The sequence below is a fragment of the Pollachius pollachius genome (genome assembly GCF_949987615.1).
Source record: "Pollachius pollachius genome assembly, chromosome: 1".
Lineage (NCBI taxonomy): Eukaryota > Metazoa > Chordata > Actinopteri > Gadiformes > Gadidae > Pollachius > Pollachius pollachius.
In genome coordinates this window covers 18,834,176-18,970,666 of record NC_136934.1, presented here as the reverse complement: position 1 = coordinate 18,970,666, position 136,491 = coordinate 18,834,176, and the positions used below count along the sequence as shown (strand labels likewise).

The following is a 136,491-nucleotide window of genomic DNA, read 5'->3' as shown; positions in this document are numbered from 1 at the left end:
ATGAGATAGATTACAGAGGGGCAATAGGTTGAGCTAACACTCTTCTTTTCCTTAGCATGCTAATGAACCATGCACTGGCCTGCAGCTGCGGACAGCTAGCTCCTCTCCTGCGGCGCGGCTCATTAGACTCAGAGAGTACAGAGCAAACTGTGTGACAGTGCAGGGGGGAATAATGGGCTGTGAAAAGTGAAGGGGTAACGGGTGATTGGGTTTGAGGTTGTTCTGCCGCTTTTGGTTACCCTGAAAGGCTAATGGCTTTCAAAATCTTCCTTTGAACAACCAGTGTAAAATAACGTCTTTAGTCTTTATATAACACTGCTTCAGTCACATGTCTGTCCCTTATGAATTCATAAATGGTGTAAGTCAAGGTCAATCTGTGGCAAACTACATGGATACAAATTCGTTTTTCATTTTTTGTTGGGACAAAAACATGATTTTGTTAAGATCATGGCCAATCATTAAAGTGTTAAAGTTGTGATTTCTGAGGTTGTGCAGGGGGGAAGCATGACCCTCCACAGAACAGTTTGCTATTCCAAATAGACCTTCTCTGTGGTGTTTTGTACTGGATAGCAGCCACCATGGGAGACGAGGAGGTGAGCTGCATGGCTGCTGTGACTGACAAGGCTTTTAACAGCTGGCTGCTGATGCCGGCCAGCTCCTTTTACACACGGCCTGGTCATTTGCTCCGGGTTTGTCAACGAGGTCCTGCGCAGCCAAGCGTGAATGCAGGCGTCAGACCATGAGCCCTACCTCTGAGGGGTGCTGCGTTCTGCACGTACGCAGCTCAGACGAGGCGCCTTTGATTCAAGCAATAACAGGTTATTGCAACAAACGCGGACCTGTGGAACTACTCAGACCGTACGTATATATGGTTGGTCTCTATGGTTGTGGTTTGTCTGTGGTTGCTCATTTTGATTTTGTTGACAGGTTTGGCCTTTGTGCATTATTATGAATGAGTATTCATTTTCCTGCACAGAATAAAAAGGAAAAATCTTCAATGTTCAAGATCAAAGCTTTGGCTCAATTTGCGCTCTCTAAGCTATATATCATGTATCTGAATTAATCTAAAAACGACTTGAGTTACACTTTTAATTCTTGAATGTTTCAAGGCCGTCCTCGCTCTCACTTCAAATAATCTGGCTCTGTGCGCGCTACTGTCCCCCCTCCTCTTCCAGACCGCAGCGTGACACAGCGTCACACTGCAGTAATCCAACACGCAGTCCTGCTGAAACAAAACAATTCCTGAGCGACAGCTGATGTTCCAAATCAGGCCCGTCACGCAGGGACCCCAGAGAGGAGGCTCTTCAACCGTCCGCAGCCGGTTTGGCCCCGGGCACCGGAGTGGGAGCTCTGGGAGCCCACATGGGAGAAACCCAGGGGCCAGGGCCAAGGTCTCCCCAGCCCACGCCTCAGTGAGCGGTCCTGTGGTCCACAGAAGGTATACAGGGGGTGTGCCGCGTGTCACATGAATGCAGATGGGGTTCAGGCAGGAGAACGGGGGGATAAATCCGTCCCGACTTCCCGATCCGTGGCACTCGGATGCGGCAGCTGTCTGTTCCGGCTGGAGGTGTCAGACCAGGATGAGGATGGTCCAGATGAAGAGGAATGATGTATAGTGTAGGTATACTAGTCAGGCGGTCAGTAACACAAGTACCTCAGTCGTGGCTTTGGTGGGTGACACATGGGGATGTCCAGTTAGGAAACCAGAATAGAAGCGATATATATTGGTACCAAATCCTCTGGGGAATCCTAGAATGGCTTGTCTGGATAAAGTGAATCTTTGGGATTGAAGTCAGGGACTCGAGGGACAAAAAAGCAAGAAAATCAAATGAAGAAATTCTAACTGTTGAAAGTAGGTGTAGCGATGAGATTAGCTTTAAGTCTAGCTTTAAGTCTTACATTAAGCTGACAAATACACACACACGCGCACATAACACACACTCTCTCTACCTCTCTTTCTCTCTCCCTTACTATCGCTCTCTCTCTCACACACTCAATAACACTTTCTCGCTCTCTCTGTCACTCTCTCTTTCTTTCTCTGTATATATTATGAATAGATCCATTGCAAATAATTTGTCATAACAGCAGAGCGTGGAAAGCCTAACTACACTAGTCCAATCAAAGAATGCTGACCACAGGAGTTTAAAATGAGCTTGGCTGAGAGTCAGAAAGAGCACCTGTGATCTGGAGGTCAGTGTTGCACCTTTTGGCAGAGTGTATTAAAACACAGATGATCTGATTCATGCAATCATCCTCTTTGATCACACAGCCAACAAAAGTACGATCAGGGGGAACAAACGATGACAGGCGATTACAATGATCAAATGATATCTCTAAACGAAACCTGCATGTATGTGTAGTTATATAAATACATTTAAAAACATCTCTTTTGCTTGCCAACCTTTTTTTTCTACTCGTCAGATTAGAAAAGATGAACAGATTTGTTATGGTTATGACCAAATACCAAGACTTGGCCCGACTGTAACGTGAGTCAGAGCCGATAAGGATCAGCTGCTCCTCCAGGCTGCTCCGTCCAGGGGAAAGAGCCGGAGCAACATGAAGCCTGCAGGTGGCCCGCTGTGAACCTGCTGGGGCCAATCAACACAGAGCTTTAGGTTCTCCAAGGGCCCAAATCCCTTGAAATACCATCATCAACTTAATCACACACGCACGTGCACGTGCACACATACAAACACACACACATGCACAAACACATACACACAAGCACACACACAGACACGAGTACACAGAATCACGTACAAACACATGCACACACATACACACACATATACCTTCACACTCGCGCACACACACAAGTATACACACACACACACACACATTTCTTTCATTGTGTGAATGAGAGAATGAAGGAGCCTCAATGTCCTCCTTGAGCCAATCCTGTGCTTGAAAGGAAGGCCTTCTCCCATCTCCCCTCTCTCCTCCTGATCAGTGCTAATTAGCGCGTAATAGGTGGTGTGATAAGTGTTCAACCACGGACCACCTATAGGTCTATGTGTGATCGATTAGTGTGTTGTTTAACCACAATGTAAAAGTTAATGTTGTTAATCACAGACTGTATAAAAAGGTAGCCGTGTGTGTGTACCTTTCTAAATATAGTCACCCTGTTGCTTTTGCTGATCAAAACAAAGTGTTGTTGACGCACCTGCTGCAGAGGGAGCAGGGCAGCTTCTTCACCTGTGTGTCTGACAGCAGGAGAACGCTCGACACTGATTGGGCATTGTGTTGGTGGCTTACAGAGCATCACTCTCTGTCACCGCCGTGATGGGATGCGATTAATCGAACTACCCCCAGACAATACACCCACCAAGACACTTTGTCACTTTTATCAGGGTATACACACACACACAGGCACAAACCGTACATACACAAACACACACACACACAAACACAAATAAACACACCTATACACACATAAAGAACCCTTGCCCCCCCCCCCACACACACACACGTACACACCCATACAAACACACACACACACACACACCTACATCCACACACACACACACACACACACACACACACACACAGTTGGCCCACTGATTCAATCACCAACCTGATGAACCTGTAATCTGGGTTCTGAAGTGCCTGCAGACCGCTGGGAGCTAATCGATGTTTAATTAGTGTGTCTTTAAAAGCCCAGGAAACGCAGCAGGGCGCTACAGTAATCTCTACTAAATAACAAGAGTTTTGATGGCTGCACCATGTGTTTCTGATGATGACTTGATGGCTTGAACAGTATTTGTAGTGTTCTAATTAGTTTGACTTAATGTGTCAGGAATGATTTTTCAACACAATATTTTAGTATAAAGATGATTTAATTAAATACAAATATATTTTTAACTAATAAAAAGGGTTGTGTTAGTTTGGCAGGTAATATCATTTGTATTTGCTTACCATGCCTTCCTCTTATTTTCGGAACAGCAATGAGAAAAAAAATCATTATTTTGAGGCAAAAATGGCATCCAGGGATTGTGAAGGAAATGACATCTAGGTTATTTTAGAAAGCATTGATTTCTCTGGTCTCTGGTCTCTGTGTGACTGACAGGAGGAAAAGAGGAGAGAGACGAGTACGAGCGTGTGAGTACAAGATGAATGAGACAAGGAAAAGAAGCAGAACTTGGATGCATTTTGATCAGTGTGAGAACACAAAGGCAAAAGGCAGAATGTGCAATAGTAAGATATCATATAGAGCAGGATCTACTTACAACCTGCACAGACACTTGAGGGCTGTGCATCCAATTGTTCAGTTGGAAGAACAGAGGCAGGCTGGCATGCCTGCTTCTGCCAGAGCCTCTAATACTCCACCTCTTGCTGCTGCTACTACAGTAGGCCCCCATGCTTCAGGTAGCATACGACCAACAGCAGCACAGAGCTCTATAAGCCAATTCATTTCAAAACCTATGACCCCAGCAAGACAAAACAGAGTTGATGAAGAATTGGCTAAAATGATTGCAAGTGATTTCGAACCGTTCTCAATTGTGGAGGACAAGGGATTCCGAAGTTTCACACAGGCTCTCAATCCTATGTATGTTCCTCCAAGCAGGAAAACACTCTCTCAAAAAATGATTCCAAGACTGTATGACCGTCGGAATTACGGCATGGCACCATTATAAAAGGTATACTTAAGCGGTAATATGAAGAGCCGTTTGGGAGCCGAAAGACCCAGCTCTTGTTGGTGAGCCGTTCCAAGAGATCCGGCTCACTAAAAAGAGCCGAAATTCTCATCACTATTGCAGGCGAACACGACGTGTCCGCAAGATGCAATTCTGGCAAGAAAGTTGGGGGCGATCGAGACAATGAACAGTGACCTCGAGGTCAGAGTCGGGGAAGTTATTATTAGCATGGCGGAAAGTTTCGAGGAGAGACTGTTGGACCTAGTCTGCAATTTCCCACACCTTTATGATATCACTCTTTCGATGCATTTTTCTGCCGCCGTCTTAACAGGAGTCAAATTATCAGTTCTTCCTCTACCAGTGTCTCCATGTTGTTTATTAACATGAGCACGCAATACACATACTTTTGCACAATTTCCGGATCTGATATTACTGTGGTCTGCCCAAAGTTGAGACCTCCACTATCATGCGTTTGACCCGCATAATGCTGCAACACTTCTGCACACAGGACAAAGCAGGTCGCATACGCTTACGCTTGGTGTTACAGCAAGTCTAATCCAGCTCTAACAGGACCACACGACCACTTCAGCGAACCGTTGGGCTGTTGTGTTTGCTTGTCTTTTTCTGCGCTTTTTGCAGTAGAGTAAGTTTATAAGATTCTGCCAGTCTTAGGTCACCAAGATTCCGCAAGATTTATGCCGCTTTTCCACCAAAAGTATCAGCTCAACTCTCCTTGGTTCGGCATACCTTTTTTTGCGTTTCCATTTCCAAAATCTGGTATCTGGTACCTGGTACCTGGTACTCTTTTGGTCTCCCCTCCCTCTAGGTTCCATGAGAGCTGATCCGGTAATTTTTTGTGACTTAAACATGCTGCTGGCCACTGATTGGCCAGAGAGTGACGCCACTGGACGAGCGCAACGTCCGAGCCTGACAACCGACACTAGTTCTTGTGTCGGAAATGGAATCCCCGTCTGAAATCGCAGCCGTTATAGCAGTGATTATATCTTATCACAAGGTGAGCAACTTGTCACAGAAAGCAATGTTACATTTTATAAGCGACCCACAACGTAAGACATCGCATTCACGATAATGAACTACGAGGGCATTAAAATAAGTAATAGTTTACAAGTCATTCATGTATGAGTGATGTGACCCTAGAAAGCACAGACGAAATTAGCAAAAGCGAGGTCACGCGGAGAGGGGATGCGATTTCAGACGGGGATTCCATTTTTTTTTCTAACACTGGCATTTTTAAATACTAACATCAGCGTTCAGTCAACAATAGTGATTGATTATTGAACACCGCAGGATCAGCGCACAAGAAAACGCCTTGGACCGTGACAGCGATGGAGACGCTCCTGTGTGTAGCACTGTCTGTTTATGTGTCTCGTGGATAAACATGCGCAGTGTGCGCATGCGTGTTATGCGACCCGCCCACGTTGAAGAGGTTCTAATCTAGATGGAAACACGACGTGCCTGGAACCAAACCAAGCCATGCCACACTGAGTCGTGACGAGTTGAGCTGGTACTGTCGGTGGAAAAGCCGCATTAGAGCAGCACTCACATTTTGGAGACACGCCCCTGAAATCCTCTGCTCCCTCAGGAGTGTGGCATTTCACACACCTGTGATTGACAGGCAAGATCGGTTCCTAAACCAATCAGGGAAGAGGTGCCCTTATTGGTCAGAAATTACCTGTGAGCGGTCTCAAATGTAAATTTAGATACAGAGTCAGGCGCAGTCAACTCTCAATAGATTATCTCACAGTGCATTTCACTCACTAAGAGCAGAAAAATGGAAAAAAAAAAAAAAAGTCCCTTCTTACAAATTACACTCAAATAATAGTTTACAAATCATGAATACAGCACCTTAAACCTTCGATCCAACGTTTGATTGAAGGAACTCTCCGCTGACTCCCTTCAGCCCTGTAAGTATGAGTAAGTATAGGGGGCTGAGTTGGGCTTGATAAAGGCACTTGTGCGTGACAGACAGGAGGCTTGGATTGAAGGCAAGCACATTGTGTGTCTGCAAAGTGCTATTTAACAATCTGTCAGCCACACTCTGGAGAGGAAACAGTATTTAAAAAGTGATTATCTGAATGGCCTACTCTTCAAATATTCCGAGATATTCTCCAAATGTGCTCGACTTGACTGTGTCTTTCAGTAGCCAACAATCTGAAACTATTCATCTCCTTCTGCTCCGTGGAAATGAGAATCCAGAAATATGGTAAGAAGTAACTGTCAACGCTTTACCAGACCTGTGGAAATCATTTGTCTGACTCTGATAAATGACTCAGAATTAGCGTTGTACTTTGATTTTTCCACAATGTTTGCACAGGTATGCACTGATTGGCTTTGTGTGGGGAGGAGAACCAGATGTAATATGCTGGGTATCCCACACAGAGAGAAAAGGACAGACGGATGGTGAGAGGGAGAGAGACACAGGAACCGTGAGAGACAAGAGGTGGACAGAGAGGGAGACAGAGACAGATGGAGAGAGGGAGAGAAACAGAGGAACCTTGAAAAACCGAGAGGGAGACAGAGACGGAGAGAGAGAGGGAGACAGAGGTAGACAGGGGGAGGGTGAGAATAAATGGAGAGAGAAGAGAGAGAGAGGGAGAGAAGAGAAAGACAGAGACAGTGAGCGATAGAATGTCGGGCTCTCCAACACAAATTGGGTTTGCACAATGTTTTCCATTCAAAAAACATTTCAGCATTATTTTTTCTGTAATATAATAGTGAGGGCTAAAGCAAAGCATAATATATAAAGGCATATGGCTATGGGGTCAGAACACTCATTAATAATGAATGCACAGAGAAGGATTCACAAATGTATTTTGCGATTTATATATATATAACTCTCTTCTCACAAATACATTTCAATGGATATCGGTATGTATAAATGTAAAATAAATCCATAAACAAAAATAAGTTTCACAAACACATTTCTGATCCACACACAAATGTGTCTTGTTTTAAATAAATGTAATATAAATCCATAAATATATTAATATAAACAATATTTGCAATTTTCATCAAAATGTATTTGGATGTTGTTACATTTAAATATACAAACTGTTAAACTTGAATTTACAAGCCGCTTTTCATTTGTGAACTTGTCATTTGTGTGTGAACTGGTCTGTATTTATATGTGGATTTTTGAGACTCTCCTGACGTGGCTGGATTCACAAATGCATTTTTTTAAACAAGGAACTGTCTGTAGCCAATCAGATGCCTCCCTCGTTTTCGGCCAATCACATCCTCTTTATAATGAAGATTTGCCATTTTAATCACTTTAAGTCGGTTCACACAACTAATGGGTATTCGCGCCTGTTTCTGATTTCCTATGCTACTGTATGGAACTTGTTCCCCATCTTCTATTTTGTGTCTTATGCAGCATCTGGATTTGACTGTTGCCCATTGACTGCTTAATCAAGTAAGATACTTTCTGGTTTCATAAAATGTAATGTTCCTTACACATTTTCTAGCAGTTGGAGCATTTCCTGCAGAAAATGAAGTTAAATGGCTTAAATTAAGTGAAGGGATACGGTTCATACAACTAATGGGTATTCGCGCCTGTTTCTGATTTCTTATGTTACTGTATGGAACTTGGTCCCCATCTTCTATTTTGTGTGTTCTGCAGCATCTGGATTTGACTGTTGCCCATCCCCTACAATTGCCTCTGCTGGGTTCGTTTCATCAAGTAAGATACTTTCTGGTTCGTTACAATGTAATGTTGCTTACACATTTTCTAGCACTTGGAGCACTTGGCCATATAACAAATAATGATACTACTACTGCTACTACTACGACGGCTTCTACTACTACAACTACTAATAATAACTACACAATGCATTTCCTGCAGAAAATAGCAACAAATAGCTAAGGTGATCAAGTTTGAATACATTTGAGGTAAAATATAGAATAGTTGTGCTGTTCTGTTGGCAATTTCCAGCTGAACTATAGACTAAAAACCTTTCAATCAACCAAAAACCCACCCAATCGTCTTATACAGTTTTAGATTTATCCAATAATACCGGCTGCGGTTGTTCAGCTGGTTCTATTTGCAGTTTATTGCTTCATTTTCGAAATGTTTCAAGGTGCTTGCTCCAGTGGTCTTCTCCTTGCTGCTACAGTAGGCCCAAAACAAAAGACTTGGCTTATCGAAGCACTTTGCATGTTTGCATGCCTAACAGTTGACATTAATGCACCCTGTTCACCAAATGTGTGCATTCTTCTTAAATTTAGTAAAAACCTATAACATAAAATTTGTCTGTTTGATTACAGGTGCTGTGAGGAAAAACTTGGCGACACGGTCAGCCACGGACGCGGAGGTCACCAAAAACGCCATCAGGTGGTTCAACCTGGCGGCGGATCGGGCGGCGAGGAGACGTGTCCCTCCTCCACCCATTAATAATTAAACAATCTTTTGATTGAACTTCTTGTACTTCTTCCACCAGTTATTCATTTTCTGATATTTTAGCTGTATATAGCGCAGCATTTCATGTTGTAGCCTAATAGATAACATTTTATGTCTGCACCGACCTATGCCTATAAAGCACTAAATTAGGCTTTGACCACAAAATGAATGTAAAGTAGCCTAGCCAACGTAGACTACTTAACAACAACAGAATAGGCTATAACCTATAATTTTCCATAAATGTAAAGGTCAATTTTATATTTCTATTGAGTAGTGATTACTTTTGTACAGTAAATTGATGTCTTGACTTGAACCTTTTCTGTTATTATGCCTATTGACAATATTGTTAGGTTAAAAATACAAGGCAATGCATATTTAAACTTATGCCGTTGCTGTAGTAGCCTAGGCTAGGCCTAGTGATAGTTTTTAGTTTTATCCTATAGTATAGTTTATCCTATTTTATCCTACAGCAAGAACAGAAGGGATATTGAAAATAAGAAACGGGTCCAAAACGGACCCGGGCCAGATGAGCCAGGATCTTTATGAGTCCGTTGCGGATCCGCGGCGGATGTCTGTATACATTTGCGGGTCCAAAACGGACCCGCCACGGAGGTAAGGTTTTAACCGCGGATCCGGAGCGGATGCAGCACGGAGCCACTGCGGATCCGCGATCCGCCTTCGTAGCGGATCTGTCTCTGAGGGCAAGTGGACGCCGATACGGATCCGTTTCGCGGGTCCGTTCCGGAAGCCGCAATACCTCCGCGGCGGATCCGCCGCGGAGTCCTTTTGCTGTGTGGGCGATCTCTTAAAGGCCATGTACGTTCGGATAATTGACATGGACCGTTCGAGTAGCAAAATCAGTATAAGGCTAAATCCAGCTAAATCTAGCTGTCCCATGTAAACGCACTGACTGACCTTATTCATTCCTTTGGTAATTTGGTTTAATGCAAAGCAATTGTTTAAAAACAAATGGGCTCAAATTAAGAGAAAGATAAGCCATGGGGGTCTGAGAATACCAATTACTGAACCAATTATTATTCTGTTGTACATTATGACCCTGCCTCACATCGTGATAGGGAAGGTAATATCACCGGGATTATTTAAAAAAAAAACGAAGACAAACCAAAAAAGTAAAAAGATACATAACAAGCGCGGACTGCAAGCGGGCAAACGACCTACCCAGCCCGCTTACCGCCGTTCTCAGCGGCCGCCCTGTTCAGCGCATCACGGGTGTATTCATTACTCCAAGATGCAACTATGCCTCCGCTGGATTGATCTTCAGCACTGTTTTTTAACTCATATAGCGCTCGTGCACACACACACACACACACACACACACACACACACACGCACGCACGCACGCACGCACGCACGCACACGTACACTCAGACATACAGAGAGAGAGACACACACAAAGGCATATACACAAATATACGAACAGAGACAGAAACACACACACGCACACTTAATAGTCGATGCCGTTTATGTGGGATTTTGTGCCCCCTGCTGGCGAAGGGGTGGATTACCCTTAAGAGCAACTACTCTTTAAATGACACTGGGACGTAATGGAATGAGATATCAACGAATCTTTTTCCACATGTTAAGGGATGGGTCCTCTATGATCCTGGCAAGTTTCAAGTTCCTGCCTCCTTCTGACGCGGACTTGCGAAGGAAACGGAGCATTTTGGGCTTAGCTTAGTGTTTATTCAAATTTACACGGACATTTTTGAGCTATCCACACGATTTTTAGAAACGGGGGTCTCTATGTGCCTCCAGTCCCTGACCACTTCTCAAGTTTGATTGTGACTAATTTAACATTAAAATATTTTTCCCAAAATGTCCTCGCATAGAAAACAAACCATGACGAACATTATGGGTCAAAACGGCAAAAACGTTAAGGATGCTAAATAAATCACATGACTTATTTAGCATCCTTAACGTTTTTAATTCTGAAACTTGGTGTAGGCACCAAGTTTCAGAATTTGAAATCCATTGGAACGATATGCTGAGCGTATAACTTTGAATAGGAATTATAGCGCTGTATCGGAATTCCGGGACCAAACTTATTGCCATCCTACTCTTTTAGATGCAAATATTGTGGAGAAATTGAATTTCTTTGTATCATTTCACCACTGAGATATGGGCGCTCCAAAATAAAAAAAATAAGAAGAACTCTGACAATAACAATATCCACTGATATACTGTGAAACAACCCTGGAGCATATTATTAGATCAAAAACACATTGAATCAAAACCAGACGGCTCATTGCTGTTCTACTGTCTGCCTGTTTGCTCCAATAATTGAGTCAAGCAGGTTTATGACAAATTAACTTAGTTATTAATTAATTAAGTACCCTTGAATCAATTTGACATTAGACTTGGTACTAAGCAGCGTTAGAGCCAATCAACTCAAACAAGATAATTATGGTTTGCGAGCTCCTTGCTATGTAAGGATCTTATAATCTTATAAGTGATCTTATTATTATCTTATAATTATATTTCGGACATAAATGATTAACTTCTATTCATGAAAATTAATGTATATTATGTATAACATTATTATTATGTTTTGTTGTTTTTATAAAGAGAGTTAATAAGAAGATAATTCTTATCCCACACATGCACACATACAAACACACACACACACACACATACTCACACACACACACACACACACACACACACACACACACACACACACTCACACACACACAAACACACACACAATCACGCGTGATCCACAGCGGAATTGGATTAATTGGCAAAACAAATCAACCCTTTCAGGTGCCACAGAAGACTCAGGGCATAACCTAAGGCAATCTAAATATGCCTTCTCTTAAAATTCATCCTAGCTTGCACAGTGTCTGAAGACATGGCAGTAATGAGCGCAGGCTTATTGATCGATTCGTCTGCCACGTGCTGAGCATCACAGTAGTCTACTGTTCCATCAAACGCAAAAAGAACATTTTCAGGGATGTCTGCAAATTTGGTTTGGGGATTTTGTTCAAATTTTCCGCTTACAACGCATGTGTCCGGAAAACTTTAAAACAACTTGCAGAGGAATGCGGGCAATGGAAAATGGGCAGACTGATACTCTGCTGATCCGGACGTACGTCTGGTCACAAGAGCTCACTGGCTAGGGAGGAAACCTCCTACAGTGCAGTCCCCTCCTCTGAACATGAACAGTTCTAGTCCTCACCATCTTCATGAAGCATCTTATGATGAAGCAGATATTTGCTTCATCTTATGATGAGCAAATATTTCAAAATGATGTGTCTGTCCCCTCTTGAAAAGGTGGATTAAAAATTACTTAAAGATAAATTGAAAATAAATTCATTTTCAAACTCAGTATTGCTGAGTTTGAAAACACAATAATAGATTTGAAGACTATGATCTGATGTTGCAAGAAGATGTTTGTGACAGATTAAGGTGAATTAAATAATAAATACAAGTTTGTGTGTGTTTGTGTGTGTGTTTGGTCCGCCAAGGTAATGTATAATGTGCATTGGTTTGATTTGATTCATCTTGATTCATCATTCAATATCCAAGTCCTTCATTGTGTTCTCCTTCCATTCCAGCAAGAAATGCCAATGTTCTCATATTAATTATGGCTATGCTCAGTCAGAAACGTCAGAAACACATATTGAAATGGATGACATTTGTACTGTGTGCACAGGCAACATTGTACGTCTTAATAATATATTACAAGGTGTAATTATATAGGAATGTAGGTATGCATTATGCTTTCTCCCTGGGCCCTCATATGATCTCAAACCCTAAAAATAGAAGATAGGTAATTTTTCTGCAGAGGACCACACAAACTAAGAACAGTGTTTACACTGTGGTGCGACACATCAGTCACTTGCCTTGGCATTCATTACTAAACACTAACAACTGCATACCCCATTCACTTGGAAGGTTCATTAATTTCTGTATGACAAAATATATATATATATATATATATATATATATATATATATATATATATATATATATTACCACACATTCCTAGACACGTACTTAAGTAGAGGGATTATACGTGTGTTGCAAATATTTACAATATGAAAACAGTTCCTTTGTGTTTGCTTCTATTTTATTAAATTGTATCTGCACCGTACCAGATCGCTGACAGGTCTAGACGGGCCACGGGTTCACTGCACCTAGCAGGATGTGGTTGGGCAGGCAAGTCCAGATTAGCAGTTAGAGACAGATAATGTATTGATGGTTAACAGGATCATTTTATGACAACATACATCATTTTTAACTCCGTTTTTTTCTATGATTATATATCATAAACATGGTGCAAGACGAGTGCACCAAAGGGTCCACACTGCCCATTTTACTGTGAAGCATGAGGATTTCAGCGTTCAGCCCAATGAATGATGAAATACTGACCCCTAAGGGACAATTTAAGCTAGTACAAGGCAAAAGATAACGCTTGTTTTGGTTATTGATCAGAAAAAGTAGTTAATTTACTATACTTGTATTAAATGTATATAACTGTGTACAATCCAGGTTATCAAATGCTCTGTGTGTGTGTGTGTGTGTGTGTGTGTGTGTGTGTGTGTGTGTGTGTGTGTGTGTGTGTGTGTGTGTGTATGTGTGTGTGTGTGTGTGTGTGTGTGTGTGTCTTATTTACCTGACTTGTTGGGAACATAGAGGCAAGTCCCTGCTACTTGAGTCCTGTTGAGAGGTCCACTACAAACCACGTAGAAAGATACCTGAATGCTGAATGGACAGCCTAATGCCTTTATTGTAAGCAGCTTGCCCCTGCTCTTTGCCCAAATAAATGTTTATTTGTCAAATATACAGTTGTGTATGCAGTATGCATGTACTTATATAAACTATATTATTTGATTACAATACTAAAACAACAAACAAAGCACTGTAACAATGACAACAATAATATAGACCATATTTCATGGACAATAAAGTTAATTTAAAACCATGCAAATGTGTGACTAACGCATATGAGCTATTATGTCGGAATTTGTTGGAAATATGGGATAGGATTCGTTTTAAACATTTATCAAATATTTGTCCAACTGTATATCAAGCATGTATATCTACTAGAACTTTGATAACCTGGAACTTATTCCTAGAATTTGCTAAAGGGCCGTTCCTCCATGTGTCACTGTTCACTGGTCACTGTTCACCTATTTCAGAGTTGGAGTTCTCTCCCTTGTGCTGAATGTTATTTTATTTTTACAAATGCATAAACATTCTTTGCAACGGAATGTCATCAATGAAATAATGAATACAATTCTTAATCGTAAAATGTAAAGCATAGCAGTTGAATGGTAGTGGCTACAGTATTTTAGTTTTTTATATAATTATCTAAAAGTTAAGCATAATTATTATGCTTGACTCCTATTGATGGAAACACAATAAAGAACATCAAATGTCCAAATAAAGTGGTAATAAGTTTATCAAAGCAACTGGTACACCATTGGGCTGAGGAATATGTCTCTATCACATGACAAAAAATTGGCACATATATGCATTGATAAATTGCATATATGTTCTTTGAGCAGAATATTTAACTGGACCTAACTGAATTACTTAGTTTTTATTTAGAAATTATTTGCAATTCATTTGACGGTGTTTTTCCTTTGCATAGGCCGACATACATTGACAAACAAGGAATTTACAGATGTTGAGCCTTTAATTCTCCTCTCGAAAATAATTTATATTTAATCTAATTCATCAATGATGATTGATCTAAATTTCCCAAAAAATTCACATTTAAAAAGAAAACATTTCAGGTTTTTGTTAGATTGATGTTGTATATCCATTAAAAGCTGACTATACAACACTACGTCCACTGAAGAAAAAGGACTAGTGTGACATACATCCACCAGCCGCGGCGGAGGAGCAGGGGGCGGACCACAGGTACCGCTTTGCAGCCGACCAATCATGAGCCGTCCAATCACGAGCCGACCAATCACGTGCCGACCCTCCGCTGCTCCACCGCAGCCGACCATTCACGAGCCGACCAATCAGGAGGCGACCAGCGCTGCTGCACCGCCACTGCAGGACGCTTCGGGGCTGGCAGAGTGGCCTCGTTTAGCCACGTTAATTAATTAAAGAATGATGCCATAAGTAGCATTTGATGTGGGTCCAGACGGCGGATATGTATGTCATCAGCAGGGACCATCAGATAACCGGGACGCTGTGAGGGAGTGAGTGACAGCTGTCATCTCGGTTAGCTAGCAGCCAAACCAGTTTAGCTTAGACTGGCTAACTGGTCCGCCCGTCGCTTTAGCGCGGACACTTCCGCATGGATATGATCCTGTCGGTAGTAAATGTGTGTATTACTTGAACTGCCCCGCCGCTGTCTTTGTAATCATGAGTTAGATCACGTCTCAACCGGGGTTTGGTGATACTCTGAGGTCCGGTTAGCTTTAGCTGGGGTCTAGCTACCTGCTTTCATTCATTATTTAAAGCCTTGTCGTAGCCACCCGCTGACGTCACCGGGGTTTGGAAACAATCGGTTGTATCGACTATTGATCGGTTTCATCGGGCTTCTCAACTGAGTGTCGACCACACGTCGGACAACATGAAGAAGTTCTTCGACTCGCGTCGGGAGCTGGTGGGCTCCGGGCCTGGTCCTGGAGCCCCGGCGGGGGGCCTCGGCTCCGGCGGCGGAGGAGGCTTCATCGGACGGGTCTTCAACATCGGACGCTATCAGGTGACCGTGGAGGAGACCATCGCTGAAGGTGAATTACGCACATAAACAACCACATCCCATCAGGACACATCTAAGGCCCTCACCTCGAGGTCTCCATACTATCCAAGTCACAAGTATTAACTTAGATAATCATATGAGTCAGAAGTGTAAAGGTGTTGATTTGTGATCAAGGATTAGAGGATAAGGAGCTGAAGACGAGCCTTGTCATGACGACCCATTTGGACAGTGGTCCTCCTTTTTTTTGTACTGTATCCTAACCCTTGAACTGTTCATAGACGTGTTCAATGTTCGTGATATGCTTCTCATTAACATCCAAGACTTTTAACAGGCCTATTGATAACTACGTGACGAATTAAAACATGTAGTGACTCATGACAATAACTTGAACTATCCATAAGAGATGCGAATGCTTTGCGTTGCAGTTCGATCATGTCAACACAGGGTCGGCACCCCTTCTGATTAGCCATTGTTTACGATCAGAATTGGATCCTCCTATTTTGATTCATGCTCTTCAACTAAAAAGCAAAAACCTTTACCCGCTTATTACCAGTTATCAAATTAGCTGGTGATCGACTCTATATTGAGGGGCGTGGGCTAGGTTGTCTGAAGGTATGAAGATTATAAGGTTGTACTTTGGACCCCAATTTCTGCAGCCTATTTGTATGTCTAGGAGCAGTGCCTTTATTGACATATCTGAGTTCACCGGCAAGTCGCTTTCAATAACAGCATCTGCTCAATGATGAAAAAAGCAAATGGTATCGACACTAACTGTTCCCTGCTCAAATGTAATACAACTCAATCCTAGTAATTCTGAAACCCCTTTCACTTCTCCAACATACGTAGTCAGGCTCTGTTGGCCTTGACTGCCCGTTTCTAAATAATGAATGAAGAAAGGGTGATTAATTTATCACTATGGATGGGCACCTGTTTCACCATACCATGATCTGAGAGGGGTATCCAATTTTTGTTAATTCCAGCCAACAGATCAGAAACGATTCCATTCATTAATCTCTGGTGTCCACCATTGGCAGGGAGACTTTTACTATAATCCGAAAAAAATGTACCCTCTGATCGTTTAGACATGGATTTAATGAAAGCACATTGTAGTATTAGTGATTTTACCAGATTTTGGTATCAACATTTAAATGTTGATCCCTCTAAACTTGAATAATTTGGGAAATAAATTTGAGTTTGATTGTGTTAAACTGAAGGACTCTCCATTCTCAGGGCTCATTCCATGGTCGTTACACTTTCCCTTGTTTTAGGCTGAAACTCTTTTGCCAGCTAATATCACAGCTGTTACAATCCTTTGGAAATGTGGTTATTTAGTCTGTGCTTGGTAGAGATTACCATGTTGATCTATGGGCTGTGTTTGACTCATTCCTATGCAGCTGCTAGCTGCATGTTTTTTGTTTAATTTAGAGTCCTCAGATGATATTGAGTCTATCGGCCCTTTCTATGGGTGTAGCCTATCCATACTAAAAGCTTCTGTAAGTACAAGTCAGGCTTTATTTTATTTGATGCTGTGTAAAGTTACAGCAGGTAATGTAATCTCTGGATCCGTGTGAATGCTCTTGTAACAACGGTGCCCCCCTAGTTGCCTACAGTCTAAAGAGATAGATTTTGCTCTTTAAACGGAGGCTATAATAAGAAAAGCTTCATGTACAAAACTTCCTTTACGTGTATCACAAGAAATGACAAAGGATTTAGAGTCTATATAAACAATTGAGTAACCCAAGGGATAAAAAGCAATTCAAAACCTAGACCACTCAATGCCTTGTGTGTATGTGTGTGTGTGTGTGTGTGTGTGTGTGTGTGTGTGTTTCTGTGTGCCACGTTTGAACGTAGCATCAGTGCTCTTCCAAGTGCTGCCCTGGTGAGTTACCTTGTGTGTGTGTGTCTGTGTTTATACTCAGTGGCTCTTCGTTCTCTCAGCCAGTTGCATTAACCTGACAGGAGGTTACATCATAGAGGAGCAGAGCTATTTGTGGAGCTACTTACTGCTCTTCACACCGTGAGGGAGTTGACCACTGCTAGATGGTGCTTAAGAATCTAATCTTCCACCAAGGTCTGTCCTCCTTTTAGCCTTCTTCAGGTTGGTCATGTGAGTCAGTACTAGGGTGCCTTGGGTGAGAGCGCTATGTGTGTTCTATCAAGGTCTCACCCTTATTCCGTGTTGTATTTGTGAAATGTGACTGGCTATCAATACTTTAATCCCCATTCACAAGCATTCGCCTGTATGGTTTAGGTACTCGTTAATTTTAATATAAATGCTTCTGAAGGGGTAAAATACTGATTAGGCAGCAAAACTGCATGAAAAAATCAGAATCTTTTCTTAAGTTACTTCCATCACTGAAAATCAATAATGTTTAATAGTATGGATTTCTTTCTCAACCTGCTCACGTACCTTGCCGTATAGTTTTGGCATCTCAATTCGGCTGAAGTGTGTGCGGGCAGGTAATGCGTACCTGGGATCGAGTGTTTTGACCTTCTCTTTAAAGCCCTTTCTATCGACATTTTGAAAGGGAACCATGTCCTTACACAGGTAAACAGTGACAGTGTTTTTGTGACAAACTTTACTTTTTACATGTAAAAGTATTTACATTATAGTATTAACGTGTTACTTACTTTGCAACATGTTACACACAACACTGTCTACCTGTCCCACCGGTCTCATGGTAACGTCAAAATCCATACAGTAGCGCAAATTCACACCGGTGTACTTTCTATACCATTTGTACCGTATACTCCTACTTGACATCACATTTACAGCCAACTGTGTAATTCAGATCGGTCTTCATAGAGACATTGAATGCAAGCTCATGGGTATCAAACTTTATTCAGTGTTGTCTGTTCCCCGAAGCCTGATGCTGCACCCTGTTCAGGCCACTCTGTTCCCCACAGCTCACTTATAAGACGGGCTCCCCCAGATCAGCAAACAGACAGCGTCACGACAAGCACATTTGCACTATTTGCATTCAGAATGCATCCTGGTGAAGTCGATGGCAGTGCTGCTCTGTGAAGCAGTGAAGGAGACTGGATAAGGGCTTTACATGTCGATGGATATGGCTATTGGCAGCATTTATTTCTACTTGAAAGGGTTATTGAGCTGCAAGTCACACCGTGATATATAAACCAATCCATCTGTTGTATTTGATGATCTGTTGTGTAATGAGTGATCCGTGTAGTATGTTTTGAAACATATTGTAGTTGTTTTGTTCGTTTAGTGGAATGCTAGCTGTCACTTGATCCCTTTTAGGACCATGCGTTGATACTCTTTATCCTGGTGACGTTGGAGTACCAGTCCTGCACCAGGAAGCAAAATGGGTATCGGCAGTTTGAAAATGGTCGCTTTTAGTTTAACCTTTTAGGCAGCAATTTAAAGTGCATAAATTATAATGGATTCTTTAGAATATGGTCAATACTGTTAGTCATATAGAGGGATGACAATTAGAGAATGTCAAAAATAAAGTCACAGATATATCTTTTCAAGCAGTTGGTCCTAACGCGTGGTGCAGGAAATAAAGGCTTCCTTTAGTGCTCTAAGCCGAGTCACCAGAGAGGACATGATAGATTACTCAAAGCATCATGTCAGTATTCTAATTAATTCCTGCCATTTCTCCGCTGACTCAACTATTGAGGGATCCTAGTTTGATTTCCACAGCCTCTTTCCTCAGAACACATTCCATCATAGTGTTCCTCCCCTGCTTAAACGTCATGCTTGCCATGTGATTCGTTTAAATGTTTTGCTGTGAATGAGATGATATGCGTATTTGGTGCTGGTTTTGTCTTAATGAAGCAAATATTTTTGCTTGGATGACGCACAACGTCATTCCTTGGTCTTATCAATAGCTTGCCCTATCCCGTCTGAATGGCGAAGGGTGAAATGCCAGCAAGAGGTACCTTGTTTGTTGCTTATCACTGGAATGCATCAGAATGTGATTCAGATTCAGAATGATGTCCCAGAAGGGAATGCCTTTCATAAAACATCAAACCACTTAGGCATGCATATAAATGCTGCAGATTTGTCAAGGGCTTTAATTAAAACAAGTACTTGAACGTCAAACTGACATTCAAGTGACATTCTGTCGGCCTTCAATTAAACATTTAACTGCCTTGCAATTTCCTGTCAACACCAAAGATTGTGTCCCCTTATTTAAACCTTAACATCCTTTTTATATAAAACCTCTTAGCCATATCAGGCTACTAGAAGATCTGGCTAGAGGAACATTTAAACAGCACTATCATTCTTAGTGCCGGAACATTTAACAAATGACACCTACTCGCCCAAAATAGTTATTTAAAACGCAGTACTGAGGTGTAGGAAGCAGGGGAGCCCTGATTGGATCCCTGCTGATCTCTATTGAATCTTATGTATTCATGCTTTCTGTTTTGTTTCCCTGCAGGTGGTTTTGCTATCGTTTTCCTGGTGCGCACACACCAGGGGGTACGATGTGCCCTCAAGCGGATGTACGTCAACAACGAACACGACCTGCAGATCTGCAACCTGGAGATCCAGATTATGGTGAGTGAGCGCGTACTCATGTAGTCTCAGTACTAGATGATGTGTGACTCGGTTCTTCATTCATCCATGTAGAACTGAGTCACACATCTCTAGCTGAAGTCACTCTATTCAATTTGAGATTGTTCCACTAGTTTCTTTGTCCTGAAGAGTGTCAGTGTAGATGAGGACCAAACAGTAATCACATTATATATTGGCTATGTGTGGCTCGCTAACGATGTCATGATTATCTCCTTGGGGTGTGGTCCGGCTCTTTGGATCACACCGGGAGCACAGTCTGTCTCGGCACTTGTCATTAAAGGGGTGGCATCATGTCACCAGATGTGAGTGAGATTAGCCATTACAAGCGGTTTGAAAATCTGTCTTTACATCTAGGTGGACAACACGCCCACTTGTGATGTCACTAAAACACCGGAAAAGGCAGATTTTCAAATGGCTTGTAAGGGCTAGTCACGCTCACATCCGGGTGCGTAATATCACCCATTTAATCCATCCCAGCATCAGCGGGGCTTCCACTTCTCTATTCAATTCTAATCCAATGCAATTAATTGAGGATATTACAATGAAAGGAACCAGGAACAAGCTGTATGCTGTAGCAGTGATGTAGCACCACTACTGACCAGGGGTTCGCTAGCCGTTGCTGCGCTTGGTAGTATCATCACAAATGGTTGTTTGGTTAAATGCTTACTTTTTGCCTCTCTGAGAAAACGTTGTGCCGATGTATAAATCATAAAAGCACGCCATGCACTATGGTTAGAAATAGGCAAAAATTGATGGGTTCAGAAGCGCTTTTCTCCTTATGTAAGTAATACAAGCGTTTGTTCGACCAATAAGGTAGACGGGAGCATATTGACAAACCAATAGATCTACCAACCAGAAGCGGTCAGCCCTACTCATGGCTTACCTTTCTGTACTGAGTTTGAATTAACCGCCGCTCGCCTTGTAAGCAGATCAATAAGAGAAGAAAACGGAGAGCAGCAATCTTTGTTGTCAAGGCTCTTCAGGTGATTATCTACATCCAAACTCGCAAAGCTTGAGAACTGGCAGCACTTTGCCCCTTTACATCAAAGTTCAACCGGTGTTCTGGGGAACATATTCGCTACCTGAGTCGGCTGCAATCAGGCACGTCGTAAAATGTCACACTTCAGCTTGATTTACAATGGGAATAACCTGCGTTAAGGGCACAGGGTGTAGAGTTTAGTGGCCTCCAGCAGAAATGGAATATAAAATATAAGTGATTGAATTAGTGCATTTTCAAATAAGGATTGCTGCCTCAGAATGAACCCTTTCCTCTTCTACAGTAAGCCCAGAACAGACAAACGCGTTTCAAAAATGTCTTTGTGCTGAGAGTTGTGGGAAGGAGTGGGGCTGTGTCCCTGTGGCTCAGACCTGTCTGGGATACCTTTTAGTACCACCCTTGGGTAAAAGCATTATAATTTGCGGTGTTGTATATGAGACACTCCGTATCACAAGAATATCTGATATTTGTATGTAATAATCAAATGCAGAATGGTACATAAGAATTTCACTACGCATTGCCCTGTACAATTGTGTATGTGACAAATAAATAAAACTAACTAACTAACTAATAGTGAAACGAAGGGCAGTTTGTGGATTAGGGGGATTATGATAAGTGGCTGTGCATTCAGAGCGTTTCTTTATACACCAATGTTTTGGGGATTTTAGTTTTTGAGGCTGGTTCCCTCTTTGGTGGAATGCTGGTATACAAAAGAAAGCTGCTGCAATACAAGCAAACACATGTCATCAAAGGTAACCTATGCAAGAGGTCTTTGAGTGCAGTCACCACTTACGAGGCAGCAGCAGAACTGTGTGTTGAAGTCGAACGGTTTCCATCAACATGTGACTACCTCAAAGTCTCTGATTGGTTTAACTCATTTATACTCAGACTCGAGCCGTTTAAAATCGTTCTTTGGGAGATTAAAATGAATGTCGCTTTTTGGAATAGCTCAAATACTTGGTGCATCTTACTCTAGACAGGCCACTGTAGACGATGAGCCTGGGGGGCCAGGTTAGTGGGATATGAAACCTCACTGCTGTGTCTACTAAATTGTACAACCTGGACCTTGAAGCATTTCAAAAGGCTCTTATAATAAACAATGTTCTTCCCAACCATGTTTTATGTTTTATGAACGCTGAGATTCCTATTCATTTTCTTTCTTTTTTTTTTGTTATTCACATAACTGCCGGTTAGCCATCATGGAAATTAGTCATCAGAAATATTCCTACTTTTGACTCTCTTTAGTGCCGAAAGAGAAAATGGGGTGTACACACATTTAAGATGAAGCCTCACATTAAACAGAGCACAAGATTTTAGTTGTGTGGAAACGCACAGTGTAGCTGTATTCATAGTCCCTGGAGACGACCCACAAAGCAATCGAACAAAAATCAATACCATTATTCAACATCCTTATCCAATGGAGAAATCTGACTTATAATTGACTCATCAATTTCAAATACCCTCATCTATAATGATACAGAAAATCTGTCAAACGCTGCACAGTAAAAAGATAAACTTCAAACAGGAATTTCTATCAAGTGAACTAATCTTTTAGTTAATGGTGCAGTGAGTCAGAGGCCAACTCCTACTTCCTGAGCTCTGAAGAAACACATCAATGCTCTGAGGGAGTCATGCTGAGTCAACCCTTTTTTACTCGCTCACCCTTTGGTTTCCTGACTAGAGTCCTTAATGTAACTATATACAATTCCTCATTCTCTGTAGAGAGAACCAGTTCCTCATTCAATGTAGGGAGAAACAGTTCCTCCCTTACTGTAAAGAGAACCAGTTCCTCGTTCACTGTTAAGAGAACCAGTTCCTTGCTCACTACAGAGAGAACCAGTTCCTCACTCACTGTAGAGAGAACCAGTTCCTCGCTCACTGTAGAGAGAACCAGTTCCTCGCTCACTTTAGAGAGAACCAGTTCCTCGCTCACTGTAGAGAGAACCAGTTCCTCGCTCACTGTAGAGAGAACCAGTTCCTCGCTCACTGTAGAGAGAACAAGTTCCTCGCTCACTGTAGAGAGAACCAGTTCCTCGCTCACTGTAGAGAGAACCAGTTCCTCGCTCACTGTAGAGAGAACCAGTTCCTCGCTCACTTTAGAGAGAACCAGTTCCTCGCTCACTGTAAAGAGAACCAGTTCCTCGCTCACTTTAGAGAGAACCAGTTCCTCGCTCACCGTAAAGAGAACCAGTTCCTCGGTCATTGAAAAGAGACCCAGTTCCCGGGGGCCCAGCCAGCCAGGGCAAGAGTCTACAGGACGGTTGTCATTATTACTCCAGGGTTTGTGTCTCAGTGGCCTGCACAGAACTTAAATGGTGGAACTGAACTTAAATTAACGATCACTCATATGGATGCATTTAGTGTGTGTTCAGTCCCAAGTCTAAAGCCCTCTACCAGCACCCAGGGGTGCTGTGTCTCCTCTGGTGTGCCGCGTTAACCCAGCTCTGTTTGTGTTCCACACAGAGGGACCTGGTGGGGAACAGAAACATCGTGGGCTTCCTGGACTCGAGCATCACTGCAGTCGGGGCTGGCGACGTGTGGGAGGTCTTCATCCTGATGGACTTCTGTCGAGGTATCGTCTGCAAGTCTCTGTGTGTTGTGTGCTGTAATCTCCGGCCATTCCCTAGGGTAACACGTACCCAGTGTTTCTCCTGCATGGAGAATTAGAAGAAAGCCAGCTGGTCATTCTCTAGTCTGGAGAAACCTCTGACGGGGGTCACTTCATCATTCCCTCATATGGTTTCCATTGTCATGTTTTTCCATGGATGTTTTGTGTTCATTTGCGTTTGGTTTGAACACGCTGGGAGCATCAGCAGCATTGTCGTTCCTCTTTTTTCCACTGGCCATGGCCTTCTTGCACGAAAACTTGTGTATAAGGGGCGCTGGCACTCTTTGCTCAGACACTGCATGCGTATCTGTCTCTGTATAACCGTTTGCATATGGGGTTTTCCACTAAAGGTCTTGATGACAAGTTAGTGGTACTACACCATACCCATAATGTTTCTTAAGCCGGCTTAAGAAACAGTTGTAAGCCGGCTCATAACCAGCATGTAGAAGCACACAAGTACCTTGACAACCGCACCATTTTCATACAGGCACACTTTTAAATCTGTTTACCCACTGACTACACACACACACACACACACGCAAGTGCGCATACACACGCACACTCTGAAACTGTTTCACTCATTATTTGTTATCTAAAGCTGAGTAACCACAGCCACTGTATAGCTGTCCCTCTCTGCCTGCACGTACCGATTATGTGCAGAGCATATCAGAGGGCCAAACTACTGCATTTGATTCTATGTTGGGTTGAATCGATGCTGGGAGTGTATTAGCCATACGGTCTATGGTGTCATCCGTTAGAGCTCTGTTCCTTATTGTGCGATGGCCTGACCATTCCAATAATCCGTTACCCCACAGATTCTTCCTCCTTTGTTTAAGTGATATTATTCCACGTTCCTTGACATTCTTCTTTCACGTCTGAACTAATTGACCCGGTCAGCAAACACTGTTGCTCGCCTGCTGACGAGTCCAGCTGATGGTCAACAACTAAACAATAACTCCAAGCTAACACAGGGCGTGAGTCGCGCAAACAATACGCACCCTTATATAATCTGCACACAAATGAATATCAAGAACGGTCGCATCAATCTAGCGAACAAACAAATACTGAAAACATAGTTTATGTTAAAACGTTAATTTCCTACCGTTTGTAATGTTGTGTGTGTTACAAAACGAAATTGTAAAATAATGTGTTTTGTTATATTGCAGACAATTGTCATGTGGTTTGTATCCACCTAACCCTATACATGTTTGGAAATTGGATCGGTCCTCTCTATCAACACCTTCAAAGATGTGTGTACTCTGAATCACTAGCGCCTATTAAAAAGTGGTATTTGTGCAACAATCCCATTACAAGACCTGAGACTCTGACTTTGACTCTAGATCAAAGATCTGAGACTAGACCTGGACTCCAGCTCAAAGACCTGAGACTAGATTTGGATTCTTGGTCAAAGACCTGAGACTAGACTTGGGCTCTAGCTCAAAGACCTGAGACGAGACTAGACTTGGGCTCTAGCTCAAAGACCTGAGACTAGACTTGGACTCTTGTTCAAAGACCTGAGACTAGACTTGGACTCTTGTTTAAAGACCTGAGACTAGACTTGGACTCTAGCTCAAAGACCTGAGACTAGACTTGGGCTCTAGCTCAAAGACCTGAGACTAGACATGGGCTCTAGCTCAAAGACCTAAGACTAGATTTGGACTCTTGTTCAAAGACCTGAGACTAGGCTTGGGCTCTAGCTCAAAGACCTGAGACTAGACTTGGGCTCTAGCTCAAAGACCTGAGACTAGACTTGGGCTCTAGCTCAAAGACCTGAGACTAAACTTGGGGGCATATCTGAATATACTATTTTCTAACTAGCGTTCAGTTGCTTCTGCAATACAGCATTACGCTGATCTGGTGGCACCGTAATCAGCACAGCTAATGGGGAAAGTGCTGCCATAGAGGAGGAAAAGAGCTTCAGTTTGCCAGTTGAAGGGTGGCTGCACCTGCAGGGTCAGGATGTTAACACCTCTGCCTCATTAGAGCCAGGGAGAAGCAGAACCCATCATCCAGAGGATGTTAGAGGGAGCAGGGCTGCTGGGTGTGAAGTTGTCTTTCGTAGGGAAACACTATTTCTGACTCTGCATTGTGACTCTGCAAAGACCATTGCTTTGCCTGACACCAATCACACTGAAGACCGTAATAAAACGTTTTAAATGCTCCATTTATTTGGATACATGCTTTCTTTATAACATCATCGTAATGTAACGATAAAGAAAAGACTAAACCACTTTTTGATTTTTAGGCTAATATTCTTTATTTTTCTGAATTCACTTTTTTCTATTTTACTTTCCTAGTTTACTTTATTGAACAGATTATAGCCAATTTAGTGCATGTCTTATTTCACGGCTGTATTTTAACACTATTGTGTAAAAGTATTGTTTTTGCGCTTTATAAATACGGTTTATTCTGTGTTCATGATGCATGTTGAGGACCAGGAAAGACCTCGCCTTCTGAACGTGTCAGAGCGTCCGAGTGTCTGATCATGCGTTGTGTGTCGGCCGGCAGGTGGACAGGTGGTGAACCTGATGAACCAGAGGCTCCAGACGGGCTTCTCGGAGGCCGAGGTGCTGCAGGTCTTCTGTGACACCTGTGAGGCGCTGGCCCGTCTCCACCAATGCAAAACCCCCATCGTCCATAGGGATCTCAAGGTGAGGATCCCGCCCTGGAACCCCAAACCTCCCAGATGTTTGAAATGTAGATCCAGATTGATTTGGATTGGGGAGATTCAGAGTCCTAAATTGGGGTTCTTTTCCTCCTCACGCAGGTGGAGAACATCCTGCTCCACGACCGGGGGCACTACGTGCTCTGTGACTTCGGGAGCGCCATCAACCGCTTCCAGAACCCTCAGACAGAGGGTGTGCCACTGGTGGACGAGGAGATCAAGAAGTGAGTGGTGGACTCCAGGCTAGGGAACCAATCACTAGTTTGATGAATGCATCTTCTCAACACAAAGTGTAACAAACCATAGTTGTGACCGTGTTCATGTCTTTTCCTGCCCAGGTACACCACGCTGTCATACCGGGCCCCAGAGATGGTTAACCTCTACGGAGGCAAGGTCATCACTACTAAAGCAGATATATGGGTGAGACTCATCACACTGGTTCGGACCATGTAAGCATTACAGAATCATGTTGTTGGCTCTCCAGATGATTGGAGGCTAACCTTCCATGCGTGGTGTGGTGGTGGTCGTTGTTCTTGTGTCTCTGCAGGCCATGGGTTGCCTGCTCTACAAGCTCTGCTACTTCACGCTGCCCTTCGGAGAAAGCCAAGTAGCCATCTGTGACGGCAGCTTCACCATTCCTGACAACTCGCGCTACTCCCAAGAAATGCACTGCCTCATCAGTGAGTGAACTGCATGCTGGATGTTAAATTTTCTGGGATTCTTGACGTCCCTAAATCCTAGTCCGCTACTTAAGCAATACGGCTGTTCCAGACATTGAGATGTTGAACTCTGAACTCCCCGGTCCCATCATGGCTGCATGAAGGATCCCTTGCCTCCGTTTCATTCCCTTCTCCTTTGTCGATACGTTCCTGTCCTGTGTTCTCCGTCTTAAGCGTGAAGAACAAGCTTCATGTGCGCTTCATAAGCAGTCTTCTGCTCTCCTCCTCCAGGATACATGCTGGAACCCGACCCCGACAAAAGACCAGACATCTACCAAGTATCCTACTTTGCTTTTAAGATGGCCCGACGGGACTGTCCGATTCAAAATGTGCACGTACGTACCATCATTAATGACCGCGGGATGGGTAGGAATACATCATTGGCTCTGTGGTTCATGTCCCCGTGTTGCAGACTGGGGCCACCATCTTTATTTTCGCACCACGGCAGTAAAGTGCAGTGCAGCGGCACACGTTGAGTGGCTCTAGTGTTGATTGCATCTTATATTTATAGAGCAGAAATAATACTGGGAGGGAGAGGGAGGGAGAATGGCGGTGGAGTGCCTGATGGTTGCTTTCATCCCAGCAGGCCTCTCTGATGTATTGACACTGCCGACGTCAGCACTCCTCCTCTGATTCAGCACATTTCAGCCTCCCCTACAGAGGGGCATTAAAGTGGCTGAGGGGACGGCAGGGGGGACCCATGACTCAGTGATACCATTCGAGCTGCGAGGCTCAGCTACGTTAACTACTGCCCGCCCTCTTTTAAACGAACGTCTCAGCAGAGCGCCGTTAGATCAGCGATGTTAAGACGGTGTTCTGATTCAGCTGCTCTCGTTTCCATCGCAGAACGCGTCCATCCCCACCAAGCTTCCTGAGCCAATCAGAGCCAGTGAGGCTGTGGCCAAGAAGAGTCAGACCAAAGCCAGGTGAGGCCAGAACCGGGTCCAGGACCCTGTGTTGCTGGTGTACGCTTTAAACAGCCCTCCTGTTCCCATAGTGTGCGGCTGACTCCTCCCTCCACCTCCCTGTACCTCAGGCTCACCGACCCCACCCCCACCATGGAGACGTCCATCGCCCCGCGGCAGAGACCCAAGGCCGGCCAGCCCCAGCCCATAGCCGGAATCCTGCCCATCCAGGCAGCCCTCACCCCCCGCAAGAGGCCCAGCGCTGCAGCCGGCGGACCCCAGGCCATAGGTACCTTTCTAGTCTCAATAACGTGGCCTATGCCGCCTTCGGTGTGTGAATGTGTGAATTAATGGGTGAATGTTAGGCAATAATTGTAAAATGCTTTGAGTGGCCACTGGTGAGAAAAGTGCTGTATAAAATGCGGTCCATTTGCCATTGACCATTTACAGAGGCCTGTTGTCATGATACCCCGACGGCCAAATAATATCTAAATCTAAATCTCACAGCCCGACGTGTCTTATGGGACCTGCCATCCAGTATGGCGTTCATTATGTTGAGCGTCTCAACGTAACGACACGACAAGGCCTTGAAGTCCCCAGTGGGTCAGTTAGGCCGCTCTTGAAAGGCTATTAATTGTAGTTTAACAAGCTCTTTTATGGCGCTGGTCTCCTGGGGTCCTCCTGACAGGCTGTTCATCCTGGTGATTAACAGGCTTAATTAATTTGGCCTCTCCTCATTCACTGTGTGCACTGATTATCAAACAGCCACCGTGTGGATACACAGTCATCCTTCACTTTTTTCAAATATTATTATTAGAGCATTTTCAAAGTTTATTGGCTAATACAACACAGTGCAATTCAATAATTTTAAATAAAATAAAGTGACAAACATAAACTTGCAGAATTGCTTTATAGAATAAAAGTGTATAATCAAATGCAATTTAAATAAATTACAAAAAAATAAAAATATATGTATTATGAATGGCAGAGATAAAAAGATGCAAGTATGATGAAACATGGTAACTCTAATCCATGATACAGTTGTGTCCCCTCCACACACTTGGTTTCCGTCCCCTTAAAAAAACCCTCTTCCCTCCATGTGTGGGCATTGGAGCCTCCCTGCCCCTGCAGGCCGCTGCTGCCGCCGGCGTCCCAGCGGACCACACGGCCCCCCCGGTGCAGGCGGCCCCCCAGCCCGGCCCCAGCGTCACCCTGCTGGCCCAGGCAGCTGCCCAGCACCAGCAGCTGTTCCTCCAGCAGCAGGCCGCTGCCTTCATGGGCCCCCAGCAGCAGGCCTGCCAGAAGGTGGGCCTACCTCTAACACTCTTTAATGGCAGCAGGCTCCGTCTCATCGTGTTCCTGCCTGGAGCTCTGAACTTACATTCAGGGCTTTTCTCCAAAGCGACTTACAATAAGTACATTTGTCAGAGGAAGAGAAACTACAGTATATCGCTGTCGGTACAATTAGGATTTTCATAGAACAAGTGCCAAGACATTCATTGATTTATGTTGCATCCTTTTGTCATTTGTTGTTGTTGCTGTTTATTTCTCTCACTACCTTATCCCTCTCTGTCTTCCTCTCTATGGCTCTCCCTTATCACTCTCTCCCTCTCTATGGCTCTCCCTTATCACTCTCTTCCTCTCTATGACTCCCGTATCTCTCTCTTCCTCTCTATGGCTCTCAATTATCACTCTCTTCCTCTCTATGACTCTTCCTCTCTATGGCTATCCCTTATCACCCTCTTCCTCTCTATGACTCTCCCTTATCACTCTCTTCCTGTCTCTCTCTCTTTGGCTCTCTCATATCTCTTTCTCTCTGTCTTGCTCTCTTCTATTTGTATTGACCTTTCTTTCCTCCCCATCTCTTATTTTGAACTGACCGTTTACTTACAGTAGCTGTTATGCTAAGTGCTGTATAAGGTAAAGGGGCAAGGATCTTTTAGCAGCCACATTTGTCTGGTACTGGGATGTCATTGGCTGTGTGGTGTTCCTGTGCAGCATCCCCTGGGGCAGAGCCTCCAACCAGTCCAGCGTCAGCCACAACATTATCAGCGGCAGCAGCACAACCATCCCCATCTTCTCCATCAGCAGCAGTCAGCCAGTGGCCCTCTGCAGTCAATCCCTCACCCTGTTCCTCCCAGCGCCCCGCTGCAGTACCACCAGCAGCCAGTAGTTCCTGCAGGGGCCACAGGCCACACTCAATACCTGGGCGCCATCCCTGAGTCTCTAGCCGTTGACCCCCTGACCGCTGCGGAGGCCATGGTAACCCGCGCCCCTATCCGACGCCGCGCCCCGACCGCCTCTCTCCTCCCACCCCCCCCCCTCGGTGTCTGGGACCTGTGGTCGCCTGCTTCTGCCAGAATTAATTCCGATTCTCATTCACTACCCGGTTGGCCTGCAGTTGATTTTGTGCAGCTCCGTGTCTACTGTGCGTAGGGTCGTCCTTCTTTGTTGATGATTTACTGCCTGTCCTGGAATCAGAGAGGTCCTTGCAGCATTCAGACAAACCTTAAATCACGCCCTGTGATGCTCTAACTAACTCCGCTAGATGTTCGTCCATCCATCAGAACGAGTGGCGTTACTTTCCTTCTTCGTTTTTGAGAAAGGTGATTGGTTAACAGCTTTTTGTCTCTGTCTGGGTTCTTCTTCACGTTTATTTGTCATTCCGGGTTTATTTCTTCTGGGCTTCTCGGATTATCGCGGGAACTTCATTAACCCTTTCCTCAGTGCTGAGCAGCCCTTTCCGTGACCTCATCCTTCCTAAACCGCCTGGATGGTCAGCGCTCCGCCCGCCCTGCTCCTCACCTCTCCCCTGTTGTGCTCCTCCTTTCCCCCCCCTGCAGGCCGGAGGCCGTACGTTCCACAAGGTGGGCTCTCTGACCCCGCCCTCGTCTCCAAAGATGGCGGCCAAGGGCGGTCACCGGCGCATCCTCAGCGACGTGACGCACAGCGCCGTGTTCGGCGTGCCGGTCAGCAAGTCCACCCAGCTGCTGCATGCCGCGGCGGCCGAGGCCAGCCTCAACAAGTCCAAGTGAGCGGGACCCGCCTCTGAGGCTCCACTGTCCATTCATGGCCCTGCAGGCCCATAGACCCGTCCATTCATGCCGGGCGGACCCTGGGGAGAGATGTTAAAAAAAAGAGCTCCTTTCACTGGCGGGAGAGCCGGTCCCAGAGACAACGGGGGCCATTCAGAGCCACGTTTAGCTGCACTCTGCACACGCTCTCATCTGGCCTTAATGAGGGCTGGTGGAACCCAGATAGACCTCTGAACCGGCCCTTAACCCCTCGTGTGTGTGTGTGTGTGTGTGTGTGTGTGTGTGTGTGTGTGTGTGTGTGTGTGTGTGTGCGTGTGCGTGTGCGTGTGCGTGTGCGTGTGCGTGTGCGTGTGCGTGTGCGTGTGCTCTGTAGGTCCGCCAGCACCACGCCGTCCGGGTCCCCGTGCTCCTCCCAGCAGAGTGTGTACCAGGCCGGGGAGCCCGGCGCCCCCCCAGTCGCGGCCGGTGCCCCCCAGCCCACCTGGAACCCCTTCGGAGACGACAACTTCTCCAAGCTCACGGCGGAGGAGCTGCTCAACAAGGACTTTGCCAAGCTGGGCGACGGTGAGACCTCTGCCGGGACGCTGGGGGGGAGGGCCACATGGCAGTCAGGGTGTCACGTGATGCATCCCCTTTTTTTGTTTTGCAGCTGAACACGGGGAGAGGATCACGGGCTCCAGTGAAGACCTCATCACAGGCCTGCAGGCCTTTCCTGGTAGGCCTCTGTTATTGTTTATGTACTACTTGTCATTTCTCCCTCCCTCTGGCTGCTTTTCTGACGTCCATTATGCGTGCGGCTTTATTCTGGTGTCTGCTGCTTTCATATCGTGTCTGTGTCAATTACTGTACACCAGATAAAGTCCAGCGCACCATACATTTGTCTACACCGTTACCTGCCTGTTACTGTGCTGCCTCTCCCACTACCCTCACGGCCCAGCTCTCCTCTCTCTCTCCTCGTGTGTGTGGTTGTGGCTTGCAGCTGACACGCTGGGGTTGGATGCAGGGGCGGCATTAGTGAGTGTCCCCAACCTGTTTAATGCCCTCCAGCTCTCAGACACCCCAGGTAATTTGCACACCACTGCATGATCAGCCATGCTTGCTCTAGCGCTCCAGTGCCTCCCCACAATGCAGGCTGACCACACTGCTGTCCTAAGTCAATTGGGTACTGCTGTTTACTCCAGAGGGAATTTTTTGATGTGGTTCTGTTTGATAATCGTGTTGAAACGGCACAACACTGCTTCCTTGTCAATTTGTGAGGAGAGGCTGTAGCCAAGGCTAGATTGCCTCACAGCCGCGGATCAGTGTACTTGCGGTTGCCTGGTAACGTCAAGGACAAACTATTCTTTGTTAGCGTGACTGCTTTCCTGTAGGGCTTGGCCTGCTTTTCAGCTCCAAAAGGAGAGGTTAAGGTTTGCATCATTTCTTCGCAGCACCCTGCCCGCCTTTGTTGATTCTGTCGTTTAATTGTCCCACGAGCTGCTGTCCCCAGTTTGTGATGTTTGTTCAGGACGGTTCTGCGATGGCAGCCAGCATGTGTGCAATTTGAGACGGAGAGGATAAACGTGAAGGCGGTTGCATAAGCAGGGTGTAGTTAATCTGATCTGAACTAAGCCGTCTCCGGCACTCAGGTCCACTCAGTGAAACCATGGTCTCCAGACATTTGCAGCAGATACAAAAAGAACATGGTCATTGTTTAGGCCTAGCAAACGGCAAGGACAACCACTTTTACCTCTACAACAGAATAGCACAAAGACAACCACGGCAGGAAGGGATTTTAATAGTTGTCTGGATACTAATTCATTACTTTGAATGACTGTGTGTGATCACCTCTCTCCTGTAGTAAATGGGACAGAGTATCCCATCTGCTGCACCATGTTCTGACCCCCACTCGCTGGCCAATGTTTTCCTTATAGTCCTCACCTGTAAGTATGGACGGAGCCGTGACCTCCTGGTCACCTGCATGGGCCTGGTTGTCCCCTAACCTACTGATCAGACCCACAGCTAACGCTCTGCTCTGTGCGAGGACTCGTGAGTTCTAGTCTGTTCGTATATCGGTAATGTGGAATGCAAAGTCTAATCTAAGATGCTCTTGCAGCCTTTGTGTAGAGACATGGATGTTAAGCTGAGGGGTATTTACCCATGATGGAGGAAGATCACTTCCTTATTTCAGTAACCATCTTAATCATGACTAATGGGTTTCCTTTTTAACGGCAGTTTATAGTCTGGCATGAAACAGATTGTACCATCTGTTCTGGATGTGGTTGATTTGGGGTCAGAGGATGAAATGCGTTGTTATCAAGCTACATGGACTCATGCCCATTCCCACTAAAGAGCTTGAACGAGTCGGATGCTCCATAAGGAATGTGATGCGTTTGATTGGCAAACAGATCAACTGATTCAGATCGCTTGCTGTCCCTACCTAACCCTTAGAGTGAGCATTTACTTTTGAGCTTTGAAGGCTACATTTTTCAGTTTGCTGTCAGCTGGTGTGATGCCATGTGGATCCTTCTAGATTGGCAATGATTTAGTTTTGAATATCCGTTTTAAGGAAAGCCCCCAATTATTACGACTAAGGCCCTGTCCACACTAACCCGGATAAATATAAAAACGCACATTCGCATGAAAACGATCTCCGTCCACACTATCGTTTTCATATCGTTTTCAGAATGTTTTGCATCCATTTTCCACACCGAAAGGATTTTGATAAACAGCTATTGTCATGGTTACCTGACTCCCGCCACGCCTCTCTGTTTATATTACAGGCGTGCGATCAGCTCTGATCATTGCAGTTGATCAGTTGGCTAATCATTTTCCCTCACAAGCAAAAATATGTCTCAAGCCAAAAGTACAAAGGCGATTTTTTTTTTTTTCTTTTGAAACGCCGCTCCAAGTAGGCCTACGGTTTGAACTGGCGTCTATGTGTTTTTTTCCCATTGCTTAAGCGCAGCAAGTACAGCGCTCAACTCCGGCGTTGGAGTAACGAATATGTATGAGACAGTATGTCGAGTTGTAACTGAAGATACATTGCACAGAGAAATCATCATTTCCATTTTACCTGCCATTTTTTGATGAGCATCTCGGCCTCGACCGCAAGCTTGTGGCGGCGTCATGGCAGTGTCAAGGCAACCGAACATCATAGTTTCTGAAAGCCTCCGTCTTACCCTGACCACACTACAACGCAAACCCAGCGTTTTCACATTTATTCACCTCAGCGATCGTTTTTGAAAGCATCATTTTCAGTTTCGGAATTCCCCGTTTTAATGTGGACGGAAGGGCTAAACAGATAAATATTTATGCGTTTGTAGATTTACCCGGGTTAGTGTGGACAGGGCCTAGATGTTACCTTCAGTAAAGATGTCCTTTGCTGTCTTTCTTCTTCGGCTCCTTGCACTAAACTCCTCCCTGATCTGTTCATCTATCTGTCGGTCTTTCTCTCCTTCTCCTTTGTCTTTTTTATATCAACATGTGCGTCTTTCACTCCCCTTCTCCTCCGCTCTCTGAAACCCTCCCAGAGAAGCTGATCGAGGGGCTGCAGACCCCCGAGACTTCTCTCCTGCTCCCTGACCTGTTAGCCCTCGCTGACCCATTCAGCACCTGCACCCAGAGCTCCAGCTCGACTGGTACAGGCTCTCTGGTCCTCCTCCTTGTTCTCCTTCTTGTTCTCCTCCTCCTTGTTTCCTCCTCCTTATTCTCCTCCTCCTTGCTTCCACCTACTTTTTCTCCTCCTCCTCGTTCTCCTCCTCCATGTTCTCCTTGTTCTCCTCCTCGTTCTCCTCCTCCTCTTCCCCCTGCCTTGCCTTCCCCTGAGTCCCTGGTTCCTTGTTCCTTCCTTCCACCCTATTGTCTCACAGTACAAATGTCTGAACACTTGTTGCCCCTTCTGGCCTCCGTGCTCCTGTTAAGCAGTCCTGAAGTCATTTGATCTTTTTTCTCTATTGGTTTTCTTGGTTATTGTGCAGCAAAGACCGAGGTGTGTGTGGACTCCCTGATCCCAGGTCTGGAGCCCCCGCGACACGCTGCCCACATGGACCTGGGCTCCCTCAGCCTGCCTGGTAAGTGGCCTCAAAAGATCAGGAAGCCGTGGTCTCTTCTTTGTCAGTGCCTGTCTCCCATTGGTCAATTTATTTCTCCTCTTTGTCAGTGCATGGCTCCCATTGGTTAGTGCATGCCTCCCATAATGGTCATTGCTGGCGTCTTTCCCATCGTGGCCATTGGTTGTCTCTCTTGTTATTGGATTTATTTTTGTCAGGGATGATGCAGAAAGCCTTACCGAAGGTTTGAAACATGACCAGTGCCCTACGTGTAAAATAACCCTTGGGTCAGAGCATCGCTGCCATTGGTTATCCTGTCTCCCATGCTTGCCATTGGTTGCCTCCCATCCTTGTTGTGATTGCCTGTCTCTCCCACTCTTTTTGTCCTTGGTTGCCTCACATCCTTGTTGTGATTGGCTGTCTCTCCCATCCTTGTTGTGATTGGCTGTCTCTCCCATCCTTGTTGTGAGTGGCTGTTTCTCCCATGCTTGTTGTGAGTGGCTGTCTCTCCCATCCTTGTTGTGATTGGCAGTCTCTCACATACTTGTTGTGATGGGTGTCCCTCGTCTTTCTCCCGGACCCTTGACTTCATTAATTTCTTTTAATAAACCTACGGGACGCAACCGTAGCTTGCTACCTGACACTGTAGATGGGATCAGTGTCAGCTGGAGCTTGGGTTTGAATGCCTTGGAATCTTTTAGAACCATCTGGGCCATCCTTTAACGTACATCTCACTCGCAACCACTAGTTTATATTCCTCCAAACTAGATAGCAATTGGGAGCATTATTTTTACAAAGACAAGGAAGTAGAGAACTGATGTGGCTGGTGTCTCTGTCTCTGGTGGTGTCTCTGTCTCTGTGGCTGGTTTCTCTTCTGGTGTTGCTGGTGTCTCTGCTGGTGCCTCTGTTGCTGGTATCTCTGATGTGGCTGGTGTCTCTTTCCTTCTACCTCTCAGACCCCTTGGTTGTGGAGGACTCTCTGCTGGGCTGTGACCTCCTCTCCCTCAACTCCACTCCCGGGGCCCAGGCTCTCTCTGCTCTCTCCCTCACCTCCTCCGCCCCTCCCCCTGGTGCCGTCTCCTGTCTGGACAACCTGGTCTCCGTAGCGCTGACCCCCGGTCAGGCAGCGGCACCTTCTGGTAAGACCTTTGACCTTTCTCTGCAGGCCCCCCCCCCCCCTCTTAGTTCTGGACAAACGCCATACTGCTGCTTTAAACTAAGGCTTGAATTGTGTTGGAGGAGCCTAGTCTGACCTTTACATGGGGGTCAAACCACACCACCGCATGGCTGTAGTTGGGTCTTACTTCTTCAACCTCTTTCGGTCCTGCTTTTCTCGTGGGCTTGTTTACTTCCTCCTTGGGCTGCATTAACCTTCTTCCCCCGTTCCTCCGTCGCGTCCGCCTGCCGCTCCGTCCCCTAGACCGTGGGGAAAAGGCCCCCGAGGACGAGTTTGACCCCATCCCCGTCCTCCTCTCCAAAACCCCCAACCAAGGTAAGGCCCGGCCCGGAACCCCCCCCCCCAACTGCTTAGGGACGCCCTCCCTCATGAGCAGAAGCCCCTGCCTTGCAGACTCCTGGTTGAATGCGCAGTGGTGTTATGGCCTCCCATCCCATCCAGCCTCACCCTCTGAGCCGCCTCCCCCATCATGTCCATAACTTGACCTGGGTGGTCCCAGGGGGTCCCCCCTGGTTAGATCTGGAGTGGTCTGTAGTTCTCCAACATGTGGGGCTGAACGGGGACCTTCCAAAGTTAGACGAGCAGAACTTAAGAACCCTTTCTCTTAACATTCCCTTTATTGATGCTGCTGTTAATCAATAACCCCAGCTTACCCTCTGCCTTTCTCTCTCTCTCTCCTTCTCTCTCTCTCTTTGTCCCCTGCCTTGTTTTCCCATGTATGTCACCGCACCATGTCAACCGTCCCCATCGCCACCCCTCCTTCCTCCATGCGCTTCACATTAATACTTCTTATTCTTTGGCCGGTCTGTCACTGTCACTCTGACTGCCCCATGGCTCTCCCATCCACATCTCCATCTCTGCTCCTCTCTGTCCATCTGTCTCTCTCGCTCCCGTCTCCATCTCCATCTCTGCTCCTCTCTGTCCATCTGTCTCTCTCGCTCCCATTTCCATCTCGGCTCCTCTCTGTCCATCTGTCTCTCGCCTCTCTCAACACATTCCAGGTGGTCACTCGCGCAGCAACAGTGGGAGCTCAGAGTCCAGCATCCCCACCTTGACCCGCTCCCTTCTGCTGGTGGACCAGCTCATCGACCTCTAGGGAGGGGGAAGGGGAGGGCAAGGTCAAGGGGGGAGGGGTTAAACCATAACGTGGGGCCAGGGGCAGAGGGGGGAGGATGAGGGAAGTAGAGGCACTTATTGTAGCACCTTACCCGATGAAACCTGAGGAGCCAGCTTTGTGTGGGTTCGGTTGAACCTTCGTTTTTACCTCGGCTCAGCCTGTGCTTGTCTGACCATCCGGGCTGGCTGCTCTCTCGCCCACACCCACACTGGGACTGCACCCCCTCGTCACTTTGTCCCCGTTAGAGTCCCACGCTGTTGTCCTGCCCGGCAGCATCATTGTCTCCCATCATGCTTTGCTGACACTGCCATCTGCATCCCTCACCCAGTGCACCCAGTGCACTGCCCCCCCCCCCCCGGCTGTATGCATGCTCCTGGTTGCCAGGGGTAACATTGCATTCGCTATGTTTGTCAAAGCTTTGTCCCACCAAGCTGATGTCAGGCCACCCATCAGAGTCCTGGAGGGAGAGCAGTGAACCCCTTGAGGACTTGTGAAACCCTTTGACACTGAAGCTCTGAGAATCCATGATGTAGGCCTGGAGGATGCAGTGTAATGACAATAATATCAGGGCAGGCCTCGCACAACGTTTAAGGTGATGGAAAACAGGACCTAAAAAATAACATATCAGAGGGATCCACTACACATCTACCGAATACCTTGTCGGCAAGATGTAAGAGTACTCTGTGTGAGAATCAGAAGTACCTTCTCTTGACCCCTTTGGCCGTAAGGGAAATGAACGGGCAGCCCGTTTGGGATAAGGGCATAAAAATAATACACAAATGTTGGTTATAATCATGAATCAATGTTAATTATAAGCAGACAAAGGGGGAGGATAATATGCACATTAAATGTACAAATTAAAAGTTCTGAACAAACGGATGTTCCTTATTTGTGCGCGGACGTCACTTCCTGCCTTTTCCCGGCTAAACCTTCTGACCTGAAATATGATATAAATCGTCCCGCAGGCTGTTCTGACAGAGAGAGATGACGAAGGTCTCATTTTTTAAGTTAAATTACAACCTGTTCATGAATTGGCTATTTCATTGCGATCTTATGCATGTACAATCCTTCACTTAGTCATTTAATGTACATCTCAAAGTCTGTAATATAACAGTGTTGTAAAAACTAGCTTGTAGGTGAGGGTCTCAACCCCCCCCCCCCCCCCCCCCCCACACACACACACACACACACACACACACACACACACACACACACACACACACACACACACACACACACACACACACACACACACACACACACACACACACACACACACACACACACACACATGCTTCCCTGCTCTGTGAGGGGAGGTTATTAGTCACGTGCTTGGCTAGGAGACTAAATTGACTCCTCATTGAATCGGCTTGAAGGAATAGAAGGCAGTCGATGGACTGAAATCAGGTGAGATTATAATAATATAATGGATAATCTTTCTGATGGCTACTGCACATCTTGATGAACCTCAATAACATATTTAGACGTAAATCACGGATTTATGGTTTCAATCACTTTAAAATGTGCCTGTGCCTATGCAAACCCTGTGCAAACTTTTCTGCATTTATCAAATGTATTTATCAAATATTTTACATATATTTTTACTTTTCAAATGACTATTGCTTAACAAAGGCATCCTATTCTTTATTCTTTATATTAAGCATTGAACAGAAGGAAACTGGTGAGGCAGAGGGACTTTGGTTGTCTGGTGTTGCCGTCTTGCTTTGGCCAATGCAGTCCATACTCCCCAAAAGCATGAACTCCAGCGCATGCTACAACAAGTCATTAGTCACTAGTCACCACTCACGCACTGCCTTGCTTTAGTTTGGCTGATTGGGCCGTTCTTCTTCATATCACGATGCTGGACTCTCTGGCAGATCTAGCCCAGCAGAGAGCAAACAGGCATAGTTATCAGGGTGACAAGGTGGCGAAACGTCTAAGGTATCAATGTCCTATCTGTGTTGGTCTGATCGTATGATGTGTGTGGTCGATTGAGGTGAGCAGAATGTCTTATTTATTTGCAGTGTGATGCCTAGTGCGTTGCGGCTTCCCTCCATTGGTCAAGTAGCTTTCCATTGGGTTTACCTGAGCTCCTCTGTGCTTGTGTGCCTGTGTTGTACGTTACAGTATGTCTGGTTATCGTGGACTGCCTGGCACAGCGAGCTGTAAGCATTCCTGGTATGACTCCACTCACAGTGCACCTTTTTGATTGGTTCTCATATCACCTGGTTAACCAATCAACAGCCCTCGCCGAAGCACACGGGTCATTGCTGTTGTGACACGGCAGATTTGGTTTCATGCATTCAGTTCCAAAACGCCTCCTTATTCTATGTGAATACGGTGGTGTTATTGGAGGGGATTCCCCCAGAGTCCAGGGGAGCCCGGCTCTGGATCTTCTGCCCAGCAGACATCCATCCTCTCCATTGCTCTTAGCTTCATGTTCCCAGGGTCCTCCTGCATCAGCAGGCAGAACATTAACACACTGTACATAGGACCGCAGGTCGTTCAATCCCCCCCCCCGATGGTTCAAACATATATATAAAGGCTTTTCATTTGTCATTCACAGATGAACAAATGAGACTGTTGATAGTGCTTGAAAATGAATGTATGAAGTGAGGGACAATGCAACGTATATCATTCATGATAACATATTAAAGACAGTTTGATTTCTGTATATTCTCTATGATGCTGTATTTATGATTACAAAGAGGATGTGCTCTCTTCTTAACTTTTTTTTTTAAATTCGTATTTCTATGTTGATGCGTCCTGAATTGTGCTAGTGCTGCTTTATTTGTAGACATGATGATCTTTAGGGGCAACAATGTGTGTGTAATCTTTCCGTTGGGTTGATGCCTAATAAATAGCAGTCCTCCCCCTCCCCCTCCATCAAGCATACACACATAAACACAAACACACAAAGGCCTAACCCCACCAAACAGAGCTCATGACGGACCTATCTCCTGATATCTCTGTCAACGCTCTCACCTCTTGAACCCTCTAGCTCCAGGTGAGCCGGTCTTCATACACACAGTATTGCATGACTCCCATCTAACCCCTTAAATGCCAGCACCCTTGAACCAGCTCCTGACGTTAAGGTTCCTGTAAGCCGCGCCCTTATTAGGCAGTGGTGCTCTGCATCGCTTTTAAACAAATCACTTTAAACGAGGAGCAGAAGCTATGCTGAAGTTCAGACCTGTTTATGCAATATAAAAGATGACCTGTTCCTCTTAAGTTCAATGGTTAGTCAATAGTCACGTGTCAATAAATATCTCCAGATCAATTGTGGTTTAACTAAAAAAGGGTGATTACCTCAGAACCCAACTGATGTTGTTAAGTCGAGTCATTTACCGGTTTCAGTGTGGCTAACCTATGCAATTTGAAATGATGCTCAATGTAACTCTTGGGCCCTGTGCTGTTCCAGTAGAGATCTAGCCTTACCAGTGTAGTCTTACCCTTGTTGCTGTACAAACGGATGTGTCGGTTGCGTTAAAACAGTAACCGGTATAATATCTTAAGTTCTATCAAATTGTTTGATGTGATTATGGAAGTAATTATGTCCATAGAAAGCAAAGTTGTTATCCAGTGTGTACTTATATTTTTATGAATTGAGGGGGGTATGGAAGCCTCCAAGAAGAGGGACATTGAATAAAACTTGTAAATGTATGCAATTGAACATGGGCCTCTTTTAGTGCTTGTTTTTTCCTTCTTCTTCCTACTGCAGATAAAAGCTTCTTGCATGAAAGACTTTCTAAACATTTTGTTTTCAAAAGTGTGTGAAAATCTTAAAAGACTAAAAGGTCTTGTCTTATGCAAACATCTCTCAACTTTTTGTTTCTTATCCAAAGAAACAGTTTAGACTGCTTGGTCTCTACTGCACTCTACTAATCTGCTACTTAATAACCTGCACATATTTTCACCCTATGACCCGGCTCAGCGCAGAAATCATCTGCTGGGCTCTAGGCTTTCTCCTGTTTGAGGAGGAATGCCAATAGCAGTATTAGGCGAGATAGTTTGTCATTTAAATACACTGCGTAACGTTGGAGCCTAATCATGTCGTCTGCATTGGGCTACTGGCCTTTTAAGGTAGACGGACCCTTTCTATCGCATACATGAATCAATAGGAAGACCGTTTTGGGAAGAGAACATGAGGGTATTTCACTTTAATTTGTGCCACTAATGACCTTCCCCTGGCTGCCAGTTAACAACTGTTGTCATCGTTTCTGAGGTAAGATTGCTCTCTCCCTCTCTTTCTCCGCTGCTCCATGTTGACTCGTCTGTCCCCTATCACTCCTGGCATCACAGTGAGAGGTTTCCGCTCCTTGTTTCCAAATTCCTGATTTCCCAGCGGCCAGCCCCCTCTGCAGAGCCCCAATCACTGCCTGACCTGCTGAAACACACACACACACACAATTCAGTGCAGCGGTCGTCTGTGTTGTTTACCATGATGGCTTCAGTGATTTGTCCATAGAGGATGTTGTTTTTGTGCTTTTAGTTTGTTGGTGGAAACAAGGTCACAATGTGTTGTAGGGCTAGAGATGGTCGGTGTTGTCTGTGCTGTGTCATGTGTCAAGTATAGAGCTAGCCGTGTCTGTTTTGTGTTCAGCTTTTCTGTGTGCTGCTGACTCATGAATACCGAGATGATACAAGCTAAATGTTCTATGTGTCATCATTGGCAAGTGTAGTGCTCAGAGAGACTATGCATCTGGGACCCAGATCCACGTAGTCTGAGGGGGTCCTGCCGTATGTGATGCTGATTCTTGGGATGGATACATTGACTGTTTCTTAAAGACGCTTCTCTCTGTTTTCTGCTGCAGAACTGCAGGGAGATGGCACTGGCTCCGTGGAGCTCAGCAGGGGAGCACTGAGCGGGGGGCCGCAAGAGGGGCCGTCTCCCGAAGCCTCAGACTGCGATCACTCCAGCGACGAAGACGATGACGACGATGAAGAAGAAGAGGAAGGGGAGGAGGAGGCCAGGGAGACGGCCAGCGGGGCTGAGGAGCAGCTGGGGGCGGCGGACCCCCTGGAGGGGGACCTGACGGCCCTGGACAGCAGCGGCTCCAGACCTCTGCTGCTGGACTCTGAGGAGGAGGAGGACCAGGAGCCCGGCTTCCAGGCCCGGCCTGCCGTACACTCCAACGCATCTCAGGCCCAACAGCCGCCGCACGCCGCCTTCCACAAACCTCTTCCGGCGGACCCCTCGGCCAGCAACCACGCCCCGGCCCCGCCCCGGCCCCTCGGCGATTTGGAGGCTCCGGACGTCTTCTCCAAAGCGCCGTTTCAGTTTGCGCAGGACGAGGCGGCGGACGTGTTCGCCAACGCTCCGTTCCCGCTCGCCAACGTCCACAGCGCCGCCGTCGAGCCCTCCCCCGATGTGTTCTCTCAGGCCCCCTTCGGGAAGAGGAAGGAGGACCCCCAGGGGGTCCTGGGGCAGGTGGCGCCGCAGCCATTCCGACCGCAGGCGCTAGCTAAGTATTCGCGGCACTTTGAGGGGCCGATGCCCCAGCAGCCTGTGGCCGCACAGCGGGTGGTCTCCAGCGTGAGCCGGCAGGCGGCGGTGGGCTCGGTGCCAGTGGGGGCAGCAGCGCACTCCTGGACCTCGGAGCCAGCCCCCGCCCTGGACCCCTTCGTCTCGGCACCTTTCCACCTCAAAGCTCCTCAGGAGAAGCCCTGAAGGACACACAGTCACACACACTCTCACACACACACACACACACACACACACACACACACACACACACACACACACACACACACACACACACACACACACACACACACAGAGACACACACACACACAGAGAGCAGTAAACAAGTGAGCTGCTAAATCATGCACACTTCTCTACAGGCACACAGCGAGGGGGCTTTATGGCGTGTTTTATGAGATGAGGCTGTTCCGCAAACCAGCAGCGTCTTATATTTGGTCAGATTGTACGAGGCTGTCACTAAACTTGAATGCTGCAGAAGTATAAGAAATTCATCAGTTTCTTTTTTCTTATTTTTTAGCATATCTTTTAATCTTTCGGTACGCACTAGCAGAGGACAAGGTAGCCACATATTTGTATTCCTGCCTACCTCACTGTTTTCTTATCCATTATTGATCTGCAGTTGTTTTCCTTAACACCTGAGCTTTACTGTGAAACTGTAGACTCGCCTGAGGGATCCCTTCTGCTCCTTAGTAACTCCAAAGTGAACGGCCCTGCGTGGCTGAGACTCACGATTGTATGTTCTCAAAGATGTTCAAGAAGTGTAAAAAAAAAAAGCACTTTGTTTTCTTAACACCAATCTCTGTTTTTTGTATCATTTACTATTATGTTTGGCGTTTCAAGCATTCAAATGCCTTAAAGGCATTCTGAAATTACATTCTCAAATTCTCTAAAAATATTTTTGTTGGCTAAATATACTTCACAAACTGCTGAGCAGTAGAGCAGGCCGGTAGTTTCCATTATGAATGACTATGATGTATTATGATACAAAAAGTTAGTTCTTCAGCTGTGCAACTGAAACCCAACCCTTTTCTTATGTACACTGTATCAAGTAGTCAACATCACCGGCCAGCCTTATTCAAACACCAGACAGCTCAACTAACACACAGGTTTGCATTCTATCCATACGTCGCTCAGAATTTGCTCCTCCAGCATGTGGTATGTTGCCTCTGCAATGGAAACATAATGTATGCTATATTACAGGTGCCTTTTTACGTTAGCCTTCCAAATCAAATGCTGCATTTTACCCAATTATTTTTTTCCGGAACCAAATACTTGTACCACTGCATTGTCTCTCTGTGTTGTCTGCCGTGCATGAAGCCATCGACAATGCTATCATGGACCGCTGCGTCAGATCAGAATATGTGCTCACTCCAATAGCTTCTGGTGGGCAATTGAATTGAGTGTTTAATGAGGGTCAGTTAATTGAGCTGGTAATGTCCTCAAGCAGCACAGCTTCATCCACTGCACTCGTGCTTGAAGCACCAGTCGCTGGTACTTCTGCTCATGTTGTCTGGCTGGGGGGTGTCTGAGTGGAGGCTTGTATCGGCGCATCCTTCCTGGTGGATCTCCGTAACCATTGCAATATTGTATTGCCTCCTGCTTTGTAAAATCCCAAGGCATTTTGAAGTTCAACTTTTAAGCACACTTAAGAAAAAGGGGAACTAACAAAAAATGTAAGCTGAGGTATATTGTATAATCCTTTGATTTCTCTGTGGCTGTTTTTTTTTTTTTCAAAATGTACAATCTTTTTTATAAACATTCAGCTGTCACCCAACCTGCACAAATGAAGGCTGCACACAGTAACGGACCGCCTGGACTGTGTTGATGATGACACTGCTGTATGAGGTTTATACTATATGTATTTTGATCAGTCCGTTATAAGATGTGTGTGGAGGGTTCAACAGGTTCAGATGCGGAAAACTATAGCACTCGTTAAAATAATTGAGTCATGCTGTTAAGCTTGCCTTTTGAAAAAAAAAATTAAATGAATGTAAAGACAATTCTTTGGTTATGTTTTTATTAATGAATACATTTGATTGGATTAAGCTCATTTGAATTCACAGTTTAGGCTGTGGGGATTCTGTCCTTGAATGTATACAAATAGTTGATAAACCAAGTCAAGACCAACATCGTACAGGATATTAATCTACTTGCTGTATCTCCCAGAATTCAAGAAGCCACGTTACATTTTACTCCTGAATAAAATACACATTTAGATACCTAGACACAGCCACGCGGAACCAAAGATGTGCCTGTTCTGCGGTTGCAACACGACCCTTTAAATCAGCCGGACACCCGGTAAAGCGTAGTTTATTGCCTGTTATTTTCAGTTTTATATTAATAAGCACATTATGAACATTGTATTGAGTATAAAGCTATGCATTTGAGGTCAAGTAAGAGGCGTAATGAACAGGATCCAGGTGTCATTGTGTACCTCCATTGAAATATGTTGAATATGTTCACGTGTGTGTCAGAATACATATATAGTAACTATAATAACTATATATAAAAATATATTTCTTATTTCTGATTAATAAATATTTAGAATTATTAGACGCAGCATATCTCTGACAGAGGCAGAACCAAAACGGGCCTGGTCTGCGTTTCAACACGGACACTTGAATCCGCCGGACACCGGATAAAGCGTAGTAGTATAAAAAACATCCCTACATTGTATACATTCGTTTTTGCATATCTTGAAGTCACTTTATGATTTTCCCTATGAATTTGAAGGTAAGTAATATTTTACGCAAACATCGTTCCTAATCAGGGTCAATCTGTCCCTTCATAGTAATACGTGGTTGCATGTGTTTCTAAGTGTGTTGCAGGTTACACACCGTGTTGATATTCCTGTGTGGAATTAAAACGTTAATGGTGAATTTATGAATTAAATTGTTAGTTCTAGGCAACGTTCGCCGTGGTGCATTCAAAAAAAGAAGATGACTACTCCGAGAGCCCTTCCCCAAAGCAAGGAGACGCTTCTTCAGAACTACAACAAGAGGCTGAAGGATGACGTCCGGTCCATCGTGGACAACTTCTCTGAAATCATCAAAACGGCTAAGGTAAACAAACGGCTACTTGCGTATCTCTGTAGCTCTCCTGTTTCGTGTTCAAGATTTGAGTTGTTTATTTGATATTCTCCCATCCTTTCTTCAGATAGAAGATGAGACTCAAGTTTCGCGAGCAACACAAGGAGAGCAAGACCATTATGAAATGCATGTCAGGGCAGCCAACATTGTGAGTATAGTCATTTGGCAGGCAATAAGAGAACATAAAGAGGGGAGGAGGGGGCTGACAAAACCGACCACCATTCTGATTATCTCCTCAGGTGCGAGCGGGAGAGTCCCTGATGAAGCTAGTCTCGGACCTGAAGCAGTTCCTCATCCTGAACGACTTCCCTTCAGTCAACGACGCCATCACCCTGCAGAACCAGCAGCTCCGCTCGCTGCAGGATGAGTGTGACAAGAAGCTCACATCCCTCCGCGACGAGATCGCTGTCGACCTCTATGAGCTAGAGGAAGAATATTACTCCTCCAGGTACAAATAAGACTACCCGCTGCATTGTAGTCCCATGCCTAGAGCCATGTCATCCCACTTCCTTTGACCATTCACCGCTGAGCCTTTTGAAAAGTTAAGCCGCAATCTCCACTGGAGCGCGGTGTTGTCTCTGCCTCTTGGCCGATGAATAAGTGACTGGTTCAGGGTCTGGTCAGTCACACGAGACCTCATGAAACTCATCTCAGTTAGGTCTACCGTACACCGTCAACTGTTGTCACCGAAATAAGTGCCTTTTATTTTGTTAAATGTCTTCTGGTTTTTGTGTGTGTGTCATAGTAACTGTAGCTGTTAAAGTAGAGTGTTGAAAGTAATTATTAAAGGTGTGGCTACCACTAGCCCCCTGCAGTATATCAATCAATTTGAATGTCACTACAGCAACTTTGACGTGCATAAGAGTAAATCAAATATTTCTTTTCACACTGTTCAAGCAAGGTGAGGTTATCATAGCACAGCGTGTTGGGTCTCTACTTGGATTGTCTAGGATGCATTTTTGAGACGGTCCACACCCAAATTTCATGGAATGCAAACAATGTTACCCCGTATATCCATGTGACTATAATCGCTGAATAGATGCATGAATGTTTTCAGCTTTTATTTTGCTCTACAGGGAAATCGATTTCTAACACCTTCTGAACCAAAACAATATATTCAATAATATTTGACCTACTGCTCTTTAAAGACGGCTTTTTAGACAATGTACCTTGGCACCATGTGTAGAGTTTGAGTTAGGTAGATATAGATTGCTTGCTCAGAGCTGATTTTATTTATTTGAGATCAAGTTAAAAAAAATTGCATGTACCCATGTTTACTTTTTTTCAGAGGCCTAGAGACTTGGGCTTCTGTAAAAGGTCACGTTTGTTTCTTGTAGATTCCGTCCTTACAGTGGAGTCAAAGCTGTATCTATGCAAGGCATGTCCATCAAGTATGGTTAAATGTTTTTGGGGTCATTTCTTTTCCTAGAGCCTAAACATTTGAGAAATAAAGTAGACAAAACGTTCTCAGTAGTACGTCTAATTTCTATTCTCTGAAAGACACAGAACCGTCTTACTGTCTCACTAGCTCCCCAACTGCTCTGACCCTCCCCTCCCGCCATTCAGTTGCTTTCCTTAATCAATCACCTTGTATAGCTGTACTGCAGAGTTTCTACAGCAGCAACATTTTCAATGCTCTCCCCATGTTTTTTTTAAGGGGGTACAGGTTTTCTTATCTGCTACTTCTCCGCTTTTCTACGGCAATCCCCATTTTGTTTAACTTCACCTTTGCAGTGCTTATGCAGCCCTTGCTTTGTCTTCATACATTCGTGCCTGTAAGTCGATGTGCTTCCTCTGCTGCCTGGGCGCACTTGTCTGCTTTACTTTCTGTGCTCCGCTGATTCTGCTTCCTATTGGTTTCTGTTCTTAAAAGCTACAGTCTGTCGGACACCACTGACCTCCCCTTGTGTGAAGCCTACCGGCGGCGCGACAGCTGGGCCTCTCCGGGCACGGGCCCTGGGTCGGCTCAAGGGGACGGAGACGAGCACGACGGACCTCCTTCACACGAGACAAAGCCCCAGCACCACCTCAATGGACACGGGACCACCCCCATAGAGAAACCATGAAGCGCTGAATACACGCCCACACAGGTGGTATCCTACCAGCTTACTGGTTGTATACCAACATCTTTCTGGTGGTATTGAAGTAGTTTGTCTGAGCAGTCCTGACTAGCTAGTAGTACACTGCAAAAATCTGCTTAGAATTTAAGTATAAATACGCACATTCAGAATTCATCTGGTAAATATTACAATTTTATTAAGTTTTGTAATCTGACTTGTTTGTTTGCTTTTGTAATAAAACACTAAGTAATAAAAAAATCGATTTGGTTGTTTCATATTCAAACTTTTACGTTTTAATAATTACAACTCATCAGAATGTAAATGAATGAACTTAAGTTTGCCAAACTACTGAATATCACTTAAAGAAAACACTTTTCTATGGTCAAACACATTTAACATACCAAATATGAACACATACACACGTTTAAAATCTTTGACCAATAGTTAAGATCAACAATTCTTGATTGTTATTGTTCTAAGGAATGGCAATCTACTGGAACTAATATTAAAAGACATGTATTTACATCAGACCTTTTAAAAAGGCTCACTTGTGCATCAATACGCTGGGCTTCATCAGAAGACAGTTGGGACATCCCAAGTCATCAGTACCGCCGATTCATCTTCTTAAACTTCTCATAGTGATAGTCGTCAGTCGCCTTCTCGTTGTTGGGCCGCTTGCGGTAGTTGGGTGGGGATGGGGCCGCTAACACAAAACAAAGGTTGTGAGATTTAATATTAAACGGATAGTGTAGTTCTGTGGGAGCTCTTCATATAATGTGCTCTAAATCCCACATTTTGTGTGGAAGGGAAATGCATTGATCCCACTTCATAAAAATGGTCCTGTTGCTTATAAACAAACTGAATCATGTCAATGTGGACTCACCCTCTGGACCCGGTTTCTCTGTGTCTCCAACACGCAGTGGTCTCGCTTTGGGCTCCTCTGGGCGGTGGTGCCTGTGGTGCCGCTGAGCTGCGTTTGGATCTTCGCGATAGACTGAAAAAGGAAGTTACATGGTTAATGCATTCATCTTGAAAACCTTTTTATTCAATATCAATTAAGGTCAACTGGAACTGTTCCAGTGTGGCAGACAATGGATCGAGCTGCCACGCTCACTACCTAGAACAGACTTCCAAATCTTCATAGAACATCAGGAACCGCCCAAGGATATCTGAGCCATCACTGTGTTGTAGTACTTCAGCACTTACTTTTGCAGCAACAATTGTTGTTTCAATTAAATGACATTGTATTTGTGTAGCCCTTAATCACTGGTAAAGTCTAAAAGGGCTTAAGTTGCTGTTGCTCCAAGACAGATTTAATTGTACGTTTCGATGATTCTTCCTCACTGCAGTCACTACGGATCAAAGTGGTAACTAAATGTAAAACCAAACAATGAATACTCACAGCGGTTGTGTTGAACGTAGTTGACGGCGATGTTTGTCGGCACAAATGACGTGCCTTGGTCCTTCTTCTTGTTTCTTTGCTCTGCTATCAACTTGGCTTTTGCATCTTCTGTAAAAATGATGTTCTTAATCTTTGCACTGAAAATGTATTTGGGGAAAGAAAAGAAGATAGAAAAGTATTAATGCAAAACCGTTGCAGGGAGTTTGGTCAATAGATCAAGTTTTGTCTTTAGACTTGTGTCTCCATACTCGATGCCGAGGTCCACTTCAGGGATTCCGCTCAGCATCTGATTGGATAACATCTCTTCGGTCTTCTTGGCAGAGTTGACACGGATGTTTTCTGGAAGCTCGTAGAGAAGGTCCTCTGCGGTCTTCACGATGACCTTCTGCTCCACCGCCTCTACCAACCCTTTTTTCTTCTTCAGCTCCGTCTCGATGTACTTCATCCTGAGGGAGAAAAGATGGATACCCATGGTTACATTGGAGATGCTTCACAAGGAGCATGGTCATCAGCATATTTGGAATTGTTAACGCTGTGATGTTGGAATTAGGCATGAATGCTGGAAAATTAAAATAGAGAACTTTAATAATCGTACATGTCGGCATCCTCATCTCTTCTGTTGGTCTCAGCGGAGAAAGACGAGCCAAGGCTGAGGTCCTTCTCCTCTTCTCCTCTGGATTGGGGAAAATAGAACCTTGATCAGCATAGTGCTCAGCGTAGTGGACCAGAAACGGACATCAGTACGAAGTACACATGGAGAACGCATTAGTGTGTGTTAGGTAACCGAACCACAGTAATAGAGATGCCAATTACGTGTCTCTGTTCCTGTCTTTCATTTTCTTCATGTCCACAACCCCACCGGTCTTCAATTTAAAGGGGTCATCCTGTAGGAATAGATTTACATTTTCGTCATTGTGTAAATGGGAGCTTATTGAAATTTGTGACGTTATTCCCAGTTGGAGTTGTAAAGTAGAGGAAGTAATTACATCAAGCTCTCCCCCCGGCGGTAGCAATTCGCCCTCCAGCAAAGCAGCAAGACTGAAACACAAAATTGTACCTACGTTAAGTGATATGTTCACGTTTTAAATGTGTACATTTATGCCCTGTTCTGCTGTGCTGCTTTCAGTTACCTGATCCCAGTTTGTCTTCTGCGGAGACTTTGAAGCTCTTTCGCCTCCTCCACCTTTGATCTGATCAGAAGTAGAAGGTAACTTTAACTACATACTATAAAACAAACCTAAGACGTTCATGAACAGAAAAAATGCACTGACCAAAACATTACCACGAGTTTAACTATCGTTAAGACACAATAAGACACACTACCTGACTTCCCGGGTCACTTCATCCTCCTCATCCTCCACATCAGATGAGTCTCTCCTCCTCCTGAAGTTCTTCCCCGCAGGCATTATGAATGTAATAGTATTTTAGAGAATGTTAAATGTGTAAAACAAGGTGCTGCAAGTGTTCCCGCAGAATGCTACACATAAATAAAGTTTCACTTCCGCCCTGAGTCGTGACGACTTCCTCTCCGCAGCACCCATAACAAACATGGCGGCCTGCAGGCACCTCGGGGTAGGACTCCGTCTCTCTGCCAGGCTGTCGCGTCTGTAAGTGTTTCTTTCCCCTTTCTTCAGCTCGCTTTAGTATTTTATTTAGTGACGAATAACTTCTCAATGAACAGTTAATCCCAAATGTCATCGTTCAGCTCCTGTTACATGACGGTCACTAGGGGTTAAATAAGATGACGCAGTTGGGACCTAATCGATATGATAATGACCTGGTGCATGTGTATTGACTGAAGTCGCCTTAGTGTTTTTGTTTAGATCTATGTTGCTGTTCGCTGTTTCTCAATCATAGTTACCTTGTATGCATTATCTTATTGTCCATATCTGTTTATGCAGAGTCTAATTGTCAATCTCTGTGTACGCATGCCTACCACTTGTGTTGGTTTAATTTATAAAACCCTAATTTGAGGGGTCTCTACTACCTGATGCACACACACTTCAGAAACCAGAACATATTATCTGAACTCACAAAATGTTCTCGGTCGTCTTTTCCGCGAATCGGACTGAGATTGTAGTAACGCTTTTAAATCTGCAGCCCTTTCGCATGGAGCAACCTTACACTGAGCAACCTTTAGAAAGACTTGCACTGTTAATACTGATGTCCTACGAGGCCTGAGCTCGATACAGCAGGACCCTGGGCGTGGAAGTATTGGAAACGGTCCCCTTATTTAATTCGTTGTCCATGTAATATATCAAAAATGTATTTTTAATTGTAGCGTATGCATCAAGTTTGTGTGAAACCTAAATTAATGTTTTTGTGTGGATGATGCCTTCTTTGCCAGGTCTCTCTTGAAAATAAGTTTTGATTCTCAATGAGACTTTGACCTGGTTAAATAAAGGTTTAATAAATAGAAATCCCTCTAGCTCTGGTCCCGTGGAGGTTCCATAAAAGGTATCCATAAAGCACGTGTCGTCATCACGCATAGTCATCATGACTGCGTATATTTTTACTCCTCCGTCGAGTCTTAACGCTATAATGAACTTAACTTGACATTAGAATTTACGTTTTGTTGGTTAGTGCCTCTAATGACATGATTGATATGAATATTATTGCAGCTGGTTGAACTTGATGAACTATGATGTTGCTTCTTAGGGTTATTAATCAAGGACATCACAATGCCGGATTTCACGGGATTTCCTACAGGCCTAAACCACAAGTCACAAGCAGATGGTCAAATACCTCCTCTGCAGTTGTCCCCAGTAAGTACTTGTGCAGTGCAATGCTTCCCAGTAAAGAAAGGGTACCAAGTGTTGTGGCTAATGTCCAATCTTCCCCTTGCCATCTCTTCACAGGGAGAACCATGTTTGTCCAGACCCAGGACACCCCAAACCCAAACAGCCTGAAGTTTCTACCAGGTCGCGTGGTTCTGGAAGCGGGAACTATGGATTTTGCTGCACCCCGTGATGCGTTCTGCTCCCCCCTTGCCAGGTAAGGTCACCTCATCTTTCAACGTAACGATTAAACAAGGAAAAGAGTTCACTAGCTCTAGCCTGCAGAGACAAATAGGGCTACAGTAGTGAACTAATTAGAAATATTTATAATTAGTATTTATAGTCTTTAGTCATCAGTCGTCATTTTGTTCTGCAAGATAAATGCTTGTTGTGTCTTTTCTACTGTGGTTTATTGTAGTTTAGGGACAGTGGTGGGAAAGGTTATTTGTCCTGTCGCTTTGGGCAAGATAAAGGGTGAGGTATTATAATTGAAAAATCAATCAAATTAATTAAAAATACAATTTATGTAATTAAATGACGGTAAGCAAATGTGTACATTTGCTTATTAGATGATGTGAATGGTTTTTCTTTCCATGTTGTATATGTTGGATGTTTCCAGAAGGTACACAGTGTTATCCGCTGCTTTAAACGTAGACTCACTGAGCGGAACACAGACCAGACCAACTCTGTTACGTCACAAAGACGTGTTCGGGACATTAGGGGCGTTCTAAAACTTCCCGCTGTCTTTTCGTTTCGTTTGTTCAGGCAGTTGTTCAGAATCGATGGCGTCAAAGGTGTGTTCTTGGGCCCGGACTTCATCACCATAACAAAGGTTTTTGAACCAAAATAATTAAATGTAACTTATCCATAAGATTGTATTTTTGGTGGTTTGTCTCAAACCTATTTCCCACCCTCTTAGTCTGATGCAGAAGTGGAATGGAAGGTGATCAAACCAGACGTATTCGCTGCCATTATGGATTTCTTCACCACTGGCCTCCCTGTGGTCAACGAGGACAGCGTCCCCAGTCCAGACACAGGTACCTGTGCAGATCTAATCCTTCTCTCCTCTCCTAGTGCACAAATATGATCTCCCTCTGCAGTAGCCATGGACAGAAGAACCCAGACCTGTGCGTTAAGAGATGAAACCCGACAGATGGGTCAACCTGCTTAATAAATATACTCATAAATGTGTCTTCTTTTTCCCCCGCAGCACCATCGGAGGACGACGATGAAGTAGTGGGGATGATCAAAGAACTCCTGGACACTAGAATACGGTAGACACCGTTAGAAAAGCATGTTACAGTGCATGTACTTACCCTGTAGTCAATACCGTTACGTTATCCGTTCTCTTGACCTCCAACAGGCCCACTGTGCAGGAGGACGGGGGAGACGTCCTGTACATGGGCTTCGAGGACGGCATCGTGAAGCTGAAGCTGCAGGGCTCATGCACCAGCTGCCCCAGCTCCATCATCACCCTGAAGAGCGGCATCCAGAACATGCTGCAGTTCTACGTCCCCGAGGTGGAGTCAGTGGAGCAGGTTCGTGCCTACGTCTGGACGATGTGTTGATCAGGGGGGCGGCATGTGGCTCAGGCGGTAGCGCTGCTTGGCTGGTAACTGGAAAGTTGCTAGTTTCGATTTCCCAGAGTGCCGAGGTGTCCCTTAGCAAGACGCCTCACCCAAGAGTGAATGTGCGCATCAATGAGTGAATGTTAGGCAATATTGTAAAGCGCTTTGAGTGGCCACTGGTTAGAAAAATGCCATATAAAATGCAGTCCATTCACCAGCAGTATGCGCTCTTTTCATGGAACATGGAGTTGATATAACTATGTAATGATATAACTGAACATTTATGGAAGTAGCTGATCACCTGGAGGTTAAGGGGGCACATGGAGCATACCGTTGGGGTGGTGGGAAACAGTTTTAAATAATGCTTCACTTTCCAATACCATCTGTCCAATGGTTATTTTTGCATCACTTGGATTTTGGTTGCTGGAATAGTTAATTTTTTTTAATACAAACTGTTTAATTATTCATTCGGACCAAAAAAAGTATCTCAGACCAAACACCTGGGTGGAGACTCTCCCCCAGAGCCTTAAGGCGCTGCCTGACAACCAGCAGAGCGACAGTGTGTTATACACAAGAGTTACGCACAAGAGAATCGCATGGCTGAATGGGACCATTCCCCTGTGTGTGCATGAGCCGTCTTTTTGTTTTGCTGTCCATTCGAGGGCGGCGCCCTCCATTGATGAATGTTTCAGTTGGTCTGATTCAGTCTCTCGGCTGAACGCATGCGAGGGAACTGGTTCTTTTGTTATTTTTCTATAGATTTAAAAAAAGCTCAATACTCGTTATTGTGCCACCTGATAGCGTAGTAAGGTGATGCAAAAAAGGTCGTTAGCAGAGCATATTGTAAACCAAATCTAATAAACAGGTTTTTTTGGAAGGTGACTCCCATAGTTCCCAACAGCATCGCCACCAACACTGGGGTCGTAATTTTCATAATAATGCAAATGCAAGAGCTCTCACCAGTGGGCTGTAGGCTCGGTCACCACGTGTTACATCCTATGGTGATAGTGGCTTAACAGACGCTACAGATTTACATCACTGCACTTGAAAGTTTTCCAATTTATTTTCATTGAACTAAAGAGGTTAAATATTTTTTAACATTTCTGTTTTTTCTAGAAATCTAGAAATAGAAACATTTCTAGAAATTTCTCAATTCTGAATGTATTTTTCCTGTTTTTTCCGTCCCAGGTGAAGGATGAAGAGGAGCAGATCGCTCAGGCTTGATTCGAATGACAAGAAACGTCTTAGCGATTCCCCTCCTACTGTTTTTTTCTGCTGTCATTGAGCACGCACACTGTCCATAGATAAACCCTCTGATGGTTTCATGCAGCATAGTGATAAGCTGTTGGATGTAAAACCACATCATCCAATTTAACAGATACAGTATTTGGAAATATTTATAGAATATGTATATGTATTAATTTGTCCAAATAAAGATGTACATTAAGTATATTGTATATAAGTCTACCTTTCATTTACACTGAAATAGTAAGGCTATGGCTTTATCTATACACCTTGTAATGATAAAATATGCAATATTCTCTCTTGATATTTGTCTGAAACACAATATTCAAGATTATTCAACCAATGATATTTGTAATGCATGGGCGAAATAAAATATAGTTTTAATCTAATCAAATCTCAACAGTAATGGCATAATAACTAATGTTTAACTATTGTCAATTTTGGATTGGCCCATTTTAAACACACTATTCCTGAAGTCCTACCTGTGCTTTTTAAATGCGGCAGTCTCTCTCTGCCTTTTCTGGCCATGTGGGGTTGGTTGTGTGGGTCACTGACGTCGCAAATTGAATATGAAAAAAAGGAATCAGATATTTTATGTCCTGCAGTTGCCGGGGTCACCTCAACACACCTTGTTATGCTCAGGATGAAAGGATCCCGTATTTTGCAGACACTTAGTGTGCAAGTCTCTTAATAGGGCCTATTTAACTTTTAGGGAGGTTTAAATATCTTCGATTGGGATATTTTAAAGGATCTCATGCACGTTGCCTGCCAATCCCATATATTACCGGGACGATATATTTATTCTTGTTAAAGATTATTACACCTTAAGGTAAATAAAAATGTTTATGATAGTATAGTAATTTAGACGGGCTCGAATCTCAAATATGTGCCGTGGACATTAGACGCTTATTGTTATTTGCCTATCCCCATCCCGGGTCTGCTCTGCATCCTGATGCCACGTCAGGGCAGCCTGCGTCGACCACAGCTCTGACGGGGTGTAGAGTGACAGGGGCTCTCCACCAATGAGACGAGGGTATAGACTTAGACGGCCCAATTTCATTCACTGACGGTATGGGAGGCGGGATGTTTCTTGATCAGCCTTATTAGATGCGGAACTGACAGAGCAGCAGTAACTAACAACGCCAGAGGAGTCATGTGTGGTGAGTATTGAGCTAAATAATCTAAGCCTAGGACCTAAACTATTAGACAATAACCAGCTTCAGCCGTGGGGTCACGGAAAACAAAACACATGATGGCAAACATGTTGAATTGCCATCGCAGCATCGCCTCATCTTTAAAGCGTTCCCACACTACAGTTGGGAATGAATTGGGCAGGAGCGGCTGACCACAGCATCTTTTCTAAACTAACTTATGGGCAACAATGTAAACTAGTTTGACACTTGTCCTCTGTTTGATTTCTTTTTACGAGCGGATGAATCAACACCCTGTGTCGTGTCCTGATGCTATGTCCATGTCTCCTGTCTCCTGCACCCATTACGCATAACTTATATTATGTTCATATCCACACCCTTCTTCACCTGGTCATTCCCCTGCTTATGGCTCAGGAATACCAAGTGGCTCCGACTCAGTGTCCCTGTCCCCAGTGGCTGCGACTCAGTGTCCCAGTAACCAATGGCTGAGACTCAGTGTCCCAATAACCAATGGCTGAGACTTAGTGTCCCAGTACCGAGTGGCTGAGACTCAGTGTCCCAGTACCCAGTGGCTGAGACTCAGTATCCCAGTACCCAGTGGCTGAAACTCCGTGTCCCAGTACCAAGTGACTGAGACTCAGTGTCCCACTGAGATCACGCCTTGGTGGGACAAACTATCCTTATCTTAATATTTACAGCATACATCTCTGTATACACAGCTATAGGAAGCAAACCGCCAAACCAGTTGGTGATTGACTTCATCCTGTTATCAGAGCTATTGTAACCGATAACCGACGTGACGTGACTTGACGTGATATCCTGTACCGGTGACTCAAACCTGGATCAGGTTTTTTACCCAGTAGTCCACTACTTTTACCCAGTTGGAGACAACCCAGTAGTCTACTACTTTTACCAACAATCGTCTCTGTGTGCGTGTCTCTCTCTCCACTGGGCCGTAGGCGGCCAGCAGTTTCCTCCACAACTAGCTTCAGAAAGCTCTAAATGCCGTCTTTGTGGTAGATGTTTAACACATGGCCTGGTTTTAGATTAATGTTTACACTCCAACCAGACATGGCTACAGTTCATATCTCGTTCAAAGCAATGACCACAGGTCTTCTTTATATGAAGACAAGGCTATTCATTGGATAAAGTATTGTAGTTGTAAGCATTGATTATGGTTGTATGGTTGTGTATGCTGTGATTGTGAATCACAATGAAATCGCTGTCCAGTCTGTTTTCCACTCTGCTGTGTTTATTAACAATAGATAATTACCCTATGGAAAATATTTTTTCTAGGGACCTGTCAAATGTTCGTACTCCACTGCTTACAATTAAGACATTAGCTTACGTCTAGGAGCCCATAACTTTGTATTAGTTTACTGTCAACATGATTCCACGATGCCCAACCCTGTAAAACAGGCCAGGCTGCTGGTAACAATCAAAACTGCATTTACGTCACGCATGTGAGCATTTTTGGCACCATACAAAAATAATAGTGGTTCACCACAACAACAAATAGTATGACTTGCCTTGACATAGCTTATTATTAATAATGATTATTATAATTATTATTATTATTATGAAGACATGTCTAGACCCAGTAGAAAGAGCTATGTCCTAAATGTAAATCTAAATATATCAGAATGTTTAGCAAATGTATACTGGAATAGTATAATAGTATAACAGCGGGAGATTAACCTTTTTAAAAACGTCTAATTGACTGCATTTTGAACATTTGTCAATTATAAGCAGCTTGTTACATTTTAATGCACTAGTCGAGTACATGACAACGTTGGGACCTCAGTATCCATCAGAAAGGCTTGTTTGGTCAAACAAATTCACTCTCCCCAATAAAACCATCTCAGCCAGTCGAACCCTCTAATTGCATGGCAAAATAACGGTATTACCCATCTTACTACCACTCGTCCCTGTTGTCTGTGAATGTTCATCCTTCCCCTCCCACCCCAGGAATCTTTGCTTATCTTAACTACCACGTGCCGCGGACACGGCGGGAGATCCTGGAGATCCTGCTCAAAGGCCTTCGCCGTCTGGAGTACCGGGGTTATGACTCGGCTGGTAGGTGCCTCAGGGGCCTGTGTGTCAGTCTGTCTGTCTGTCTGTCTGTCTGTCTGTCTGTCTGTCTGTCTGTCTGTCTGTCTGGTGAAGGTCTCGGGTCAAAAGGTCATTCATTTATGTTCAACCAATGGTTATGTTACTGCTGATCTTTTTTGTTGTTGTTATTGTCGTAGATAGAGTATAATCCCAGCTAACGTGTAAAGTCCTTTCTGTGTCACGTTCATATCCTGCTGTTCTTGATTGTTGTGCTCAGGTGTGGGGATCGACGGCGGTAACGAGAAGGACTGGGAGTCCACCGGCCGCTCCATCCAGCTCATCAAGCAGCGGGGGAAGGTGCAGGCTCTGGACGAGGAGATCAACAGTAAGCTTCTGCAGGGGTCTTCTGCCGCCGTCTGATGGGTTAGCGCTCTCCAAAATGGGAAAATGCATCTTTAAAGCTTTATCATCTTGGAAACTGAATTATGCCCTATGTGTTTTTGTGCGTGGGACTCACAGAGCAGCAGGGCATTGACATGGACGTGGAGTTTGACGTCCACCTGGGCATCGCTCACACCCGCTGGGCCACCCATGGCGCCCCCAGCCCGGTCAACAGCCACCCGCACCGCTCTGACAAGAACAACGGTCAGTGAGTGTAACGGCGCCACCTCGCTCACGATGATGATGATGATGTCAGGGTTTCAGTATTTAAGTCCCTCAGCTCTCTTTGATTGGCCGTCTGTGATAGGCGTCTGAGCTGTTGTTTGTTGAAGAAAGTTACATTATTTTGGTGCCGCGGGTTTATTTTGGTCTTTCTGCCCTTCAGAGTTCATCGTCATTCACAACGGCATCATCACCAACTACAAGGACTTGCGGAAATTCCTGGTACACCAACTTCTTCTTTCCCCTTCCCTAGAAACAATAGTACAGCCCTTCTTTAGAGGAACCGGTCTGAGTGTTTGATATACCTGCATCTTCATCGCCTGTTTTTGCCGCTCTCTCACAGGAGAGCAAAGACTACGAGTTTGAGTCGGAGACCGACACGGAGACTATCGCCAAGCTGGTGAAGTACATGTACGACAACCGTGAGAACGACGAGCTGAGCTTCACCACGCTGGTGGAGAGAGTGACCCAGCAACTGGTGAGCCCCCTCTGCCGAAGGGACCATGCTCCTACTGAACACGCACTGGTTTGATGGGTCAACTGTGCTGATGTTCCGATACAATTTTCATCATTCATAATTCATCCGACCATTAACGAACGCAACATAACACCGTTGCGTTTGTGATGTTCTCTCTCTGTGTAGTAAATGAGCTAGTCACGTGATGGTATCAGCTCGGCGCATAGACTTGCGTAATCGCTGATACCCGATGCTGCATTTAAGGCAGCATCCGAGGAATTTCCATATGCTGGTATCTGTATCAGAACAACTCTAGTCAACTCTAAATTGTATTAATCTCTATTTTAGGAAGGAGCCTTTGTCCTGGTGTTCAAGAGCGTGCATTACCCTGGAGAGGCGGTCGGGACCAGGTCTGTTCTACTACCGTCATCTAGACTCAGTGTTCAGTGGGACATGCAAAGAAATGGACTATTAACAGTTGTTTGGTTTTTTTTCCACATTAAGGAGGGGAGGGCCTCTTTTGATTGGTGTGAAATGCGACCACAAACTCTCTACAGATCACATCCCCATTCTCTACCGCTCTAGTAAGTCAGAGCAATTTGCAGTAACAACCAAATGTGGTGGTCAACTCAGATTCTGGCTCAGATGTTTGTTCAGACACAGGGGGCTCACTGCTGCTGTGGTCTTATTCCTTCCAGCTGGCAAGGACAAGAAGGGCTGCCCGACCCTGCCCCGCGTGGACCAGGACACCTCCCTGTTCCCCATGGACGAGAAGGCCGTGGAGTACTACTTCGCTTCTGACGCAAGGTCTGTGCTGTGGCCAGAGGCTCCATCTCCCCCATGCAGATCACCCGTACTGTACAAGATAACCTGTATACACGGTTTAAAATAGGGCTGTTCGCATCTGAGAATTAGCTATATATTGAAGACACATTAGTTGGTGGTCTGATGTGACCTGCTTGATGTTATTAGATTAATGGAAGGTTGTTTGATGTCTTGTTGAAGATCTTTGTTTTTAAATAGCCAATCCAGTCAAAATAATAGATCCTATCCACAGATGCTCCCTACTTAAAGGGCAAGGCTCTGCATACTTACCCCCGTCTCCCCTGTCCCCCCCCCCCCTGTCGCCACGGCAGCGCGGTCATCGAGCACACCAACCAGGTGATCTTCCTGGAGGACGACGACGTGGCGGCGGTGAACGAGGGGCGGCTGTCCATCCACCGCATCAAGCGCACCGCGGGGGACCACCCGGCCCGCGCCATCCAGACCCTGCAGATGGAGCTGCAGCAGATCATGAAGGGTGAGCGTGGTTAGGGAGTTTGGAGACACTATTCGATGTTGTTTTCAGTGGGCTGAGACTGAACCTGGTGTTGTTGTGCAGATAAACGTGTTTGTTCTCCCCCCTCCCGAATCCCATTTGGGTAACCGTTTTACGAAAAAGCACAGAAACGCTCACACTTACACACACAGGTACTGACTGATGGAAATTTAAGATGTTTGTCCCACGTTGTACCACGCTCATCGCCCTTGAGGGGAACTGCGCGCCTCAGACACGGTAATACCACGATTCAGTACAGCGCTTCCACATTGTATGCTCTTCGTGCTGAGAGGACTCTCTCTGCAGAGACTACTTTTCTTTTATACATTTTTTACCCTTTATTATGATAACTCTTGAAGTTCAGTCTGAGTTGCAGTGACGAAACAGTTGGAAGAATTTCCACCAGACTGACTCGTATATGAGAAACGACAATTCAAACCAGACGCCTCTTTTTGATTTGATCTCCCATCAGTGCGAGCAACAGGGAGATTTAAGTTACTTTATCATTAGTTTCTTCTGTCAACTGATTTTCCTTTAACCTGCAAAGAGTAAACAAAGCTTCACTTACTTTCCCCTGTAGAGACGGCCAACATCTCCCGTTTTAAATAAATGTTTAAAAAGACAAAAGACATTGTTCTGATTTAATAATTGACATTTTTAAAGTCGTTTAAACTGCAATTATAGGATGCTTTAGGCTCGTTATCGTTTCCTGAATTCCGGTTTCATAAATAAGAACATGCACATGTGACCTTGTTATAAAGTCTTCCACATAAAGGTTTATATACATGTTAGTGAAACGCTATAAATAAATGTCCTTTGACAGTTTATCATCAGCTGTGAGAGTTGCAAGGTAGATGCGGTTGGAATGGGTTCACTTTGGGCTTGAGTGTAAAAGCAGCAAACTCTTAAAGTTTTGGTTCATCCGATTGAGACGCAGGACGACGCTAAGGGATGTGAACCCAGACCGCAAGAAGATAAGCAGTTCCGGGGTCATAGTTTGGTGAAGCCGCCGTCATGTGGGGGGATTTCCATGTTACTGATCTGCTCCATTCAGAGTGACAATAATAGTAGGTGTAGGACCACTCTGGACCCCCAGGGATGAAGCTGTTTCACAGGCCCTCTGGGTAAAGACAAGAGGAGGCCTCCAGACTGATTTTAATTGGGTCATGTCGGTTATATCATAAATCCAAACCGACCACCACTCTTTTTAATTTATCATGGATGTCACTGTGAGATCACCCCGATAGCTCGTAACCTTTGAAAGCAGTTGTCCTGATAAGCCAGTTGTGAATACAATACAACTGTTAGTAGCAGCATCAGCTGTCTGACTGCATTCCTCTCTAGAGCTCTGTGGGTGTAGGGACAGCTTGCTGTACACCCTGAACCCTGCACCAGGTGTATAAACCTGCGCAAACAAACACTGCTGGTTCAAATTGACCCCCCAGCTGTGTAAATGGAGACCGGGTACCATGGCCTGTAATTTAGCCCTGTGAGCTCCCTTTTGTGTGGCAGATGTTAACACAAGGCAGTCTATGTTCTGTTGATTGAACCCCTTATCTTTGACAGCCAGGTGCCAACATCCCCCCCCCCCACACACACACACCCCTGCATCAAGGCACAACACCTGGGACCGTTGCCTTTGGATGGATACTTGAATGCGATGAAGCCAGCTGCAGAAATGTTTATATCCTAGGAGGGGCGGCTTTATGTGCCAGAGGTTTGTCAGCAGAGGGCAGCATAGAGCTGATGTTGACCATGCATGGAAGACATTCCTTTCCGGGACAGTCATTCAGTTTCTCTCTCTCTCTCAACCAAAGTCCTGCAGCCTATCCTCCCTCAGAACCTAAATTACACAAATTACTGTCAGCTGTGGGCAAAAAACTATTCAATGTTTCACTAATGCTGCCAATGTTTATAGAATTGTTGTCTGTTTGAGCAGCAAAGAAAACACAACTTCTTCACAACAAGAACAGTGATAAATGACTGCATATGTCTGAGCACGTTGCCAAATTCTGGTGAACTGTATGTTGACAAGTTGTATGTTGACAACATTGGCATGAGGTCATTTCATGGTTTATGTGTTTATTTGTAACTGTGTTCCTTCTTGTTTACGTGCATTCCCTTCTCTTGTGCAGGAAACTACCGTGCGTTCATGCAGAAGGAGATCTTCGAACAGCCAGAGTCCGTGTTCAACACCATGCGAGGCAGGGTCAACTTTGATGACAACACAGGTGAGAGAGTGAGAGAGAGGCCCTGCGGCTGGCAGCTTCTGAAGAGATCGGACTCCAGTTCCATACACTGTCACGTCCTCGTGAACTCATATTAATGGATGCTGACATGAACGGGACCTCATCAGTCTCAGGTCTGTTAGCCCGGAGCAGTTCTTGTCTTGATTTCAGTTGTCAGCTGTTTACGCTGTCTGTCTAGATCTTTATTTGAAAGATAAACAAAGCAAGTGTCCCAGTTCAAGCCCCCTCTTTGTTGGACCCTTTCTGGACCTTTTGGGCTCATGTAGTAAATGAGAACCCCCCCCCCCCCACCCCCACCAGAGGTGTCTCAGCATTCTTTAGTGATGGTGATGATGATGTGTGGCTGCTTTCCCTCCCCCCCTCTCCCTCCAGTGATGCTTGGGGGGCTGAAGGACCACATCAAAGAGATCCAGAGGTGTCGACGGCTGATCCTCATCGCCTGTGGGACCAGCTACCACGCGGGCGTGGCGGTAAGGCCCACCCACCGTCCCGTTCAGATCACACTAGTATCATCAGGACATGGGTGTTGTCAACGGTTCCATCGGTTTCCCTGGAGTACGATGGGAACTGTCTGTGTGTCTCTGTGTGTCTCTGTGTGTCTCTGTGTGTGTGTGTGTGTGTGTGTGTGTGATACCCCATACTGAGCTGTTCTTGGTTTCCTCCCCAGACCCGTCAGGTACTGGAGGAGCTCACGGAGCTGCCCGTCATGGTGGAGCTGTCCAGCGACTTCCTGGACAGGAACACACCCGTGTTCCGTGACGACGTGTGCTTCTTCATCAGCCAATCGGGTGAGGAGGTTTGCTTGCATGGGTGACCGTTGGCAACGCCCCACAGCTGGATACTGCTCAGTGCAAAAAGTACCAAGTGCCAAGACACTTACTGATATTGATCCATGGGGACAGAATGTGCTCCGCCTTAATCAAAACATTAGTGTTGGGCGGAGGTGTGGACAGGTCAAGTGTTCAGCCCAAAGCTCCCAGTGGTGTCAAGAAACGTCATGTTTTTGCATTTTCGCATTACAAATGGACTTCAATCCTTTATGAAACGTGTAGAAAAATACAGCCCCAAATATAACACAGTTTGCTTCTAGTGTTCTTTGGGTCATGCTACAAATATGAAGTGAAGTTGGCACTCACTGGCTTCAGGCTTTATTCACAAAGAAGAAACATGAATATGCCAATGCCGTTTTTTTGTTCTGGTTTCTATCTTCCATATTTCTGTATTAAATTGTAATCCTGCCCCTGCGTGTGTTGTGCTGTGCCTGCCATGTGTCAGGCACAGCGCATCCTCCACAAATCAAATCTAATCCGGCAGCAGCGTTGCACAACCAAGTGAACGAGCCCAACTTATCCTCCGTTCCCCCCTTCCCTAGGGGAGACGGCGGACAGCCTGATGGCGCTGCGATACTGCAAGGAGAGGGGGGCTCTGACGGTAGGCATCACCAACACCGTGGGCAGCTCCATCTCCAGGGAGACGGACTGCGGCGTGCACATCAACGCCGGCCCCGAGATCGGCGTGGCCAGCACCAAGGTGAGCGGTCGGCATCCAAGTAAGCAGTCAGCCTCTAAGTGAGCGGTCAGCGCCGAGGTGAGCGGTCAGCATCCAAGTGAGCAGTCAGCCTCTAAGTGAGCGGTCAGCGCCGAGGTGAGCGGTCAGCTCCAAGGTGAGTGGTCAGCACTGTGTTCTCCGGACACCCGGACCCCTCTGCGCTGAATGGCGGGACCCCCTCCTAACAGCCCCAGTGTGGAGCAGCTCTCTCCCCTGGCCGTACAGAAGAAATGCCGTTCTTTCAACTTACTAAAAAGACATATTCCCATTAGTAATGCGCGATATAAACGATAAAAAATGGCCTACGAAAGAGATTTTAATTATATTGCTCTATCGCGATAATGCATGTTGATGACGCAAAATACAATGTTTAATTTTTGGTTTGGTGCAATTCCTTTTCACATTCCAATTTTCGCAACAGTGCCAGAATTCATCAACAAACCTGCATGTGTGCAAATAACGTTAAATCATTGGACAAAAAGGTCTGGGGCGGGGTAAAGCGTTAAAGAAAAAGGGGGGGAGGGCGGGGGGGGAAGCACCGTTGAAAGTAAACAATCATGGATATCCAGCGTGATATACATTGATCTGCGGACTGGTCCAACTCCTTCTCCCTCATCCTGACTCGGAATGTGTTAAATGCATCGGCATTTTTAAGTTATGTTTTCCAGCATACTTTTTACTTGCTTTTGTCGGACCGTCGGGTGGTGGCTCAACATGGAGCAAAGAGGAGACGGAATGTCTTTTGGATATCGGACCCAAATATCCAAAAGACATTCCGTCTCCTCTTTGCTCCATGTTGAGCAACGTCTCCGAGACCACCTCTCCGGCTGGGTCAACCTCCTTTTGATGGTTAAAAATATCACGTAATCGACAAAAATCTTAACAATCAATGATTGATCATCAATTAATCATGCCCATCAATTAATTGTCAGTACAGTGTCTGTTCCTTATCTAGAAAGACACCCGTTTTTCCTGTTCTCTGCATCTTGGGTGGCATTTAAGAACCAAGGACTTAAACTAAGTGTAGTGCCTTTTAGAATGGTTTGCACTAAAGGAAAGAAACCCAATTATAATTTTATTTATCTGCAACATTATGTTGTATGATTACAGTGTTTCACAATAAATGTTCTCGAAATGACATACTATATTTCTCTTTTTTTTAAATACATTTTTTTAAATGCAGTTTGGCTTTCCTTAGGGTCTATGTAACCTGTTCTGAAACGGTTATTTTATGATTTTATATCGTGATATATATCGTTATCGCAAGAGGCTGCAATGTATATCGCAATATGTATTTTAGGCCATATCGCCCATCTCTAATTCCCATGGGCAGCTTGTTATAGGCCTTCTGTAGCAGCTCATTGTGTAACTTGACACACACACACACACACAAACACTCCGGTTAAACGTGATGGCAGAGCATGCCCTGTGGGATGCATTAAACCCTCCTACTATAAGGGAGTTACTCTCTAACTAAGTCAAGAGCAACTTGTCCAGTGTGGACCATGTCGCACAGCTGGACATGGTCTCAGCAGTCTCAGTAATCGTGCATGTACCTTTCATAGGCACATACGTAGTAGTACACACAACCCTTTACCAAGATTTCTCCATTTGGCCCTTCTTAATCCTATATTAAACATACCTTATCACACAATATAAGGTTGTCCCTCCCAGGGGAGAGAGGGGGAAGGAGGGGATTGGAGTGAGGGCTTGGGGCAGGTCCCTCTCTGACCTCAGCCCTCAGGCTCTCTGAGCCCTGCGTTATCTTGGCGCCTGGGGAACCGGCACACATTATGGGACGCCATGATCTCCGTCTGTCCGGCTGTTGGCTCCCTGCTGACTGCACGCCCACGCCCAGCCTGCACACGCAAGCCGCCGCGCAGTCCAGAGATTGGTCCTCGCCCGCTAATGGACTTCACATGCTTCTCTCTCTTATTTCTTATGCATGTTGGTTTTTTTCTGATGAGAAAGGGAAACTTCTTCCGTGTGGTTGGGATTTGTCGACATGAAACGTCTCTGACGAATCTTTAATCCCCCAAAGGGAGGTTGCTTTGATGCTGTGCAAAGGCTGGTCCTGCAAATGATTTCCGTGAAATAGAATAATCTCTGGTCGACAATCACTGTTTGTGAAGAGCTTATAAATGCTGAAGGAGATGAGAAATCCCTTTTTATTTTATTTTATTTTATTTTATTTTGGTTTGTTTTACACTTTGTCCCATCGTTAGTGCTGTAGTTGCCTTGCATTGAGGACCCATGTCATCAGTGTTGCGCTTCACGTTACACCCTACGTACCCAGGGACACGTGGAGCTCTGCAGCAGTAACCATGAGCGCGGTGTGAGCTGCCACGGTTTGTCCCGGGAGCATGGTCCGTCCTTGGTTCTGTGGATCCAGCGCCGTCAGGGAAAATAACCTTATTTTAACAGGTTTTACAGCCGTTCCCTTGGCTTGAGACGCTAGCGTTTCCGACTCCAGAGAGTCCCGTGAAGAGAGTTGGCTTCGCTGGCGATCAGCGAATCCAACTGGGCACGGAAGGCTTTTGGAATGCGATGTTGACGATGGCACGCTCACCGCCGCACACATCTGAATGGAGGTTATAAGCGGTATTCTCAGACATCTCAAACCCAGTGCCTTTTGACTAGATAATGTGATCTCTTCATGCCTTGTCTTGTGTAAGAGGTTTTTCTTGGGTCTACATTGTCACATGGTGGCCGATGTATGACCTGTCGGCCAACTCCAAACCAATAATAAGGCGTTGTTCACAATGACTTAACTGTAATGGAGATGTTGGGAGGGAAACCAAATCTTCCATGTGCCTCGACCCTGAACTTCAAACCCCTTTTTCATGACCACTATGCTGACGTGCGTGTTGTGTGATAGATAGATAGATAGATAGATAGATAGATACCGTTGTTGCCTACACCAATAAGTTTGTGGCGCTGATCATGTCGTGTGTGTGTGTGTTTTGTAGGCCTACACCAGTCCGTTTGTGTTGCTGATCATATCTGGGGTGTTTGTGTTTTTTTGTGTGTGTGTGTGTGTTCGATCGCAGGCCTACACCAGTCAGTTCGTGGCGCTGATCATGTTCGCCCTGCTGATGTGTGATGACCGCATCTCCATGCAGCCCCGGAGGCGGGAGATCATCCAGGGCCTGAGAGTCCTGCCGGGTAAGATGAGCTCTTGGTCCACCGGCTGGGGGGCTAGGGGGGCCGGAAGGAAATATCAGGGCATCCAAGGACTCCTTTTGTCTCAGTTCTGTGTTTTGTTCAAATAATCTTGCTGGGACGATGAAGCCAAATGTGGCAAGGCAGACGACCACAGAGGCAGAGCTTTGAGTTTCCCTCTGGGGGTTATAGCGCCCTTCTCTTTATCAAAAGCACATGAGGCTTAGGATGAATTTATGAGGAGCCCCATGGCCCCCCGAACCATACTCCCAGTCCTGCAGAGTGTGTGTACTCCAGCCCAGCCTGGTGACTGTCCTCCAGCCAGGCTCCCAGCTGGACCAGTAGACCAGGGTCTGGGATCGTGATCCCGGCCAAAGGATCGCTGGGGTCCAGTGGAACGAGGCGATGTAAACCAATCTGACCACTCACCCCATCAACCACACCCTAACTGCTGGTGTGTTCCCCGTGGTGTCCAGATCTGATCAAGGAGGTGCTGAGTCTGAACGATGAGATCCAGAACCTGGCGGAGGAGCTCTACCAGCAGAAGAGCGTGCTGATCATGGGACGGGGCTACCACTACGCTACCTGCCTGGAGGGGGCACTGGTGAGCAACCTTCCCCGGCCCAAGTCTATAGTCTCATCATTGTCTCAACATTGAGCAAACTCAAAGGACCCCAGCCAGAGGAACGGTCCCAGCGCAGGATCCATTGTTATCCTCTGGCTCCATTCTGGATCTAGATGTCGTTTTATACTGCCTAGCCTGTCGATGAAAAGTATTCTGAGGAGATGTAGATGTGGCTGGGTATGGGGAAGGGCTGCATGATTTTCTGAGCTGTGTATTGTGATATGATAAAAAAAACATTGATTTTTGGTTTATCATTTTATAATGATTAGGTTGATTTTGTAGTGTTTTACACATGTTTTACAGAGCTTTATGGTGGCAAATAAGATAAAAAGTCATGTTGCCTTTTGTTTTGGCAACAATTGTGAGGCACTCTAGACAAAGCACCTGCTTTTGGTCAACATCGTCTTTTATGTAACAAATAATTGCATTCAACTGTCGTTGTTCTCCTTGGAATTTAACTGATCAACGTGATCGGTGTTGGTGGTTCGCTCTGCATGCAGAGCCGGCATGTCACTCCCCAGTAACAAACTCCAAGAACCCTTAAACGGGAGTAAACTATGTCATATCAGACAGATTTGTCTTGCAGAATAGTTATTCAAAAGGAATGAAAAACGATATTGTGCACTCCTAGTATGTGCTTCGTTCTGGTCCTCCCCGGACTACTGGTCTTCTCTCGGCCCGTTAGAAAATCAAGGAGATCACGTACATGCACTCGGAGGGCATCCTGGCCGGGGAGCTGAAGCACGGCCCCCTGGCCCTGGTGGACAAGCTGATGCCCGTCATCATGATCATCATGAGGGACCACACCTACGTCAAGTGTCAGAACGCGCTGCAGCAGGTGGTCGCCCGCCAGGTAACCTCCGCCGCCATGGGTTTATGGGGCTCGCGGCTCAATTTACATTTATTATAGGCCCTATCTATAAAATCGTGAGAAGAACAAATTTGTGCATAAATGAACATTCCTGAACATTCTTACTGCCATTCCGCAATAAAAAAATCTTTTTTCTTTTTTTTTTCGGCGACCCAATTAAATCTCCCGATCTTTGGGAACGACTGATCTAGAGGGCCTCCCTGGGCCCCGTCCAGCCGCTACCTTTTCATTAAGGTCTTAATGATTCATTTCTTAGATAATGTGTAAGAAATCACTTCATGATATCACTTGGGTTAAAAGGGTATAGAGAGAGAATACTTATTACATTCATATGTAGGGCATTCATTAGACGCTTTTATGCGAAGTGACGTGCAATTAGTACACTTAAGTACACACCAACAATATATTGCTGTCGATAGTACAGTAAGGATCTACAGCAAGTAAGCAAAATGTAGCCTTGAATTGCATTTTAGTTGATCAACAATCAGAGTTTGAATGCAGCTTCAGTATGTTTTGTGAAGGAGATGTGTGCCCTCCTGTGTAAGCTCTGAGGACGTCGTTGTTTTAAAAGGCGATTACCGGACTCCAACATTCTGTTATGTTCATTTGGTCAGCACGGTTCAGGTCTTCCAAATGTGGACAACAGATGTTCTTAATACGGTTTGTAGCCAGATTGCATTATATGTTGATCATCTGCGGTTTAATGGCCTAGATTCAAGAAAACAAACGCTGTCATTCCAAGAAATTATGCATGATAATTCGATTTGTTTGGGGGTTAAATACTAACCTCTGTAACCAAATACGTTCTCTCTGGACTAGTGTTTGACTGGCGTCAAGAGATCTGTATTACAATTACATGCATCCTCAACCCAGTATTTATTGAAGAATAATTAACTGAATTTAAGTACTCTATCTCAATCAACATAATAAATGACGATTAGATCGATTAGATCAGATTCTTTAATACTATCAAACAGGATCGTTTAACCAGTGATCTGACAGAGGACCAGCAGAGTGCTGAATATCTCCGACCACAGCCCCAAGCTTCCTGAATGCAGGTCCCACTCCCCTCGCCTCCACTCCTAATCACAACTGACTTAAGCTTTATTTGTCCCGTGTGCCGGCGCCCTCCGGTCCGGTCACCTTCTTAATAAACACCAGGGTGGAGGGGCGGGGCTTCCTGGCCCGCATGACATCACCACTGGGTCCGCAGCAGATGTGGACTTAGCCTTCAAACGGGTCTTAGTCCAGCGGCCGGTGTGGTTCAGGGACAGCGAGGTCCGCTGTCACGCTCCGATCCCCTCCCGGCTCAGGGGACCGGGGTCTGGGATTTAGGGGGTTGGGGCGATATCGCTGCATTCGTCCAAATCCAACTCTACTGTTGTGTGTATGCCCCCCCCCCCCCCCCCCCCCCCCCCCAGGGCCGGCCCATCGTGATCTGTGACCGGGACGACCAGGAGACCATCAACAACTCGAGCCGCACCATCAAGGTTCCGCACTGTGTGGACTGCCTGCAGGGGGTCCTCAGCGTCATCCCCCTGCAGCTGCTGTCCTTCCACCTGGCCGTCCTGCGCGGCTACGACGTGAGTAGCATCCCCATGCTAACTGGGTTCAGCGTCCTCAAGCTAACAGGGTTCAGCGTCCCCATGCTAACGGGGTTCAGCGTCCTCATGCTAACTGGGTTCAGCGTCCCCATGCTAACGGGGCTCAGCGTCCACATGCTAACTGGGTTCAGCGTCCCCATGCTAACTGGGTTCAGCGTCCCCATGCTAACGGGGTTCAGCGTCCCCATGCTAACGGGGTTCAGCGTCCCCATGCTAACGGGGTTCAGCGTCCCCATGCTAACGGGGTTCAGCGTCCACATGCTAACGGGGCTCAGCGTCCAGATGCTAACGGAGTTCTGCGTCCCCATGCTAACGGGGTTCTGCGTCCCCATGCTAACGGGGTTCAGCGTCCACATGCTAATGGGGTTCAGCGTCCCCATGCTAACGGGGTTCAGCGTCCCCATGCTAACGGGGTTCAGCGTCCCCATGCTAACGGGGCTCAGCGTCCACACGCTAACCGGGTTCAGCATCCCCATGCTAACGGGGTTCAGTGTCCTCATGCTAACAGGGCTCAGCGTCCCCATGCTAACGGGGTTCAGCGTCCTCATGCTAACGGGGTTCAGCGTCCTCATGCTAACTGGGTTCAGCGTCCTCATGCTAACGGGGTTCAGCGTCCCCATGCTAACGGGGCTCAGCGTCCACATGCTAACTGGGTTCAGTGTCCCCATGCTAACGGGGTTCAGCATCCCCATGCTAACGGGGTTCAGCGTCCTCATGCTAACGGGGTTCAGCGTCCCCATGCTAACGGGGTTCAGCGTCCACATGCTAACGGGGCTCAGCGTCCAGATGCTAACGGGGTTCTGCGTCCCCATGCTAACGGGGTTCTGCGTCCCCATGCTAACGGGGTTCTGCGTCCCCATGCTAACGGGGTTCAGCGTCCACATGCTAATGGGGTTCTGCGTCCCCATGCTAACGGGGTTCAGCGTCCCCATGCTAACGGGGTTCAGCGTCCCCATGCTAACGGGGCTCAGCGTCCACACGCTAACCGGGTTCAGCATCCCCATGCTAACGGGGTTCAGTGTCCTCATGCTAACAGGGCTCAGCGTCCCCATGCTAACGGGGTTCAGCGTCCTCATGCTAACGGGGTTCAGCGTCCTCATGCTAACTGGGTTCAGCGTCCTCATGCTAACGGGGTTCAGCGTCCCCATGCTAACGGGGCTCAGCGTCCACATGCTAACGGGGTTCAGCGTCCACATGCTAACGGGGTTCAGCGTCCACATGCTAACGGGGCTCAGCGTCCACATGCTAACGGGGTACAGCGTCCCCATGCTAACGGGGTTCAGCGTCCCCATGCTTACGGGGCTCAGCGTCCACATGCTAACGGGGTTCAGCGTCCACATGCTAACGGGGTTCAGCGTACCCATGCTAACGGGGTTCAGCGTCCTCATGCTAACTGGGTTCAGCGTCCCCATGCTAACGGGGTTCAGCGTCCTCATGCTAACGGGGCTCAGCGTCCACATGCTTACGGGGCTCAGCGTCCACATGCTTACGGGGCTCAGCGTCCACATGCTAACGGGGTTCAGCGTCCACATGCTAACTGGGTTCAGCGTCCTCATGCTAACGGGGTTCAGCGTCCCCATGCTAACGGGGCTCAGCGTCCACATGCTTACGGGGCTCAGCGTCCACATGCTAACGGGGTTCAGCGTCCTCATGCTAACGGGGCTCAGCGTCCACATGCTTACGGGGCTCAGCGTCCACATGCTAACGGGGTTCAGCGTCCACATGCTAACTGGGTTCAGCGTCCCCATGCTAACGGGGTTCAGCGTCCCCATGCTAACGGGGTTCAGCGTCCTCATGCTAACGGGGTTCAGCGTCCCCATGCTAACGGGGTTCAGCGTCCCCATGCTAACGGGGTTCAGCGTCCACATGCTAACGGGGCTCAGCGTCCACATGCTAACGGGGTTCTGCGTCCCCATGCAAACGGGGTTCTGCGTCCCCATGCTAACGGGGTTCAGCGTCCACATGCTAATGGGGTTCAGCGTCCCCATGCTAACGGGGTTCAGCGTCCCCATGCTAACGGGGATCAGCGTCCCCATGCTAACGGGGCTCAGCGTCCACACGCTAACCGGGTTCAGCATCCCCATGCTAACAGGGCTCAGCGTCCCCATGCTAACAGGGCTCAGCGTCCCCATGCTAACAGGGTTCAGCATCCCCATGCTAACTGGGTTCAGCGTCCCCATGCTAACGGGGTTCAGCGTCCCCATGCTAACGGGGTTCAGCGTCCCCATGCTAACTGGATTCAGCGTCCCCATGCTAACGGGGTTCAGCGCTTACACTCTGAGACACACTGGGCCAGTAGACCCGGGGTCCGGTCTACTGGCCCTCAGAACATCGAACCCACCACTTCTCTTACTTGACATGCTTTGCTTTAGTCAACCAAACACAAACACCTAAAATGACAGACATGAGCTCTTTCCTGGGGCCAACCTGGAGGTTTTTATAACCTGGAATATTAAACCGTTTCCATTCATGGAAAAAGGGTTAACGATCCAACCTAGCTCTCACAATGAATCCAGACACGTTTAAATATATTTTCTGAATTAGTAAAAGACAAGATATGGGGCCTCGTTTCCTTTATACATTATAAAACAAAGAATAAAATGGTAGAAGTAAGTTCCAAATTGTCTGATTCCTCACTTGAAAAAGTAAAAGAAAATCAAGGGCATATTCAAGTCCCCCACCAACCCAAATGAATGGAAAAATATAGTTTTGAATAGGATGAGGAATATTCACAAATGAGAATCCCACTCCTATGTGTTAGGGTGTTGCACAGTAACGTGAGGAACTCATAATTTACAATATCTTCATGAAGTCATGAAAATAATTATACGATCAAAGGAAATCTGTCACTCGTTTTGTTTTACCTCACCGCGAGCCAAAGTCCTGATGGACTCTTGACACCAATAACACTTAAACAATGTTTTTACTTAAATTTTACTAAGGCCTATTAAAGTGGGGCGAAACATATGTCTCCACGTCATCTATTGTGTGCATGCATTCAACTATGCTGCCACATTATGTTATCAACCCTACAATCAGGGCATTTCATATTATAGACTTTCAAAGAATCATTATTTTCACCAGGGGAAGCGTGTGTTTTTTTTGTGTGTGTGCATGTGTGTGTCTTCTTTCAGAAAGGCCAAAATACACGATAATGTATAGCATCCAGTGGCTCAATGTAGGTCATGCAGACAGTTCGGGGGGGGGGGGGGGGGCGGCACGTTCCTAAAGGGTCATAATGCACTACACTGAAGTCATAGCACAGTACACTACGCTACACTACACAGTACACTACGCCTTCAGAAGTTTAGTGAGCTGGCCCGTCACACAGGGGAATATAAACCTCCTAGGCTCAGTAAGGCTATGGAAAATACCTTGAAATTATCCACTAAAGCGAGAGGGAACCCTGACTGGCCCAATCAGGTTGGTGAGTTGAATGTTTTACTGACTGACTTCTTACTGTCCAGTGCCTTTGGGCTTATTGTTGAACCTGCTGGTTTCTCTACGATGTAGTCCGATTAACCAATGTTTATTGAGGTTTCACGTCACGTTACAACCCCATCAGCGGTTCCCTAGAAAACGTTGATTGATTTAAATTGCTGAGGCTGTGAACTGTGAAGCACATGTTTCATCGTTGGTATCATATCACTCTGTCGTTGGTTAGAATCCTTGTTCCCAGAGTTGGGAATTGGCAGTAATCGGTTTGCCACACTTATGATTCACTGAAAGGATGTAAAACAGAATCTCCTGTGACGATTCTTTTAGATCTAGGCCGGGAGTCCGGCAGTAGTTCTGTTGAAGCAGAAGAAGGAACCATGTTTAATTGGTAGTCAGTTTGCGGGATCCATTATAGAAGCCGTCTTATCACGGCCTGCATGCTGCCAAGCTTCAAACGCTCAGGGAAAGTAAAGTGAAAGATGCTGCTCCCTACGTTGGCTGACTCCCCATGGAATGCAAACAAATATGCACTTTGTTTGCACTTTGTTTCTGTTTTGTCACAGAAGACCAAAAAGAAGTGTTGGACTTCTCTGTGTCTGTCTTTTTTAATGTATAATCTATGTTATTTTATGTTTTTAATTTGTAGTTTATTTGTATTTTCTATAGTTTTCTTATGCTACAGTACCTTGTATATCAGTGCATTGTCACTCAATTTATTAATTCATTTCACTAACTAACTTATCCCTTGTATTTGGTCTGGCCCCAGGTGGACTGCCCCAGGAACCTGGCCAAGTCTGTGACGGTCGAGTGAAGCCCTTCTGAGAGCAGCCCTGGTGGACACTCGTCTTAAAGTAGACCCCAGAGAGAGGGCGTCCACTGTCATCTGTTTTATATGTTCTGGTTGATCTCATATTCCAAAAAACCCTCAAACTTATTCTTCTTTTTTTTTTTCACAATTGTAATGTTTATCAGTTTGAAGATACGCTGTTTCACTGGTGGCAGGATTTGGGCTTGACCTTGCAATAGGTACTTTGGTTCCTCTTCCTTAGTGTGTAAACCTTTTGAGCAACTCAACCTAAAGGCTCATGCTGAGAGGCGGCCATTTTGGATCAGTCACCGCTTTACTCAAAGCTTGTGGATGAACCAAATGTCCAACTTTATTTGAGCTGGTAATTTTTACTTTGACTTTTTTCTTGTCTAACTGCGTTTTGCCGACTGGGTAAGAGTTGAGGACCTTTTAAGGATGATCCTACTTAAGTTACTGCTTTTCTTTTCCTTTTTAAGTGCAATGATTAAGAGTGTTGCGGATTGCTTTTGAAGTGTCAAAAAAGTGAAGTCTGACGGTGCATTCAAAGGAAAAGCAAAGCAAATATTATACTTTCGCGAATATCATCAAGAGAAATTCGCACTAGTTTCAATATTTCAACTCAAGCGAATGAGGCGAATTCAAGACAGTAGAATTTGAGCAGCCAGTAAAAACTTTGCATCTATTCCCGTATCTGCAATGACTTTGTATTGGCCCTGCTTTGCTTTTGGTGTGAACACACCTTAAGACAATCCTTATTAGGTCCAAAGAAAAGGCTTCCAATCTAATTTAGCGCTGTTACTTTGACTACAGGGACTTTTAAGCACATGTTAATAGAAAAGAGGCATCAACTTGATCCACTGTGGGGCTTTTATCCACGGTCACAAGTTGACTGTTCAAAAAAGATTATAAAAAAGAAAGCAGCTTTTACCTGAACACACGGTTGTGGGCGTATAGCTCCCGGGTGTTCTTCACATGATGAACTTCTCCAGCCGTTGAAGGATTGACCTGTGACCTCTGGGATACAGCTCAACATCTTTGGTGTTTGTGATCGTTTAATTCTCCTGTCTTCGTAGTTCTGTAGTGAACCTTTTAACAGACATTCGAGGGGTGGATGAACTGATTCATGAACTCGTACTTTTACTGTATTCTCTAGGTTGGTTTACGATCCAACCGAATCCAGGGGTGTTAGTTTTAATCAGATGAAGTTACTCAGGCTTTATGCAGCCCACACCGTGCCACAAGTCAACGTTGGGACCATCGTACTGTCTTTATGTTCTCCTTCGTGCTTACTGATTTTACATGATTGTTACCGTTCGAAATGTGAATGTCATTTGAGAAACCCTGTCAAACCAAATAATTTGTTTTACAGTAGCATTGACAGAAGTAAACCAAACATATGCTTTTCTATATATCGTATACATGTATATCTATGTCTTTGAACCTGGAACAAATGAACGTCTGGGAACTTATTGTGAGTTGCCTTCTATTGGTTTTCTACGTATTTGCTTTGACCAACTTGGGAGTAGGCTAGGATGTTCTGCAATCAGGCGTTTACTTTTCTCTGGGTATTGTTTTAACATTAGTTTGTTTTGAGCCAGTGGAAGGATTGTAAAGTAACTGGACTCGGTTATCCCAGGATCCCCCTCTGACCTCAGATCAGGGCCTACGTTGGTCTGAATGAAGCGTTATCAGCAGCTATGTGCTCGGTTTTACTGGATGGGAATGGGTTAACTATTAGCAAAGACTGATGCAATAAAGTGTCAAGTACTTATTTTCTGACTTGGTGTAGTTTGTAACACACGTGCTATTGATCCAAAAACAATTTGCATCAATAGCGAGGTTAAAGGTTATAGTAATTAAAACTGTAAATTGACATACATTTAAGATAAATTGCATTGGAAAAAGAATTTGGGAGTAGTTTTCAAACGGGGTTCAGAAGGACGCCAGGTCCCAGAGGACGGCTAGAGTCCTGATGAAGGAGCAGACGGTGATAACCCACAAGGTGGAGCCCAGGGGTGGAGTCCTCTGCACAAAGCCCTGAGGAGGACCACGCTGCTCTCACACAGCAAACACAGGGCCAGCTGGAAGGGAGCCATGGTGACGGAATAAACAGCCCGAGGAATGGCTGACAAGTTCCAATATTGTTTGCATCACTGAATGGATTCGGTTGAAGTAGTAGTAGTTCAGATATTTCCATCTGCGGTGCCCTCTGGAGCTTTTCCATCCATTTCGTTCCGCAGTCGTTAAAAGAAGTCTGGTTGAGGAACTGTCTCCTTCTGACTGCACACACCCCATCACGTCCTAGTTGGCTCCTAAAGGCAAGCTTTTCAGAGTCGACCTGAAGTATCCATTGACCTTCAGCGTCAAGGAAAGAAAACCAGTGACGCACATTTCTTTTACTATTTGCCTGTAACAATGGCCCTAGTGGGGTGCCTAGGAAAAGTTTTGTTTTCTCTTCTAAATTGAAGATACGGGTAAATAAAACAATTTTGGTCCGAGGGCCAACATTACCCTGGTTGCACGTGCAATGTACAGTAAAATACCCCCATTAGCTCGAATAAAGCGCCTATGTTCGATTATATCCACAGTTCATTCTGAAAGTAGGGCAAGCGATCGTCTTTGCGGATTAATTTTAAATAAACGTAAACTGTCATTTGAATCCGTCTGCAAGGCACAGCCAATAACATTTCAGTTTGCTTAGTTGGCCTTTTCGACTTGTATTGATGATGCTTGATTGCTTAACACTTAGCTTTTGGAGTACGAGCAAGTGTGATTGGTGACTCTTTATCCAGCTGCTTGGTTAAAAACCTCTAAATGCCCATTCAGGTTAAGAGCTGTAGGTCTAAAAAATGTGTGAAGTTAGGGTAAAAAGTGACAGGGATGTTATTAAGAATATTCAAATAAACGTACATTGTGTATCTGTCAGTGAGTATAGACTATGTTTAGAGGGCATGCCTTGCACCGGCTGATCTATTCCTTCTGCCCTATCTACCTAATCACAGTTGTGTCAAAAAAAATTAACACCAGCATGTTTTTCTTGCAGGCTGTCCACGGTCCCCCCGGGATTAGGTTGTGTCTACTTTTTTCCACGCTGGCCTACTCGACTCCAGCATGTGACATAACTCATGTGAACATCTGGATGCAGTTAGCCGTTCAACCCGCCGCGCACGCGTTCCCCTCTCATAGTGACTGAGGTGCGCTGCTATGTCTGCAGCACGTTGCAAACACATAACCGGGTCCACCGTTCAACTTTATTAATCGATGGTGTCAGATCCCCACGTCCAATTAATCTTATTGATTTACACGTTTTGGTGTAGCGAGCACTTAATGTACGCACTTATTGTATGTTGTACGTCCTTGCACTTAAAAAAAGTACTTGGCATTGTGTAGCATCTTATCCTAGCTTATTTGTTGTTTACGGGAATGGGTTAACCTAGCGATTGTTAGTGCTTATTATATATATATATATATATATATATATATATATATATATATATATATATATATATATATATATAAACATCTAATTTGCCGAAATTGAGTGATAGGTTATACAATTAAGAAAAAACAACGGTGGGCCTCTTCATAACTAATTTGTATATTTTTTTAATTAAATTATGAAATAATACATTTTTTTTTTTTTACAAACCTTAATTTTTGGTCCCCCCCCCAGGTACTGTGCCCTACGCACTCTGCGTACTCTGCGTATAAGGAGCGGCGGGCCTGGCAGGGACGAATCAAAAGCATCTCTTTCCATTTAACAGAACTCTTTGTTGACACGCGTCGTCAATGCATCTGGCGATGGAAGGTCTTGGTTTTCCATGAGCTGTCTTCCCAGCTCTGGTCAGCGCGGACAACCCTGCAGTGCTGCACTGCTTTCCCGTTTAGCCCCAATGCCACGGTGGGGAAAGGTAGCATAATGTCTGTGGCTGTGTCTTTTTCTGGGCATTCCTCGCACTGCATACATATGGTTTCAACCAAATCACTTAGGCTAAAGCCCATTTGGATTTGGGAACATGACATTCTTCTCAACAAGTCTTAACCTGGATCGTTGATCACTTTAGAATGGGACCCAGCCTGTTACTGGGTCCCAGTATGATTCCAACTAATGTGCCAGAATTCCAAGTTGCCCCTGCCCTGGTTTGGTAGAGTTATTTCGACAGCTAAGTGCCTAAATTAGTGATATGATTTTACTTGAATGTGCATCATGAAGCAAGTCATCGTTAGCTTTAAGGCTCAGTTATGGTTCCTCGTCGACGCAACGCACTGACCACGCAGATGTTTCGACGCAGTCGTGAACCTGTTTTGGTTCTGCGTCAAGTTTTTGAGTGTGAGTGGACCAATCACAGCCCTTGCTGCTGCGTCCAGCGATGATACGATTTTTGGAAGGCACATGTTAGGCCCTTGCGGTGGACGCAAGGAAATTCCGCAAGGACATAATGGGTCGGTAAACCCCCTTGCGTTGCGTCGACGTGGAACCGTAACTAAACCTTTAGTGTTCAACATCTACCTTGATACGCCTTTTGTTCATTCTCCAACTTCAAAAAGATGATTAATCTGACACAAACAAATACTAATACTAACCAATAAAACAGGAAACTACAACAAATTGTAGAAACAATGAAGATTTGCTTCTAAAAAAACATATCTTCAATGATATTACATGCAAATAATAAAACGTTGGTAAGGCACCATATAAAGATTCCTCTGAATTATCCCTTTTGATATGTTTTCTGGAATATTTTCAGCTATAGACTGCTCACCATTTTTGATTCTTATCAGGCGAAACCGAACATTATCAATATACTGCCCAACGTACTTTGGGAACATCGACCTCTTCTAGCATTCCTGTGCTCGTGTGGAGGAGGACTGCAGGCCAGATGAAGCTCTGAAGGCCAGGGCAGATGTTGCTCAGCACAACTGGCCTCCTTTGCATGAGCTAACCCCCTTTGGACGCCTCTCTGTCTATCCGTCAAGCGTGGCAACAATCACACTGCTGGGCCAAAAAAGAGTTGTGCTAGCTTCTAGGGCGTCCATTCCCAGAGAGCCGGACATCACAACAATGTTTTCCGCTAGCTCGAAGCGCACGCAGGTTCGTGCTAGCCAGTGAAATTGGGAGTCGCCGCGGGCTGACGGCAACGCAGGTTCACCCAGCCGTTTCCTGTGGTGGCCCCCACCGCTGGAGCCCTACAGGGTGGGGCGGGGCGGTGGGCGGGCCGGGGGCGGAGCTCTTACAGGTGGAGGTCCCTGGGGCATGGGGGGCAGGGCGCCGGTGGGGGAGGCGGGCGGGGTTGGGCTAGAGGGGGCTGACGGGGGCGCTGGAATGTTCAGAGCCAGGGGAGGAAGGGCGAGGTTAGGGGGAGGGATGGTGGGGGGAGGTGGGGGGGAGGAGCTTGGGGAGGTCGGGGTGGTGAGGGTAGGTGGGGGGGAGGAGCTTGGCGGCGGCATGGGGGGCAAGGGAGAGAAGGAGAACGAGGGGGAGCAGGAGGGCGAGGGCAGCTTGGGGGTGGGGGGGAGAGTGCCCTGGGGGGCAGGCGGGCTGCAGTCTGAGGGGGGGCCGTAGGTGGGAGACGGGTGGTTGGTGTACTGCGGGTAGCGGGGTAGAGGGTTGGACTTGATCCGGCTGAAGTTGACGCAGCGGCCCTGGAATAACACAAAGACACACACACACACATATCAGGAGAAGGGTCAGCGTGGATGGGAGAAATTGAACTTCAAGAATGAAGTCAGTGTGGAAAAAGAACAGTGCTAACGAATGACTTCAGTCCGAGGGTCTTCCAGGTGCCTTAGCCCCCCTGCCAGCCCCGGAGATTAAAAATTGTTTACTGACTTCAAGCGGATCCCTGAAACTGTAAACACCTCTATACCTGGCTCCCCTCGTCCTGACAGGAAGAAAGGGGGAGGGCTTTATGACACTTGGAACTCCTTCCCCTCTTTCATTTTGTTAAGCTGTTGTGGTTAGACAAGGGTCATGGGCTCAAAGCCCAAAGCACACAGCCGTGTCGGGACTGAACACAACATAATGGATTTGACTTTTCCTTCCCAAACTGGACTTGATTCCTTAACAAAGTTAAGACACAGCCCTGCTGCATATACACTCTTTACTAGAAACATTTTGGTTGCATGTTTTGGGTTGCGCTACAAACATGGAGCTGAATGTGTGCTCAAAGCGCTTTAGGCTACAGTCTTTCAAAGTCGCCGGTAACCCATACCGTTTTTACACCGACTAAACTCAAGTGTCCGCCACAGACGTTGAAAGACCGTGTGAGCATTGTACTAGCTCTCAATGTCCATGCGAGTGTATTGGGTGGGGGGGGGTAGAATACTGAAAACACAGTGAAGTGAAGACAACGTAAACCTTAAGGTGCCTGGGGAGACAGGACCTGGAGAGTAAAGGACCTTGAGATACCAGGACCTCGAGGGAACAGGACCTCGAGATACCTGGACCTGAAGAGACCAGGACCTTTGGATACCAGAACCTGGAGATAGCTGGACCTGAGGGGAACACTTTGACCTGAGAGGTACCTGGACCTGAGAGGTAGAGGCGGAATGCAGTGCCTCTGAGGGAACCAGATCCACTAAAGCTGTTCTTGTCTCTGATTGACTCCATTTGTCAAACCCGGGTTCCAAAGTCTGGCAAAAATATACATTTCAACATGTTTTCAAATCTTTTCACCACCTACAGTCAACCTGTTGCTAAAAGAGCTGAGTTTACCTAAAGATTTACGGATAAGGCTTTTACAGATTGTGCCGCCTGATGATGAGACTCCCTGTCTATTGTTCAGGCGTGCGTATATTCTATACTATGCACCATAGGGGCAGGGCCAAAGTCTGCAAGACCGGCTCGCATGCTGGGATCTGATTCATGGCTTTAATGATATGTAACGCTGGGAATAAGCCCTGAGAACTGATTGGACGGGCTTATGACAGACCTGCGACCAACACGCATACCAGACCTTTTACTTTTCTTTTAACAAAAATTGCTTCTAAATAAATTGCCTACCCTACCTTTAAAAAATTAACAATATAAATCCCCTATTATTCTGAGTGGCTGCTCTTAAACTTCAGGACAAGAATCTAGGATCTAGAGAACCGTCCATCCAGACCCCCACCTAATGCCTGTCTCCTGCCCTGGTTTAATGGGACCTTAGGGCTTTAACCAGGGGTTCCTAAGTGCCATTAGAAAAGCCTTTTTTTCCACACTTAGGGATTTCTCACTTCCTGTGTACTAATGAACGCTTTATGGACGGAACGCCATACTCTGCCACGCCTGATAGTAGAAGGAGGAGTTGGCAGAGCTTATTGAGCGAGCCTAATGAATATTCTGTGCTTTTCACGCACAAAACGAACAATATATAGTGTGTCAATGCTTGCTTTGTTCCAAAGACCTCCTTAACAGCCAGTCATCGTACTTCAAACTTTTTCAATCTTAAAGAAATATATTCTTTCAACTTTCGCAATCATGTTTAAACCAATTACTTTAGAAGTTCTTTACTTTATTTGAAAAAAACTTTTCTTAACCTCATACTTTAAAATACATGAGGACATGAGTAGCAAGGAGCGCTGCAAACGCTCTGCATCAAATGTTCGGTGAGCTCTTGCAAATGGCTGCAGACTGAATCATCTGTCAAGATTGTTTAGACAATTACACCAATAATCCCTAAAGCATTTAACATTCTCCATCCATCTTTGGACACACAGAATTTTTTTTGGGCAATACCAATACGAATTGTTAAAAAAATTAACCTCTCAATATTACTGTACTTGCTACCCATGACCGTTTTGTATGACAGATGATAGCTGTCTCCTTGGGCAACACGCTTGCGCTGTGGTTACATACTGTACAAAGCATTTCAACGCTCAGCACTTGTAAATCCTGCTGAGTCTGAGCTGCCAAGAGCGAGCCAGGCTGTTGTTCATGCTCAAGAAGACTTCACCACTGAGGAGAGTAATATGTGTGCTATCTTAATGGCTTCCCCAGATTGGGCTTTCTGTAGCCTGGCATTGTATCGCTACTAAAACCGACCCACACACCACACATGCATACTTCCCGGCTCACAGCTGCTCCTCGTTCTCAGGCTAATTGGAAACGTTGGCCAATCCTCCACCGCTGCATTTTTTTAAAATGTTTTTGAAGTAATTGCTCCTGGGGAGAAATACATTTGAACATAAACCCTCCGAAACGAGGGAGGTTTTGGAGGCCCTGTCTTCAGTACGGTGTCCCGATAGCTCATTAACGCTGAAAACGCTGTTGGTTTCTGACTTTCTACACATTAGCATTCAGGAAAACGTCCTATGCAAGACTCGGATAAAAGCTAATAAAAACCAACCACAAGATTTGTCCTCGTGCTTAAATGTTCACAGCTGCTGGTCTTTATACGCTAATTGAAAATGTTGCCAAATCCTAAACAAAGCCAAGTTAAAAAATTCAGAACAGTCAAAGATTACAGTTTGAGTCCAATGCTTTCATTGGTGCAGTTTTATCATCTTACCTTGTCCCCTGGGTGTGGTCTCATCACAGACACGCGGTCGTAGCCTCTTCTTAACAACACCCATAGCGAGTCCAATTTGCCCTACGAAAAAAACTAACTATGAGTAACTACTAACAACTAGTACATCCATGATACCAAAGAAGCATGCTTCATAGAAAAATTATTAGAAGTTATAGGACACAAAAGGTCAGGTGATCACAGACACACACACACACACACACACACACACACACACACACACACACACACACACCATCTGCCCTCCTAGGTTTATCCACTAATGCTCAGACTAGAAGCTTATTGAACACGTTTTAATTTTAATCAATGAACAGATTTTGTATTGTTCAATGCATAAAGCTTTTTTAAATCAGTTTCAATGCAAGAAAACTGCTGGCTCTGCAGTTGTGCTCCCCTGGAGGTCAGTGTAGACAGGTCTGCTTTGTGTTAGCTGTCCCCTGCTGGCAGGGATGACCAGTTGGAACAGTTCCCTTTCACATCCTCCTGGCCCAGGGAGTGGGAGCTGCGTGCTAGCAGTCACCTTGGTTTGTTACCTGACCACGGCTGATACTTCCCCCACTGCGACATAACAATAAACCCTTCCTATCGCTAGCATGGCCCCATCCGGGATGTATGGATGGTGCACATTATGAGCTCTTTGGGATTCTATGCACAGGAAATCTTGTAAAATGTATTTGCAACAAAGGGTGGTCCTTTAAATGAGCATAAATTGCTCATTTAACTTTTTTTAATACGCATTATTATTATTTATTCGTAATCTTTTTGTGTATTCATGTATTTATTTTAAGATAGAGGTATGGGGGGCATTCATCCCGCTGGAGGGCCTCCTCGAGCAGGCCTGAACTCAGTTTGCTAGTTCAATCCCTGTCTCTTCCTAGCTGAGTGTCGAGGGGTCCCTGAGCAAGAACCCTAACCCTAACTGCTCCAGACGAGCTGGCTGTTGTCTTGCGTGGTTGACTCCGCCGTCAGTGTGTGAATGTGTGTATGAACCGTTTTAAGTTGCTTTGGATAAAGCGCCTGCCAACTGTTGTGAATGTAAATGTTGCCTGAGGCTGGGGGAGGCGAGCACCTTGATGGGTGAGTACCACTTGCGTGGGCCGGAGGGTTTCCGCATGCCATTGTTCAGAACCCGAGTGGGAGGAGGGGCGTACTCCTGCGCAGGCATCTTCACTTTGGCATTTTTGGCCTTTTCAAGCTTTGCCCCCTCCTCAGTGGAGCCCTTCTCCCCCCAGCGGACCTGGAGAAGGAAGTAAAGACATATTCTCACAGACAGAAACGTTGTGTATGACTGTCAGAAACGGGCAGCCAAGTACTGGAAATTAGAAATTTATATCACTGTTTTTCTGAACCGTGTTGGAAAAAGATAAACTATACATCAATAGTTAATCTTTTGCCAAGTTGACCTACTACGAACTACAAAGATGAACTATTCATCAACAGTTAATCTTTTGCCATCATGGTTCAGACTTTTTATAGGGTGAATTCTAAGTGAACTTTTTGTTTGGTAGCACAAGGTACACGGCTGTAGTAAAGCTGTACTTAATTAAAAACAATGCTCACCTCCATTCTTTTGATCCCACCCACCCCCCTGCCCCCGTAGTACGAGGCGTCCACGGTGGGCCACTTCTTCTTGGGCGCGTCAAAGTCCTCATCGTCCTGTTGGGAGGAGGTCTGGTTCATTCCATGAAGAACTGCTCCATGTTAAACCTGCACTATGTACGTTTTCCCTGTAGTGCCCTCTAGTGGCTCGAGCTGTAGTCACAGTTTTCGCTAAAAATGTTTCCACGCTGGAGCAGAATAAACCGATTAGTAGGGAAAGAACTCCTGGAGTGATGCGTCATGGATGGGATGCTTTTACTCTTTAGAAATGAAAGGAGCCAATAGCTGCAGTACAAAGGTAGCATAGTGATATTTAAACACCAATCACAAAGCTGGACTGCAGGAAACCAACACCTCTAAATTTGTCTTCTCATCCCTTCACCAGGTGTCTCTGCTTGTTTCGGTTCAGTTTGTTTTTTTGTCAGTATTTATTTCAGTTCTGAGGAAATGCTTATTAAAAGACATGTTGAAACCATTAAGCATTCAGCCATTCCACAAGGGCTACCAACAGAGAGCTATCCAACCGAGTAAACTATGATGTATTTAATTAGCTTAAGCATTTGTAACTGTTTTGAAATAATTGCTGCGGGAAATCGAAGACATATTTCAACAGAAAAACATTCCTGAGAAGTACTCCCTCAACGGTGTGCTGATTTCCCAACATTATAGAAATTGCTCCTTGTTTCTTTTTTTTTACCCCAGAATTCAAAATCATTTGGAGGTGAGATATAAGTGCTGCTCACCGAGCTCTCATCTGAGACAGGTGGGGGGGGCTCGTGGATGATCTGAAAAGCAAGGTTTACAGCGTGAGGAGAACACAGGGTCCAGTGTTCAAACAAGCAAGTAATGTGATTACATTCCAGATTTTAGTTTTGTAGATCTCAAAATGTCTGTGACGGAGTAATTTCACAACAAAACATCTGGGATGTTGTCTTTCCTCCATATAAGGAAGGACCCTAGAATGTCCACTTTCTGGAGGAGGGGGAGAGAGCAACAACAAAAACACTGTTTCTTGCAGTGGACAGACAAATAGACGTACTAAAGGACAGACAAATAGACGTACTAAAGTTGCAGTTTAGTTTTAAAACTTAGAGGACCAGAGAACGATAATGACAAATGATGAAACTATTTTGCACGTGCATTGAGAGCACGGAGGTGCTTGTTACTGGTAGTCCTGTGTTTACTTTATGTCACTGGGTGAACTATCAGTGTTCTCCTCCAACGACAGCGGGCATACGTCTCTTTACTTTGGTCGGTGGAAAAATGACCTGATTGGAACGCTGATTTTCCCCTTTTGGCGCTCCGGAGCACGGAGGCCAAACTAGGTCACCATGGTAACTGTAGCGTCACTTTCCGAAATAGCGCCCGGTTACGGGGAAAATAAAGGGAAGTGAAGTGAGAGAAAAAGAGAGGCACTGCCATGTTGTAAAAAACAGAAAGCTGCTCTTTCTCTGGCCACGCTCGCCGTTTCTGTTTCCAATGCTGGGAAAGGAGGTTTGTAATGAGACAATGAATCTCTTCATTACCATGAGGAGATTCACATTCAGTCAAGGATGGACGGATCAGAGAGAACCTTCTGGTAAATTGAAATGGATGTTCCGATTTTTTGTGGTTGATAGTTGCAGAGATGTCCCACATATTCCATTTCTATTGAGTTTGGTGCAGCTGGAGATTGGCAAAACACAATCAGAAGTACTTAGTTAAACCTTGTTCAGGGAAGTGATGTTCTGTACTCCTAGTCAGAGAAGGATCAAATACAACAGTAGTATTACTGCCTCTTCTCTGGTGTTCAACTGTCAATATATTGTGGGGAGAACGTGACCTCTCCAGCTGTGACCTCCATTATACCAACAGCAGTGTAATTACTGGAGCACGCGTTCACCAGGTGGCCTTGACCTCTGTGTAGGCAAGTTCGTCTGCCAGTCAAAGAGGTCAAAGACACACAGAGGATCCGTTCCTAACCTCGCCTTCCCACCAGGGGAATGTTGTTTGGGTTAACAAGGTGCCCTACTGGGGGCGTTGGCAGACAAAACACACCTGCCAAAGACATTATCCCATTATATGAGGTTTAATTAGGCTGCAGGCCCCCTGATGTTTTCGTTTTTACGTGTATCAGCCCATCTGTGTATTAATGTTCAACATAAATTCATATGCGAGAGCGAAGGCACGGTTTTATGTTTATGTGTGTGTGTGTGTGTGTGTGTGTGTTGGTTTGTGTGAGCACATTAACCCTCCACAGTGAATACATCTACCCCGACAGTGTACCAACCCTTCCCAGTGTATTAAACCCATCAAAGTGTATACATCCACCCTTCCCAGTCTACTCAACCCCTTCCCAGTGTACTAAACCCTTCCCAGTGTTTTAAACACTTCCCAGTCTACTTAACCCTTCTCAGTGTACCAACCCTTCCACGTGTATTAATCCCATCACAGTGTATCCATCCACCTTCCCAGTCCTCTAAACCCTTCCCAGTCCCCTAAACCCTTCCCAGTCTACTAAACCCTCCCCAGTGTACTCAACCCACCACGGTGCAGCAGAGAGGCCAGAACCACCACAGCAGAATCAGCACTAGCAGCAGCATCATGATGAGCAGAGCGACGGCAAGGATGGTCCCATCTGACTGTGACAGAGCAGAGTCATCATCATCATCATCATCATCATCATCATCCTCATCATCATCCTCATCATAATCATTCTCTCCCCACTACGGACCAGTAACACAATTCAGAGACCAGACTGCTCCTCTACATGCTGTTCTGAGTCATGGATAAGTCATTGATAACTGAATCAAGTGTACCTCGACATACGGTGGATAAGCAGTTAAAAGAATGAAGTGAATAAAATACAAAGGTAAAGCCAGACAGCATTTACATTTAGGGAATTTATCAGACACTTTAATCCAAAGCGACTTACAATAATTACATTTGTCAGAAGAAAGAGAAACAATATAGCGCTGTCGGTACAGTAAGGATGTTATTCGAAACAAGTGCCAAGCACTAACAATTGCTTGTTAAACCCATTCCCGTCTACAAAGATAGCTAGGATAAGATGCTACACCATGCTAAGTGCAATGTGTTGCGGCCCCAGGGAACTCACACAGCCCACGGTGGTGATGGTGACGGAGCTGGAGACGAAGCTGAGGCCCTCGTTCATGCTGACGTAGAGGTTGGCCGCCCTGCAAGAGAGGGAAGAAGAAGGGGCTCATGTTCCTCCTCCATGGTTCACATCAACTCCATCCTGAAGGTTTGTTGTTGCTGAGACATAAAGAAGCCAGGAGAAAGATTTGGTTGCATAAAGTGAATGCTTATTTGAATGCTCAACTTACATTCCTTCGTCTTGGAGGACTGGGGCAGGGCATAGAAGATACGTATCTTCCACAATCAAAGGCTTTTCCACTGGAGAGGAGGAAGGGGAAAGGGTCAGTCTACCAACCTCTCTTCTGATGCTACTCCAGTCAGTGGTGTAGCCATTGACACAGCAAGCTCTTCCATTACAAACTTTGAATAATTAATCATACAGTCGGCTTATTGTGACTTTCCATGGCCGATTAACTTCAAAACTTGATAATGATAATTATAGATTAAAGAATCCATGACCAATCCACTTCAAAGAACTAAAGTAAGTAAATGTACGCCGGCCCACTGAAATGAAAGGTGTTCATGGATTCTTCACTATCCAACCACACTTTATAACAGAACAGTGCTTGATAGTTTCAAACCCCATCAAACCGGCGTCCTCAATCTGCCATAGCGCTCTGTTTTTGGAGGACTATCGTCCAACTGGCTCGGAGCAGCACGGATCAGAGTCCAGTTGTTTGTCCTGGCGGAGGCAGAGCATTGCCGACCACTGAGGACATCAACATGGGAGCTGCAGGAACGCTCCAGAAACACCCTGCAGGGTGGAGGGTCCACCACCACCACCAAGAGAGACTTCCGCCAGTACAAACACAGCTAAGGTATCCATACAACAGCCTACCTGCTGCTCTGAAAGGCCCGGCACCATTTACAAAAGAAGGCCTCAGGAGAAAAGAAGGCCTACTTAAGGAGAGAGGAGAGAAGGAGGGAGGAGGGTTTAACCACACAGCGCCAGTGACTATAAAGAAAGTATGACTAATTAGTGCTGAGGCTGATCTCCATGGGGATCATGTTTGCAGCGTTAAATCTCCTCCATGAGAAGATGGAAGCTGGGCAGACGCCCGTGATCATGACACATTGATTTCTGAGTGTGTTTACTCGTGGAGCCCCCTGGAGGGTCAGGTTTTATGGACACGTGCATCAGCCTCTTCTTCTGTATCAAATGCACTGCTAAAAGGCCAGCTGACTGGGCTGGCTCTTTCAATTTGAAAGCATACAGGAGAGACATTAGCTTTGATGAAGCAGGTATCTTAAGAGGAAATGTTCATGATTTGTCTTTTGATTAGAAAAACCGATCCAAATGGCTCTGGGTCGGAAGGGAATCTTCCATATAACATCTCTGTGCCACATTTCAGCGTCTCGGCCTGCAAGCTGCTGCCGTTCTTCCTGGAGACACAGGCTCAGACACGGATTCAGCTGCTCAACACATGTACCTACAACACAGTGACTCCTTCCTTTACCCGCCGTTTCACTGTGCTTAAGGAGGAGGGAGGAGAAAATGGCTGAAATAGACTGTGAAATAAGGCCCACCATGAGCAGCCTCCACTCAGAGGCTGACCTCCACCCAGAGGCTGACCTCCACCCAGAGGCTGACCTCACAGATAAGCGTAAACGTCTACCCAAGGAGATCTGTGACCTCATCACTTTCATCGCCATGTTTGTCCTTTGCAGCGAGTGAAGGAAACAAGCTCCAGGGGAGGGTTAAAGAGGTAGAGCTATCTGATGGAGCGGAGATAATGGAACTGACGTCAACGCCTTCTCACCACAATTGATTCCATGCCGTCCCTTGATGTGATTTGAATGTTGGCCAATAGTCGGTTACAGGGAAACATTAAGCTGTCGTAATGGGGATGGGATCGCACATTTACGGCACCAGTGGACAAGAGAGAGAGCATTAAATAAAATAGTGTGCAAACCCTCTGCGCCATCTAAAGGCTTTCAACAGCAGGGATCAATAACAGGAGCATTGGCCGAGTCCTCTCTCATAGCGTTGCCGTTCCATGGTCACTGGTATTACTATCTGCATGGTAGAAACCATTAGGCATACTGGTGAAGATCATAGTAGTGTAAGGACGCTCCCCCTCCTGCCTTGTGTGAGGAACGTTATCCTCTATTCCCTCTGGCTCTGTATCCCCACCTACTTGGTGTTTAACGGGAAATCAGCCGTGGCAGAAACAGACCCAACACAGCGGCTACTTATTTACTTAGGGCGCTGCGGGCAGCTCTGTGATTGTTCACTTTGGGGAATTTCAGCGAGATTTCCACAAACAGGAAGAACGACAACAGTCTCCTGCTGAGATGAGAGATCTTCTAACTGTTTCAGTTTGGCTGACAACTGAAATTCACTTGAGGTTGTGATATTTGTGTTGAGACAGGCGAGAACAGCGTCATGCGCTCACCATTAGTAACATCTGCTCAGAATAGGTTCCCAAACTCATTCGTAGACTTTTGATGTTTGCTTCAATGCCACTCACTCTTAGTCAGGGTGTCGTTGATCCGGTAGCTACACAGGACCTTGTCCACGTTCCGGGCGTGGAGGAACCCGTTTCCTCGGACCACCACTTGAAAAGACTCTGGCCGTAGAGGAAGGAGAACAACAACAAGTCATTCCACGCCTAGCGGCAGACAGTACGGTATGGCTGTATGATAGTGACAGACTGAGATGTGTCCTGTGTTGTCGTGGATCTAGGGGTCACAGTTAGGTCCTGCGGGGTAGATGAAGCAGCAGGTGTGTTGATGGATGCTGTGTCTAGGGTAGAACAAGGGTTTAAGGTGGATGGACGGGTTCTGGATAGCTGTCCTTACCTCCAGCACAGATACTAGAAGGTTCCGCAGCCAGGATCTCAATGCAGGACTTTTTCAGAATCTTATGTGGAGAAGCATATAAGGGAGAATTAAGTTTAGTTTAGTTTAGTAGGATTATATTATTATCATCATATCACATATCATTATCTTAGTTATAATTAATATCCCCAGTGGCCAGTCTGAAGCCAATGTAAATAAAACAACGATTCTTGTTGTGGAAATACCAGAGACGTTAGAGAACCCGACCAGTTATGCCTATAACACCAACAGCAGAACGGTTATCAAAATAACAAAAACACTTGCGTTACAGTGTGTGTATTCACACACAAACACTCATGTGGCGCTCGCACGGTCGTAGCTTAATGTCTCATTGACGGGCCAAATTCTCTGGGCAGGCAAAGCATGGACCTATTAAAGGGGCAAAGCAGAGAAAGGGGAGGTAGCATGTCCCCGTATGACGACATACGGGGGAAATTCCAAATCGGCGTGTCTGAGCTTGGTTTTTTCAAAGGCAGAGCAGGATACCTAGTGCTCGTTTTACACCTAACTACGTTTCTAGCTCCTGGGGGACCATAGGCAGGCTAGGGGAACCCATATTAATGTTAGAAAACCTCATAAAGTGAAATTTTCATGCCATGGGACCTTTAAGTTATTACTATTTATTTAGTACTCTTACTATATTTGCTATATATGGTGTCCTCTGTGGTTTAAGTCTCCAGTAGCTGTTGTTGTTGTTGTTGTTGTTGTTGTTTGTGTCTTTGAAAAGCCCTGTTAATTCTAAACAGCTGTCCGGTGAAAAACCTATAAAACAGCTTTCAGGGTTATGCTAACCTGATGACCCCCAACTGTCTGACCTTTGACCCTGATCATTAACTTCCTCAAAACATATAGTAAGTCCAGGTAGTTCAGGAATTCCTGGAAATACCCTGATGGATGGTCTAGTTCTCCACCACCAATACATCTGGTTTGCTGGTTTAGGTCTGTTTTAGACCCTTGAGTCAACACGTAATGAAAGATACTGTAGGAGAAAAAGGATTTTCTGCATAGTAATTACTATGTAAAAAGTGTTATATCCGATACATATTGGCTGTCCACAGAGAGACAAGAGAGGGAGTCTGAGATACTCACCGAGTCGATGATGTCCTGCAGGGCCTCAAAGCCGTCGTTGACAGGGAACACGTGGTCTTTGCTATCAGCGATGTTGGCCAGCTGAAGGAAAACCACCAGCAAACTCGTCAGGTAAGCACTGCATGCAGGTAATTTTCCTCTCAGCATTATGCACAACGTAGGAATGGTAGCTCTGTGTGTGGGTATGCAGTTTTGATTCCTCATGCACGGTGTGTGAGGAGCAGGAGCCACCCACCTGGGTCTCGTTGAAGTCCTTGACCCCCACGCAGTAGACGGAGGCACCCAGACTGCGGGACCGGTTAGCCTTGAGGGCAGACAGGAAGAAGAGGTTCAACGCCTGGCCTCCATTAGACCTTCCCAGACATAGTATTCGGTGCCACGCCCCTCAAGCCTGCGTCTGGATGGCCCTCCACAGACAGGTGGGGCAATATTACAGTGGAGGTGGTGGTGTGGTTGGAGGTGGTACTGTTATAGATGTTTTTTGTTGTTGTTATTGTTGTTGTTGAATGGTGAGAGAGATAGAGAAGAGGACAGTGTTGGAAGGCATGATGATAGGCTCGGTATGCTACAGTCCGGATCTATAGAGAGCACTTCTGAACTTGCCGCCTGAAGCTAAAGAATCTGATTCCACTCTCTGGATGGTGGAACTCATATATAACCATAGGTGTCAAATGCAGATGTGCAGAGGACTGTTCTCCTCCTCCACACATCTGCCCCAGGTCCAGGCCTGCAGTGAGGGGGTACCCTGGATCCCAGTACTAACCCGGGATCAAAGAAGTGAAGAAGAGTGCGCACATGATTTATCTTTTGGGAAGGTAGTCTCCTAACCTGGGCAAAGTTTGCACGCCCTCCTTCATTCCTTCATCCCATTGATAAGATTGTTTATCTCTACCCCCTACTCGTTCTCTCTCGCTCTTTCTCTCTCACCTCGCTCTCTCACTCTTTCTCACCTCGCTCCCTCTCTCCCCTCTCATACCTCACTCTCTCTCTCTCACCTCGCTCTCTCTCCCCTCTCTCCCTCTCCCGCTCTCTCTCTCTCCCCCTCTCTCTCTCTTAGCTCTCTCTCTCTCTTTCTCACCTCTCCCTCTCTCTGCTCTCTCTCTCTCTCACAGCTCTCTCTCTCACACCTCTCTCTCTGCGTAGAAGAAAAGTTCCCCGTGCATCTCTCTCTCTCTCTCTCTCCCTCTCTCACCTCTCTCTCTGTGTAGAAGAACAGGTCCTCGTGCTCCTCTCTCTCTCTCTCTCTCTCTCTCTCTCTCACCTCTCTCTCTGTGTAGAAGAACAGGTCCTCGTGCTCCTCTCTCTCTCTCTCTCTCTCTCTCTCTCACTCACTCTCTCACCTCTCTCTCTGCGTAGAAGAACAGGTCCTCGTGCTCCTCTCTCTCTCTCTCTCTTTCTCACTCACTCTCTCTCACCTCTCTCTCTGCGTAGAAGAACAGGTCCTCATGCAGCTCTCCATCTGTGAGGGCGATGATCACGCTGGCAGAGCGGTAACCTGCAGGGACGCCCAGAGCAGTCGGGTCACATGCTTTCATTTTTGATTTCATGAATCGGCTATGGCCATAAACACGATCAGTAATGACAAAAAAAGTAAAAGCCCCAGGCAACAAACCTTCTGCGTTGCCATAGTAGATCTGCTCACTAGCCTGTGGATGGAAGCAAAGTTAGAAGATGAAACACGCTAGCTGTTTGGACCAGAGGACACTCTGGTCCTGAACCTCCAAGAGAAGAGCCTTCCCAGTGTGACCCAGGCAGAGAGTGTCGTCTCACCCTCTGGATGCCCTCGTGCATGAAGGTGTCTCCTCCAGGAAGGACCCGCTGGAGCTCCTCCAGTCCCATGCGGATGCGCTCCCTGACCCAATCACAGAAAGGCGTTATTTCCGCAACTACTACAAAACAAAGCCCTGGTCATCAGTCCAGTGGATCAAACCTGAGTCTAACAGCTGCCTTCATAAAAAACATTAATAAACTGCCCCACATGTTCAGCATTTCTGAGATCAGGCAACAGACGAAAGTTAATAAAATATTCTCTCTCGGCTGCCAAATCGATAGAACGGAAATATGCCTTTTGTTCAGGGCGATAGCAGGGGAGCCATAAACAGTCAAACGTGTTTTATATTCTGACTCTAGCCTGGGCAGTGATCAGACACATATGGGGTTCACGCTGCAATGTGTGAGAAAAGCACGTGGTGTTTGTCCAGATTGAAGATGAAAAAAGGGTCTGATTCAGGTTTGATTTTCCTGACGATGAGCATTTCTTTAATATTTTGGACTTAATTGCCATCATCCGTCTTGATAATACACATACCCCGAACAAAGTAGGGGCAGGAAAGAACATCAGCCAGGTTGTCCGACTCAAAGTTGTAAAGTACTGGGTTTGATTCCATATGTCCACAGTCTACCTGTAGGCCTCCTAGAGCAGTGGTATAGACAAGTGTCTTACCTAGGAGCAGGTAAAGGTAAGGAGCAGGTATAGCTAAGTGCCTTACCTGGGAGTAGGTAAAGGTAAGGAGCAGGTATAGCTAACTGTCTTACCTGGGAGCAGGTAAAGATAATGAGCAGGTAAAGCTAAGTGTCTTACCTGGGAGTAGGTAAAGGTAAGGAGCAGGTATAGCTAAGTGTCTTACCTGGGAGCAGGTAAAGATAATGAGCAGGTATAGCTAAGTGTCCTACCTGGGAGTAGGTAAAGGTAAGGAGCAGGTATAGCTAAGTGTCTTACCTAGGAGCAGGTAAAGGTAAGGAGCAGGTATAGCTAAGTGTCTTACCTAGGAGCAGGTAAAGATAAGAAGCAGGTATAGCTGATGCCTCACCTATACCGGCACCTTGATGACCTGTATCTGAATTCACTGCACGTCCCTGGATGAAAGCATCTCCTTATTGACTTCACAGTAAACAGTGGATGAGCACAACCCACCTGTCCTCTGTGAGTCTCATGAGCGTCCTCCCCTCAGTGGAAAACACAATGAAAGACATCCTCAACTGTGGGCTGAGATGAAGTGAGACATGGTTAGAGATAAGCTCATCCAGAAGGCATGTGTTCATGCTTGTGTTTGAGATTATAATCATTCTTTTTATTATTAAGAGAGATAGGTGGAGGAATGTTTCTTACCTGATAAACTTGTGAGCGAGATGCTCTACAAAGTGATAGATTTCAGTCCAGTGATTCTGTACGCTCCCAGATCTACAAACACAAACAACAAGGAAACAATTCAAATTTCACACATTTTTGTGTTAAACACACATTTTATAAAACAGATCTGAGTAGACGACAGAAAATAAGCTAGAATAGGAATTTCTACCGATACAGAAAGCCGGCCTCATGGTGCCTAGAATGAGCAAACCAACATCCTGATGTTCTTTATTTGGCAATACACTCGTTTTTTTGCTCATTTTCATTTCATCACTTGTCATCCATATCCTCACAGCCCAAGGCCAGCGTAGCTCAATGAGTCTTGGCATCGTCGAGACGGACAGAATGCTTGCGATTTTCTTACAGCACAGCAATTCCACGCGGGGGAGAAAGAGTGATGTCGTAGCTTTGCTTTCTCAGATCCCTATCTGTGTTTTCACAACGCTGGGCAATGACCTCAGCGTGAGTAGAGTCGGATGAATTAACCCTCATCATGCCGGCACGCCGCTGCTCTGCTCCCGAACACAGGAACTGGTCTACCTGCATCTGCACACATCTGCACGCCCGCGGGCCAGTAGGAGTGCTGGCTGCATGGCTCTGGAGTCTCTCCATCAGCAAACGACTGCAGAGTCCATGAGTCCTCACTAGATAGTTTGGTTAAGTTGTTAAGTCAAAAGGTATTGTTTTCAGAGCTGTGGAGATAAAGGTCCGTCTATAAAATCTAAGTAAATAGTAGAGTTCTTCTAGGATTTCAGGTTGTTGTATAATCCCCCTCTCACTCCTCCCCATCACCTCTCCCTAGACACCTCCTCCCCACTGTTTCCATGACACAAGTCCCAGCAAACACAGGCCAGGCCAAATAGGCTGAGGAGCTGGAACATCTGGAGCTGATGGAGAAGGGGTTGTGTCGAGAGAGAGAGAGAGAGAGAGAGAGAGAGAGAGAGAGAGAGAGAGAGAGAGAGAAGGAGAGAGAGAGAGAGCCTGAAGTAGAGAGAGAGAGGGAGTGAGAGAGGGAGGGACTGAAGTAGAGAGAGAGGGAGTGAGAGAGGGAGAGAGAGATACTGAAGGAGAGAGAGAGAGAGAGAGAGAGACTGAAGTAGAGAGAGAGGGAGTGAGAGAGGGAGAGAGACATGAAGAGCGAGCATAGAAACAGACAGTGAGGGCCTACAGAGCGAGGGACGAGCTGGACAGGAGGCTCACATGAAGTGAAGGGGTCACCACAAAACAGCAGATGAGAGAAGGCATTTGCAGAAGAAAAAGAATGTGCAAGGTGTCCAACCAGATGTTCGTAAACTGTAGATTAGTCAGAAAGGATACAAACAATTTAACAAACACAAGTAACTGCTACAATTGTTCTGTGTAACTTGTTTTATCCCATCAAAAACTATTTGAACTGTGTCCGTATAGCTGTATGTGGGCATGCTGAAATTATATCAGTTCATTTCACGCCAAATAAGAGACAACAAATGTAAATGAATCATGAAACACATACCTGGATTTTGCTTTAAATGAATTTAACTAAACTGCGGTTTGTAAATCTGATTTTAGATAAGGGCCTTACAGTTCAGATTTGAGGCAAAGGCAAACCGGGATAAAAGTAACAGAAGGAAGAAATATAAAAATTCACCGTCAAGCCCCATCTATGATGAACTTCAAACAAAGCGGCAGAGTTATTAATTGTGCAGGTTATTATTCATATCTCACACAAACATACATACACACGCACGCACGCACGCACGCACACACACACACACACAAACACACACACAAACACACAAATGCGTTATTTACATTTCAAATGCCATTGCTGCTGTTACCAACAACTTATACAGAAAACACCAGGGACTCGAGTGTTTTCAATGATCAAGCCAAATTAATTGATTTATCAGCCGGAGTTTACTTGACCATAAACGGCGTGCGTGCGTGCGTGAACCGACTCACTTGTCCAAAACAAAGTAAAGGTCAAACTCTCCGGTGCATGAGGGTGAGATGGCCTGTCTCCCGTCCTGGTTAATGTTATTCCCAGCAGTAAGAACCAGGAGCACGGCGCCAAACAACAACACTGGCGTCCACGACCCTCTGCCCCAGCACATCATCCCCGTCGGACTGATCCCCATTCAGAGTGGAGGGTCAGTCCTCAAGTTGCAACAAAAAAGAAAAGAATAATCCCTTGTAAAGATGAAATCTTGTGATGTCCACGGACTAACTGTGGGCGCAAATGATTGGAATTAGAATGCATGACAAGGGTCCGAGATTCACGGCGGTATTTGCACCAATATGCTAAGAGCCTCACATGCATGCAAAAAGGATTGTTTTTTATTTCAAAGTCGAAGTGCGTTCGCTGAGCAGAGAACTGCACAATACGCCAAAGCAAGACTAATATCCTACTATTTTTGTTCTCTCTCTCTCTCTCTCTCTCTCTCTCTCTCTCTCTCTCTCTCTCTCTCTCTCTCTCTCTCTCTCTCTCTCTCTCTCTCTCTCTCTCTCTCTCTCTCTCTCTCTCTCTCTCTCTCTCTCTCTCTCTCTCTCTCTCTCTCTCTCTCTCTCTCTCTCTCTCTCTCTCTCTCTCTCTCTCTCTCTCTCTCTCTCTCTCTCTCTCTCTCTCTCTCTCTCTCTCTCCCTCCCTCTCACTTCTAAACTTGTTTTTAGAGAAAGGCCACATAACCGAATCGCAAAACTACTGCCATCTACTGGTGCAGGTGACGAAATGGCTAGACTAAAAATCCGAAGAATGTATTCTGAATGTGAAATCAACTTTAACTCGCATATATAAATGATAAATATAACTGAGTGTGTTCAGTGATCTATTAATCCTGACCAACCAAAAATGACAAATAATTTGTAGAGCACAACATATAAAATGAGCGAAATGATTTAAACGGCCTTTCATGGTCACTAGTCACTTTTAATCCTTGCCTGATGTTCCGTGGGCACATGGAGGTGGCTGTTGTATAGCATCTACCTGACCTGTGACATCATAACTGTGAGGCACACTGGGTTCAGACACACGGATGTCTAACCATAAAGGTTGTGTTCTCCTCACTCACTGTTAGAACGGCTCATTAGTCATTTCTGTCTGTTGCAAGTGTGGTGTATTCTCTGTATTCAGTTGTTCATGTGGTTCTGTTCGTTGGGGTTTACAGTCTCCACTCTTGGTACAGTTAAAACGTTGTACACAGTTAACACTATCTATCTATCTATCTATCTATCTATCTATCTATCTATCTATCTATCTATCTATCTATCTCTTTTCTCTCTCTCTCTCTCTCTCTCTCTCTCTCTCTCTCTCTCTCTCTCTCTCTCTCTATATATATATATATATATAGATATATCTTCACATTGGTGAACTAATATATTAAACCCTGTCCAATTGGAGGTGTTTTACACATAGAAGGGGTTCTCTAGAGTAGATGCGTCTAATCTCTACCACTGCTGTGCCGGGGGAGGGCTTTAGGGAGACTGCTCGGTGTTATTAGGTATAATATACATAGAAGCATAGTTACAAACACACCAGCCCACCCACCACTCCAGGTGAGCCCACTGATATGTAGAAGTGCTGAAGCCCTCCGGCCCAGTGGAGAACTGAGCTGGAGTGGGCTGGGAGGCCGCAACCGAAGCCTGGGTTTTCTTGCCGTCTGGAGATAGACAACAAAATAATGGCTATAGGTCGTAAACAAGCGCATATCGTTATAACTGAGGGGGTATTCTGAACAGAAATGTAGCTCATGGTTCCACGTTTTAAACACGTGTTGTGTAGTAAAATATCACTTAGGTTATTTCATAAACAGAATGTAGCCCTCCTGGATTATGTTACTTTAAAACCCCAAATGACGAATATAGCCATGAGTAGTTATCTAACTAAACATCATAATCACTGAATGAAGATTATGACAATAAAAGGCACATTTCTCTATATAAATGTAATCAAAACACATTTTTATGCCAAAACAATTGTAATATTGTGTTTTCCACTGAGAATAAAATGAATGTCAGCCATGTTTAGTTTTCAGCGATAGCAGCGTCCATATCAACCACCAAATCTCTGGCGAGAACTTGAAAAATATTCCTAACAAACTAAACGTCATATACAATCACTGAACAAAAGTTATGACAATAAAATGCACATTTCTACCTGGAAGTGGTATTTAAACCAATTTGAATGCCGAATCTATATCAAAATATTGCATTTTTCAACAAAGATTAAAAAAATAATGTCAGGCTACCATTTTGTTTGTTTTTTTTATCACAGACAGAAACATGCCAGTCATTTGAAGTAGACGCAGGCCTATGGAAAGGCATGTCACATTTTAAAGCCGTTATTTTGAAACGACTACATTTTCCGCTGTGGACCAACAGATGAGAGGATGCAGAGGAATAATGTGCATTTATTGCATAGAATTGAATACTATTTAACAATTGGATTCAACAGTAAAACCCAGCATAATTGAATCCTCAATGCTGGTGATGGGTTGTTTAACCTGTGCACACTGATAACCTAATGTGCAACAGGTGTGCAGCCTCACCCAACCCCAGAGTCCAATCAGATTCGGCCAGGTGAGGCTGATTAAACCAACCATCCTTCCCAAACACTCCCAGTTTGGTCTATGGCAAACCAAATGGATGAGCTCATCCATGATTATGAACCGCAAGATCATGATGTTTACGTAAATATGTCTGAACAGCATCGTTACCGATTGTGCCATCGCGCTGTGTCCTCCTTGAGGATAAAACAGCAGATGTTTCTGGTAAGAACAGAGATGGAAGATTGTTCCTCCCATGTAAACAAACTTGGTGCATGGTCAATAATATTATTGATAGGTAGCAAGCACCTAGCCTCCAGCCATATAGACAAACGCCCGATATATAACAATCATATTTCTAATCGATTAATAATTTTAGCGCAAGTGTAACAAGAAATACAGAACTGTTTAAGCTTGCCATCGTGTTTCTAGGTTCAATATTGACGTTGTTTAGGCTCCGCGATGTCCGCAATGGTTAGCTTTCAGATCCGCCTTGGGATATCGCTAACTAGCTACCTTGGGCTAGAGCGTCATCTAGAACGTGCTCACGCTCGAGCCTTAACGTCAATGAAACCAACTGGAAATAGACGAAGTGGGTAGGGAAATGAAACTCAAACTGTGATTTTGAAAAAAGTATAAATGATATCGAAATTCTGTTTCCAGATTATTGAAGATACAAGTGTGTTGATTTGTTTGAACGAAGGTTAACGATAAAAAAAGAACCATAGTTGAGCGCTGCATGCAGCAGTGTCCCATGAACAGACTTTACATTTATTTATCAATTCTTTATTTATTTTACTTATGCATGACTCAAGTCCAACTGTTCGAGACCAGTTCAAACTTTTTAAAGCACACTATACCTAACCAGACGTACATGCAACCAATCTGCTCAATTACTATGTTGTAGACATGAAGATGGGGCATGCTACTGAAGCGTCATTCTTCTTGTGTACTTTATATTCACAAGCCGTGGAATCGAACTCGGACACGCAGTCATCCGGAAAGGTATGGGGAGTGGAGTATCTGCAATGACAAATGACTCATTATATTGATGAGGTAGTGTTTCACAAAGTAGCATGGAATTGACGGTGAAAGTGAAACTTACCTTGTGCAGCATCCACCACAATCGCAGTCCATGCATGCACTGTTTCTCCAGCTGGATCCTACGGCATGCCACGTGTTGTCCACGGTATCCTTACACCCAGTTGCTCCTACAGGGTGAACAAGACATCAACTCAAAATGATCACAAGATAGTTTCTAACGTGTACACATTTCAAAGTGTGCTTGTTTATCTGTCTCCACACGTTTACCTGGTTTCAGAAGTCTTCTCATGCAGGAGGCATCTAGCACTGCTGCGAGGGCACACACCACTGAAGCTACAACCAGAAATTTCTGTATGGGGAAGAGAAGAACATGATGGTAACACGCAGGCAGACATCATTTGTGTATCCAATGACAATATACACAGCATTAGAAAATGTGCCAACAAACACAAAAACCTACAAATGCAAAACCCAAATGGCTTGATTTTCTTGGGAGGGGTCTTACATTATCCTAGCAATCAGTGTTAACGTAAAATAGTTAGATATTTAAATACATAAAATGTATTTCTTTCTGAAAGAGGATTTGTGACAGATGGCGCAAATGATTGGAAATGAAATGCATGACAATGGGTCTGAGAATCACGGCAGTATATGCACCAATATGCTGACATTCTCGCATGCATGCAAAAACTGAATGTTTTCATTTCAAAGTGCGTTTGAGTCCTCTCTCTCTCTCTCTCTCTCTCTCGCTCTCTCTCACTTGTTTTTAGAGAAAGTGACCATAACCAAAACTACTGGTGCAGGTGACGAAAAGGCCAGACTCAAAATCTGAAGAATGTTTTCTGTGATGAACTTTCATATCTAATATTACTGACAAACAATTTAAAATGACCAAAATAATTTCAACGGTCTTTCATGGTCACTAGTAAAAAGGCATTATAAGCCCTGCCTGATATTCCCCTGTCACTCAAGATTCTCCACCACAGACACAGAGGCCTGAGGAAAGAGGAGGCCAGCGGACAACAATGAAATCGTGGACAGTTGTACAGCACCCATGGTTTATCGTCCGGACCATCGCCTACTGTCAGTGGGAGCAGCAGGCCAAACCTGGTAGCATCTGCCTGACCTGTGACATCATAACTGTGAGGCACACTGGGTTCAGACACACGGATGTCTAACCATAAAGGTTGTGTTCTCCTCACTCACTGTTGGAACGGCTGATTAGTCATTTCTGTCTGTTGCAAGTGTGGTGTATTCTCTGTATTCAGTTGTTCTTGTGGTTCTGTTCATAGGGGTTTACAGTCCTCACTGTAGAAGTACAGTTCAGACGTACACGGTTAACACTGTTGATTGATATTACAACGAAGCAAGATTAATTGTGAATTTTGTTTTCTGGAGATGCATGCAATGCTGGTCTTGTGATTTTTTCCTTCTGGCTAACAGGTTATTTGTATCTCACTAGTGAGTGACTCTGAGGGATAAGTCAGGGTTTTTGGTTATTTTACAGTTTTTCTCTAAGATCACACATTTTAACTCCAAAGAAATTTACGATGGTTCGCAAGATCGATCGTGAGAATGATCTTACGAGCGTGGATCCATCGTTATAGGCCTTTTTACACTGCCAAGCCGGTTGGGTCGCAGCTTGGCACGCCCAGCGATTTCACCGTCTTATACCAAGATTCCGAATGTTTATATTTTTTTATGATGGAAACTCTTAACTTCAATTTGAAGTAGGGGTGTATGGTATCAACGGTATAGAAAGTACACCAGTGTGAATTTGCGCTACGGTATGGATTTTGACGTTACTGTGAGAGCGGTGTGACCGGTAGACAGTTGTGTGTAACGCGTAACAAAGTAAGTAACGCATTAATACAGTAACCTAACTACTTTTTCATGTAAAAAGTGAAGTAACGCGCAACTACTGAAAATATGGTAGCGAAACATAGTTCCTTTTTCAATTCGGCGCAACGTTACTTTTCCCAGGAACAGATTTGACAGCGATACTGCCTTCTCTCTGCATATCAGACATTGCTTCCGCAGGCATTTTCCAAAGCCAGTCCTTGCGACAAAATGCCAGCGGTGGAACGAGATAACAAACGCCGTCACTGTTTACCTGTGTAAGGACATGGTTCCCTTTCAAAATGTCGATAGAAAGGGCTTTAAAGAGATGGTCAAAACACTCATCCCAGGTACGCGTTACCTGCCCGCACACACTTCAGCCAAATTGAGATGCCAAAACTACGGCAAGGTCCGCAAGCAAGTGGAGAAACAAATCCATACTATTAAACATTAGTGTTTTTTAGAGATGGAAGTAACTTGAGAAAATATTTTTCTCCCCCCCCCCCATCCAATACCAATTGGATCATCCAATACCAAGGAATGTCCAGCTGGCGACTCCGCTGAAGCTATAGTAACGATGCTCTTAGCACCCTACAAGTACCCCTGGAGCCCTCATAAGCTACGTTCGTTACCAACGGTGCTTTCGGGAAACGGAGTGAAAACTGTACGATGTTCGTACGACGCACTTCACAAACCACTTAGGCTAAAGATGCTTTCAGGAAACGGGGCCCTGAACTACATCTTTTACAAAGCTTTGGAGGTGGCTCGGAATCAGGTTTAGTATCTTGAATCTGTTTGAGTCTCGAATTAGCACGTTCTACATGAATTCGGTTCTGGGCGACGTCTTCGTAGCTTGCCCTTCACTAGGTGTGAACCTGCCATGGTGAAGGAACGGGGGTATATTTACTGTAACCAGTGGTCGAGTTGTAAAAAAAAGCCAGGGGGGATGGTGGATTTTAACTTTTAGGGGCAGATCATTTGTGCTGATGACAGCGCATATGGTGGGAGACCAACGTGTGATAATAATAATAATAATAATATTATTATTACAATATTATTATACATTTTATCCCCAAAAACGCAGCTGATCGGACGCACCACACGATTCGGAGGCATGCATCACATTTAAGGATTTTAAAAACTGATTCTTTTTCTACTTTTTCAAAAATGCATTCGGCAGAGAAGGGAGACTAGCGTTGCTCAAGGGGTTGTAATGAAAGGGAGAAAAGGGGACAGAGTTGCCTGCGGAAGCGATATCTGAGATGCAGAGACAGCTTCGCGCTACTAGTGTCTGTCTCGTACGGTGTTGAATGAGAGCTCGTTAAGGCACTATTGCGCAAGTACGCAGGCGCGCCGCAAGCGTGCCTGCGTGCTTGCGCAATAGCATACTGCCCGAGAATGCAGTATCGCTGTTAAATCTGGCCTTTGGAAAAGTAACGTTGCGCCGAATATAAAAGGGAAACTGCTATAATGAAATAGCGGTAATAGTTCCACATTATTTGATTAAAAAAATTACAGGGGATGGGAAGGGGTGATGGCTGATTCAGAAGGGGGATGATTTTGATAATTTTAATTCCAAAGGGGGATGCCATCCCCCCTCATCTCGAGTGCTGACTGTAACACCTGGAAGCACAATGTCTTGAATCAAAAAATCTTTATCGGCCAGGATGTTATCACCTGATTGGAAGTGATCAAGAATACCTTTGAGCAACTAAGTGTTAAGACATTTCAGGAAGGCTCAAGGAGGGGAGTGTGTTATTGACATGTTTTCGTTGTGTTATAGGGACACTGTCTCTGAGATCACGTGTGTTGATATGCCGACGGTTTTCTTATGACAAATTGAACGACCTGTCGTTGCTTGTCGAGGTGAGAAATCGTCTCTTCTCTTTTATCGATTTCTACAGTCTATAGCAGTGACGTGGGGATTTTCTTTGAGGAAACCAAATGAGACAAAACCTTCAATCTACATGCTTTTTTGAAGGTGGGGGACAAAAAAAGAGTACGTCGCGGTTTGTATTTGAGCGCCTCGTAATTTTACAAGGATTTACACACACACACCTGTAATCTGACAAACACGACACACGCGCTCGCTCTTTCTCGCACTCACTCTCACGCACACACAGTCCTAAACAATGTTCCTTATACAACACTACTTAAAAGACAACACAAGTGGTCAATAAGAGACTCAGGGATTGTTCAGGGAGCATGAATCTTTGTCAAAAAGAAGACATGGCCAGCAAAATAGTAGCTGAAGTTTAGCGCTACCAGCTAGCCACTCGGTGCGACATAGTTCTCCTCATTGAAAGTGCGTTAACCACTCTTCTTTTTCTCCATACGCAGCTGAAGCTTCGGCATTGGCCTGCCGTCAGATTTAATTTTTAGTTTCTGCCCATGTGGCAGTTTGTTTAAAATTTACTAAATACTCTAAATCTCGACCCTCCATAACTCCACTTGCTTATACAATAATATGATAAAAATGCTAACGCGCTAATCTCCCGCTATTTGTTTACGTTGATGCTTTGACTTGATTGGTGTGAAGCCAAGGGCCCGATGGCTTCCCTCGGCACCCTGCTGACTAATCACAGGAGGGCAGTGTCATAACGGTAGCCTCACCTGATTGGTTAATCCTTCTCTTTTTTTTCCACCAAGGGATGCCATTTTGGGCTGGCTTCCTCGCGGACAGACAGTGTGCAATGTTTTACCGCGTACTCAGTATTTTAAATTTAGAGGGGCGCTGTTTCGCGCATTTTGAAATGCTTAATGAGACGAAAAAATGTGGAAGAAATGACAGCAACACGGCACCAAAGAATAACCGAAACTGTTAATATAAATGTTTTTATTGGATGTCTAAAAAACAAGGAAGCCTGGCTTCCATTGTCCTCCGGGAGAAAACGCCACTGTTGTAGGGCTAATGCATGATCACCAAGTACAACCTACAATTATAGAATGTCAAAAGTAGATAATTCATTTGAAGGATGTGGTGTTTGAATATGATATTTTGTCATTGTCCCTGATTCAATGAGCATCTGTTATCAGGCCGTAAACCAACAGACCTAGCCAACAATAGGCCATTGGACATAAGCGTCTGTCTTGGACTAGTGACTTAAATCGCCCAAAAAATAATAAATTGCATAACTGAATATTGTGTTGTTCTCAGCATGGAAAAGGAACACAGAGCCGAAAGGAAAAGCTAGCTTTTGAGCACTAAAGTAAGCCCAGCTTTGGCCTGTGAGTGGCACTAAAGATTTCAAATCGGGTCCCAAAATTGGTGTGAGGGTGTCTTTCTTACGGGTTTGAAAGGTTTGGTTTCAGGTCCTATTCTGCCACCTGTTGCCAAACCATAACCTTGTAATGCGTAGTAGCGTAGTAGTTTAGGAAATCAGATATTTTACGATTGAATGTGGAAACGTTGAATATTATACTGTGCAATGTTCATATGCACATGCATATGAACGCATGCATTCATATGTGTGGTTCGCTAATGTCCAACTCAGGTTGGTTTAATCCTCACACGGTCACGTCACACCTGGTGCAATTTTCAGTATCAGTAACATACGCAATGATGCAAAGCATCAGTGTTTTGTGATATTTTTGTTTGAAGAGGGTATCCTGTAGCCAGGCTTTGTATTAAAACACACACAAATTACTGTGAGGTCATAATGCACTCAATGATAGGTTCGGGAAGCTTGGCTCGTCATAATGTATCGTGTCAATCAAGTATCTTCTCAGGTTCTAAAGTTTTCATTCGCCCTTCGACGCCAAGTAGAGGTAAGTCATGAACTATAGCTCTAAGTTATTAAGTAGTCCCATTTTATGTCAATGCTATTATAAATCCGTCCATGGCAAATTATAACATGTCAATTATATATTTATCGAAGTGTAAAAGATAAATTACCACATTTTGCTCGATTGAAATAAGGTTAAGCCGTGCTCGGGGCGTCGTGGACCTCAGGCCCGCCACGGCCTCTCTCACCTCACTCTCCGAACACCAAAGGGCCCTTGCCCCCTCTTCGAAAAGTTCAATGTCATTTTAGAAAGTCTTCTAACTGATCGATAACGCTAACAATTATGTATGTTATTGTAAATCGTTTTTCACGGTGAAAACATCGATCGATTTATCGGTAATCGTCGTACCCTTCTGTCACCATAACCGTAAAGTCGAAAACCATAACCGTAATACCGCATGAATATACAGATCGGTACATTTGTGGAACGTTTGTGCTGCATGTACTCACGCCATCGCACTTAATGAGGGTGATATCTGAAGCATTTCTGCTGCTGGAGGTGTTTTAACGACTGCATTAGCTCACCCTCTTACTAGCTAGTGGCTACTGACGTTTATGTTAGTACACGGTTCGGTATGCACTGTACTCACACTCGTGGTTGGTTCAACTTTTCAGTGTTAAACCGTGATTTTACCGAATTGTTCTGTGTCTTTATAGACTTCCAATGCAAGTAATGTTGTAAACTTAATGAGACACCGTGATAGGAGCGTACAACTCATGCCGTTTTATTCTCTTCACAAATTTTTCTCAACGCGTCATCACTCACACACTCAATTTCTTGTACCAGAAATCAAACCTGCATGAGTAAGCTTCAGACCAAAGCAGTGATCCAATCTATGTATGTGGTAAAGACTCCATTAATTAAATAATAAATTGAATGTTTTATTACAGAGACTCATAGAGATTATCGAACAGCGACGATGGACAGGAAGACATTGTTTTCTTTGCGGACTCAACTGACCCCTGCTTCCATCATGATGGCGGACAGGGAGTCCTACAGGCTCGTCCCCGCCCCCCCTACTGAGGCCAAGCCACCGGGCCTTAACCCCCGCTACCCTCGTGGGGCTAGGCTGCCCTGGTTGGCTGCCCCAGCTGGTGGCAGCAACGAGAGGATCGTCCTCCGCCCCCCTACTGAGGCCAAGCCCCCGGGCCATAACCCTCGCTACCCTCGTGGGGCTAGGCTGCCCTGGTTGGCTGTGGCTGAGGAGGCTGACGGCCAGGAAGCCTGGATCACGGCGGCTCACTCCGACACCGTGTCCCCCCGTGCACTGGCTCTGGGGACCGCCTCGAGCCAGGAGACTTCCCCACGCCAAACCCCCCCAGGTGAAGAAGTCGTATACTTTAGTGTATTGCAAATTTAATTGAAGTATACAAAAGTTATTACAAGTATACTTTTAGTTTTTGTGCTCAATTTAAAGTATGTTTAACGTATGTACTTTTCAAAAGTGTACTTCACAATAAATGTCAAAGTTCCACTTTAATGTACTGCAAAATAAGTACACTAATTCTGAAATACTTAAAGTGGTATTGCATTGTACTTATAAAAAGTGTACTTCATTGTAAGTGTATCGTGAATTGTACGTATGTGTACTTAGAAAAAGTATACTAAATAGCAAAGTAGAAGTGTATTTAAGTATACTTGCAGAAAGTTAATCCCAAGTTGTATTACAGTTCCTTAGAAAAATTGCAAACACGTGGTCATTTAGTGTACTTATGTAAAGTACACTTATTTTCAAGTCCTGTGTAATACACTATTAAAATGTTTTATTAAAGTGTACTTCAATTTCCCCTCATTAGAAGTGGCTGACCCTGACCACCATCGTGGGTCTAGGCTGCCCCGGTTGGCTGCCCCAGCCGCTGTCGCCAACGACAGGATCGTCCTCCGCCCCCCTACTGAGGCCAAGCCACCGGGCCATAACCCCCGCTACCCTCGTGGGTCTAGGCTGCCCCGGTTGGCTGCCCCAGCCACTGGCGCCAACGACAGGATCGTCCTCCGCCCCCCTACTGAGGCCAAGCCACCGGGCCTTAACCCCCGCTACCCTCGTGGGTCTAGGCTGCCCCGGTTGGCTGCCCCAGCTGGTGGCAGCAACGAGAGGATCGTCCTCCGCCCCCCTGCTGAGGCCAAGCCCCCGGGCCTTAACCCCCGCTACCCTCGTGGGGCTAGGCTGCCCCGGTTGGCTGTGGCTGAGGAGGCTGACGGCCAGGAAGCCTGGATCACGGCGGCTCACTCCGACACCGTGTCCCCCCGTGCACTGGCTCTGGGTGCCACCTCGAGCCAGGAGACTTCCCCAGGCCAAACCCCCCCAGGTGAAGACATCGTATGGTTTAGTGTATTGCAAATATAATAGAAGTATACAAAAGTAATTACAAGTGTATTTGTTGCTTTAAAATATGCTCAACGTGTTCTTTTAAACAGTGTCCTTCACAGTGGATCCAATAGGTCCTCTGCGGGCCGCCCCGCTGAGCTCCTTCCCCCCGTCCTGGAACGCCGCTTCCTCCTCCCGCCAACGGGCGCTCGGAGGCGCCGAGGCGGACCTCCCTGGGACGGAGCGCTCCCAGTCCGGTAACGGCCAGAGGTCCAAGGCCCCAGGCACGCCGGCCTCTGACGTTCCTGAAGGCGTGGTGGGCAGAGGTAAGTACTTGTTCAGCCCGTTTCCCCCTGTGCAGCAGCGTCTGAGGAACGGCAGGATCCACCGGGAGAAGCCCCCCCACCAGGCAGGGGAAGAGGCCGGGCCCGCTGGGAAGCGGCAGAAAAAAGGGGGCCGCTGTTTCCCCAACCAGAGCCTGACCGCTGAGCCCAAGCTGGAGGAGAAGCTGTTGGATAGCAGAGGTAAGAATGGCATCTCTTCAGAAAATAAATCAATTCAATTTAGCTCTTCTTTTTTTATAGGATTGAGCCTGCATACCGCAAAACTTCAATTATTTGCCCGGGCTTTTATTTGTTTCAATCCCTGAACTCAAGCGGCTTGTATCTCGGACAGGCGTCTATAAGGAACAGGCCTTTTAATTCCTTTCAATTTTCCTTTTGGTGAACTGATGCTATTTATTGGCGAAAGTTGGTAATGCTCGGAAATACGTCTGTTTGATGTTGTCATGCGACCCTGGCAAGGCGCCGGCGTCTAATTGAGACCGGCGTTTATTTTTCAAAACGTGTGTGTGTGCAGATGAGCCGACCCAGGGCTCCCTCAGCGGCCCCCAGCGAGAACCAGCAGAGCCCCCCGGGCCCCGCCCCTTTCCCAAACCTGAGCTGGCCATGACGCAGAGCCTCACTCTCATCAGCTCAGAGGACTGGTGCGACACTCACACTCACACACACACACCACACACACACACACACACAGAATTTGTCGAAGCAATCCAAACTTGTGTTTCATTTGACTGACCTGCTGTGGTTGTGAACGCAGGGAGGAGAAGATCGAAGGGCTCATGGTGCTGCGCAGTCTGGCCCAGAACCACAAGGACACGCTGCGCCCCAGGCTCCGCGACGTCTGCCTCGCCCTCGTGCAAGAGGTAGCTCCCCCTCTCTGAGCCTGCTGCCTGGTGCTCTCTCTCTCTCTACCGCGTAACATGGAGACGAGCATCTGTCACTGTGGGTGGGCGTGTGAGTGGGCGGGCGGCTGGGTGTGGACAGTCCGTCACTGTCTGCAAGTGTAAAACAAACTCAATCCTGTCTACTAGGGCTGGGCGATATGGACCAAAAGTCATACCTCGATATCTTCAAGCAGAATACTGGGGCAGAGACTGTGTGTGTGTGAGCCAGAGGCAGAGCGAGAGAGACAAGCAGAGTTACGAAATAGCAGGCGGCAGGCGTGGTTCAAAACTGCTGTTATTTGGAACAAATGTGCTGTAATTTCAACGCAAATTCAATTATATCGATGTTGACGATATGGTCTCGTTCCATATCGTGCTTGAAAAAATATCTATATATTTTAAATATCGATAGATCGCCCAGCGCTACTGTCTACAGCTTAGTCTATATACCTCGCTGTGTGTAAAACCTTCCCCACCAAGTGGTTGATTCGACATGAACAAAGTTAGCAAAATACAGACTTGAATGAAGCGAGGAGTGTGAAACGTACTATAATGTAACGCATGCATTTCATTCATATAGCGCTTTCCAAGACACTCAAAGAACCTTTACAGAGTGAGAGTGGTGTCTACCACGTGTGTGTCTGTCTCTGTGTGTGTCTGGTTCTCAGGTGAAGAACCTGCGTTCGGGCGTGTCCCGCGTAGCCGTGTGCACGCTTGGCGTCCTGTACTGCCACCTGCAGCGGTCCATGGACCAGGAGGTGGACACCACGGCCAGGGCACTGCTGCACAAGGCGGCCGAGAGCAACGCCTTCATCCGGCAGGAGGTGGACGCGGCGCTGGACCACATGGTGCGGAACTGCACGCCGGCACGCTGCATCAACGCCTTCCTGGACGGGGGTTTGAGGTCAGGGGGCTGCAAGCACACATGCACAGACACGCACACACAAAACGCAGACATAAACACACTATATTGCGCCTTGTTATGTTTTCTAGTATATCTACCACAGTATCAATATTGCAAGGTTAAATCTGTGATTTATAAAAAGTATGAAGAATCAACGGCAGATGCACAACAGAAAAAATAGACATTTAAACAGGACTTGAATGTCGAAGGAAACATTTCTAAAATCCTTAATCTGCTTTGGACTGGTAGGTAGGATACTACAGAGGTCTAGCCTATGTTTCCTTATTTCCATCCGTTGTGTATTTCTGTGGTTTGTGTCTCTTTGTGTGTGTCCTTCATGTTGAGCCTGTGTGTGTCTGCAGCCACCTGAGCGCGGTGGTGAGGAAGTGCGCCGCCCAGCACCTGGCCGACCTGCTGGAGAGGGTGGGCGTGGCCCGCCTGCTGTCCGGAGGGAAGGACGTGACGGACAGAATCCTCCCGGCCGTGGTCAAGCTGGCCCTGGACTCCTCCCAGGAACCCAGGCACGTAGAGCCCCCGGTGACTTCCTGTGTTGGGTGAAGGCTTTGGCGTGTGTCCAACGGCTCGGTGACGTGCCGTTCTCGCTCCTCTCCCTTCAGGTCCTTTGGCCGCCGGATGTTGCTGTTCCTGTCCTCCCACCGAGACTTTGATAGCATGCTGGAGAAGAACATCCCCACCAAGGACCTTTCCGCCGCCCGCAAGACAGTCAGCGGACTCAAGGCAAAGGTAGGGAGGCCCCGCCCTCTCGCCCCACCCTACCGCTTGGTGACGGGTCTTGTGAACGTTGTTGTTGTTGTGTTTGTTGTGTCAGGGTCAGGGTCAGGGTCTGGGTGAGACGCCCCAGACCCCACCCTCGCTTCCCGGCAGTGGCACTGTCAGGGCCTCGACGCTCAAAAGGAAGCTCCCCAAACCGACCATAGCCCCTAGCCCCACCACCACCGCCACCCCGACAAACACCACCACCACCACCCCCAGGTGACTCCTCCCATACACATGACAGCCACCTTTGAAATATGTTGGTGAAGGTAAAACCCTTACTTATGCTGTGAGGTCAGCTCCTCTCTCGGGGTCGTGTTCCAGAACACACATGATGGCTTTTGTTTGCAATGTCTTCAAGAATAAAAACTTCAAGAATATCTTTTATCTTATTTCCAAGATCATATACATATATGTAGTAAGTATGTATGCAATTTCATGACATTATATTTTGTGGTACCCTACAGGGAGCCCAACAGCAAGTACAGCTCCAAACCTCAGGGTCACATTATGGAAGACAAGGCTGAGTACATCAGGCAGCTCACCGCTCTGCTGGAGTCCAAGGACTTCAGGGAGCGCATCAAAGGCATCGACCAGCTGGTGGCCGACTGCCAGGACAACCCCAGCATGGTCATCCGCAGCCTGTTCCCGGTCCGTAAAACACCCCCACCGCTCGTAAACGCCCACTACTTCACACTCGCCCTCATCCCCTTTCCGGGTGAGACTCCCTCCTGTCCCCTTTTTGTTCATCTGTTCCCCGTTTCTCCCCGCTCCCCCAGGTGTTTGACGCCTTCAGAGACCGCCTGCAGGAGTCCAACCGTAAGGTGAACCTGTACGCCTTGGAGGCCCTGCAGGAGATAGTGCGCCTGCTGAAAGACGACCTGTCCGGGGTGCTCAACCACCTGGTGCCCGCCATCGTGGATAACCACCTGAACTCCAAGAACCGCGCCGTGTACTCGGCCGCCACAGGGGCCCTCTGCGAGCTGGTGCTGAACCTCGGTGAGGGCCCGGTGGGGAGCTGTCCGGAACATGGTCCGGTCTGACCGCAGCGTTGTCCTTGTTACTCATGTGTTCTTCCCTTGGCCCTCTCCAGACAGCAGCCTCCTCCTTGAGCCGTTCTGCTTCAAGGCACGGGCTCTTAGCGGCCAAGCAAAGGTGGATCTGATCGAGAAGGTTGCAGGTTTGTTAACGGCTCAAATGTTTGTTTGTTTTGTTTTTTGCAATAATCAGCACCAAACATACGTATACCATTGTGTGGCCAATCAAGAGGCATCTGATCCACTCTGCTCTGCCGCCTCCATCTCCTCCGTCTCTTCCTCTGCCTCGATCTCCTCTGTCTCCTCCTGTCTCCCATTCTTTTGTCTCTTGGTTTCCTCCTCCTTCTCTTCCTCTGTCTCCTCCCCCCCCCAGAGCTGGTGACGGAGCTGTACCCCCGCCAGCCCCAGCTGGTGAAGCAGAAGGCGCTGCCCCTGCTGTGGTGCCTGCTGGGCCCGTCCAGCGGCAGCGTGCACCGGGCGACCACCAGCCTGTGCCGAGCCCTCCACCATCAGATGGGGCCCGGCCTACCGCAGAGCGCCGCCTCCCAGCCCCCGAGCGTCGGCAGGGACCTCAACCAGCTGCTGAGAACCATGTCCTGAATAAAAAATGACGTAAGGACGGGAACGAGAAGACTCACTGCTCTCTTTGCACTTTTACAGGTAGCTTGTGTTGCACTTTAACAGGTAGCCTCTCAAAGCCTGGTATCAAAGCCTGGGGCCTCATTTATCAACCGTACTTACGCACAGATTTGTGCGTAAGGAGGGCGTAAGATCATTGCCACGCAAAGTATGGAATTTACCAAAATGTACTTATACTTAGGAATGCTTGTAAATTTAATTAAGTAATAAGTTATTGGAAAAATTGGCAAACCATTTGCTCCGCAGGGAGAGCGTTTTCAAAGATCGTGCTGATCTGCTTGGGGAGAGCACAGAGTGGCTTCTTAGTAGGTACCGCTTCCCAAAGAATGTACTGCTGGATTTGTGTCGCGATTTAGGGCCAATGTTGGCTTGAGGCACGAGACGCAGAAACGCAATTCCTGTGCATATCCAACTCCTTTCCACCCTGGGATTTTTAGCTACCGTCACATTTCAGCGTGAGGTTGGAGACATATCCGGTATTTCCCAGCCATCAATGAGTAGGACCATGCCGGCGGTGTTGGACGCAATTATTTCCCTGGCCCCAAACTACATCCAGTTCCCTTACAGAGATCCCCAACTAGCCGAAATCAAACAGGGCTTTCACGCCATCTCTGGATTCCCAAAAAAAATTTGAGCCATAGATTGCACCCACATAGCCATAAAAGCACCGTCAACTAACGAATTTAAGTATGTTAACAGAAAGGGGTTTCATTCTGTCAACGTGCAAATCGTTTGTGATCCAAATCTGTCCTTGTTAAACGTTGTTGCGCGGTAGCCTGGAGGAACATACGACTCATTCATCATGCGGAACAGCTCTGTTGGTGTGCGTCTCCAAGAAGGCGCTGTGGAAGATGGCTGGCTCATTGGTGAGTATTAGGCTACAACATGTTTAAAATACTATTGCTGGGTTATGTAGAGTTGTTAAAAAATATATCATAAGGTGATCAAGGTTACCCGCTGAAGCCATGCAAGCTAATGACCCCCTTAACCAACCCGAGGACCCAGCAGGAACAGGCGTATAACGGGGCCCATGCGTGCACGAGGATAGGCCTGCTGAAAGGGCGATGGCTGTGCCTTTCCAGCACGGGGGGGACACTGCAGTATCGGCCTGAAAAGTTTGCAGGATCATCATAGCTTGCTGTGTGCTACACAATTTAGCCATCAGACGGGGTCCCTCTGCAGGAACTCCCAAGACCAGATGGCCCTATGCCTGACGCAGTGCCCCTACCACCTCCTAATGCCGCTGGCCTTCAGACGAGACAGAGGATCATACAGAGATTTTAGGTAAATCTAGCACAGAAACATAACATTTTTCATTTTGTGTTTTGCAGCAATGGAGGGGGAAATTAGGAGACATTGGTCAACGGTTTATGGTTTATTTGCCATTTTATTTGCGCAAGAGGCAATCTGTTGAAGAGACTGATTGATTTGAATTCATACATTGGTCATGTTGGTCAGTTGCTCCTTCAGGTCATTAATGGATTTTGTCGTTTCCTCTTGGTTTTGCAGCACCGCCTCCGCCAGCACTCTTGGCACACGGTGCACGGAAGGGACAATGGACGGCCCCGGTTCCTCCGACTCCTCCAGCACCAGCACCATGGGACTCGCTGTGAAAGAAACAAATTCACATTAATTTCCCCGAGTTTAGTATAGAAATGTTTTTTTTCTTCTAAATGTCAACATTTAAATTAAATGTTTGCAAACACAGAGTTTGTTTCTTGTACCTTCAATTTCAATGTTAGACGGCCCGGCTTGACCGTCCTCAATTATGCCGGACAGAGCTGTGTTGCCGATGATGCTGGCAATTTGGTTGTCCAAAGGGGAAAGTTCCATGGTGGTCTGTCCCCCTCCAGTTGCTGATGTCTCACGTCTGAAGGCTGTGACTCTCTTTTTGGTATTGAGTTTAACGTCAAACCATTATTTCCTTACTTCAGATAGTGTTCTCACTTCTGACCCAACTGAATTAACTGCATCAGTCACATTTTCCCATGCAGCACTCTTTCTTTTGTTCGTTATGCCTCCTGCACTAAGTGAGCTACAAAGTTTTTTTTTCATTTGATTCAACCTCGTTTACAAGGGTTTCCATTTCTGTGTTGGAGAAGTTTCTTTTCTTTGCCCTCTTTGCCATTGTAGCGGTGAGTGGTAAAACACATTCACATGGTTAATAAAGGGATGCGTTGCGACCATATTTGGTTAATTGGAGGCGTTTCTGAATACAAATATTCTGAGCGTGAACGAGCACGGAACTTAAGAACAGGTGGGATTTATTAAGATTGACGACTTACTGATGTTGTACGATAGGCCTGTGCACGTTTGATAAATACCGATTTTTTTGTACTTGAGCACATTTCCTTCGTAAGAGAATTTAGATCCTTTTCTACGCACGGGTGATAAATGAGGCCCCTGGATTTTAACGATGTGATCCTAGGATCGTACTGTAGACCAATCACAATATACCGTTGCAGAATGTAAGGCAGAAATAGACCTCTGTAGAATAAGTCCCGCCTGCGAGGCTCCCGGTTGTTTATTTACGAATCCTACTATGGCCATGCCAAGACCCGCCCTACTCTGTCTGTGATTGGCCAGGTTGCATGCAACTCAACTGGACGCTATAGAACTCTACGGTTCCCTCGCTGAGAGCATTCGAGAGCGTCACAAAATAACCCTAACCCTAAACCCTATCCCCTAACCCTAACTATGGCAGCTAACATCAAGCCAGTAAAACTGCGGTAGTCTAATCCATAGACAGTAGAATCAAAGATAGGGGTGACGTGGGTGACGTGTGTGACGGACCAATCAGAAATAGAGGCGGCCTTGTCTTTTCGGGATATTGGCGTGGACATAATAGGATTCGTAATTTCGCCTCCCGGTTCCCTCAGTCAAAAGTCTATGGGAAATAACATGGCGTTTACGAATGATTGTACATAACAAAATCTGTAGGTGGCGAAGAAGTAAAAGCTTCTTCTCTTCTCATTCTCATTTATTCTATTACTCATTCTTCTTATTCTTATTTAATAAGTACAATTCCTTATTAATTCTTACTGAGGTAGAAGGCATCCCATCGACTTTGTCTATATAGTTTGTATTACTCAAGGCTGTATTTCCACTTACATAAATGCAGTTTGCTTAACAACTTGCATTTCTGAATATAAATTATGGACAAAATGCTATTTCAACATTGCTAGAATACGTTTACTGTTATTATCAGCACAACATGGACAATTTCAGCTGCTCACATAACACATATAAAATGCACAATACAATACACATGTTTGAATGAAACCAATTCATACCACTTTAACAATGTCTGTGTGTTTAAAATATTATAAAATTGTTATTAAAACTGTCTTTTATCAGGTCAATCTAGGGGAGGATGGGGCTATTTCAAGCACCACCTGTGAGTGTCCCCGAGGTGTGCGCACCTGGAAAGCTGAAGAAGGCCAACAAAGAGCAGCATACGGTCAAGGAGCTGTTTCCTCGGGCCGAATTCAACCCTCTTGATCAGGAGCCCACAGAAGAGGACTTCCCCTCATTGAGAGAGGCATTTCAGGGGTCCTCCTGGGCAGTGGCATGGTTCCTGGAACCTGAGCCAGGAAGATCCATTGCTGAGCCGGTGGACCTCACATCTTTAGCTGTGCGGTCCATATTTGCCCGGCACCAGAAGCAGGATCCTCAGGGCATTGTGGCTGCAATGATGGTCACTGACCAACAGCGGGATGCTGTGCAGGCTGCCACTGTCAGTCAGAGCACCAGCAGCCTTTGGCACACTCTTTGGGAGGGCAGACTGACGGCCAGCAATTTTGGCGCCGTGTTGCCAGCTCTGCTGAGGAGAAGGAGTTTTGCTCCATCGGTCATCGGCAGGTTGCTAAGCCACAGATCCCTTGACCATGTGCAAGCGATCCATTTGGGGCGTATGAATGAGAAGGAGGGAGTCAAGGCCTATGAGCAGGCCACCAAGTTTCAGGTCAAAGAGTCAGGCTTGTGGCTTGCACCCTCAGGAATGCTGGGCGCTTCAACAGATGGTTTGGTGGGAGAATCATCCATCATCGAGGTCAAGTGTCCTTACAGTGCCCGAGACCTGACAATGAGGCTTTGGAAAATAAAGACTTCTTCTTAGAAAAGTAGATTGGCTTTATTCTCTGAAAAAGGTTTTTTGGCGTAGTTTTACACATCACTGGGACAGGGCGGTGCGCTTTTGTCACCTGGACCACCAAGGGCACTCTTTTTTTTGGTCTTTGAAGTGGATATTGTCCGGTCTTGGTTCTGGAGGGGTTCTATAAATCCATCCTTTTGCCTAAGTTGATGGAGCAATAAATTAATTAATCTCTGGTCATGTTTGGTTTCCAGTTTCTGTATCAACGCAGATTAAAGAAAATATTTAGGCTAATTATTACAGCATGCACGCACTTGTTGATTTTAACTCCAAAGAAATTTACGATGGTTCGCAAGATCCATCGTGAGAATGATCTTACGAGCGTGGATCCATCGTTATAGGCCTTTTTACACTGCCAAGCCGGTTGGGTCGCAGCTTGGCACGCCCGGCGATTTCACCGTCTTATCTCAAGTTTCCGAATGTTTATATTTTTTTATGAATGAAGACACCCGCATGCAATAATGAGTTCACGTCAGAGTGTAGGCTACAAACGCGATAAACTATGGTCAGGGACGTTCGTAACTGTCTAGACACGGTCTAATAAATAGTGAACTTCATCACAGCCTCACCGAAGCGTCTACAGTGCTTAATGCAAACAATCGCAACAAAAAACGCCTGCAGAAATTCTCAGACACCCGCTGATCTCAGCATGATTCATGTCTTCTGTCATTGATCAATATGAGGACATTTTAAATACGACGGGTGAATTAAAATCAGAGGGAGACAGCAAGTGCAGCTCGAAAGCGACCTCCCAGGCGAGCAATGAAATCATTTTATTTTATTATATGCCTTGTGATAATTCTAAATTGCTGCAATAAATTATGTTGTTTTTGACTTTAACATGTTCTGCATTCCTGCAAACTTGTCGATTTTCGACGACAATCACCGTTTTCTTGGTCAATTGGGTCATTCACGTGAATCGCGTAGAACCGGAGAGTTTTTTTAGGGGGGGGGGGGGGGGGGGGGGGGGGGAGGCTGTCCTTCATATGCATGCCATGCAGGCCAGAATTGCGAAACATTATTGGATAATTCTTATAATTGACATTTCTCTGGGCCAATCGGAATCTCAGCACTTGCTTCAGAATCTTGAAGAACACAGCGCCAACTGAGCTCGCCATTGGATGAGACGCCTGGCTACCGCGCAAGTCTGATGGAAACTCTTAACTTCAATTTGAAGTAGTGGTGTACGGAATAAACGGTATAGAAAGTACACCAGTGTGAATTTGCGCTACGGTATGGATTTTGACATTAGCGTGAGAGCGGTGTGACTGGTAAACAGTTGTGTGTAACACGTAACAAAGTAAGTAACGCGTTAATACAGTAACCTAACTACTTTTTCATGTAAAAAGTAAAGCAACGCGCAACTACTGAAAATATGGTAGCGAAACATAGTTCCTTTTTCAATTCGGCACAACGTTACTTTTCCCAGGAACAGATTTAACAGCGATACTGCCTTCTCTCTGCATATCAGACATTGCTTCCGCAGGCATTTTCCAAAGCCAGTCCTTGCGACAAAAATGCCAGCGGTGGAACGAGATAACAAACGCCGTCACTGTTTACCTGTGTAAGGACATGGTTCCCTTTCAAAATGTCGATAGAAAGGGCTTTAAAGAGATGGTCAAAACACTTGATCCCAGGTACGCGTTACCTGCCCGCACACACTTCAGCCAAATTGAGATGCCAAAACTACGGCAAGGTCCGCAAGCAAGTGGAGAAACAAATCCATACTATTAAACATTAGTGTTTTTTAGAGATGGAAGTAACTTGAGAAAAGATTTTAATTTTTTTTTAATGCAGTTTTGCTGCCTTACCAGTATTTTACCCCTTCAGATGCATTTATATCGAAATTAGAAGATAAAATGAACATACCGTGATATAATACCGTTACCGTCTATGCCTCAAATCATACCGTGATATACATTTTAGTCCATACCGTACAGCCCTAATTTGAAGGAACTATCTTTTGTTAAATTTGAGGTAAGTCAAGCTTTTTGGAGCAAAAACAACAGCTATTTGTTTACTTGATTCAACTAACGTTAGCTACCACTTTTTTCATGTAATATAATTTACAATAATATTGTATTTTTAGGACTGAGTCAACGCAGAGTACTGCACGAACGTAGACTTTGCATAAAGTAAGTAAATACTAACAACATAGGGCTATTTAGATAAATAATCTGGCAAGGGTGTTGTCCAAGGCTAATATGTGATGCCCACTCATGTGTGCCCACATTTGTGTATATTAAGTTTTTATATACTGCACCATTTTATATTATTAAGACACTTTATTTCCTACTAAATTGATCTTATTTTGTGTGAGCAATATCTTTTATTGTTTTACATTTTTACAAAGCAATTGCACTATCCTGCCAGTAGGAGGCACAGTAATATTGTGGTTTGCCTGAATCCCCGTGAGTTCCTCATAACTAATGAGGATTTGGAAAGACAAGCCACGTCTCCCGTGTCAGCATTCTTTCCTTGTGTTTTCAGGTGGGTTATGTGTTAAAAATGTAAAACAAGTCGATGTTAGTGATTGGAGAATGTGTAGTGTAATGTTTTCGTAAAGTAAGAGTGTGAAAATGAGTACATGTGTAGCTAGTAAGGTCCGACGCTCACCGAGAGATTTGTAATGGCGGCGCCGTTTGAAGTCTTACTGTTAAGCTAGTAGCTTTAAGCTAGTACAGACCACGCTTATGTCCACCATTTTGTTCTATTGTATTTACACCACACGTGGGTCACTTCTTGATGTTTTGTAAAGTGTTAAAACGTTTATTGATTGTTGTAAAGTACTTTAAAGATACTGTTAAAAACGGGTTAAGAAAAGTTATTTGAAGTTCATTAATAAGAAAATGTGTGTTAAATATAAAGGTAAATGTTTGATATAGTTTACAAGGTACTGTTAAAAATACTAGTCCAGGAAAACTTAAGGGGTTTTAAGAGCATTAAAGATGCACTTTTTACAAACTGTGTATTGTATCAGAGACGAGAGAGATGAAAGAACAACACTGTGAGAAAAGGTGTGTTTTGAATTAAAAGTATTTTTTTTGTGTATTTTGGTTTGTTTTAAGAACATAAAATATGTCTAATTAGACAACATATGCAGTTATATGATACAGAGTTTAAAATGTATAGACAATGTGAAGATAAACAGTAGCCTTCAGTAAATCAACATGTTAAATGAATAAATATAACTAATGAGGATTTGGAAAGACAAGCCACGTCTCCCGTGTCAGCATTCTTTCCTTGTGTTTTCAGGTTATCTATAATCTGTCCACGGGCGCTCCCACCTGGGACCCGTTACAAATACACCAACAGTAAATTTCGGTTTAATAAAGGGCTACATTAGTCGTATATCTTGAAGCACCGATCAGTCCTTGGACCGACGATTTTTTATTTGATCCAATACCAAGGACCATCTGTCGACTCCGCTAAAGCTATAGTAACGATGCCCTTAGCACCCTACGAGTACCCCTGGAGCCCTCGTAAGCTACGATACCAACGATGTTTTTGGGAAACGGAGTGAAAACTGTACGATGTTCGCATGACGCACTTCACAAACCACTTAGGCTAAAGATGCTTTCGGAAAACGGGGCCCTGAACTATATCATTTGCAAAGCTTCGGAGTTGGCTCGGAATCATGTTTAGTATCTTGAACTGTTTGAGTCTCGAATTAGCACGTTCTACATGAATTCGGTTCTGGGTGACGTCTTCGTAGCTTGCACTTCACTAGTTGTGAACCTGCCATGGTGAAGGAACGGGGTATATTTACTGTAACACCTGGAGGTACAATGTCTTGAATCAAAAAACCTTTATCGGCCAGGATTTGATCACCTGATTGGAAGTGATCAAGAATACCTTTGAGCAAGAAAGTGTAAAGACATTTCGGGGAGGCTCAAGGAGGAGAGTAATATTACATTTGAGCAACAAAGTGTAGTCTTGTGGTGGACTCTATAGACATAATGCACCATACTTTGTTATTGGCATGTTTTCGTTGTGTTATAGGGACACTGTCTCTGAGATCACGTGTGTTGATATGCCGACGGTTTTCTTATGACAAAATGAACGACCTGCCTTTGCTTGTCGAGGTGAGAAATCGTCTCTTCTCTTCTTTTATCGATTTCTACAGTCTATAGCAGTGGCGTGGGGACTTTTTTTGAGGAAGCCAAATGAGACAACACCTTTAATCTACATGCTTTTTTGAAGATGGGGGACAGAAAAGAGTATGTCGCAGCTTGTATGTATTAATGTAACTAGAAGAGCTATTTGAACGCCTGGTGATTTTACCAGGATTTACACACGCCTGTAATCTGACAGACACACACCCACACACAGTCCTCCTAAACAATGTTCCTTATACAACACTACTTGAAAGACAACACAAGACAACCCAGAACAAGCGGCTATAAACAACCACAGCCGCATCTGTTCAGGTGAACCCTGCTGTCCCTGGTGCCGATTCTCAGCGTTATAACCGCGATAAAACAACCACTTCATTTCATTGACCAAAGCAACTTATTCCAGTCAATCAAGGCACAATTAGAAATATAATAACACAACAAATAATAAACAGACAACTCAGGAAACAGTAATGCCGCACCGGGAGGTGTGTATTTTACTCACCCTATTTGTAGAGGAAGGCCATTCTCCTGTCTTTCATGATGGCAATAAGAGACCCAGGGATTGTTCAGGGAGCATGAATCTTTGTCAAAAAGAAGACATGGCCAGCAAAATAGTAGCTGAAGTTTAGCGCTACCAGCTAGCCACTCGGTGCGACATAGTTCTCCTCATTGAAAGTGGGTTAACCACTCTTCTTTTTCTCCACACGCAGATGAAGCTTCGGCATTGGCCTGCCGTCAGATTGAATTTTTAGTTGCTGCCCATGTGGCAGTTTGTTTAAAATTTACTAAATACTCTAAATCTCGACCCTCCATAACTCCACTTGCTTATACAATAATATGATAAAAATGCTAACGCGCTAATCTCCCGCTATTTGTTTACGTTGACGTTGATGCTTTGACTTGATTGGTGTGAAGCCAAGGGCCCGATGGCTTCCCTCGGCACCCTGCTGACTAATCACAGGAGGGCAGTGTCATAACGGTAGCCTCACCTGATTGGTTAATCCTTCTCTTTTTTTTCACCAAGGGATGCCATTTTGGGATGGCTTCCTCGCGGACATACAGTGTGCCATGTTTTACCGCGTACTCAGTATTTTAAATTTAGAGGGGCGCTGTTTCGCGCATTTTGAAATGCTCAATAAGACGAGAAAATGTGGAAGAAATGACAGCAACACGGCACCAAAGAATAACCGAAACTGTTAATATAAATGTTTTTATTGGATGTCTTAAAAACAGGGAAGCCTGGGTTCCATTGTCCTCCGGGAGAAAACGCCACTGTTGTAGGGCTAATGCATGATCACCAAGTACAACCTACAATTATAGAATGTCAAAAGTAGATAATTCATTTGAAGGATGTGGTGTTTGAATATGATATTTTGTCATTGTCCCTGATTCAATGAGAATCTGTTATCAGGCCGTAAACCAACAGACCTAGCCAACAATAGGCCATTGGACATAAGCGTCTATGCAATAATAAATTGCATAACTGAATATTGTGTTGTTCTCAGCATGGAAAAGGAACACAGAGCCGAAAGGAAAAAGCTAGCTTTTGAGCACTAAAGTAAGCCCAGCTTTGGCCTGTGAGTGGCACTAAAGATTTCAAATCGGGTCCCAAAATTGGTGTGAGGGTGTCTTTCTTACGGGTTTGAAAGGTTTGGTTTCAGGTCCTATACTGCCACCTGTTGCCAAACCATAACCTTGTAATGCGTAGTAGCGTAGTAGTTTAGGAAATCAGATATTTTACGATTGAATGTGGAAACGTTGAATATTATACTGTGCAATGTTCATATGCACATGCATATGAACGCATGCATTCATATGCGTGGTTCGCTAATGTCCAACTCAGGTTGGTTTAATCCTCACACGGTAACATCACACCTGGTGCAATTTTCAGTATCAGTAACATACGCAATGATGCAAAGCATCAGTGTTTTGTGATATTTTTGTTTGAAGAGGGTATCCTGTAGCCAGGCTTTGTATTAAAACACACACAAATTACTGTGAGGTCATAATGCGCTCAATGATAGGTTCGGGAAGCTTGGCTCGTCATAATGTCTCGTGTCAATCAAGTATCTTCTCAGGTTCTAAAGTTTTCATTCGCCCTTCGACGCCAAGTAGAGGTAAGTCATGAACTATAGCTGTAAGTTATAAAGTAGTCCCATTTTATGTCAATGCTATTATAAATCCGTCCATGGCAAATTATAACATGTCAATTATATATTTATCGAAGTGTAAAAGATAAATTACCACATTTTGCTCGATTGAAATAAGGTTAAGCCGTGCTCGGGGCGTCGTGGACCTCAGGCCCGCCACGGCCTCTCTCACCTCACTCTCCGAACACCAAAGGGCCCTTGCCCCCTCTTCGAAAAGTTCAATGTCATTTTAGAAAGTCTTCTAACTGATCGATAACGCTAACAATTATGTATGTTATTGTAAATCGTTTTTCACGGTGAAAACATCGATCGATTTATCGGTAATCGTCGTACCCTTCTGTCACCATAACCGTAAAGTCGAAAACCATAACCGTAATACCGCATGAATATACAGATCGGTACATTTGTGGAACGTTTGTGCTGCATGTACTCACGCCATCGCACTTAATGAGGGTGATATCTGAAGCATTTCTGCTGCTGGAGGTGTTTTAACGACTGCATTAGCTCACCCTCTTACTAGCTAGTGGCTACTGACGTTTATGTTAGTACACGGTTCGGTATGCACTGTACTCACACTCGTGGTTGGTTCAACTTTTCAGTGTTAAACCGTGATTTTACCGAATTGTTCTGTGTCTTTATAGACTTCCAATGCAAGTAATGTTGTAAACTTAATGAGACACCGTGATAGGAGCGTACAACTCATGCCGTTTTATTCTCTTCACAAATTTTTCTCAACGCGTCATCACTCACACACTCAATTTCTTGTACCAGAAATCAAACCTGCATGAGTAAGCTTCGGACCCAAGCAGTGATCCAATCTATGTATGTGGTAAAGACTCCATTAATTAAATAATAAATTGAATGTTTTATTACAGAGACTCATAGAGATTATCGAACAGCGACGATGGACAGGAAGACATTGTTTTCTTTGCGGACTCAACTGACCCCTGCTTCCATCATGATGGCGGACAGGGAGTCCTACAGGCTCGTCCCCGCCCCCCCTACTGAGGCCAAGCCACCGGGCCTTAACCCCCGCTACCCTCGTGGGGCTAGGCTGCCCTGGTTGGCTGCCCCAGCTGGTGGCAGCAACGAGAGGATCGTCCTCCGCCCCCCTACTGAGGCCAAGCCCCCGGGCCATAACCCTCGCTACCCTCGTGGGGCTAGGCTGCCCTGGTTGGCTGTGGCTGAGGAGGCTGACACCGTGTCCCCCCGTGCACTGGCTCTGGGGACCGCCTCAAGCCAGGAGACTTCCCCAGGCCAAACCCCCCCAGGTGAAGAAGTCGTATACTTTAGTGTATTGCAAATTTAATTGAAGTATACAAAAGTTATTACAAGTATACTTTTAGTTTTTGTGCTTAATTTAAAGTATGTTTAACGTATGTACTTTTCAAAAGTGTACTTCACAATAAATGTCAAAGTTCCACTTTAATGTACTGCAAAATAAGTACACTAATTCTGAAATACTTAAAGTGGTATTGCATTGTACTTATAAAAAGTGTACTTCATTGTAAGTGTATCGTGAATTGTACGTATGTGTACTTAGAAAAAGTATACTAAATAGCAAAGTAGAAGTGTATTTAAGTATACTTGCAGAAAGTTAATGTCAAGTTGTATTACAGTGCCTTAGAAAAATTGCTAATACGTTGTCATTTAGTGTACTTATGTAAAGTACACTTATTTTCAAGTCCTGTGTAATACACTATTAAAATGTTTTATTAAATTGTACTTCAATTTCTCCTCATTAGAAGTGGCTGACCCTGACCACCATTGTGGGGTTAGCCTGTCCCGGTTGGCTGCCCCAGCCGCTGTCGCCAACGAGAGGATCGTCCTCCGCCCCCCTACTGAGGCCAAGCCCCCGGGCCATAACCCCCGCTACCCTCGTGGGGCTAGGCTGCCCCGGTTGGCTGTGGCTGAGGAGGCTGACGGCCAGGAAGCCTGGATCACGGCGGCTCACTCCGACACCGTGTCCCCACGTGCACTGGCTCTGGGGACCGCCTCAAGCCAGGAGACTTCCCCAGGCCAAACCCCCCCAGGTGAAGAAGTCGTATACTTTAGTGTATTGCAAATTTAATTGAAGTATACAAAAGTTATTACAAGTATACTTTTAGTTTTTGTGCTTAATTTAAAGTATGTTTAACGTATGTACTTTTCAAAAGTGTACTTCACAATAAATGTCAAAGTTCCACTTTAATGTACTGCAAAATAAGTACACTAATTCTGAAATACTTAAAGTGGTATTGCATTGTACTTATAAAAAGTGTACTTCATTGTAAGTGTATCGTGAATTGTACGTATGTGTACTTAGAAAAAGTATACTAAATAGCAAAGTAGAAGTGTATTTAAGTATACTTGCAGAAAGTTAATCTCAAGTTGTATTACAGTGCCTTAGAAAAATTGCTAATACGTTGTCATTTAGTGTACTTATGTAAAGTACACTTATTTTCAAGTCCTGTGTAATACACTATTAAAATGTTTTATTAAATTGTACTTCAATTTCTCCTCATTAGAAGTGGCTGACCCTGACCACCATCGTGGGTCTCGCCTGTCCCGGTTGGCTGCCCCAGCCGCTGTCGCAAACAACAGGATCGTCCTCCGCCCCCCTACTGAGGCCAAGCCACCGGGCCATAACCCCCACTACCCTCGTGGGTCTCGGCTGCCCCGGTTGGCTGCCCCAGCCGCTGGCGCCAACGACAGGATCGTCCTCCGCCCCCCTACTGAGGCCAAGCCACCGGGCCATAACCCCCGCTACCCTCGTGGGTCTAGGCTGCCCCGGTTGGCTGCCCCAGCCGCTGGCGCCAACGACAGGATCGTCCTCCGCCCCCCTACTGAGGCCAAGCCACCGGGCCATAACCCCCGCTACCCTCGTGGGTCTAGGCTGCCCCGGTTGGCTGCCCCAGCTGGTGGCAGCAACGAGAGGATCGTCCTCCGCCCCCCTACTGAGGCCAAGCCACCGGGCCATAACCCCCGCTACCCTCGTGGGTCTAGGCTGCCCCGGTTGGCTGCCCCAGCTGGTGGCAGCAACGAGAGGATCGTCCTCCGCCCCCCTACTGAGGCCAAGCCCCCGGGCCATAACCCCCGCTACCCTCGTGGGGCTAGGCTGCCCCGGTTGGCTGTGGCTGAGGAGGCTGACGGCCAGGAAGCCTGGATCACGGCGGCTCACTCTGACACCGTGTCCCCCCGTGCACTGGCTCTGGGGACCGCCTCGAGCCAGGAGACTTCCCCACGCCAAACCCCCCCAGGTGAAGAAGTCGTATAGTTTAGTGTATTGCAAATATAATAGAAGTATACAAAAGTAATTACAAGTATATTTGTTGCTTTAAAATATGCTCAACGTGCTCTTTTAAACAGTGTCCTTCACAGTTGATCCAATAGGTCCTCTGCGGGCCGCCCTGCTGAGCTCCTCCCCCCCGTCCTGGAACGCCGCTTCCTCCTCCCGCCAACAGTCGCTCGGAGGCGCCGAGGCGGACCTCCTTGGGACGGAGCGCTCCCAGTCCGGTAACGGCCAGAGGTCCCAGGCCCCAGGCAGCCCGCCGGCCTCTGACGTTCCTAAAGGCGTGGTGGGCAGAGGTAAGTACTTGTTCAGCCCGTTTCCCCCTGTGCAGCAGCGTCTGAGGAACGGCAGGATCCACCGGGAGAAGCCCCCCCACCAGGCAGGGGAAGAGGCCGGGCCCGCTGGGAAGCGGCAGAAAAAAGGGGGCCGCTGTTTCCCCAACCAGAGCCTGACCGCTGAGCCCAAGCTGGAGGAGAAGCTGTTGGATAGCAGAGGTAAGAATGGCATCTCTTCAGAAAATAAATCAATTCAATTTAGCTCTTCTTTTTTTATAGGATTGAGCCTGCATACCACAAAACTTTAAATATCAGCCCGGGCTTTTAGTTGTTTCAATCCCTGTACTCAAGCGGCTTGTATCTCAGACAGGCGTCTATATGGAACAGGCCTTTTAATTCCTTTCGATTTTCCTTTTGGTGAACTGATGCCATTTATTAGCGAAAGTTGGTAATGCTCGGAAATACGTCTGTTTGATGTTGTCATACGACCCTGGCAAGGCGCCGGCGTCTAATTGAGACCAGCGTTTATTTTTCAAAACGTGTGTGTGTGCAGATGAGCCGGACCAGGGCTCCCTCAGCGGCCCCCAGCGAGAACCAGCAGAGCCCCCCGGGCCCCGCCCCTTTCCCAAACCTGAGCTGGCCATGACGCAGAGCCTCACTCTCATCAGCTCAGAGGACTGGTGCGACACTCACACTCACACACACACACCACACACACACACACACACAGAATTTGTCGAAGCAATACAAACTTGTGTTTCATTTGACTGACCTGCTGTGGTTCTGAACGCAGGGAGGAGAAGATGGAAGGGCTCATTGTGCTGCGCAGTCTGGCCCAGAACCACAAGGACACGCTGCGCCCCAGGCTCCGCGACGTCTGCCTCGCCCTCGTGCAAGAGGTAGCTCCCCCTCTCTGAGCCTGCTGCCTGGTGCTCTCTCTCTCTCTACCGCGTAACATGGAGACGAGCATCTGTCACTGTGGGTGGGCGTGTGAGTGGGCGGGCGGCTGGGTGTGGACAGTCCGTCACTGTCTGCAAGTGTAAAACAAACTCAATCCTGTCTACTAGGGCTGGGCGATATGGACCAAAAGTCATACCTCGATATCTTCAAGCAGAATACTGGGGCAGAGACTGTGTGTGTGTGAGCCGGAGGCAGAGCGAGAGAGACAAGCAGAGTTACAAAATAGCAGGCGGCAGGCGTGGTTCGAAACTGCTGTTATTTGGAACAAATGTGCTGTAATTTCAACGCAAATTCAATTATATCGATGTTGACGATATGGTCTCGTTCCATATCGTGCTTGAAAAAATATCTATATATTTTAAATATCGATATATCGCCCAGCGCTACTGTCTACAGCTTAGTCTATATACCTCGCTGTGTGTAAAACCTTCCCCATCAATTCTACACCATAGAACAAGTGGTTGATTCGATATGAACAAAGTTAGCAAAATACAGACTTGAATGAAGCAAGGAGTGTGAAACGTACTATAATGTAACGCATGCATTTCATTCATATAGCGCTTTCCAAGACACTCAAAGAACCTTTACAGAGTGAGAGTGGTGTCTACCACGTGTGTGTCTGTCTCTGTGTGTGTCTGGTTCTCAGGTGAAGAACCTGCGTTCGGGCGTGTCCCGCGTAGCCGTGTGCACGCTTGGCGTCCTGTACTGCCACCTGCAGCGGTCCATGGACCAGGAGGTGGACACCACAGCCAGGGCGCTGCTGCACAAGGCGGCCGAGAGCAACGCCTTCATCCGGCAGGAGGTGGACGCGGCGCTGGACCACATGGTGCGGAACTGCACGCCGGCACGCTGCATCAACGCCTTCCTGGACGGGGGTTTGAGGTCAGGGGGCTGCACGCACACATGCACAGACACGCACACACAAAATGCAGACATAAACACACTATATTGCGCCCTGTTATGTTTTGTAGTATATCTACCACAGTATCGGTATTGCAAGATTAAATCTGTGATTTATAAAAAGTACAAAGAATCAGCTGCAGATGCACAACAGAAAAAATAGACAGGACTTGAGTGTCGAAGGAAACGTTTCTAAAATCCTTAATCTGCTTTGGACTGGTAGGTAGGATACTACAGAGGTCTAGCCTATGTTTCCTTATTTCCATCCGTTGTGTATTTCTGTGGTTTGTGTCTCTTTGTGTGTGTCCTTCATGTTGAGCCTGTGTATGTCTGCAGCCACCTGAGCGCGGTGGTGAGGAAGTGCGCCGCCCAGCACCTGGCCGACCTGCTGGAGAGGGTGGGCGTGGCCCGCCTGCTGTCCGGAGGGAAGGACGTGACGGACAGAATCCTCCCGGCCGTGGTCAAGCTGGCCCTGGACTCCTCCCAGGAACCCAGGCACGTAGAGCCCCCGGTGACTTCCCGTGTTGGGTGAAGGCTTTGGCGTGTGTCCAACGGCTCGGTGACGTGCCGTTCTCGCTCCTCTCCCTTCAGGTCCTTTGGCCGCCGGATGTTGCTGTTCCTGTCCTCCCACCGAGACTTTGATAGCATGCTGGAGAAGAACATCCCCACCAAGGACCTTTCCGCCGCCCGCAAGACAGTCAGCGGACTCAAGGCAAAGGTACGGAGGCCTTGCCCACTCGCCCCACCCTACCGCTTGGTGACGGGTCTTGTGAACGTTGTTGTTGTTGTGTTTGTTGTGTCAGGGTCAGGGTCAGGGTCTGGGTGAGACGCCCCAGACTCCACCCTCGCTTCCCGGCAGTGGCACTGTCAGGGCCTCGACGCTCAAAAGGAAGCTCCCCAAACCGACCATAGCCCCTAGCCCCACCACCACCGCCACCCTGACAAACACCACCACCACCACCCCCAGGTGACTCCTCCCATACACATGACAGCCACCTTTGAAATATGTTGGTGAAAGTAAAACCCTTACTTATGCTGTGAGGTCAGCTCCTCTCTCGGGGTCGTGTTCCAGAACACACATGATGGCTTTTGTTTGCAATGTCTTCAAGAATAAAAACTTCAAGAATATCTTTTATCTTATTTCCAAGATCATATACATATATGTAGTAAGTATGTATGCAATTTCATGACATTATATTTTGTGGTACCCTACAGGGAGCCCAACAGCAAGTACAGCTCCAAACCTCAGGGTCACATTATGGAAGACAAGGCTGAGTACATCAGGCAGCTCACCGCTCTGCTGGAGTCCAAGGACTTCAGGGAGCGCATCAAAGGCATCGACCAGCTGGTGGCCGACTGCCAGGACAACCCCAGCATGGTCATCCGCAGCCTGTTCCCGGTCCGTAAAACACCCCCACCGCTCGTAAACGCCCACTACTTCACACTCGCCCTCATCCCCTTTCCGGGTGAGACTCCCTCCTGTCCCCTTTTTGTTCATCTGTTCCCCGTTTCTCCCCGCTCCCCCAGGTGTTTGACGCCTTCAGAGACCGCCTGCAGGAGTCCAACCGTAAGGTGAACCTGTACGCCTTGGAGGCCCTGCAGGAGATAGTGCGCCTGCTGAAAGACGACCTGTCCGGGGTGCTCAACCACCTGGTGCCCGCCATCGTGGATAACCACCTGAACTCCAAGAACCGCGCCGTGTACTCGGCCGCCACAGGGGCCCTCTGCGAGCTGGTGCTGAACCTCGGTGAGGGCCCGGTGGGGAGCTGTCCGGAACATGGTCCGGTCTGACCGCAGCGTTGTCCTTGTTACTCATGTGTTCTTCCCTTGGCCCTCTCCAGACAGCAGCCTCCTCCTTGAGCCGTTCTGCTTCAAGGCACGGGCTCTTAGCGGCCAAGCAAAGGTGGATCTGATCGAGAAGGTTGCAGGTTTGTTAACGGCTCAAATGTTTGTTTGTTTTGTTTTTTGCAATAATCAGCACCAAACATACGTATACCATTGTGTGGCCAATCAAGAGGCATCTGATCCACTCTGCTCTGCCGCCTCCATCTCCTCCGTCTCTTCCTCTGCCTCGATCTCCTCTGTCTCCTCCTGTCTCCCATTCTTTTGTCTCTTCCTTGGTTTCCTCCTCCTTCTCTTCCTCTGTCTCCTCCCCCCCCCCAGAGCTGGTGACGGAGCTGTACCCCCGCCGGCCCCAGCTGGTGAAGCAGAAGGCGCTGCCCCTGCTGTGGTGCCTGCTGGGCCCGTCCAGGGGCAGCGTGCACCGGGCGACCACCAGCCTGTGCCGAGCCCTCCACCATCAGATGGGGCCCGGCCTACCGCAGAGCGCCGCCTCCCAGCCCCCGAGCGTCGGCAGGGACCTCAACCAGCTGCTGAGAACCATGTCCTGAATAAAAAATGACGTAAGGACGGGAACGAGAAGACTCACTGCTCTCTTTGCACTTTTACAGGTAGCTTGTGTTGCACTTTAACAGGTAGCCTCTCAAAGCCTGGTATCAAAGCCTGGGGCCTCATTTATCAACCGTACTTACGCACAGATTTGTGCGTAAGGAGGGCGTAAGATCATTGCCACGCAAAGTATGGAATTTACCAAAATGTACTTATACTTAGGAATGCTTGTAAATTTAATTAAGTAATAAGTTATTGGAAAAATTGGCAAACCATTTGCTCCGCAGGGAGAGCGTTTTCAAAGATCGTGCTGATCTGCTTGGGGAGAGCACAGAGTGGCTTCTTAGTAGGTACCGCTTCCCAAAGAATGTACTGCTGGATTTGTGTCGCGATTTAGGGCCAATGTTGGCTTGAGGCACGAGACGCAATTCCTGTGCATATCCAACTCCTTTCCACCCTGGGATTTTTAGCTACCGTCACATTTCAGCGTGAGGTTGGAGACATATCCGGTATTTCCCAGCCATCAATGAGTAGGACCATGCCGGCGGTGTTGGACGCAATTATTTCCCTGGCCCCAAACTACATCCAGTTCCCTTACAGAGATCCCCAACTAGCCGAAATCAAACAGGGCTTTCACGCCATCTCTGGATTCCCAAAAAAAATTTGAGCCATAGATTGCACCCACATAGCCATAAAAGCACCGTCAACTAACGAATTTAAGTATGTTAACAGAAAGGGGTTTCATTCTGTCAACGTGCAAATCGTTTGTGATCCAAATCTGTCCTTGTTAAACGTTGTTGCGCGGTAGCCTGGAGGAACATACGACTCATTCATCATGCGGAACAGCTCTGTTGGTGTGCGTCTCCAAGAAGGCGCTGTGGAAGATGGCTGGCTCATTGGTGAGTATTAGGCTACAACATGTTTAAAATACTATTGCTGGGTTATGTAGAGTTGTTAAAAAATATATCATAAGGTGATCAAGGTTACCCGCTGAAGCCATGCAAGCTAATGACCCCCTTAACCAACCCGAGGACCCAGCAGGAACAGGCGTATAACGGGGCCCATGCGTGCACGAGGATAGGCCTGCTGAAAGGGCGATGGCTGTGCCTTTCCAGCACGGGGGGGACACTGCAGTATCGGCCTGAAAAGTTTGCAGGATCATCATAGCTTGCTGTGTGCTACACAATTTAGCCATCAGACGGGGTCCCTCTGCAGGAACTCCCAAGACCAGATGGCCCTATGCCTGACGCAGTGCCCCTACCACCTCCTAATGCCGCTGGCCTTCAGACGAGACAGAGGATCATACAGAGATTTTAGGTAAATCTAGCACAGAAACATAACATTTTTCATTTTGTGTTTTGCAGCAATGGAGGGGGAAATTAGGAGACATTGGTCAACGGTTTATGGTTTATTTGCCATTTTATTTGCGCAAGAGGCAATCTGTTGAAGAGACTGATTGATTTGAATTCATACATTGGTCATGTTGGTCAGTTGCTCCTTCAGGTCATTAATGGATTTTGTCGTTTCCTCTTGGTTTTGCAGCACCGCCTCCGCCAGCACTCTTGGCACACGGTGCACGGAAGGGACAATGGACGGCCCCGGTTCCTCCGACTCCTCCAGCACCAGCACCATGGGACTCGCTGTGAAAGAAACAAATTCACATTAATTTCCCCGAGTTTAGTATAGAAATGTTTTTTTTCTTCTAAATGTCAACATTTAAATTAAATGTTTGCAAACACAGAGTTTGTTTCTTGTACCTTCAATTTCAATGTTAGACGGCCCGGCTTGACCGTCCTCAATTATGCCGGACAGAGCTGTGTTGCCGATGATGCTGGCAATTTGGTTGTCCAAAGGGGAAAGTTCCATGGTGGTCTGTCCCCCTCCAGTTGCTGATGTCTCACGTCTGAAGGCTGTGACTCTCTTTTTGGTATTGAGTTTAACGTCAAACCATTATTTCCTTACTTCAGATAGTGTTCTCACTTCTGACCCAACTGAATTAACTGCATCAGTCACATTTTCCCATGCAGCACTCTTTCTTTTGTTCGTTATGCCTCCTGCACTAAGTGAGCTACAAAGTTTTTTTTTCATTTGATTCAACCTCGTTTACAAGGGTTTCCATTTCTGTGTTGGAGAAGTTTCTTTTCTTTGCCCTCTTTGCCATTGTAGCGGTGAGTGGTAAAACACATTCACATGGTTAATAAAGGGATGCGTTGCGACCATATTTGGTTAATTGGAGGCGTTTCTGAATACAAATATTCTGAGCGTGAACGAGCACGGAACTTAAGAACAGGTGGGATTTATTAAGATTGATGACTTACTGATGTTGTACGATAGGCCTGTGCACGTTTGATAAATACCGATTTTTTTGTACTTGAGCACATTTCCTTCGTAAGAGAATTTAGATCCTTTTCTACGCACGGGTGATAAATGAGGCCCCTGGATTTTAACGATGTGATCCTAGGATCGTACTGTAGACCAATCACAATATACCGTTGCAGAATGTAAGGCAGAAATAGACCTCTGTAGAATAAGTCCCGCCTGCGAGGCTCCCGGTTGTTTATTTACGAATCCTACTATGGCCATGCCAAGACCCGCCCTACTCTGTCTGTGATTGGCCAGGTTGCATGCAACTCAACTGGACGCTATAGAACTCTACGGTTCCCTCGCTGAGAGCATTCGAGAGCGTCACAAAATAACCCTAACCCTAAACCCTATCCCCTAACCCTAACTATGGCAGCTAACATCAAGCCAGTAAAACTGCGGTAGTCTAATCCATAGACAGTAGAATCAAAGATAGGGGTGACGTGGGTGACGTGTGTGACGGACCAATCAGAAATAGAGGCGGCCTTGTCTTTTCGGGATATTGGCGTGGACATAATAGGATTCGTAATTTCGCCTCCCGGTTCCCTCAGTCAAAAGTCTATGGGAAATAACATGGCGTTTACGAATGATTGTACATAACAAAATCTGTAGGTGGCGAAGAAGTAAAAGCTTCTTCTCTTCTCATTCTCATTTATTCTATTACTCATTCTTCTTATTCTTATTTAATAAGTACAATTCCTTATTAATTCTTACTGAGGTAGAAGGCATCCCATCGACTTTGTCTATATAGTTTGTATTACTCAAGGCTGTATTTCCACTTACATAAATGCAGTTTGCTTAACAACTTGCATTTCTGAATATAAATTATGGACAAAATGCTATTTCAACATTGCTAGAATACGTTTACTGTTATTATCAGCACAACATGGACAATTTCAGCTGCTCACATAACACATATAAAATGCACAATACAATACACATGTTTGAATGAAACCAATTCATACCACTTTAACAATGTCTGTGTGTTTAAAATATTATAAAATTGTTATTAAAACTGTCTTTTATCAGGTCAATCTAGGGGAGGATGGGGCTATTTCAAGCACCACCTGTGAGTGTCCCCGAGGTGTGCGCACCTGGAAAGCTGAAGAAGGCCAACAAAGAGCAGCATACGGTCAAGGAGCTGTTTCCTCGGGCCGAATTCAACCCTCTTGATCAGGAGCCCACAGAAGAGGACTTCCCCTCATTGAGAGAGGCATTTCAGGGGTCCTCCTGGGCAGTGGCATGGTTCCTGGAACCTGAGCCAGGAAGATCCATTGCTGAGCCGGTGGACCTCACATCTTTAGCTGTGCGGTCCATATTTGCCCGGCACCAGAAGCAGGATCCTCAGGGCATTGTGGCTGCAATGATGGTCACTGACCAACAGCGGGATGCTGTGCAGGCTGCCACTGTCAGTCAGAGCACCAGCAGCCTTTGGCACACTCTTTGGGAGGGCAGACTGACGGCCAGCAATTTTGGCGCCGTGTTGCCAGCTCTGCTGAGGAGAAGGAGTTTTGCTCCATCGGTCATCGGCAGGTTGCTAAGCCACAGATCCCTTGACCATGTGCAAGCGATCCATTTGGGGCGTATGAATGAGAAGGAGGGAGTCAAGGCCTATGAGCAGGCCACCAAGTTTCAGGTCAAAGAGTCAGGCTTGTGGCTTGCACCCTCAGGAATGCTGGGCGCTTCAACAGATGGTTTGGTGGGAGAATCATCCATCATCGAGGTCAAGTGTCCTTACAGTGCCCGAGACCTGACAATGAGGCTTTGGAAAATAAAGACTTCTTCTTAGAAAAGTAGATTGGCTTTATTCTCTGAAAAAGGTTTTTTGGCGTAGTTTTACACATCACTGGGACAGGGCGGTGCGCTTTTGTCACCTGGACCACCAAGGGCACTCTTTTTTTTGGTCTTTGAAGTGGATATTGTCCGGTCTTGGTTCTGGAGGGGTTCTATAAATCCATCCTTTTGCCTAAGTTGATGGAGCAATAAATTAATTAATCTCTGGTCATGTTTGGTTTCCAGTTTCTGTATCAACGCAGATTAAAGAAAATATTTAGGCTAATTATTACAGCATGCACGCACTTGTTGATTTTAACTCCAAAGAAATTTACGATGGTTCGCAAGATCCATCGTGAGAATGATCTTACGAGCGTGGATCCATCGTTATAGGCCTTTTTACACTGCCAAGCCGGTTGGGTCGCAGCTTGGCACGCCCGGCGATTTCACCGTCTTATCTCAAGTTTCCGAATGTTTATATTTTTTTATGAATGAAGACACCCGCATGCAATAATGAGTTCACGTCAGAGTGTAGGCTACAAACGCGATAAACTATGGTCAGGGACGTTCGTAACTGTCTAGACACGGTCTAATAAATAGTGAACTTCATCACAGCCTCACCGAAGCGTCTACAGTGCTTAATGCAAACA

General features: G+C 45.8%; 6 protein-coding genes across 8 annotated transcripts; 4 read left to right on the top strand and 2 right to left on the bottom strand.

Moving 5' to 3' along the window:
- Positions 1-15,092: 15,092 nt before the first annotated feature.
- Positions 15,093-45,025, top strand: aak1a (AP2 associated kinase 1a). The gene is made up of 19 exons (XM_079742967.1): positions 15,093-15,770; positions 20,149-20,267; positions 23,746-23,854; positions 26,399-26,541; positions 26,658-26,779; positions 26,894-26,975; positions 27,103-27,235; positions 27,506-27,609; positions 28,121-28,200; positions 28,311-28,469; positions 29,286-29,484; positions 30,178-30,441; positions 31,023-31,210; positions 31,588-31,778; positions 31,864-31,929; positions 35,174-35,266; positions 36,202-36,384; positions 36,666-36,737; positions 42,354-45,025. Exons 1-19 carry the CDS (start codon positions 15,611-15,613, stop codon positions 43,208-43,210), a joined length of 3,324 nt encoding a protein of 1,107 aa, XP_079599093.1. The 5' UTR covers positions 15,093-15,610; the 3' UTR covers positions 43,211-45,025.
- A 632-nt stretch (positions 45,026-45,657) lies between these two features.
- On the top strand, positions 45,658-48,303 carry med22 (mediator complex subunit 22). 2 transcript variants are annotated; one of them, XM_079749076.1, is made up of 5 exons: positions 45,658-45,758; positions 45,925-46,087; positions 46,182-46,262; positions 46,354-46,562; positions 47,988-48,303. In XM_079749076.1, exons 2-5 carry the CDS (start codon positions 45,965-45,967, stop codon positions 48,178-48,180), a joined length of 606 nt encoding a protein of 201 aa, XP_079605202.1. In that variant the 5' UTR covers positions 45,658-45,758; positions 45,925-45,964; the 3' UTR covers positions 48,181-48,303. The 2 variants fall into 2 exon arrangements, with proteins under 2 accessions (XP_079605202.1, XP_079605203.1); XM_079749077.1 differs by lacking the exon at positions 47,988-48,303 and having other exon boundaries at positions 46,354-47,959.
- Positions 48,304-48,437: 134 nt separating this feature from the next.
- On the bottom strand, positions 48,438-51,066 carry cUnh9orf78 (chromosome Un C9orf78 homolog). Its single transcript, XM_079749063.1, has 9 exons — positions 50,900-51,066; positions 50,707-50,766; positions 50,563-50,614; positions 50,390-50,460; positions 50,172-50,249; positions 49,825-50,022; positions 49,577-49,713; positions 49,058-49,168; positions 48,438-48,877 (listed from the first exon to the last, which is right to left on the bottom strand). Exons 1-9 carry the CDS (start codon positions 50,980-50,982, stop codon positions 48,777-48,779), a joined length of 891 nt encoding a protein of 296 aa, XP_079605189.1. The 5' UTR covers positions 50,983-51,066; the 3' UTR covers positions 48,438-48,776.
- A 39-nt stretch (positions 51,067-51,105) lies between these two features.
- Positions 51,106-55,383, top strand: nfu1 (NFU1 iron-sulfur cluster scaffold homolog). Its single transcript, XM_079758000.1, has 8 exons — positions 51,106-51,183; positions 52,235-52,341; positions 52,435-52,570; positions 53,119-53,185; positions 53,273-53,390; positions 53,564-53,627; positions 53,717-53,891; positions 55,110-55,383. The coding sequence occupies exons 1-8, from the start codon at positions 51,125-51,127 to the stop codon at positions 55,143-55,145; spliced, it is 762 nt and encodes a 253-aa protein (XP_079614126.1). The 5' UTR covers positions 51,106-51,124; the 3' UTR covers positions 55,146-55,383.
- An 886-nt stretch (positions 55,384-56,269) lies between these two features.
- On the top strand, positions 56,270-76,883 carry LOC307074328 (glutamine--fructose-6-phosphate aminotransferase [isomerizing] 1). 2 transcript variants are annotated; one of them, XM_079734425.1, is made up of 19 exons: positions 56,270-56,326; positions 58,286-58,393; positions 58,647-58,754; positions 58,889-59,014; positions 59,196-59,254; positions 59,376-59,510; positions 59,838-59,899; positions 59,994-60,073; positions 60,188-60,296; positions 60,626-60,789; positions 62,943-63,038; positions 63,429-63,526; positions 63,724-63,844; positions 64,429-64,586; positions 67,655-67,769; positions 68,243-68,370; positions 69,077-69,244; positions 70,684-70,845; positions 75,071-76,883. In XM_079734425.1, the coding sequence occupies exons 1-19, from the start codon at positions 56,320-56,322 to the stop codon at positions 75,113-75,115; spliced, it is 2,049 nt and encodes a 682-aa protein (XP_079590551.1). In that variant the 5' UTR covers positions 56,270-56,319; the 3' UTR covers positions 75,116-76,883. The 2 variants fall into 2 exon arrangements, with proteins under 2 accessions (XP_079590551.1, XP_079590550.1); XM_079734424.1 differs by having other exon boundaries at positions 58,647-58,755; positions 58,881-59,014.
- Positions 76,884-78,812: 1,929 nt separating this feature from the next.
- On the bottom strand, positions 78,813-97,711 carry antxr1a (ANTXR cell adhesion molecule 1a). The gene is made up of 18 exons (XM_079748858.1): positions 97,361-97,711; positions 95,399-95,470; positions 95,204-95,275; positions 94,060-94,141; positions 93,902-93,935; positions 93,705-93,784; positions 92,525-92,593; positions 92,290-92,370; positions 91,162-91,222; positions 90,831-90,929; positions 88,548-88,617; positions 88,319-88,397; positions 87,747-87,842; positions 85,965-86,006; positions 85,183-85,278; positions 84,692-84,859; positions 83,605-83,685; positions 78,813-80,755 (listed from the first exon to the last, which is right to left on the bottom strand). The coding sequence occupies exons 1-18, from the start codon at positions 97,534-97,536 to the stop codon at positions 80,300-80,302; spliced, it is 1,914 nt and encodes a 637-aa protein (XP_079604984.1). The 5' UTR covers positions 97,537-97,711; the 3' UTR covers positions 78,813-80,299.
- Between the last annotated feature and the right edge of the window lie 38,780 nt (positions 97,712-136,491).

Excerpts from the sequence above, each read along its gene's own strand:
- aak1a (XM_079742967.1), top strand. The coding sequence starts at position 15,611 with ATGAAGAAGTTCTTCGACTCGCGTCGGGAGCTGGTGGGCTCCGGGCCT. Across the intron at positions 27,610-28,120 it reads GTCCGATTCAAAATGTGCAC|AACGCGTCCATCCCCACCAA; the intron begins GTACGTACCATC and ends TTTCCATCGCAG. Across the intron at positions 31,779-31,863 it reads CTTTGCCAAGCTGGGCGACG|CTGAACACGGGGAGAGGATC; the intron begins GTGAGACCTCTG and ends TTTGTTTTGCAG.
- med22 (XM_079749076.1), top strand. The coding sequence starts at position 45,965 with ATGACTACTCCGAGAGCCCTTCCCCAAAGCAAGGAGACGCTTCTTCAG. Across the intron at positions 46,263-46,353 it reads ATGTCAGGGCAGCCAACATT|GTGCGAGCGGGAGAGTCCCT; the intron begins GTGAGTATAGTC and ends TTATCTCCTCAG. Across the intron at positions 46,563-47,987 it reads GAAGAATATTACTCCTCCAG|CTACAGTCTGTCGGACACCA; the intron begins GTACAAATAAGA and ends TGTTCTTAAAAG.
- cUnh9orf78 (XM_079749063.1), bottom strand. The coding sequence starts at position 50,982 with ATGCCTGCGGGGAAGAACTTCAGGAGGAGGAGAGACTCATCTGATGTG. Across the intron at positions 49,714-49,824 it reads GAAGTGGACCTCGGCATCGA|TGCAAAGATTAAGAACATCA; the intron begins GTATGGAGACAC and ends ATACATTTTCAG. Across the intron at positions 49,169-49,576 it reads CTACGTTCAACACAACCGCT|TCTATCGCGAAGATCCAAAC; the intron begins GTGAGTATTCAT and ends TTCCTTTTTCAG.
- nfu1 (XM_079758000.1), top strand. The coding sequence starts at position 51,125 with ATGGCGGCCTGCAGGCACCTCGGGGTAGGACTCCGTCTCTCTGCCAGG. Across the intron at positions 53,628-53,716 it reads CTCCTGGACACTAGAATACG|GCCCACTGTGCAGGAGGACG; the intron begins GTAGACACCGTT and ends GACCTCCAACAG. Across the intron at positions 53,892-55,109 it reads AGGTGGAGTCAGTGGAGCAG|GTGAAGGATGAAGAGGAGCA; the intron begins GTTCGTGCCTAC and ends TTTCCGTCCCAG.
- LOC307074328 (XM_079734424.1), top strand. Across the intron at positions 59,255-59,375 it reads AGGACTTGCGGAAATTCCTG|GAGAGCAAAGACTACGAGTT; the intron begins GTACACCAACTT and ends GCTCTCTCACAG. Across the intron at positions 68,371-69,076 it reads CCTGCCTGGAGGGGGCACTG|AAAATCAAGGAGATCACGTA; the intron begins GTGAGCAACCTT and ends TCGGCCCGTTAG.
- antxr1a (XM_079748858.1), bottom strand. The coding sequence starts at position 97,536 with ATGGGGATCAGTCCGACGGGGATGATGTGCTGGGGCAGAGGGTCGTGG. Across the intron at positions 93,936-94,059 it reads TGCACGAGGGCATCCAGAGG|GCTAGTGAGCAGATCTACTA; the intron begins GTGAGACGACAC and ends TTCCATCCACAG. Across the intron at positions 86,007-87,746 it reads GGCCTCTCTGCTGCACCGTG|ATCATCCACGAGCCCCCCCC; the intron begins GTGGGTTGAGTA and ends CTTGCTTTTCAG.